The sequence below is a fragment of the Mugil cephalus genome, chromosome 2, assembly GCF_022458985.1.
Source record: "Mugil cephalus isolate CIBA_MC_2020 chromosome 2, CIBA_Mcephalus_1.1, whole genome shotgun sequence".
In the NCBI taxonomy this organism is placed as follows: domain Eukaryota; kingdom Metazoa; phylum Chordata; class Actinopteri; order Mugiliformes; family Mugilidae; genus Mugil; species Mugil cephalus.
Window position 1 is genome coordinate 6462727 of NC_061771.1, and position 107723 is coordinate 6570449.

At 41.3% G+C, this 107723-nt stretch overlaps 15 protein-coding genes across 24 annotated transcripts; 8 read left to right on the plus strand and 7 right to left on the minus strand.

Moving 5' to 3' along the window:
- The first annotated feature begins 3524 nt into the window (after positions 1–3524).
- On the plus strand, positions 3525–9060 carry LOC125004232 (polymeric immunoglobulin receptor-like). 2 transcript variants are annotated; one of them, XM_047578697.1, is made up of 8 exons: positions 3526–3635; positions 3770–4096; positions 4571–4891; positions 5092–5391; positions 6261–6365; positions 6650–6748; positions 6828–6889; positions 7519–9060. In XM_047578697.1, exons 1-8 carry the CDS (start codon positions 3599–3601, stop codon positions 7687–7689), a joined length of 1422 nt encoding a protein of 473 aa, XP_047434653.1. In that variant the 5' UTR covers positions 3526–3598; the 3' UTR covers positions 7690–9060. The 2 variants fall into 2 exon arrangements, with proteins under 2 accessions (XP_047434654.1, XP_047434653.1); XM_047578698.1 differs by lacking the exon at positions 6261–6365 and having other exon boundaries at positions 3525–3635.
- A 6997-nt stretch (positions 9061–16057) lies between these two features.
- Positions 16058–22581, plus strand: LOC125004231 (polymeric immunoglobulin receptor-like). Of its 2 annotated transcripts, none has more exons than XM_047578695.1 (10): positions 16058–16391; positions 16526–16852; positions 16949–17269; positions 17839–18159; positions 18363–18662; positions 19951–20049; positions 20129–20190; positions 20409–20544; positions 21762–22088; positions 22185–22581. In XM_047578695.1, exons 1-10 carry the CDS (start codon positions 16355–16357, stop codon positions 22517–22519), a joined length of 2265 nt encoding a protein of 754 aa, XP_047434651.1. In that variant the 5' UTR covers positions 16058–16354; the 3' UTR covers positions 22520–22581. The 2 variants fall into 2 exon arrangements, with proteins under 2 accessions (XP_047434651.1, XP_047434652.1); XM_047578696.1 differs by lacking the exon at positions 22185–22581 and adding an exon at positions 21591–21627 and having other exon boundaries at positions 21762–21981.
- An 83-nt stretch (positions 22582–22664) lies between these two features.
- On the plus strand, positions 22665–29403 carry tekt4 (tektin 4). Its single transcript, XM_047578699.1, has 8 exons — positions 22665–22936; positions 23048–25450; positions 25980–26050; positions 26150–26293; positions 26395–26481; positions 26600–26735; positions 26806–26960; positions 27032–29403. Exons 2-8 carry the CDS (start codon positions 24929–24931, stop codon positions 27243–27245), a joined length of 1329 nt encoding a protein of 442 aa, XP_047434655.1. The 5' UTR covers positions 22665–22936; positions 23048–24928; the 3' UTR covers positions 27246–29403.
- On the minus strand, positions 29037–30046 carry LOC125002917 (polymeric immunoglobulin receptor-like). The gene is made up of 3 exons (XM_047577311.1): positions 30004–30046; positions 29474–29800; positions 29037–29371 (listed from the first exon to the last, which is right to left on the minus strand). Exons 1-3 carry the CDS (start codon positions 30044–30046, stop codon positions 29037–29039), a joined length of 705 nt encoding a protein of 234 aa, XP_047433267.1.
- A 1679-nt stretch (positions 30047–31725) lies between these two features.
- LOC125004735 (lysyl oxidase homolog 4-like) lies at positions 31726–49621 on the plus strand. Its single transcript, XM_047579598.1, has 15 exons — positions 31726–31872; positions 32685–32953; positions 33040–33710; positions 34219–34430; positions 40453–40491; positions 40611–40818; positions 41022–41202; positions 42690–42844; positions 42931–43098; positions 43606–43768; positions 43998–44241; positions 44940–45055; positions 45452–45588; positions 48500–48611; positions 48712–49621. Exons 2-15 carry the CDS (start codon positions 32686–32688, stop codon positions 48780–48782), a joined length of 2745 nt encoding a protein of 914 aa, XP_047435554.1. The 5' UTR covers positions 31726–31872; position 32685; the 3' UTR covers positions 48783–49621.
- Positions 49622–53447: 3826 nt separating this feature from the next.
- Positions 53448–57466, minus strand: r3hcc1l (R3H domain and coiled-coil containing 1-like). The gene is made up of 7 exons (XM_047578244.1): positions 57317–57466; positions 56520–57017; positions 56173–56360; positions 55590–55660; positions 55336–55431; positions 54820–54960; positions 53448–54072 (listed from the first exon to the last, which is right to left on the minus strand). The coding sequence occupies exons 2-7, from the start codon at positions 56991–56993 to the stop codon at positions 54020–54022; spliced, it is 1023 nt and encodes a 340-aa protein (XP_047434200.1). The 5' UTR covers positions 56994–57017; positions 57317–57466; the 3' UTR covers positions 53448–54019.
- A 227-nt stretch (positions 57467–57693) lies between these two features.
- Positions 57694–63665, plus strand: crtac1a (cartilage acidic protein 1a). Of its 2 annotated transcripts, none has more exons than XM_047578242.1 (14): positions 57694–57847; positions 58212–58417; positions 58493–58689; positions 58793–58923; positions 59012–59168; positions 59259–59393; positions 59765–59901; positions 59995–60131; positions 60254–60336; positions 60509–60609; positions 60700–60868; positions 61343–61488; positions 61678–61717; positions 62392–63665. In XM_047578242.1, exons 2-14 carry the CDS (start codon positions 58221–58223, stop codon positions 62502–62504), a joined length of 1743 nt encoding a protein of 580 aa, XP_047434198.1. In that variant the 5' UTR covers positions 57694–57847; positions 58212–58220; the 3' UTR covers positions 62505–63665. The 2 variants fall into 2 exon arrangements, with proteins under 2 accessions (XP_047434198.1, XP_047434199.1); XM_047578243.1 differs by lacking the exon at positions 62392–63665 and adding an exon at positions 61818–62029 and having other exon boundaries at positions 57695–57847.
- Positions 63530–67608, minus strand: golga7ba (golgin A7 family, member Ba). Its single transcript, XM_047578245.1, has 5 exons — positions 67481–67608; positions 66236–66361; positions 65188–65340; positions 64995–65096; positions 63530–64594 (listed from the first exon to the last, which is right to left on the minus strand). The coding sequence occupies exons 1-5, from the start codon at positions 67526–67528 to the stop codon at positions 64511–64513; spliced, it is 513 nt and encodes a 170-aa protein (XP_047434201.1). The 5' UTR covers positions 67529–67608; the 3' UTR covers positions 63530–64510.
- A 1568-nt stretch (positions 67609–69176) lies between these two features.
- Positions 69177–76142, minus strand: zfyve27 (zinc finger, FYVE domain containing 27). 6 transcript variants are annotated; one of them, XM_047579007.1, is made up of 15 exons: positions 75813–76142; positions 75026–75263; positions 74855–74925; positions 74556–74742; positions 73963–74058; positions 73588–73700; positions 73387–73505; positions 72894–72965; positions 72662–72676; positions 72403–72423; positions 72168–72188; positions 70977–71118; positions 70806–70852; positions 70629–70710; positions 69177–70512 (listed from the first exon to the last, which is right to left on the minus strand). In XM_047579007.1, the coding sequence occupies exons 2-15, from the start codon at positions 75259–75261 to the stop codon at positions 70445–70447; spliced, it is 1290 nt and encodes a 429-aa protein (XP_047434963.1). In that variant the 5' UTR covers positions 75262–75263; positions 75813–76142; the 3' UTR covers positions 69177–70444. The 6 variants fall into 6 exon arrangements, with proteins under 6 accessions (XP_047434963.1, XP_047434964.1, XP_047434965.1 ...); XM_047579008.1 differs by lacking the exon at positions 72662–72676; XM_047579009.1 differs by lacking the exon at positions 72168–72188.
- A 1834-nt stretch (positions 76143–77976) lies between these two features.
- Positions 77977–81006, minus strand: LOC125004421 (zinc finger protein 287-like). Its single transcript, XM_047579005.1, has 3 exons — positions 80217–81006; positions 79178–79507; positions 77977–79003 (listed from the first exon to the last, which is right to left on the minus strand). Exons 1-3 carry the CDS (start codon positions 80743–80745, stop codon positions 78423–78425), a joined length of 1440 nt encoding a protein of 479 aa, XP_047434961.1. The 5' UTR covers positions 80746–81006; the 3' UTR covers positions 77977–78422.
- Positions 81007–82740: 1734 nt separating this feature from the next.
- On the plus strand, positions 82741–86082 carry avpi1 (arginine vasopressin induced 1). The gene is made up of 3 exons (XM_047579014.1): positions 82741–82892; positions 83507–83975; positions 85241–86082. The coding sequence occupies exons 2-3, from the start codon at positions 83599–83601 to the stop codon at positions 85440–85442; spliced, it is 579 nt and encodes a 192-aa protein (XP_047434970.1). The 5' UTR covers positions 82741–82892; positions 83507–83598; the 3' UTR covers positions 85443–86082.
- A 215-nt stretch (positions 86083–86297) lies between these two features.
- pi4k2a (phosphatidylinositol 4-kinase type 2 alpha) lies at positions 86298–91921 on the minus strand. The gene is made up of 9 exons (XM_047579006.1): positions 91415–91921; positions 89458–89658; positions 89232–89363; positions 88690–88843; positions 88086–88147; positions 87870–87969; positions 87594–87727; positions 87407–87466; positions 86298–87219 (listed from the first exon to the last, which is right to left on the minus strand). Exons 1-9 carry the CDS (start codon positions 91751–91753, stop codon positions 87058–87060), a joined length of 1344 nt encoding a protein of 447 aa, XP_047434962.1. The 5' UTR covers positions 91754–91921; the 3' UTR covers positions 86298–87057.
- A 3292-nt stretch (positions 91922–95213) lies between these two features.
- pgam1b (phosphoglycerate mutase 1b) lies at positions 95214–97703 on the plus strand. The gene is made up of 4 exons (XM_047579013.1): positions 95214–95617; positions 96336–96610; positions 96687–96867; positions 97041–97703. The coding sequence occupies exons 1-4, from the start codon at positions 95479–95481 to the stop codon at positions 97208–97210; spliced, it is 765 nt and encodes a 254-aa protein (XP_047434969.1). The 5' UTR covers positions 95214–95478; the 3' UTR covers positions 97211–97703.
- A 709-nt stretch (positions 97704–98412) lies between these two features.
- Positions 98413–103771, plus strand: exosc1 (exosome component 1). Of its 2 annotated transcripts, none has more exons than XM_047578275.1 (8): positions 98413–98492; positions 99337–99452; positions 99626–99700; positions 99812–99900; positions 99997–100030; positions 101206–101256; positions 101595–101679; positions 102790–103771. In XM_047578275.1, the coding sequence occupies exons 1-8, from the start codon at positions 98465–98467 to the stop codon at positions 102894–102896; spliced, it is 585 nt and encodes a 194-aa protein (XP_047434231.1). In that variant the 5' UTR covers positions 98413–98464; the 3' UTR covers positions 102897–103771. The 2 variants fall into 2 exon arrangements, with proteins under 2 accessions (XP_047434231.1, XP_047434232.1); XM_047578276.1 differs by lacking the exon at positions 98413–98492 and adding an exon at positions 98754–99038.
- A 192-nt stretch (positions 103772–103963) lies between these two features.
- Positions 103964–107324, minus strand: knop1 (lysine-rich nucleolar protein 1). The gene is made up of 5 exons (XM_047578273.1): positions 107220–107324; positions 105083–106294; positions 104927–104998; positions 104733–104801; positions 103964–104413 (listed from the first exon to the last, which is right to left on the minus strand). The coding sequence occupies exons 2-5, from the start codon at positions 106244–106246 to the stop codon at positions 104108–104110; spliced, it is 1611 nt and encodes a 536-aa protein (XP_047434229.1). The 5' UTR covers positions 106247–106294; positions 107220–107324; the 3' UTR covers positions 103964–104107.
- Between the last annotated feature and the right edge of the window lie 399 nt (positions 107325–107723).

Sequence of the window (107723 nt, forward strand, 5' to 3'; positions counted from 1 at the left end):
ATGTGGTGAGTGAGTTAATGTTCCGGATATGGGGAATAAGGGAGTTCCTGAGGCGGGGTGCTGAGTGGCTAAATGATCGGTGGCTGAAGGATGAGAGGTTTGCGGGTGGGACAGAGAGGTGGATTGACGAAGAACAACGGAGGACACGTGATGGCACTGCGATGTGGAGCAAGTCAGATATATGTACAGATGCTCCTATACAGTATCCCAGCCACTTGGTTGTGCCTACCCATGTACACTGATCCGACTAGCATCTTACACCCTGCTACTATGTGCTAGACCAGACCTGGTGGCTGTGTTTAAGGAATACAATCTGAACTGCCACTATGTGACCAAACACGAGGACAAATACAAGAATTTATCCGATGGAGAAAGCAAAGGAGTTGGAGGCTTTGCTAGCCAAGTTGCAAACTCAACAAATGCTTTTTACAAAACTTTTGGCATCCAGAGCAGCTGTCAAGACAAGTTATGTCACATCTCACAAAATGGCTAGAAAAAGTAAAGCCTTTTCTGACAGAGAGTTTGTTAAGGAGTGTTTGGTGGACTCTGCTGCGCTAAAATGTGCCCAGAGAAAGGGCTGCATTTGAGAATGCCCCCTCTTTCCTGGTGCAGTGTAACAAGAAGGGTTGAGGCACTGCAGGAAATCTGGTGCTTTATCTGAAGTACAGAGCGGTGAACTTTGACTGTTTTTCCCTGAATCTGGATGAGAGCTGCGATGTACGTGACACTGCCCAGCTACTCATATTCTTACGTGGGATCATGGAGGAGCTGGCAGCCGTGCAGTCAATGAAAGGGACAACAGCAGGGAGTGATTTCTTAATGGAGGTAAATGCATGTTTGGACAAGTTGGGACTGAAATGGGACAAACTAGTAGGTGTGACAACAGATTGGTTGTCCAAATCTGATGGGGGAAAGTGTTGGACTTTTGAACAGAATGCAGGATAAAGTGACAGAAATGAACCCAGAGCAGAAATGAACATTTTTGCATTGTACTGTACATCAGGAAGTGTTGTGTAAGTTGTTGATGTTGTAACTAAATGGAAAATGAGGACTGAACACCGTGACATAAGCTACCATACAGCTGTGAAGCGGCTCAGCTTGGGGAAAAGTGCTGAAAGGCTTCTGGGACCTGAGAGAAGAGATCCGGGAGTTCTGTGTGAAGAAGGGAAAAGGCATCCCTCAGCTTTCAGATGCAGTCCGGGCTGACAGACCTTGATTTTGCTGTAGATCTGACTTCTCAGATGAATGAACTGAATGTCAGACTGCAATGCAAGGCCCTTTTGTGCATGAAATGTACAGTGCAGCCAAGGCTTTCATGAGAAAGTTGCAGCTTCTTTCAAGCCAAATTGGGGACAGTATTCTCACACACATGCCAACATTGAAGGAAGCCACACCATCAGCTTGATTACCTCCACAGGAACTCATCCATTTTAGAAGCACTGGGTGGTGTGTTTTCAAGATGATTTCAAGACTTGAAAACAGTTGAGAGTGAAATGCACATGGTTTCTTCTCCCCTCACCTCCAGTGTGGATAAAGTACCCAGTGATGTTCAGATTGACACTTGCAGTCTGACACACGTCTGGCAGCGCACTTTAGGTCAGCCCCACGGCTTGAGTTTTACTCTTCACCCAAGAGCAGAACTTTCCACATGAGGAGACATGGTCAGAGGATTGCAGTCCTCTTTGGATCTACGTACGTATGTGAACAGATATTCTCAGTGACGAAGTTCAACAAATCCAGATGCAGATCCTCGATCACTGATGGTCCCCTCTCAGCTGTCCTTCGCGTAGCCACCTCAGACATTTCAACGCACTTGTTCAAGTCCAAGACTGACTGAATTTTTCTCACTGTATAAGTAAACTGAAAACATCAAAAACACTTTTTGCTTTTAGTATAAAGTTGATCAGTTGATTATCTTTAACATACTGGAAAACACCCTTTCAGTACTTGTGAGGATTGACAAGTTAAAAATAAAGTTAAACAGTGATGTAATGATTGTTCTTGTTTTAAACTATGTATTACTTTTATGGGATCATTCTCCTCTTTGACCTATACCACAATTCATACATTTAAATAAATATTTACAGAATATTCATATACCTCTGATTACCAGTAGCAGCTTATCAACATATATAATTTACTGCTTTTTACAATGGGAGAAAATTAATACTGAGCAGAATTAAGTTCAAGTGATCATTGGTTTGACCCTCCAACACAGTTTTTACATGTGGCCCCCTGTAGAAATGAATTGCCCTGTCTCAAGGACATCTTTGTACAGCCTGTACCTTGGGTCTGATCTGCTCTGGTAGATCTTGGCCTCTCTTGTGCTTGAGGCCTGTTCTTGTGCTGCCATGATTAGTGCGTCTGTGTTGTCTGTCAGTCCAGCATTTTCCAGCCATTGGTTTTCTCGACATCAGCCACTTCGTCAATTTGGCGGTGGTAGATCTTGTGTAGGAGCTTGTCTGCTCCTTCCACTGCACTCCCATTGGGTTTCTGTTGTCTAAGACATTACCTTAGCAGTTTATCATTTGGGGCCATTTTCTTGATCTACACTTGGAAATATCACCATTAAGAGTTTGTGTCAGCTAAAGAAAACAATATTAAGGTTTGCTGTACACTCTGTGCTGGCGACAAAGTCCTATCTAGCTTCAAAAACACAACATCGAATTTAAAGGTTAAAGATAATTTGGAGTCAGAGCATGGCAGTCAAGCTAACAGAGCAAGTCCCTCCAGGTGGTGTGAAGCAGAGAACTGCAGCTAATGCAGGTTGTGTTCATGGTGTGAGAATTAATAGACTGCACACGTTAGCTTTGTTGTAATGATGCTTTATCGTGGTCCACAGGTAAAACAACAACAGTCACAAGGGGTGCTGGGAAACTGCATGACTCCTCGTAAAGTGCACTGCCACTAAACATCCAATAGGTGGTAGTATAATTCCACCTACAACAGAGGTCCCCCACCAGCCAAACAACAAAAAACAGGTTTCTTTGGGGCAAAACCAGTAAGTGGGGGAAAGTCGAAGAAGTTGGTCGGACAGTCCTATGTTGTAAAGTAAAGGGAGGTAAAGTAACTTGTAATCTAAATTATTTACATTTAAAATCAATTAATCAGTAAAGTTACGTTTTAAAGGAGTAATCAATAATCTGTAATTGGCAAACTACAGTATCTATCTATCAATCTAGTACAAGCCTTGTATTAACTCATATTTCAGACTAATTTAAGGTTTCTTTTTATTTGTCCTTTCTTAGAAAATGAAAAATTAGAAAAGTCTTTATTGTCATTGTATGCGTGATACAGTGAGACTAATCACAGATTGTATTTATTTATTTGTACTAAAATCTTTCCAAGATTTTAGAAAAAATAGCTGCATCATTGAGGTTGTTTGACCATGCGTTCATACTTTTGCTGTGAAAGCAGAACTGAATCATTTCCATATTTTATCATTGGCAAGATTGACTGTCACATGTTGTGGGTGTTAAATGTGTCCATCAGACGTGTTGAGGAAATAACAGTACACATACTGTTATTTCCTCAAAGTATTTCACACAGCCAAGTTTGAAACAACTTCTTCTTCGGTTTTTATATTTCCCTATTAAAGATGTGGAGCGTTCAAGACCTGTTGTTCATCCTCTGCAGTAAGTTCTTGACATTAAATGAATAAATATATCTGTTTTAGTATTGACTGATGGCAGAGAACCACACCTTGTTAATGGTCATTATACAGCAGGAAGTTAGAAATATCCTTTTCATGACGTCTTTCTCTTCACAGTTGTTCTCAGTTATGTGACCAGAGCAGCAGGAGTGATCCATGTGTTTGGATATGTGGGCAGAGATGTTAAGGTTTCCTGCTCCTATGGTCAGGGTTATGAGTCTCATGAGAAGTACCTGTGCAAGAACGACTGTGGCAGCAGTGATGTTCTTATTACGACATCACAAACGAACAAGAACAAATACTCCACCTATGATGACAAACAGAAACGAAGCTTCACAGTGACCATCTCTGATCTTCAGTCTGTGGATGCTGGGAAATACTGGTGTGGGGTGACGAGGACTGGAAAAGATATCTACACTGAAGTAAAACTGGAACTAGGACAAGGTAAATAAAAGAAAACACAATTCAGTTTCTGCCTTAACTGGAGAAATCATATATAGGCAATTAATAAATAACAAGGACAGGATTACCAGCAATTTCTACTGTAAATCAAATGTTCTACTCTGTTTACGAGTAATATTATTATTGAAGAATCAGAGCACAATGATGTACAATGAAGTGGAAATCACTTTAAACATAATTTAAACCACAAAGGATAATTTAAGTCTGAGATGAAAAAGGAAAAAAAGTTGACAACTTTAAAAAGATTATTACAAAGTTTGAAATCAGATTACAATGGAGAACAAAATATTCTACAGGTCTATAGCGTGATGTTCAGGGTGGAATGAGAACTCTATAAATGTCTATATGAGCCATAAAACATCAAACAATAACCTGAATCTAAACTTTACTGATGTCTTTCTTACTGCCACTCTGTGAAGACAACTTGACTTGTACTTTTCTTTATCTTCTTGACAGACACTTGCTGTGACAAAGTGGATAAAAGGGAGAGTTATGAGGAAGATTCAGTGTCCATCATTTGTCCGTATGAGTTGGAGTACCAGAACAACCTGAAGTTCATCTGCAGAGGAAACCAGCCCTCCACATGTCTGCAGCAGGCAGTCATCACCTCTGACAGAAAACAAAATGGACGCTTCACACTCACTGAGGACAAGGAGTCAAGAAGATTCACAGTGAACATTAACAAGCTGACCCAAGAGGATTCTGGGTGGTATCTTTGTGGTGTCCATAGAAACACTGGACTGGATGTTTTCTCTGCTGTTGAGCTGGAGGTCAAAGGTTTGATGTCTCAGTTACACCTCATATTACTGCAGTAAACTTATTTCATTTATAGTAGAACAGCAAAGACCAGTAAAGCTTTTACACCTCAAAATGTACTAAAGTACTAAAGGAAAGAAGAACTTATGCACATGTATCTCTAGTGTGGCCTGCACATAGACTACATTGTGATTCTTACATGTTGTTGTTCTCTTTGACAGTGTGGTGTTGTGTGAAGACACTTGCTATGAGTGGTACTGTGACACGTCCAGTCACTCTGCAGTGTCCTTATCCACCACATCACCAGAATAACAGGAAGTTCCTCTGTAAGGGAGACCACCGCAACAACTGCACAGACGTGTTGACCAGTGGAAGCAGGTTCAAACTGCAAGGTGGTGTTTCTCTCAGCTCCTTCTCTGTGATGATCACAAACCTGGAAGCAGGTGATGCTGGGATGTACTGGTGTGGTTCAGACTCACAGTGGAGAGCTGGAAACTACACCAGGATTCATCTGTCAGTGGGTGAGATCAATAGCAATAAATTAATGTCTTTCTTTGAACCCAGCTGTGTGAATGTGGGTTTCCTGGTTGACAATGCTTTCACACTAAGTGTACATGATGTGCCCAAATAAGAACTCGTGAGAAGCTAGAGGCTCAAAACCTCATTTAACCACATCAGCCTTTCAACATCTGGTTAGATCAGTTGTTGCTTTCAGCATTTACCAAGAACATTTCCAGTCATGTACTAATTCAGTGTTAATAGGTTTAATGATCATCATAGTTTATTATTTAAGGATGAACTACACTGAATGATGAAACACTTACACTGCTTGCACAATGAAATAGAATAAAGTCATAACATCAGTGTGGTTATATTATCTCACAGTATGACACTGTTATTTTTCTCCCTGTTTAAACTCTGGATAAACTCAAACTGCTAAAGTGGATTAATGTGAACTGTAAAGTTGATCGGTTCCTTAAAGTGCTCAGCGCTATATAGACTGGACACATGGCCTATTAACTCAGGTTGTTTTCATTTGTCCGTTCTCATACTGTATTTGTTCTCTAAATCCCACCCTTCTAATGTAACTCTTCCATTCTACAAAGAAGTGCAAAGGTCACATCGCATGACATTTATAAATACTAGAAGAAGAAAAAATGATAATAGATCACCAGTAGTATATTACTTTTTTTTAACCAGTATCTGTTACAAGTTCAGTTGTTGAGATAACCGTCTACATTAAAGAAAGACATTTAAATTGCCTGAGCATTATATTATATTATATTATATTATATTATATTATATTATATTATATTATATTATATTATATTATATTATATTCTGTGCATCTGAAATAAATGTTAATACCAACACTATTTTTCTCTAACAGTCTTTCTGGGAATCACAACTCTAAACCCAACCTTCGCTGTGGAAACCACAGTCAGTCCCACAAACAAAACTAATTCAACAAACTCTGCTAGTAAAGTACTTGAAGGTACGTGTGTGTGTGTGTGTGTGTGTGTGTGTGTGTGTGTGTGTGTGTGTGTGTGGTTATGGTTTTACAGTTATTGTATCCCATGAATGAATGTGAGTCAATAAAATATGCTCTTGTTAAAAGATCTGTTGAGCTAAAATTTACAGCCACCATAAATAAAAAGGAAAGAAGTGAGGCTGCAGCTCTGATAGTCAGTGCCACTTCTGCTGAGGACTCTTGAAACCAGTGTGCTTTCAGGAAGTCTATATTTTTACCCTGCTCTGTTTGTGGTTTTTGTTTTTCAGGCGGAGCTCTCTATGTGGTTGCCATTGTACCTGCTGTGCTGCTCATACTAATAGTGGCCCTGATCATAGTTTATAAGCAGAAATGTCACAAAGTACAAGGTATATTTCACCGTGCACAGACACGCTGTATTTATACACAGACAAATGTGTGACCATTTGTTTTGATGTGTTTTCTCAGAAACTGGAGTGGGCATCACCAGACACTGTGAGGCAGCAGGAGAACCCAAAGGTTCAGAAGAGGTAAGAAGGCTAGTATGCTAATATTATAATGTTAATAATAATGTTAATACTAAATAACAGTGAGACTAGTTTAATTTTCACTATTTCGGAGAATTTATAACTTTTCTGAGTGATTTCAAACTTTTGACGCCGATGGATGAACACGGAGACTGAGGGGAAGGTAAACACAGGTCCTTGACTGATGAGGTGATTGGGCTACAAATCATTTTACAGGCTCTTTTAAGATATTTAAAGTAAGTAGACTCTGGGACATGTAAGTGAGGACCTTTGACAGATTGACAGATGTTAGAAATAACATTTTTAGGCCCATTAATTTATTTCAACATAACACATCCAGCCCATAGGGTTACACTGTAGAATCTTACCTCCGATATATCTAACATGGCGCCCATGATCTGAGTTGACCAGACTCTTATGTCCCACAGCTCTCTCTAATATATGGCTCGTATATTAGAGAGAGCTCTGGGACATAAGTAATTTAAAGGCTGTGGGATCAGAAAACACAAAAGAGCTCTTTTACTAATGTAGTAAAATAAATAATGGAAAATTTTAATTAATTACTTATCACTGGATTTTAAAATATATGTCCATAACACCTTCTCCTTTGTGGTATGTTGAATCTATATCAGATTTATGCCAATGAAGAAACTGTCGGGTTCTCAAAGCAGACGACCTCTAAACTGCAGGACGCCTGTAACGTCTACGGCAACGCATATGACGACCAACCAGACTACGAAAACTTCATAGCAACAGAAGAAATCTACTGTAATGAAAATTTCCACGTGTCTAATCGCAAGTGAATATTGAAATGTGTGTGTGAATGGCTTTTTCTCAGTTACACATTTGCTAATGCCTAGTGGTGTTTATTGTTAATAATGCCATCTACACTCCCTGTTTTAAATTGTGGGTAAGAACTTTACTTTACAAATACTCAAAATGTAAGTGACCTTCTTGTATATAAAGTGAGTAACTGATACAAATAAAGACATTCAGAAAGAGAAATTGAAAGCAATAAGGACATTTATCCATGTGGTGTAGTTCACTACACATGTGTAGTAATGTATATGACAGTTTCCTATGCTTTATACTTTTTACTGCCCTACATGTTTCTAACAGATCCACTAACTGGAATTGTTTTCATATGGTCTAATTGGGCCTCCAAGTCATGTGTCAACGTCCAACATAGCATTGCAATAGTTTATAATAATAAAGCCCTCACAGGGGACTGAGATTGAGTATTTTTTACTAACTAACGGAAGTACGGGCCCATTACCTCAGTACCTTTAATTATTCTATGATTAATTGGAAACTTGGACATCATATGTGCAGTTAGCACATTACTTACCTTGACCTTTGACCTTTGATGAGAACTTTGTAATTTCATCATTGAGTCTAAGTGAATATTTGAACCATATTCGAAGACATTCTTTAACCCCTTTAATATATTGGGCTACATAAATAAATTAGAAAAGAAAAGGAAAAGAAATGAATGTTTTACTAATTGCTTCATTTAATAAGCAAATCGTATGTATGGTTTTGTCCGGTTCCAATTTTTCCCATGTTTTTCTGTACCCTGCATGCATCAGATCAGATCAGCCAATCAAAAAACCAAAAACGGTAAACACAGAAATCGTAACGGTGATTAAAAGTACAACGCAGGCGACGCAAATTATAAATGTAAAACAATGTGTGTTTTATTTGTGGAATTTAAACAAATTATGAATGTAAAACAATGTGTGTTCCATTCCCCAAAGTCATTTGGTCCAGAAAGCCTCTGTGTCGGCACCAATGGTCGGCAATGACACAGAGGCTGACTCGCGACCTGCAGTGAACTGGTGATTCACTTGGTGAACGAATCACTAACTGATCCATTCTCCATTTGGTGCAATATAAGCTTAAGACCCAACACTAAGAGATGTGTTTACAGCCTTTCAAATAAACAAAGTATAGGCTTTGCGACTGTCTATGCTTTATTCCAATGAAATGAATACAAAAAATTATGAAAGTGGAAAATAAATATAGCAAAAGCACTGTTGTATATTTTAATATATTAACACGAAGTAAAGCTGGAACTAGAACAAGGTAAATAAAAAAGTGTTTCCACAGTTTACACATATAAAACATGTAAGATTGATCAACAATGAGCTTGTGTCATGTGGTTTTATTTCTTCATGACAGATCACTGCTGCAACAATGTGGATAAAATTCAAAGTCATGAAAGTGATTCAGTGTCCATCATTTGTCCGTATCAGTTGAAGTACCAGAACAACCTGAAGTTCATCTGCAGAGGAAACCAGCCCTCCATATGTCTGCAGCAGGCAGTCATCACCTCTGACAGCAAACAAAATGGACGCTTCACACTCACTGAGGACAAGGAGTCAAGAAGATTCACAGTGAACATTAACAAGCTGACCCTAGAGGATTCTGGGTGGTATCTTTGTGGTGTCCATAGAAACACTGGACTGGATGTTTTCTCTGCTGTTGAACTGGAGGTTTGAGGTCGGAGGTCATAATAATGCTTCACTGTGTTTATCATGTCACATAGTTCTGTAAAACTGTAGTAGGTTTAACAGTGGAAATATACCATGTCATCAATTTGAGGTGCAAACTTCATAGAGAGTCTGTACTGTGTTTATTTTTTCTTTAACAGCCTCGCCTCAGGAAACCAGCACTGTGACAGAAACAAGCACTGTGACCACCAGTGTCACTGTGGAACCTGTCACGTCACACTCAACATATTGCACTAATACTGTGTGTGTGTGTGTGTGTGTGTGTGTGTGTGTGTGTGTGTGTGTGTGTGTGTGTGTGTGTGTGTGTGTGTGTGTTTGTGCGCTCACTTTCCCTAATGAAAACAGAACGCGATCAAACACAATGTGTTTTTGAGGAAGTGTATATCTTTAACTATCTTGGGTATTTTATTTTCTTTATGTGACACTTTTAGTTTACATTCTCAGAGCTGGGTTTGTACGTGCAGCAGAGCTCCAGTCATGGTGATGAAGCAGCTGAAAGACAAGAACCTGTGTACCAAAGCCTCTGTGCAACAGAAGACATCTACTCTGTGTTTGTTTGTGCAGTGAAAACTAGATTAAGCACCTCCATGACAGTCACCTTACACTGTACATCCATGTCTGTCCACACTCATGCGACATTTGTAGTGAAGACGTTGAATGAATTTCATAGAAGTCTTTTTGTAGTACATCCTTTTCGCATAGTGAAGTAAACCAGTGACATGTAAAATGTCATCCCTCCATCAGTTTATACAGTTAGACATTTATGTGAAACCTTTTCATAACTAGATTTGTTGTTTGTAGTTGAGGCCAAACAAATGATTTGTGACCTTGCCCTTTGGTCTTTGATGAGCATATTGTAGCAATATATGTCTGGAGCACACATTCATCTGTAGTTATGCTGTGTCATAAAATTTTCACAGAAGAAAGTCTCTAAGAAGCCTGAGAAACCTGAGAGTCCCACTGAACTTCAGGAGAGGTGCTGGGGACTGGAGGAGCGGAGAAGGAGGTTCAGGTCAGCGATGCCGCCTGTATTCATGGGGAATGTGGGGTTGTTGGCAGTGAAATGGATGGACTGTGTGCACTTGATGGGACCCAGAGGGAATGTGTCATGAGAAGAGCTTTGGAGACCTGGTTCATAGGACCACGGTGCGTCTGTGCCCGGCTTCAGACACTGCGGGCGGACACACTCTGTTAGTTTTCAGCCTTCCCTCAGCGGACAGGGACAAGGAGGCACCATGCCATGACACGATCCATGCCACTGTTGCTGTGCAACTGACGAAACAGCTTCAGATACTGTTTTGCCAACTATTTTTGTATATTTTTTCAGAATTCGAATTCTGTACATTTTTTTGATTACACTTTTTATTTTACTTTAATCTAATCTCATTTTATTTTATCTTTTGTTGTGTTTACTTTTATATGCAACAAAGCTACGGTGACAAAGTAATTTCTCTTGTGGATCATTAAAGTCTGTTTAAGTCTAAGTCTAACACGTATGGATAGTATGTGTATGTGCATGTGATATACATGTTAAGGATGGTCACTGATTTCAAGCAGTGATTTCAAAGTGAAACGTTCTTCATGACAGAAAGATCGCTGATAAATAGATTTGAAGTTCTCTTTATAAAAACACGGAGCTTCTGATCTGGAGCACCACAAAACATATTGACTTCTGGTAAACGTTTGAAATGGCGCCCTCTGCTGGTGGCTTTTATTATTACAGTTAATATTCGATAGCCACGATTATCGTCAGAAATGAACTTAAAGCTGCAAGGTTGTACTTGTTTAAACTAAATAATTTGATGTCTATAATTGGATGCAATAGCTCATATTTATGGATCCAAACAATTGCACCCAGTTCTGTAGTCCTGCCTTAAAGTCCCTCATAAGAGGAGTCAAGGCCACAGTTGCACCAACATGTTGCAGATTCATAGTGCAAGATGAGTTTTGTTCCAATGACAGTCATTGACCTGAAAGCAGACGATGCTGGGTCGTGCTGCAGAGGGTGGGACTCTCTCTGGTGTGGTGGAAACCAAGATTCAACAGTCAGTAGGTGTATGTATATGAATAAATGCATTGGTCACATACTGTTTACGCTGAGTTCTTGTTATTGTTGGTGTTTATCAAAACGTATTCAAGTTTAAGTTATATAATGAATATGGACATACAGTGCAGAATATAATTTGAGTGTATTCACATTCCAACTGAAGGAAAGGTGCAGGATTGGAAGATTGGACAGTTGCCTCATGCCTGTTGTTATGAACATAAGAGACTCTTGGTGCACGTGAAACAAGCCACCGTTACGGTGCAAAAACAGAACAAACTCATCAGAGAGATTGAACATTAAGAGTGGCCACATAATAAGTCTGATTGACTCTGAGAAACACACACACAGACACATATTTCTGTCTATCCCATTCATAGACCTCAAGAAGTTCGCCTCTCTATAATCGGCCTATATTTTAGCCCAAACCTAGACGATAGGATTTAATGCATTAATCATGTAATATTAAACAGAAAAACAACTGTAAGTTGTATAAACGATGACCAAATGTTGGATTAAAACATTTTTAACAGTCATTTCCCAATTTACAGTGTAGTTTAGATGTAGACTCGATTTAGACGTCTAAATCAAGAACTCATATCAATGTCTATTTTCTATCTAGATGATTGAATCAAATAATGAATACCGACCAAAAAAATAACTAAGTTGCACAATGGTGTCCAAATATTGGACTAAAATAATCTGAATGGCCATTGATCAATATAAAATAAAGTTTAGATTTAGCCTTGATTTAGACGTTTAATCAACGTCTAGATTTAGCCCTGTTATCTTTATTTTTTTATGTTGTTTATGTTATTTTAATATCTTATGCTTTATTTCTTAGGCATAAGATTATGCCAACCATGTTTAGGAATATTTAGATATCACTATTAACCTATAGCTAAATATAGGCAGTTTGCAATCAGTGACAATTGGGGACAGTAGCCTAAATCTAAATAAACATGGACGAAATATGTCCCGTCAGTGGATCCCTCCCTTTATAACTCTATGATCCCTTCTCACTAGGAAGTAGCAATACGCGGAAAGTTGTATTGTGGAGCGGAAATTAGGGCTGGGCGATACTGGGAATTTTAGTATCAATCAGATACCAAGGAAATAACGGGCTAGTATCGCCGATACTGATTCCGATACCACTACTTTTGATTATGATAAAAACACAGGACAAATATTTAGGCAAAATAACTTGTGTTCTCTTGACTAATTACAATTTAAAACAATTTACAGCAGCATATAAATTTTAAATAATTCCCCTTTTACTACATAACATTATGAGTTTAGAGTATTCATGAGCGCCTTGTCCTAACATTTTTTAACCCTTGAGAACCGAGTGGATGTCAGCGATCTGTTAAAGTAAGTGGTTTTTGAATCATCGTAACTCACAATGCAATTACAGTGCAAAATAAGAAAAATAAATTTATATAGTGGCTAGTCAATTGAGAAAATAAGTAAACAAAAAACAAAAACAAAAAAAACAACAGTGTAATAATAAATACAAAAATTGCTCAATGAGGGAAATGTTGGCTCATTAATTTTCCACCACAGAATGAGCCTGTAGCCTGTGTAATTGTCCTCTCTTCCAAGTACCGACGTATTTCAATAAGGGCATCAGTACCAGCTGTGCGTTGCTGCTGTGATGCTAAGATTTGAGGGTCAAACTGTCCATATCAACCTTTTACTAGAGATGAGGATGAAGAAGCTTCTGCCGCACAGACCTGGAGAGACGCTGCGCTCGCATGAACTCAGTGATGAGTAATTTACTGGACGTATAGAAGAGAAACTGTAACAAAAGTGTTGATCTCCGCGCTCTAGTATCGATCAGATACCGATGCTGGCCTTTGTATCGATACTATCGATATTTCGATAACTTCTGGAACGACACCGGTTGATGGCGAGCAGAGCCACTTGGGACACTTTTTTTCGAAGCAAGCATCAAAGCCACCAAGAAGGGCTTATTATTCATGGGTTTCGTGGTGGCTCAATTTTTTTTTTAAATAAGGGTAAATATCTCTTGTCACTGAAGTATGAATTTGTTTTGTAAATGGACCGTCAGATACCGGAAGTACACTGTAAACATGCCGTCTATCTGCTGTATGGTCAGCTGCGATAGAGCTAAAGCTAAAAATACAGGATTTACGTTCGCAATATCCCCAAAAACTATGAAAGAATACAGAGGTGGGAGGTGCCATTAAAAGGCCATTTAGGACCTAGCGCCACCACCCGGTCCCGGAGAAAAATCCCCAGTCAATCGGCAAATGCGCATCTTTAATCTGCCGAAAAACAACGCTATTTAAAGAAAATTGGTATTTTGGGTTTTGATCCCTACTTAATTGTCCTTGAAATGCTAATTCCCCTTCAATCTGCCTTAAATTTGCCAAATTTGTCCTTTGCTGACGTATACATTTATGTAATTCATAATCCATCCCCCTACACCGGCGAGTCCCTGAAGGCTTACAAGAGCACTGAAGCCTACTGGTACTTCGCCTCAGGTTGGGCCACCGAGGCAAAACTTTATCACCTGGAGGACCAAAAAACATTTTCGATCATGGGAAAGGTAAGTTATGTATTTATTTACTACTTTAAGAGCTTTCTGCCCGATTAAATCTACTACGAACGTTACATTTGCTAGCTTGTTTTTGGCTAACTAACTGGCAATTCAATCTAAATTAAACACAACAAAATAATCTTAATTATCTGAAACACTACTGAAGCGTTGATTTATCGCGGCTATTTTTATTCTGTGAGTAATATTGCGATGTTAGCATGCTAACGCTTGGTTACGTAGGTAAACATAACTTACCTGAGATGAAGTGCTCAGCACAGAGTCTGTGATCCCTTTTAATGGCAGCGACCCACCTCTGTCTTCTTTCATTGTTTTTTGGGGATATTGTAAAACGTAAGTCCTGTATTTTTAGACTTAGCTCTATCGCAGCCGACCACACAACAGATAGACGGCATATTGACAGCGTACTTCCGGTATCTGACGGTCCTAAAGATGGCGCCGTTGAGACGGTGTGACGTCACAGTGAAACCCATGAATAGGTGAGTGCTCAAGGGTACGTCATTGGAATGTTGTATTGTCCTGCAATGTTTGTACATTGAATCGTCATCAATCCGTTTGCGAGCTAGCTATGGCTTGCCTGCTACGACGAGCGCATCGTCGACGATACGTTCGGACAGTTTTTTCAAAACATTTATTAATTTCTGAACCATATGAGATAGAGACCAGCAGCACACTGCATTTGAATCGTGGGATTTCCTGCTTTCTGGAGGTCCATGTACCTTTTGTTATTGGATAGTATCTCTGTGACATCACATAAAACAATAGACAACCACACACATTTATTCTATTGCTTTGTTTGCAGAAGCTGAAACATTCAAAGAAGCCAGAGATGACATCATCAGCACAGCCATGGGCTTACATTTTAAACTGGCCCCAGCTCGCAGTGGAGGAGGGGGCTATAGGAGGCCCAGGACACCGATGGTGTAATTTTTGTTTAGAGTTTCAAGAGTTTTTTTCTTTCTTTCTTTTTTGTTTTAAGTGATCTTTTTAATATAAATAACAATTTTATTTTATTTTTGCTGTTTTTTTTTCACCTCTTTTAAAAACATAACCAAAAGGTTATTTTATTTTGTTAATATTGTTTGAGTTTGTGCATTTATTTGCTTGAAATGTATGTCTTAGTTAAGAAATTAAAAATATGTATATTGCACTTTCATATGTTGTGATGGTAGGAATTTGTTTTCAAAATGTATTGATTGAGATATTACAGTAGGATAGTTTGGTTAATGTTCACATCGAGAAATATATTTATATCCAGTGGTAAAATAAGCGTGATATTAGTGTTACTGAAACCCATTTGAAAGACCAAAAAACCTTTGTAATTTGTTATAACATACTGCAACCAAATCAAGGTAAGGATCACAGGTTAAATTTGGTCCCTTTTTTTACAGAACCTAATTTAACATTCAAATTTGAAATAGATTTGAATAGATTGTGAAAATTTGAATAGATTGCAATTACATTACTTAAATATCTAGATTTATTGGAATATCCTTATAATAGTATGTTTAATAGACGTCTATACGACATATAGATAGATAGATAGATAGATAGATAGATAGATAGATAGATAGATAGATAGATAGATAGATAGATAGATAGATAGATAGATAGACATTGTGGGGAAATTACTCACTCATATGACTTCACTTAAAAAAATAGCCTACATTAAAAAAGAACAATCAGATTTATTTATTTTTTTTAAATAAGGGTAAATATCTCTTGTCATTGGAGTATGAATTTGTTTTGTAAATGGTGATAACTACTGGTGATGGTGCTATGTAGCTTATAATAAAGTGGTAGCCGTTTAAGATGTATAAAACTAAACCTATAAACTTATCTAAGTGTATAAAACTTAAAGTTTCACTGATTTTAAAACTGAAGTGATCAACTGACTGTTGAGATGAGCTCACGCTGTTTATATTCAGTTCTATTGTTTATATTGTGTTCTATTAGTTGACATTGTTGCTGCACTTGGAGAGTGTGTCTGCATGTTCCTGATGACAGTGAATGCACCATAAGAACAGAGTTTTCCGAGCCGCAAGAAGCTGTGGGTTTGAGCAGACTGTCGCATGTGTACAGGTTTTAATAAACGTGCAGAATATCCTCTGTAACTTCCTTCCTGAGACGCATTCATCTATTTACTCTTCAGATGTGACTGACGGACGACTCGGCCAGGGACTGACACTCAATAAATATGCGTCTCTCTGAATGTTAAGGAATACAACCCAGTTTGCGCAACGTCAAACTTAACTGTTGTTTTTTCAAAATATTTCACACAGTGTAGTTTGAACAACTTCTTCTTCGGTTTTTATATTTTCCTGTTAAAGATGTGGAGCGTTCAAGACCTGTTGTTCATCCTCTGCAGTAAGTTCTTGGCATTAAATGAATAAATATATCTGTTTTAGTATTGACTGATGGCAGAGAACCACACCTTGTCAATGGTCTTCATACAGCAGGAAGTTAGAAATATCCTTTTTATGTCATCTTTCTCTTCACAGTTGTTCTCAGTTATGTGACCAGAGCAGCAGGAGTGATCCGTGTGTTTGGATATGTGGGCAGAGATGTTGACGTTTCCTGCTCCTATGGTCAGGGTTATGAGTCTCATGAGAAGTACCTGTGCAAGAACGACTGTGGCAGCAGTGATGTTCTTATCACGACATCAGAAACAAAGAAGAACAAATACTCCATCTATGATGACAAAGAGAAACGAAGCTTCACAGTGACCATCTCTGATCTTCAGTCTGTGGATGCTGGGAAATACTGGTGTGGGGTGACAGTGTTTTTCAAAGATATCTACACTGAAGTAAAACTGGAACTAGGACAAGGTAAATAAAAAAGTGTTTCCACAGTTTACACGTATACAACATGTAAGATGGATCAACGATGAGCTTGTGTCATGTGGTTTTATTTCTTCTTGACAGATCACTGCTGCAACAATGTGGATAAAATTCAAAGTAATGAAAGAGATTCAGTGTCCATCATTTGTCCGTATGAGTTGAAGTACCAGAACAACCTGAAGTTCATCTGCAGAGGAAACCAGCCCTCCACATGTCTGCAGCAGGCAGTCATCACCTCTGACAGCAAACAAAATGGACGCTTCACACTCACTGAGGACAAGGAGTCAAGAAGATTCACAGTGAACATTAACAAGCTGACCCTAGAGGATTCTGGGTGGTATCTTTGTGGTGTCCATAGAAACACTGGACTGGATGTTTTCTCTGCTGTTGAGCTGGAGGTCAAAGGTTTGATGTCTCAGTTACACCTCATATTACTGCAGTAAACTTATTTCATTTATAGTAGAACAGCAAAGACCAGTAAAGCTTTTACACCTTCTCAAAATGTACTGAAGTACTAAAGGAAAGAAGAACTTATGCACATGTATCTCTAGTGTGGCCTGCACATAGACTACATTGTGATTCTTGAAGACGACTGGTTGCAGATGTTCACAATTAGTTCAAATGATAAATACTGAAGAAACAGAGACACACAGACACAGCACAATGGTGTGTGATGAAGTGAAAATCATTTTAACTCATCATTTAAGCCAAAAACTATAATATAATTATACAAAGGGAAAAGAAGTTGAGAACTGTAAAAAGGTTATTACAAAGGTTGATATCAGATTACAATGGAGAACAAATTATTCTACAGATCTATAGCGTGATGTTCAAGGTGGAATGAGAACTCTATAAATGTCTATATGAGCCATAAAACATCAAACAATAACCTGAATCTAAACTTTACTGGTGTCTTTCTTACTGCCACTCTGTGAAGACAACTTGACTTGTACTTTTCTTTATCTTCTTGACAGACACTTGCTGTGACAAAGTGGATAAAAGGAAGAGTTATGAGGAAGATTCAGTGTCCATCATTTGTCCGTATGAGTTGGAGTACCAGAACAACCTGAAGTTCATCTGCAGAGGAAACCAGCCCTCCACATGTCTGCAGCAGGCAGTCATCACCTCTGACAGCAAACAAAATGGACGCTTCACACTCTCTGAGGACATGGAGTCAAGAAGATTCACAGTGAACATTAACAAGCTGACCCAAGAGGATTCTGGGTGGTATCTTTGTGGTGTCCATAGAAACACTGGACTGGATGTTTTCTCTGCTGTTGAGCTGGAGGTCAAAGGTTTGATGTCTCAGTTACACCTCATATTACTGCAGTAAACTTATTTCATTTATAGTAGAACAGCAAAGACCAGTAAAGCTTTTACACCTTCTCAAAATGTACTGAAGTATTAAAGGAAAGAAGAACTTATGCACATGTATCTCTAGTGTGGCCTGCACATAGACTACATTGTGATTCTTACATGTTGTTGTTCTCTTTGACAGTGTGGTGTTGTGTGAAGACACTTGCTATGAGTGGTACTGTGACACGTCCAGTCACTCTGCAGTGTCCTTATCCACCACATCACCAGAATAACAGGAAGTTCCTCTGTAAGGGAGACTACCGCAACAACTGCACAGATGTGTTGACCAATGGAAGCAGGTTCATGCTGCAAGATGATGTTTCTCTCAGCTCCTTCTCTGTGATGATCACAAACCTGGAAGCAGGTGATGCTGGGATGTACTGGTGTGGTTCAGACTCACAGTGGAGAGCTGGAAACTACACCAGGATTCATCTGTCAGTGGGTAAGATCAATAGCAATAAAATAATGTCTTTCTTTGAGCCCAGCTGTGTAAATGTGGGTTTCCTGGTTGACAATGCTTTCACACTAACTGTACATGATGTGCCCAAATAAGGACTTGTGAGAAGCTAGAGGCTCAGAACCTCATTTAACCACATCAGCCTTTCATCTGGTTAGATCAGTTGTTGCTTTCAGCATTTACCAGGAACATTTCCAGTCATGTACTAATTCAGTGTTAATAGGTTTAATAGTCATCATAGTTCATTATTTACTCTGTAAAATGGTTACCGTAAGATTTACAGTACCTTACTGGCAACAGTTATCCAGCCGATTGCTGTAAATGTTTTACAGTAGATATACTGTAGAACATATTTACAGTATTGGTGTAGTTATTGTAAAAAAACAAAAAACAAAAAAACAAATACTGTGATTTAAGTTGTTTCTACAGTGCTGGTTTATTAAATGTACAAATAAAAACAGTTAAGCACTGTTGTTTTATAATGTTATTGTATATGACAATACATTACTATTAAGAGCAGGTAACAGTTGATTTCACTATGTTTTAATATTACCCACCAATAAGAGAATGACCCATATTCTAAAATATTTAAAATAACTACAGAAAACAAGAAAATTGTTGATGCAATTATTTACTTAATACATTTGGGGAACAGGAACAAAATCAATTCGTCACTCAAAGTCATTGAAGTCTTGATGAAGGAGACTGTATGGGGGTTCACGTCTGAAGTCTCCATCTCTTCTTTCCAACTCATCTGCTCCTTGGCATTGCAGTAATGTTACTGTGTTTACTACAGTACATAACTACACTGAAGGATGAAACACTTACACTGCTTGCACATTCAAATAGAATAAAGCAATAATATCACTGTGGTTGTATTATCTCACAGTATGACACGCTGTTATTTTTCTCTCTGTTTAAACTCTATCTGAACTCAATTAAACTATTAAAGTGGATTAATGTGAAGTGTTTAGGGGACAGGCCAGTCACTGAGGCTACATCGAATATTCTGTGTGAAAAACAAAGGTTGGTTTTGGTTGAGGTTTTATGGTTTTACAGTTATTGTATCCCGTGAGTGAATGTGAGTCAATTAAATATCCTCTTGTTAAAAGATCTGTTGAGCTAAAATGCACGGCCACCATTAATAAAAAGGAAAGAAGTGAGGCTGCAGCTCTGATAGTCAGTGCCACTTATGCTGTGGACTCTTGAAACCAGTGTGCTTTCAGGAAGTCTATATTTTTACCCTGCTCTGTTTGTGGTTTTTGTTTCTCAGGCGGAGCTCTCTATGTGGTTGCCATTGTACCTGCTGTGCTGCTCATACTAATAGTGGCCCTGATCATAGTTTATAAGCAGAAATGTCACAAAGTACAAGGTATATTTCACCGTGCACAGACATGCTGTATTTACACACAGACAAATGTGTGACCATTTGTTTTGATGTGTTTTCTCAGAAACTGGAGTGGGCATCACCAGACACTGTGAGGCAGCAGGAGAACCCAAAGGTTCAGAAGAGGTAAGAAAACAAAAGTCAAAAGTCTAGCTACAATTTGTTGTCATGTCTATGAAAACAACAAATCTTTGATGATATTATTGTTAGTAAGACATAACTAATCTAAAGGCTGTGGGATCACCAAAAAGCAAAGAGCTCTTTTACTAATTTATTGTTATCATTATTATTATTTTGAGATATATGTCCAACTTCTCCTTCGTTGTATTTTGATTGTATTTCAGATTTATGCCAATGAAGAAACTGTCGGGTTCTCAAAGCAGACGACCTCCAAACTGCAGGGCGCCTGTAATGACTACAGCAACGCAGATGACGACCAACCAGACTACGAAAACTTCACAGCAACAGAAGAAATCTACTGTAATGAAAGTTTCCATCTGTCTAATTACAAGTGAATTATACTTTTTACTGCCCTACATGTTTGTAACGGATCCAGTAACTGGAATTGTTTTCATATGGTCTAATTGGGCCTCCAAGTCATGTGTCAATGTCCAATGTAACATTGTAGTAGTTTATAATAATAAAGCCCTCACAAGGGACTGAGATTGAGATTGAGAAGTAGGGTCCAATACCTCAGTACATTTAATTATTCTATGCAGGATGGATTTTATTATTTATTGGAAACTTTGACATCATATAAAGTTAACACATTAATTTTGTTGAGTTGTTGAGTTGAGACCATAAACATGTGTCTCTTACAAATCAACTTGCTCGTACTAAATGCATGAAAAAGGATCTTCTGTGAATATATTCCTGTACACTTGTAGTCCAAAGGCTTTATTGACTCATCAAAAACTAGAATGATGTTATTATAAAGCAAGTATTTATATCTCAGAAGGAAAAATCAAAAAAGATTTTTACTGGAACTACATCATGATGATAAAACGTATAGATCTTTTGCCCTCCAGCACTCTGTTATAAAGACTCAGCACAAGCCTTGTATTAACTGATATTTCAGACTAATTTAAGGTTTGTTTTTATTCGTCCATTCTTAGAAAATGAAAAATTAGAAATGCCTTTATTGTCATTGTATGCATGATAGGATGAAACTGCAAGGATTCTTTTTATTAAAGCATCGAATAAAATACAAAAATACATAAAATATATTATAATCGCAGCTTGTATTTATTTATTTATACTAAATCTTAAAGCATTTTCCTCCTAATCTTTTCAAAATTAGATGCATCATTGAGGTCATTTGACCCCCGTTAATACTGTTGCTGTCAATACAGAACTGAATCATTTCCATAGTTTATCATTTGCAAGACTGACTTTCTCATGTTGTGGGTGTTAAATGTGTCCATCAGACGTGTTGAACAGTACACATATTGTTGTTTCCTCAAAATGTTTCACTCAGTGTAGTTTAAAACAACTTCCTCTTCGGTTTTTATATTTTTCTGTTAAAGATGTGGAGCGTTCAAGACCTGTTGTTCATCCTCTGCAGTAAGTTCTGGACATTAAATGAAAAAATATATCTGTTTTAGTATTGACTGATGGCAGAGAACCACACCTTGTTAATGGTCATTATACAGCAGGAAGTTAGAAATGTCCTTTTCATGTCATCTTTCTCTTCACAGTTGTTCTCAGTTATGTGACCAGAGCAGCAGGAGTGATCCGTGTGTTTGGATATGTGGGCAGAGATGTTGACGTTTCCTGCTCCTATGGTCAGGGTTATGAGTCTTATGAGAAGTACCTGTGCAAGAACGACTGTGGCGACAGTGATGTTCTTATCACGACATCAGAAACAAAGAAGAACAAATACTTCATCTATGATGACAAAGAGAAACAAAGCTTCACAGTGACCATCTCTGATCCTCAGTCTGTGGATGCTGGGAAATACTGGTGTGGGGTGACAATGTTTTTCAAAGATATCTACACTGAAGTAAAACTGGAACTAGGACAAGGTAAATAAAAAAGTGTTTCCACAGTTTACACGTATACAACATGTAAGACTGATCAACAATAAGCTTGTGTCATGTGGTTTTATTTCTTCTTGACAGATCACTGCTGCAACAATGTGGATAAAATTCAAAGTCATGAAAGAGATTCAGTGTCCATCATTTGTCCGTATGAGTTGGAGTACCAGAACAACCTGAAGTTCATCTGCAGAGGAAACCAGCCCTCCACATGTCTGCAGCAGGCAGTCATCACCTCTGACAGCAAACAAAATGGACGCTTCACACTCACTGAGGACAAGGAGTCAAGAAGATTCACAGTGAACATTAACAAGCTGACCCAAGAGGATTCTGGGTGGTATCTTTGTGGTGTCCATAGAAACACTGGACTGGATGTTTTCTCTGCTGTTGAACTGGAGGTCGAAGGTCAGAGGAAATAATAATGCTTCATTATGTTTATCATTTAGTTTCTGGTAAAACTGATCTAAAGTAGGCCCATTACTTGGTGATATATAAACTATTTTTTCATGGCAGGATTTTTCATCGCCCCAGGAAACCACAACTGTGACTACTGACACGTCCTATCTCACAGCCTATGTCACTCCAAAACAATGTGTGTGTCACCGTGAACGAAAACAATAAAGGAAGGATGGAGGACATGTATATTTGTTTACTGAAATGTGTATGTTTTATTTTTTCCAGACATGACACCTTTGGTTTACATTCTGACTCCAGTTGTGGCTGTACTGCTGATCCTAACATCTGCTATCATTATTATTTTTAAAAACATAACCTGCAAATTCAATATGATTGTAATGAGCAGGGCTGAAGCAGAAGTGGAGATGAGAGGCAATGATGTAAGTAAACACTGTTGTTAGAATATCCATATTGTTCCTAAATGACATTCAGGGCTGTGTATATCTTGGTTAAATATCTATAAATATTCATCAGTCTTATGTTGTTCACAGATTTATGAATCTGGAGAAGATGCAGTTCCACAGAGCACACTGAGCCATGGAATGAACCCAGATGAGGAACAGTGTACCTACCAAAACTTCATCACAACTACAGAAATGTACTGTAGTTAATATGACAGACACCAGTCCTAACTCTGTTTGAAATGTCTCAGTTAACAGGTGCCAGTGGAGTTCAATCAATCCTCGTGTGAGTAAATGTATCTGTGAAATGCTGCCATTTTTTCATATTACCTTACCTGTCCATGAAGCATTACATTAGTATTATTATTTTTACATATTAAGCAAACTCTCTGTTCAGCACCTTTGACTCCTTTAGGGAAAATGGAGACATCAACAGATGTATTCCATGTATTCCCGTAAAACTCAAACTGAACAGGGGTCAGATTTGAACTCTTTTCTGTCATGGCATTGGACATGACTGTGTGTGATTAGGTTGGTGTATCACATACTCTGACTCAAACATGGAATTAATGGATGTGCTTTAAACATTTTTCAACAATACATGTCTGGGGGATACCTTCATCTGTAGTTCTGCTGTGTTATGAGATTCTGAAAGTAAAACGTCTCTAAGATCATGAGCAAGTGTAGCAAACAATGATATGTATGTGTGGGTGTGTGGGTGCATGCCTCTGATCAAGACCACTTCCTATAACAAACGCTTACCACTGGGTAATATGTCAAACAGAGCCCTGCGCTGACGACTTTTATTATCACGGGTGATATTTTGATCGCTCATCATCACATAAACAAGTCACATAAACTCCACAAGGTTTTACTTACTGTCTCTAAAATAAATCCTTCAGTCACTTTATCTCAAGAATCAGGTGTTTCTTTATTATTTAATACTTTTTGGGGACTAAGACCAAAATGAGAGTAAATATGAGACTCATTGTACATTTATCAGGGCAGAAATGATTCCAAATGAACAATAATGTGGTTCCTGGTTACAACATGGGAAATCATTTCCACAACTTTGTATTTGTAGTCAGCTTAAATCTCCCTAATAGATGGGATCATATTTGTGTCTTGATCCAACTGACCACTGCTCAATGTTACTGCCAAGTATAAAGCTTGACTGAAGTTTCTCCTCCACTTGTTGACTTGAACATAGAATATTGTGTTCTGCTGTTACATTTCCACCATTAACTCAAGTTATCATGTACCACTGACACCCTGTAACTGATTACTTATTCAGCGTTAATGTAGTTATTTATCAACTGGACCAACTACCAGTAGCCAGCGGAGAGCTGGTTTAGCTCAAAGTAAAAGTTTGTGTGATTTATTTTTGATAGATAAAGTGTATATCTTCTCAAAACTTTATTGATCAATCTCTTCCAAACCTATACTGAGGTGTATAAATAGGAGTAGAAAAGTAATCAGTCTGAAAGGGAAATGATACCATCTTTATGGGCTCCTTGTTTATTACTACAATTTGATACTGAGTGCAGGTCTGAGATATGAGCGATCAACTTAGCTTTCAAGTAGGCTATCAATAATTTCGACCTAAATAAATGGAGATGAAGATATGTAAGGTGTTTACCTTTTGCCCTGGTATCTACACTGAATAAGTCCGGTTAAGTTAAGCGGAGTCCTTGTGTATCTGCAGTCATTTTTATTATTCTCTCGTGTTATTTTACTGTAATGTCCGAAATTGTCATTTAATCTTGATCTATTCATTTGATATCTACCCCGGTCACCTGAGCCAAAGCTTCTCCTGCCAACATGTGTAACCAGGTAACACCAAACAAACCAACCAACCATGCCGCTTGGTCGGGAGAGTTAAACGCTCGTTACCGATGGGGGGACTATATCTGCTCTAACTCGGCGTACTATTTCTTAATTTTATTCTGACCGAACAGGCAAAAACACAATATGGATGTTTTGGTATCACGGCCGCAGTTTGACAGCAGATCTGTGGCTCAGGGGGTCCCGGAGAAAGACCCTCCTGTGGAGCTGGAGGTCCCGCAGCCGTCCTCAGGCTCCGCCACGGCGGGATACCGCTCGGCTAAATACACCACGGGAGAATGGTTCTCCAAATACCACAACATACTCCAACAGGCCAGTATAGACAGCGGCGAAGCCCGTAGCGTCCAGAGAGAGTCCAGGATCACGTACCAGGACACAGCGGCAGCGACTCTGAAGACCCAGGCCGAGGGGACACGTCTTCTCGGAGAGAGACTGCAAGAGATCCACTACTGGAAGTCTGAGCTGCAGCGGCACATCGAGCGGCTGCTGGCCGACACAGAGGCCCTGCTGGCGCTGAAGACGCGCCTGGAGAAGGCGCTGGACGCCACGGAGATCCCTTATGCCATCTCAACAGATAATGTGAAGTGCAGGTCTAGAAGGCTGGGACCAGACCTGGTCAGAGACTCTGTGGAGGAGGAGCTGCTGAAGGTCATCCCTGGCTGTACTTGTAGAATCAAACTAGGCAATTACAAGATAACACGATGATAGTTATCCCAGTGCATGATCAATGTAACAAACAGCACATCATTCTGTACTGTCAGAATGCATAAGGATTTTGAAATAGATACTTGTTGTTTTCACTACGTCTTGGTAACTGTAACTACATTTCTGGGATATTTAGATAGTGGACAAATGAATGCTTAGAGCAATTCAGTCAGAGTGGAAGAGAGGCTGTTATTTCATTAATAGATTGCTACCTTAAGGATTCCTTACATTTTTAATTGTCTGATAATGAATCATGTCAAGCCAGTGTCAATCAAAAATACCAACAAAGATATAAATAGATAAGATAGATAATTTATTGCCTGTTTAGCTTTTGCCCAGCTGGTACAATGTTATTATTTAAGAAAAGAATGAACAGGAACCGACTCCTTTTAAAATAAAATAATCATTAAAATGTGAATTCATTAATGTTACAGAGGATCCAATGTCTAAATACTCACTGTGTGTTTGGTAGGAGGTAGACCTGATCAGGAGCATCCAGGCTCTTCTGAAGAGAACCACAGCGCAGGTCGTCAGTCAGATCAAGTGAGTGACTCTTTCTACTGGAAGTTCAACTGCCTCACATGCAGCTGACTGGCCTCTGTTAGTTTCAGAACCTTGGCTTCACAAGTGTCTTTGTGTCAGGACGAACAGAGAGGCCAAGCAGACGTTAGAGCTGGACTGGTCTGACAAGTACCAGGCCTATGGCTTTGATGACCACAGTGGAAGGCACAGTAACACGAGCCACGACACACAGCACCACCCCAGCTCAGCCACCGTGCAGGAGCAGTGAGTCTGTTTGTGTGGAAACACTGATAAAACAAGGTAATCTGTGAAACGGTACTGATAATCTGTTCAATACACGATGCTTCAATCTTTCTCTGCTGCAGAGTGTGTAACCGCTCATCGTGGACAAAGTTTACACAGGACAACCTTTCTAAGGCCATGCAGGAGGAACAGGCCACCAGCCAACTCAGGTCAGATAACACAGGGTTAGGACTCCAGCAGCACCTGTAGTAAATGGAACAACTTTATTATACCTACATATATTTTTTCTTTAGCCGTAAACATAGTCATGTTGATTGCATGTGTCAGGGTGCTGGTGGAGCAAATGTTGAGGGACACCACTGAAGATCTGAGAGTCCAGTGCTCCAGTGTGGACCGAGCCTTCAGCCAGCGCTGTGTGGAGCTGATAGAGGCCAAGACGCAGCTGGAGATGAAGCTTGCACAGGTACACCAACAAACAGAGGAAGTGACTGAGCAATAACAGATGACTGATCACTGTACGATCTCCTGCGCAGATATTGGAGCAAATTGGGGCCCAGGAGAGGAACATTGTTGCTCTACAGCAAGCCATCCACAACAAAGAGGCTCCACTGAGAGTGGCTCAGTCCAGACTTTACCTTCGCTCCCTGAGGCCCAACATGGAGCTCTGCAGGGATGAAACCCAGCTCAGGTATGTGTACACACAGCCACAAACATTCAGTTCTCTTTGTTCGTGTCCTCATTTGTTACTTGTGTCTGTAGTTTGGAAGGGGAAGTGAGGCAGATTGACTCCACCCTGGCGTCTCTGCACCAGCAGCTGAGTGAAGCCAGAGGCTCCCTGTCCCACCTGGAAGAGTCCCGCATGGAGCTTGAGAAGGACATAAGCTGTAAAACTCACTCACTGTTCATAGAGAGGGAGAAGTGCATGAATCACCGTAAACGGTATCCAACCGTCTCAACACTGTCGGGATACTGAGGAGTGTTTATGTTTATGAGTTTTATTCTTTTTTTCTAAATTCAAACTTTTGGATTGACGTTGCTCCTTGTTACGTTTGTTATGTGTTTCTTCACGTAGTGAGATAATGTTTGAACTCATCAGTTGTGCTTAAATTGATATTCTCATCCACACTTACGCTTTAAACTTCACTCCACATTAAGTTTAAAGCCAGTTTTGCTTATTTTCTTTATTCACTCATTTTTGTAAAAAGGTAAATAAAAACAGAATAATCTAGAACATGTGATGAGTAGGACTTTTATAGTTGTAGTTAACTTGTATTTAAGCAGAAAACAGATCAGCTGCACATGAACTGGTTAACATTTAGGTTGAATAACACAAACTATCAATCCAACATTAAACAAGAACAAGACCAGGCATGCTGTTCAGTGTACTTTGCCACTCTTGTGTTGGATTCCATATTCATTGTCATAGATATCTTCTGTTGGTGTGAAGTCGGTGTAGACATGTTCGGCACCCTCATTATCGTAGATATGCAAGTTGTCGTGTTGAAATGAACTTGACATGGAATGCACCGGAAATACTTGATTTAGATAAAGCTGAAAAAAACAACAAGTATTAGTTGTGTGATATATTGTAAATCAGATGAAACAGACATTAGGATGACCCTTATGATTTTCTTGAATTTGTTTGTCTAAACCTTTGGTCACCACAAACTAAAAACAAGATCAACAACAACGGCTTGGGGCTTTGTTACGTTTGGCTTCAAACTAAATGCTAATATAAACATGCTAAGGGAATATGGGATCTCATATATGGAGCAACGAACTGTCAAAAAAATTTAAAAATATAAATACTATTAAAAGTATGAAACATATTAATGATAGTGAGTGACTGAATAAAAAGACCACAGTAAATACACAAAGGAATAATACAAAATGGTAGAAGCATAATTGCATACATTTAAAACCTCTAAAAATATCAATAAATACAAAAGCAAATTATTATTTTTTCTCACATATTTTTATACATTTATTTTTATATTATTGAGTGCATTTAATGGCATATGCATTTTTTATTATTATTTATTTTATTTTAGATTTTGACAGTTTCGGCCTCCTATGATAGACTATAATAAAGAAGGATTTTTTAGTCTTACGTGATCCACAAACTTTAGCTCGTCTGTTTCAGCACTGCTCATTGTGCTTCTGTTCATGCCGATGTCAGCTCCTTGCAACACAGAAAAACACTGCATTATCACCATTATCACCATCTTCATCGTTATATGCGTGCGTGTGTGTTAAACATACCTTTCGCTTTGTAACATTTACATCTATAAACCATGACCCACATCACAGTCACTATCAAGATAGTAGCCAGTATTGTGAGCAGCAAGTAAGCCCCAGCGTAAATTGCTGCTCTATCTGCAGTATCTAGGCATGAAGAAAAAGAAAAAAACACATATCACATTGAAAATGTGCACTTCCTGAAACAACAGTCACTCTCTTAGACAGCAGAAGTAGCCTCAAATGTGTTTGACCTGTTCCTTATTTCATTAACAGTCAGATGAACAGATCTGCACACGCTGTTACTTTCCCATATACGTACATTTAGTACATGCACATTAAAAATGTGCAGCATTGACGCATGATGATGTGTTCTCTCTATTACCATTACCAAAGAACCAGTGGATTTAAACACATAGACGTACATATGGCCCAATATTTAATTTGATTTTTAATTTAGTGGACAACCAAAACTTATTTAATTAAAAATTAAAGTTAATCCAGTGTCAAATGGTACAGTTTACTGTTATTTCCTCTGACCTTCAACCTCCAGCTCAACAGCAGAGAAAACATCCAGTCCAGTGTTTCTATGGACACCACAAAGATACCACCCAGAATCCTCTTGGGTCAGGTTGTTAATGTTCACTGTGAATCTTCTTGACTCCTTGTCCTCAATGAGTGTGAAGCGTCCATTTTGTTTGCTGTCAGAGGTGATGACTGCCTGCTGCAGACATGTGGAGGGCTGGTTTCCTCTGCAGATGAACTTCAGGTTGTTCTGGTACTTCAACTCATACCGACAAATGATGGACACTGAATCACTTTCATTACTTTGAATTTTATCCACATTGTTGCAGCAGTGATCTGTCAAGAAGAAATAAAACCACATGACACAAGCTCATTGTTTTTTCTATACATTTTAAATGTTGTATATGTGTAAACTGTGGAAACACTTTATTTATTTACCTTGTCCTAGTTCCAGTTTTACTTCAGTGTAGATATCTTTGAAAAACGCTGTCACCCCACACCAGTATTTCCCAGCATCCACAGACTGAAGATCAGAGATGGTCACTGTGAAGCTTCGTTTCTCTTTGTCATCATAGATGGAGTATTTGTTCTTCTTTGTTTCTGATGTCGTAATAAGAACATCACTGCTGCCACAGTTGTTCTTGCACAGGTACTTCTCATGAGACTCATAACCCTGATCATAGGAGCAGGAAACATCAACATCTCTGCCCACATATCCAAACACATGGATCACTCCTGCTGCTCTGGTCACATAACCCACGGCAACTGTAAATAGACATATATTACAGTCTTTAAACATTTAAATGACTCTGACATTGAAAATGTTATGTTCGAGCGTGTCTAATGGAATGTCTAAAATCTGATCATGTATGCATAGAGTCAGGTGTGTTACACCTACATGTTGATCATCATAAAAGAACATAACATTTGTACTTCCTTTTAGTAAAATGATTATCGGTTGGACTCACAGCAGAGGATGAACAGCAGGTTCTGAAGGCTCCACATCTTCATGTACGACCACTGACGTGTGGCTGGTATCTTATTTTTAGGGCTCTTTATAGGGAATGATGCAAAATCTCAGTTCCACATTTAAATCATGTTGATCGCACTTTGGTTTATACTGTATATTAGTCAGATGACATTTTCAGTTTCCTGTAACCTTGCATTGACCGGTTTTCCACGCAGATTGCATTTCATTTGAAAGAAGTTCTTCGTAGAGTCAGCATAACAGGAACTAAACGCGTTTGGTAGCATTGCTGAAATCTGTTGATTAATTTCACAATGTCACACTACAGAAACAGCCTGAGTGCAGCACAGAAAATCAGTACATAACATCAAATCAAATCAAATCACTTTTATCTTGTCATGTGATCATATACACACACAATTTGTTCTCGGCATTTAATACGTCCAAGAGACCACAGCCATGCCACTGCTCGGGGAATCCAGGAAACAAATAACAGGGGGTGGGGCGGTTAGGTTGTTGCTCAAGGAATCAGCCATGGAGTGGATTAAACCAACAGCCTTAAGGTCCCAAAGCTGCCTCTCACACCATCACTCCACAACTCCCCTGAGAGGTGCTTGATTGATGTTTCAGTACTGACCTTCTCCACTAGAGGGAGTTGTAGCCTAAATATTTCTTCAACAGCATTTCACAAAAGCAGCACAAAACTCTGGCCTGACAATATTTCACATTCTACAATGAGTAGTTAAAGTGAGCTTTACATTTGAGGCATATGTTATTGACGTGTGCCTCAAATGTAAAGCTTATATGTTACACAGCATACAGATTAATTTAAGTGTTTCAACACACAACTCGATATAAACTAGAATAAATCGTAAGACTTTTAAAGACAACCATCAGTCCAGTAAATGATGTTAAAGTAGTGTTATCCAGTGTCATCTTTGGGAATATGTGCCCTGTGTGCTTCATGTAATCACAGGGCGTCTCTATTCACTCGCTTCATGTGAGGATGTGCCACGACTGAAGAGGTTACGAAACTCAACTTCTTTCACTTTTGTGTTGCAGAGCTCATAGTATTTAATTGACATTACTACTAACTGTGGACATGTTGCAGTGCCACAGATGTGTTGTGTTTATGTGATTTTATCACAGTGTTGAATGACAGAGCTCACAACTCTTTAGACAGCAACGAGAAATTTTCTTTTTTCTTTTTTCTTTTTTTTTTTACATCTGATAAATGTTACAATAGAACTGAGACAGATGGCGAAATATTTATTGATGTGGCTTAATGTAAGTGTGCAAATAACAAGAGAAAAGGAGGAAAAGTCTTTCTTTACATCACAATGTTTTATAAGTAGAGCTCACGTGTCTCAGCATGTGAGGAGCCTACAAGAAGGAGGCTGGTTTAAGAGTTCACCCACCTGCTGCAGGGAGTAGCAAAAGCTAACACATTTACAGTGGGATGCACATATGTTGCAAAACTAGTCACATGTTTTCAGCAAGGACAAGAACAAAACAAAACAAAATATATATTTAAAATATAAGCATTTGGTATATTTTGAATAATTTCACATAACAACGTTTTCATTTATTAATGTGGCCAGTTTCCCCTTTTCATATTTTCTGTGGGGGTTAATATGCAATGGAAAGAAAAAGAAACGTGACTTTAAAGAAAAAAGAAAAAAAACCTGCTCAAATGATTAAAATGGGAGGGATGGATGAAGCAGGAGATCTGAGGGAGTGACAGAAAAAGAAAGAGGGAGGGAAAAGAGGAGAATAGAGGGAAAGCAGGACCAAACTCACTGCCTTCTTTTCCCCAAGCGCTCTCTCCCTCTCTTTCTCCCGGCGACTCCAGGCTGAGACCAACAGATAGGTGAGTTCCAGTTTCTTTCTCTTTAACTTCTTCAGGTCACCTTGATGTTTCACATATTCTCATTTTTGCCTCCGTCTACCTTTCCCTTACAATTGAAGATGCTATCCCTGCAGATGCCTCCAGAACCATGTATTTTAACTGGCTGCTGTAGCAGAATTTGGCCTAAAAGGCCTAAATGAGTGAATTCTCTATAAAGCGACTCTCTCATCACAGACAGTTCATTATCTCTAGTTTCTTCCTCCGTGTCATAAGATTAAGGTTTTCAAAGTAAGCCAAGGATGAATTAATCATTGCTCATTAACCAAACCATCTCTCACAGATTCAGACACGCTGCTTTATTTATGTGTGAGAACGTTTTTTACGACCGTCTTTATTTGCTTTTGCGTCTCTTGGCTAAATACATGTAGCTAAGCTTGAGGGTTTGTGGAAAGCCAGAGTTTCCGTTGGCTGAATGGAGAGGCTACTTTTAGCTTTGGTCATTACTCCCTGTATGCTGGCTGCTGCAGACTGTTTCTCAGGCCTCTGACTGTGCCTTAAATGACTGATTGTTTTAAAGGATAAAAACACCTATCAATCTTTCATTTTACTGTGGAATGTCCCATCGGGGTTAGAGGAGAACTATCTAATTATATGTTTTGTCACAGTGTGGAATTTGAACTCCGCGGTATTGCGTGAGTTTTGGGATTTTTGTGGTAACATGTGTAAATTTATTCAGGGGCTCTTGCTTCACTTGCGTCTTGTCTGTTTTCCATACTCCATTTGTTTTTAATTTTTCTTCTTATTCTGCTTTTTTTTTTTTATTATTCCTCCAGGATGCTGTGCCTCAGATCCCTGTCGATGCTCGTTGCCCTGCTTCTCCTCTGCCCCTCTCTGCTGTGTGCGCAGGAGGTGCTTGTACGTCTTGCAGGTGTGGGCCGGCGCAGTGCAAATGAAGGGCGTGTGGAGGTGTTCTACAATGGAGCATGGGGCACAATTTGCGATGATGAGGTGGATATCAACCTGGCCAATGTTTTGTGCCGACAGATGGGCTTTCAGCGCAGCTTTACCTGGGCACACAGCGCCAAGTTTGGCCCGGGACAAGGTATGCCCAGCTGAGAACATGCGGTTTTAACAGCTAAAAGTCATCATTAGTTTCTCTTTATTCAACAACTCTCTTCCTTGTGTTAGGTCTGATCTGGTTAGACAATGTGCGCTGCAAGGGCACAGAGCTCTCCATTGCAGACTGTGTCTCCAATGGTTGGGGTGTCAATGACTGCACCCATGCTGAGGATCTAGGGGTCATCTGTAGCCCAGAGAGGAGACCTGGCTTCCCTGCTGTCTCCTTGGAGGAACCCCCTTCGTCCTCCAGTCACCAGCCAAGTCAGCCAAGACAAAGGAACGCACCTCCACCACCACCCAGGTCTGTGTCCCCCCCAGCTTCACCTGCAGGCCCAGCTCATTTGTCCTCTTCAGCTGCAAGAGGCCATGAGATCGCCCTCCACCGCAACCCAACGACTTCGCGTCGCAGCAGCATCTCCCCGCAGGAAAATGGCCACGAGATCCAGATCTTGCGGCGATATCGAGGCAGACCGAGCCAGCAGACAGGCCCAGGTTCGCCACAAGGGCACCAGCTGCCTTCGCATCTGGCAAACGGTGCAGCCTACAGGCAGAGACAAAGACAGGAGACAACGAGGGCCGGTTCTCAAGCAGTGAGACGAGAGGCGGAGGATCAGGTGAACAGGCAGACGCAACCTCAGTCCCAGGGGAGGAGAGAGCATCAGCAGCCCAGGGGGAACCATGTTGAACCAGACCCAGTTTATCCAGACCCGGGACTGGAGACTGATGCACACTACACACAGGTAAAACACACACATATATAACAGATGTACCAGTAGAGGATGAAGTTTAGTTTAACCACAAGTATCCCTTCTTTTGAAAATTTAAACCACAGGAACATTTATCGCTTCCGTTAAGCTTGCATTTTTTTTTCACCTAAAGAGTTTTCGCTTTCTATGCCACTTTGTAATCATTGCACGTATCCCGACACATTAAACAAACACTGTTTTCTGTTAGTTTCCTTCCTGCAGCCGACAGTGGGCCACATAATGTGGATGATTAAACAGCGGTGATTAGAGACACAGTGTATTATTTTTTCGTGTGCTTCTAGGCTTGATTGCGCACTGCCGGCTGCTGTTTATTTAAACAATGTGACAATGTGTCGCTTGAGTAAAGATGAAGTCATGTTTATTAACTCAAAATAATCCTGAAACGGTGTGCCGTTTTCAGTCCAAAACTACAAAATAATATAGAAGACTTAATTTAGAATAACACAGTCAGCTTCATAAATAAATGTTTTCTTGTGGTCAGGGATCTGAGCGGGTTCACCTAGAGGAGGCTCGTCTACGGCCCGTACTCTCCAGCAACCATGGGGGTCTGGTGACTGAAGGCGTCCTGGAAGTGAGGCATGCTGGGAAGTGGCGTCATGTGTGCAACAATGGATGGGACCTGAGCAGCAGCCGTGTCGTCTGTGGCATGTTAGGATTCCCTGCGGCTGAAGACTTTGACCAATACGCCTACAGGTAAGTATGTGAGAGTGGACAGAGGAGGGAGGCAGAAAAGGAGGAGGGAGGCTGTGTGTTTACGAAAGTGATGGAAAAGTGTGGTGAACTTCACATCCCTTCAAGATTAGGCAGCCCCATGCCTGGACTGCTTCTGCAGTCCCCCTGTAGTAGAGGTTAACCACAATGGCTGTCATTAGTATAACCACACTTGGCAGGACATGTCCACAGCGGCATTGGCTGAGCCCCAGCTCTCCGCCAGGCCTGTCTGCCCCATTGGCTGTGTGACACTTAAAATAGTCCTGGAGAGTATGTTATTAATGCCACATCCAGACTACAGGATTATCATCATCCTCATGATGTGTCCTTACACAAAACCTCCATTACATGGTTTCTAATCTCATATAATTAAAAAAAACGGAGCAGGGTTTTCTAATGCTGGGTGGTCAAGACTGAGGCCTCACTGCCTTTGAACTTCACCACTGAGGCGGTTTGAGTTCTGTGTAAATCTTAGCTGTCCCTAATTTCTTCTATCCCTATTTCAAATGTGCCATAATGAGTATTTTTACATCAATATATCAAATTATGTAAAAAAGGATGAGTTCTAGCATCTTTGGGTATAATGTTATATCTAGCGACAACACTATAAATTAAAATAAATAAATAAACAAAACCGGCTTGAAACTGGCAAAACAGCATGAATGGTGAACTCATGGACAAGATGCTCGCTGTTTGAGTTGTAACATCAGCTTTAAGTGATGAGACCACTGTTAGGCAACTGTTGGCAGTTTAGCAAGTCAACAAATAGGCAACTAAATGGAGTAAAGATCAACATAAATGAGAGGCCTCAAATATTACGAGATCACCAAGAAATACTTATTATGGCTAAACTGGATTATTAATAAATGAAAACTGGATTTTCATAGACTTCAGGGTTTCTGAAAACATCAAAAAAACAAACAAACAAACAAAAAAAAACTGTCAGGAAATCTGAGCTTTTAGAAAACTTCCGCTTTGAGGTTGTGGACACCAGAAGAAGTAAGAGTGACACCCCCAAACATGTCAAACACAGTCACATTTTAAACTCTGCAAAGGATTGTAGAGTGTTGTGGACAAAAATAATACTCCAAATGAAAGCTGAAATTGTCCAAAATGTTATGTATTATGTATTTGTTAAATAATTTGCCTTATCCACGGAAAAGGTAAGCATAATACGTCTGTTTCGTGTTTACAGTTTCTGCTGCCCCCTAGAGGCCAAAACAGGTATTCTTGCACTGGACAGTAAAATCATAGGAAATCAACTTGTCAAACATGAAATAATGATTTGTTTTTTAATGTTCTGTGACTATGGCTTCCAAAACCAAAATGACTATTCATTTATGCTTCTTCAAAAAAGTATTATGTATTCTGCATATAGGCAGAAAAGTTCTTTTGTATTTATGTTTTCGTAACTCTTTGACTGTCCCTCATTCACAAATCATTTGCTCCACCAGTGCCCGGCTGTTGTGTTGATTTTATCCCCATAAATCTAACTAATCTGTCTAACTTTAGCCATAAATACCCACTGAAGCACATACACAAACTTTCAAAGTCCTTCCACACATACCATTAAAACCATGATACCTCACTTGCGCACACATACAGTACATCCCTCAGCGCACGCAGACCTTACATAAACTATGTCCGAAATCCACGTGCACACACACATATAAACATGCAAACACACACAATTGTGCACATGCAAACACAACCCCTGTGTGTGTCCGTGTGTCTGGCCACAGAGGTCTTTTTACAGCTCGGCTAACAGGACGACTGTACCACTGACCTTCCCTGAACCATCTGTCTCACCATGCCGCCAATAATTACCCCTTGTGCAGCAAGATACAGGCTGCTTCTCCTCGGCTGGCCCGCTCACTACCGTCGCCACCGTCTAGCAACGAAAAACTCTGTTTCATAGTGTCTTATCTCTCATCACTACTTTCGCTATTCCTTTTATCCAGTTTCTCATCACTTATACTTAAGTTGGCACATTCGGTCAAGCCTCAGGTCAAAGATGGTGAAAACGTTCTCAAAATACAGGCAGGTCTGGTTTTTGTGTCATGCTAACTTTGTAAATCTAATGCTAGACAACATCACCTCAGAGAAGTCTAGAGAAACATCCCTTTCACGTGCCAAGAACCCAAGCAGCCGGCTGCTTGTGTAAAGATTGAATCGGGCCATGAATGTTGTTTATTTTTTGTCAACCTCCACCCAGCTACGTGGGAGATGGACCAAGCAGACATTTTGGTCAAACAGTAAACAGCTTAGAGGGGTAGAACTATTTTTCTTTCAACAGACAAGGAAAAGTAACACGAGGTTGTCCTGTGGTGTGCACATAAACATGTGTATTTTGAAGCAGGTCTTTTGTCACTGACTGAAAGTACATGGAGAAGGTAGAAAGTAAAAGTCATGCTAGCAGAAAAAAGGAACTCTACTGGGATGCCAAAGTTTGTTAGACCAAACTTGAATAATAACCATTTAATGCACCGCCATAGGCTGTAGGCCCACTCTGTGGCCTACAGGATCTACAAGAATCTACCTTAATATTTTGGGGGTTTACATGAAATGAGACGTATGACATCAAGTTGGGATGAATTTAATGATCACTTCATTTCCAAGTTTTTCAATGCTCCAAAATATTCCAGCGTTGGCATTGTCACTATGTTAGAATGTCGACATCAGCATTGCAACGCGACTAGCTCTGGTTCATCCTAGCCGTGCATGACAGCAGTCACATCACGTCTTCCTGGTGCTACCCACTGCGCTGGCAGCGGTTCCTGCCTGGTCTTTTTTGGGGTTTGTGTCCACTTGAACAGCTGCAATTATGGTCTGTGAGATCTTCTAATCTAAAATATTCTCTCAGCTGAACCTGCCGCACACCCTTTGCTTTGTCAGCACTTCCCGCTCTGGCTGTGTGGTTGTTATTTCTTTTTGTGTGTGTGTGTTTGTGTGTGTGTTTCTCCCTTTGTGTCTGCCTGTTAAGTTGCTCAGCGCATTTTTACAGATGTTTAAATACTCCCACACTGCACTTACCAAAGTCAAGTGCTAAATCCGTTTTTCCAGCGCCCTTGTTTCTTCATATTCGCACTCTCTTTGAGGCCCATAGTAATTTCTCCAGTTCCTTTAATTTACTTTCACCCTCAGCTCCATGTTTCTGTCCTCAGTTCCAGCATTTTTAATGGCAACATTTTAATGCCTTTGTAGCAATTGCACAAAAACCCACTTTTCATGGAAAGTGCATCATTATGACCCCTTTGACTTTTTCGTTCCATGGAGGTTGGTGGGACTGTCTAGGGGCTCTTGTGGAGTCAGTGTGGCATCCTGCTGTCTCCTGAGTGACTTGATTGTTCCACTCGGGCAGTTTTGCATTCGTGCAGTATAATAACAGGTTATGTCGGCTTTCCCGACTGTCAGCTCCTCTCTCCGCGGCGTCTTTTGGTATTGTATGGTCAGAGTTGCTTAACAAACCTACATCAAGCTGAAGACCCCAAGTAACCAAGTAAGAAAGTCCACTCCTGAATCAAAGAATTCAGCAGAAGTGCTGCGATAACAAGATGTTTGTTGTGTTGAGGCTTGTTTCTGTGATTCACTTCACTTACTTTAAATATAGTTTTAAAACAAAAAGCACCTATTCTATGTTCCAACCTGTTCCCAACCTTACAAATAGCATAAGCATCGTCATGCTTTTTAGCTTTCTGGACAACTAAAATACACCTGAAAGCTAAAAGAACATGCTTTTCCTCTTCCTGCGAATGTGAGTAGCCCAGTTCACAGAGACTTACATCATGCCTTCCGTATTTCCCAGCATGCAGTCATAACGTTAGGTAACGCCGCCACTTTTATAGAGCTTTGTTTTTACAGAAGCAAAGCAGGGAAAGCTGATATGTACGTGCATATTTCCACGTCTGGTCTGTGTGAACCAACATGCTACTGCTCAACCGCAAAGCAGACACTGCCAAGCAGAGCAGGCAATTATATGGGTAGCACTCTCTCTCCCGCCCCCTCCCTCCCTCCCAACCATGAACTAACACCCCCACACGGTCTGTCTCTCTCATTTTGATTTACTGCTGGGTTATGAAACACTTAAATGGTAAACACACACACACACACAAACACTGATAGGCTTGCACACACGCACTCAGAAGGAGACAGACAAAGTATGCACACACAGTCATACACAACAGAAGTATGCAGACTCAATCCAGCATCACACTAACTCTGATTTGCCTTAACTGCTGCAGCCTATAGGTTATTATTGCTAATAGGTCATCAACATATCAACTTAATGATAATGATATTTGTGGGAAAAATAATAATAATAAAGTTAGGTTGCGTTCACCCCGAGAAGTTTGCCATTTTAAGATACGTCCAGTGCAGCTGAAACCTGTAGAGAATCTACAGTGTGATTTTTAATTTTGACTACAGGCCTTCATTATAGAAGGAAACAGAGCTTTATCCCATGCAGCAATGTCATAAAAGGGCCACTTGAGGCTAGCTCAGAAAGCAAGTAAATCCCCACAGATGACTGCATTAAAATGCCCAACTTAGCAGCAAAAATAAACATGTTTACAGACTGGTTCACGAATGGTTTTGGTCCCTAGTGCCAGTTTCCACATTCTTGACAACAGTACAGAGGCATGAATTTGTGTATAACTCACCCACTTCACTTATTCAGAAGCTTATAATATGTGGCCACTCTGAGGGGCTAGGCAGCTAGGCTAGCTAGCAACCAACACAGGATGGTAGCTGAATGCTTAGGTCGTCACCTGCCCTCTTTTTTTTTTAATAAGTCAGGGGTTAGTGTATAAAAGTTTCTTTTGCTTTGACAGAAATCATATGTACACATCTTCACCAGTCTTTGATGACATTATAAAAGATTATTCTAATTTTGGGACTGTGCATTACAATCATTGGCAATCCTAGTTTCCAGGGGGCCCCAGACCCAGACATGAGCATTACTTCCGTTAAGCGTCTAAACCAAACTTACTAAAATTAGGAAGTCCAAACTAGCAGTATGTGTCATAGTGTAGACAGAAGTGGCCCATTAAGGGGGAAGAGGATTCTTTGTGAAGCACTGTAGGGCCTCCATAGGTTTGACATTTATAGGTTTATATATGTCATTACTAAATATGCCAAAAGGCAGCAATCAGTGGCCCACTTTTCTCTTGTTACGCCCCTGATAATAGTCAGTGGAATACCAGGGTACCGAGGTTCTCCTGGAAACAACTTCTGCCTTAGTTTGCCAAATACTTAATTGCATCGTGAATCTGGTCACGCAGTAAACCATCGTCCCGTCTATACTTGGTCTCTCTGACTCATTTAATTCAGGCACACTCATGAAGGGCGTCTGTCACACTGCACCTGTCTGTGGTCACGTTGGTTGATGCAAGTGGTCAGCTTTAATGCGTGTGTGTTTCCAGACTTCGAGGGCCTCATTTTGTCTATACACACTGTTTCCCCTTTGGATTTGACTCTAGTTTAAAGTAATACCCGTTAAACTAGACACAGTTCAGAAAACCCTGTTGGAGTTGGCAGAACTAAGGGATAAATGTATAGTGGACTATTCATTTTTTTTTTTTTTTAGTGCTTTCCACATGGATGCCTCAAACCAGACATCCACTGTAGACACATAGACAAACACTGAAACAGGAAAACCCATGCATGTAGAAGTGGAAGATCTAATAAAGACAGAAGGGGATGGTTTGGAGCTAAGAAAGAAACGAAAAGAAGGGGGAGTTACTATAAATCTCCCTCGTTCTTTGACACCGTCTCTAACATGAGGGCTAAGTTTAACCAGAGACACTGACGCCGCCTTTATATTTGTAGGTTTGTTTAACATTTCATAGACAAAATGGACGAGTAGGCATGTCAAGGAAGAGGGAACAGGATGATTGAAGAGAAGGGAGGGGCAGACTGTCGGGGCCTATAGGCCAGCTGCTTGTTTAGTCTACTCCGTGTGAAAATGCACAGTTGTAACTTGAGTGTGATGTTCTCTGTCTTTCAGGAAACTTTGGGACTCAAAGTTAGCTGATCCTTCCTCCAGGTAAAACCAACATCTGCTTTTCAAAATATCATCTTATCACAAGTGTATTTGTGTATGTCAAATATCACAGTCCTCCCTCCTGTCACTCTACTTGTTTCTTGACTTCGTTCCCTGCCCAGGCTGAGGACTCAGATCAGTAAGAAGGCATACTGGGTGGAGAAGGTGCAGTGTCGGGGGGTGGAGGCCTCCTTGTCACAGTGCCAGGCCCAGCTGTTCCTCCCCAGGAGTGATGTCCCATGCAAGGGCGGCATGCACGCTGTAGTCCGCTGTGTCCCTGGATCCCAGTTCACACGTAATGGCAGACCACCTGCACCGCCCGCTGTGCCGGTGAGTGTGGAGGTGGAATTTGACAAACTGAAATTGAAAGAGCTTAAACTGAAACAGTAGTTTGACAATTTAGTAAACATGCTTACTGAGGGGTTAATTGAGAAGCATGACAATGATCTCCAGTTCATACTGTAAATATTAGGCTACAGGCAGGAGATAGTTTAGCTGAACGCTGGCATCACAAGTGGTTCTTTCCCTTCCAGCATGTTGTGCGTCTGAAGGCTGGGCCCAGACTCGGGGAGGGCCGCGTCGAGGTGCTGAGAGAGGGCAAGTGGGGCACCGTGTGTGACCACCTGTGGGACATGACTGCAGCCAGCGTGGTCTGCAGAGAGCTGGGTTTTGGAACAGCCAAAGAGGCCATCACCAAGGCTCAGCTGGGACAGGGTAAGATAGGACACACAAACACAGCCACACAAGGAGTGTGCACAAAGTGAAACTGCACTTTGAAGTGTATCTGGTGCTTTGCGGTGATGAAGTCGGCTTTAGCTTTCACCATGACTGGGAAGGTAATTGTGGGAGAAGTGTATATGTTTAAACTAAGCTGTAACTGGGTCTTGCCTTTTCCCTAAATAAGCAAACACATTTGTCATAAAGTCATAAAGAGTATAAAAAAGATCTCAAGCTGCTGATCTGATAACTGAGTTCATCCTGAGTATGATCAGCTTAACAAAGCGACTCCTTTAGACTAAACACTTCTCAATCTGTTGCTAAACACATCACTCCAAGAACCATGAACGTGAACATACAAATAAACCCAGAGAAAATGTTTACAGGCCGACTTTAACTTCTATCAGAGAAGCTAATTGCTGAGGAACTTTACCCATGACCAATTATACAACTGTAAACTATGAGAGGAGGTTCAAGGGAGTAAAAACAATAGTATCTGTTGTTGTCAAAATAAACCTGTTGTTAGCACCGCTTTAAATCCAGGATGTCAGGCAATCAGCACAGAGTACGACCAAACATTCAGATGCAATTATTGTGGCAATGCTTTTGTTGTGGGCACAAAAATATAGCCATTAAATTGCCTGGCAATAATAGAGTTGAACATTTTTCTAAGAAATAGCATGGACTCCGCTTTCTCACACTCAGTCATTGTCTTTTTATTTTTTTTTACTGCCATACCTCTGCAGTAACTCTGTAATCACGTCCATTTCCCTCCATTATCTTTTACCCAAATGAGCACATAGCATGTCCTTTAATGGTGGCTGCATTTCCTTCTGTCTACTTTACTTAATTAAGTAATTCATGGAAAGCGCTTGAGTGTTGCTTTTAGGGCTCTATTAAACTAGGTGCTGTGGAGCTGTTATGTCTGAATAGTGAATGTGGCTAAAGATCAGGATGGAGCTTTGTGGCTTTTAGTGTCTCAGGCCAGTTTAGGAGTTATAGTGAACATATTATATATAAGACACCAATTCAAGTGAGGGCTCATGGGGTAGGACAGTCAGAACAAAGCAACTCAGAGCTAGGCTTGGTGACCTCATTAGCTATTTAAGGCCAAATTATAGGGCTTCAGTGGGCTTTAGACCGAGCCTTATACACCTACGCAAACATAGATGTGTTCAAAGAATTTGCCCCATTTTGCTGTTTTGGTATCTATTTTGGTTTATAAAGTGTAGCCCTAGTGTGTAATGTGCAGCACAGAGAGTACAGTAATTTGGACAGAGAGCTTGCTGGGTAGGCTGTTTCAGAGCCACATCAGAAGTCCCATCCTGTCTGGGCTTTTAATCCTTCTCTGTGGATGTCTGTGGCTGCACAGCCACCAGGTTGTAGAGACTTTCATGTGTGTTTTTGTGCACGTGTGTGAGCATCACTCTATGTGGTTTTAATTGGCAATCATTCAACTGCTGCTCCACGCCCTTCATCTACAGGTACCGGTCCCATTCACATGAACAGTGTCCAGTGCAACGGCAGGGAGAGGTCCATTACCCAGTGTCAGCACAAACCGGTACCACTTTACAGCTGCAAACACAGCCAGGATGTAGCGGTGCGCTGCAACGTCCCAAACACTGGCATGCAGACCACGGTGGGAAATACACAAATGTGTGTCAATATCCTCAGCATACACAAAGATACATAGACTGACAAGGAAACTGTTTCTTCATTTCTCAGGTGCGTCTGGCAGGAGGAAGAGAGCCTGCGGAGGGCCGTGTGGAGGTGCTGATGGAAGTCGGGGGTGTGAAGCGTTGGGGCTCCATCTGCAGCGAGAACTGGGGCATCAATGAGGCAATGGTGGTCTGTCGACAGCTAGGCTTGGGCTTTGCCTCAAGAGCTCATCAGGTAATAAGCAGAATTCCCTTTCTTGAAGTTTTTCTATTGGATCTCTCCTTTTCTGCCTCTGAGCTTGTGATCTGTGCTCCAGTATTTCCTCCTCTCTCTCTCTCTGGTGCTGTTTGTGTGTCTGTGCCGTATTATTACCGAGGCCTGAGGTAATTACAGGCTTCTCAAACGTCCACTTCCAGCGCACCAAAAATAAAAGAGGGAAAGTGAGGCGAAGAGAGATCAGGAGAAATTCACAGAGAAAACAAACTGAAAATAGAACTGTGCATGGAAAGGGCAGCGTAAGGGGGGCTGCTGGGAACACTTAAGAGGCAGTTTGAAAATTGTGAAAAAGAGTGGAAAATGTGCTAATGTGTACTGATAGTTCCAATAAAAAAAAAAAAAAAAAAATAGGTTTCATTGTTCAGCTCTGGTATTTTCCACACTGTGTTTTTGTTATTCCGGAAATCAAAGCATTTCAAAAGATTTTCTGAATGAATTTGTTGTTTTGTTTGTGTCTCTGTGCAGGAGACCTGGTTCTGGTCTGGATCCTCAGACGCTAGGGAAGTGGTGTTGAGTGGGACTCACTGTGTCGGAACTGAGATGTCTATCCAGCAGTGTCGCAGAAACACAAATGTCTACTGTCCCAGAGGAGGAGAAGGCAGGGCTGCAGGAGTCTCATGTGTAGAGAGTGAGTTCAAAAGCTGTGTGCAGGCTCCTGGAGAAAGGGTCCACTTCAGGATAAATATTTGCCCAACTGAAGTTAATTCTGCTTGAGGCGTGCAACTTCAGGCTGCATTACCTGCTAATAGCCATATCTGTGGTCAAATTGTTGCAGCTGGGGTTCCGATGCATTACAAGATGTTTTATTTCTGAACAGTTTTCAGGACCCAAATGAGTAAACTCTCCATCTCTTACAGCTGCTCCAGACCTTGTAGTGGATGCCCAGCTCGTCCAAGAGACGGCCTACCTGGAGGACCGACCTCTCCACCTGCTGACCTGCGCCAATGAGGAGAACTGCCTGTCCTCTTCTGCCGCCAGAATGAACTGGCCCTACGGACACCGCCGCCTGCTTCGCTTCTCCTCCCGCATCATGAACTTGGGCCTTGCCGACTTTCGTCCTCGAGCCTCCAGGGAAAGTTGGACATGGCATCAGTGTCACAGGTCAGACTGAGAAAAGGATCCAGACATTTACAATGTTGCTTTGAAGGTCACTTACTGGAGCTTTAAGGTTTTATCTTAAGAAGAGCTGCTTATTTTCGTGCCAATAATCAGGTGGGGAGTAATTATGTGGTGATTTTTAGCTGATGCAGGGTTTGGTCATTACAGAGAAGCTGGATAACCTCTCCCATGGCACAGACCTGGGCATCATTAGTAGTAGAAAAAATTCAAAGATGAACGTGAAGTTAAGATTTAGCGAGTGAAACTGACTCACTGGGTAGAGCACAGGGCAGCGAATAATTTTGAGATCTGGACTATAAATAGTAGAACATGTATAAAAGTCTGTTATTTGAGGGAATAAACACCGATCCTTTATCCTCCAAAGTGATGTTTACAATAAATGTCCTCTTCGCTGGACACCCAGTTGTTACAGTCAGGGCCGTGACTGCACTGAGAGCAGCTTGGCTTCTTATCTCAGCAGTTGTGGTTCCACGTCCCAAAACAAGAGGCACAGCCGCAACCCAACCCCTGTGATGGGAAAAGGAGCAACACCGCACTTATATCCATCTATTCCCTTGTGTCTTAACAATTGTTGTCTGACGCTTTCAGAGGGATCATGTGCACGAAAACAACAACAACAACCACAACTGCGTGTTTGATGGAGAGCTTTCTCACCTTCTTCCTGTAATTTCATATCATAGGCACTACCACAGCATTGAGGTGTTCACCCACTACGATCTGCTCACCGTCAATGGCACAAAGGTGGCTGAAGGTCACAAAGCCAGCTTCTGTTTGGAGGACACCTACTGCCCCGATGGTAAGACACAATTACAGATTGATGCTACATGAAGCTTCTTTTCCCAAGGAAATCTGGAAAACTGGAGTTGAATTTGTGACAAACAAGAGAATCAATAAAAATAAAAGTGCAACGTTGAAATCCTGTAATGAGCAGTCAAAGTCAGCAGCTGTAAGATCAGAGGCCAAGCCTAAATTGATCTTGGCTTTACAAAAGCTAGGCAGCTTTATGCTGCTTAGAGCCTTTCTATTCATCTGAAAGACACCAAAAAAAGATCTGTTTTTTAAATCTGTTTGCTGTAATTTCAGACTGTAAGTAATTTCAATCCACAGTGACCGGCAGCAAAAAAGATTTACACATCATAGTCCTGGCTTTTCATGTCTCCTCATACGTTTCTGACTGTTTTGTTCCTTTTAGGTATCCATAAACGGTATGCTTGCTATAACATGGGACAACAGGGTATCTCAGTGGGCTGCTGGGACACCTACCGCCATGATATTGACTGCCAGTGGGTCGACATTACAGATGTACGACCGGGTGAATACATCTTTCAGGTCGGTTTAACAAAGAAAACGTCTCCCAAAGTTAATTGTCACCTACTATACAATATGCACAGCTGTCTATAGAAGTCATAATGGAACTATTAGGTTAAATAAAAATGAAATCCAGTCTTGATCTTCATGGTGAACTAGCTTCAATGACTTTGGTAAACGAATAAAAGAGAAGAACAGTGCAAAGAGCAGTTTCGACGTTTGAACGCACACATGAGATAAAAGCTGCGATAGAAGACTGTAATTTCAGCTAAATGGCTCTTGGCTGTGTTTCCTGCCACTCAGGTGAACAGCATGTATGTAGCTTTAGGGCGTGTGTGTATTTAAGGAAAGTGAATTTAGTCTGGATTTATATAGCAAGTAGACGTGCTATTAGTCCTCCCCTACAAAAAGTAGGGACCTATTGGCGAAGGAAAAGCTCTGTCAGCACTTCACTTTTATGCAGGAGTTTGTTCACATGTCCGCTTCTAGACATCTAATCTTCTGTGGTGACCTGCTCATCTGTCCTCCCGCTCTGTCATTTCTTGTATTTTTTCCTGACAGTTCAGTGGCATCGAAATGATTATGTTTACTGAGTCTAATTATTTCCCAAGTGTTTACATAAAATCAAGATGTTTAGGTTGGATATGCACGTGCGTGTGTGGACTGTATGGAAGCTACACGCAGGAGGGGTCCGTCTTCGGATGTGATGAGCCACTTTCAGAGAGATAAAATCACATACATGTCACAGAGCAGAGACCCACTGTTGCCACGACGCTGTGGCCCGGCAGTACTTTGTGGTCAGGATTGTGGTGCAACAGTAGTTGAGCTGCTCATAAATTTGCTTAAGAAGTGAGAGACTGAGGGAGGGCGTAGATCCATGCAGCTGGGTGTTTTCTATGAGTCTACCAAAAATCGCAGCCATTTTTAGGACCATACATTTAAGTTGATGAGTCACGTCCACCTCAGCTTGATTGTTCCTGATTGTGCCGTCATTTGACAATCAACTGCACAACCTCACAGCCTTGACAGACTTTCATTGTACTGTAAAACAGGCTGTGGGCCCTTTGTTTCACATTATTACAAGAGCTTTTAAAAGGGCACCAACTGCCACCAAGTTAATATAGTGTTTTACACCGAGACTGTAATATATGAGCTGAAATCATGGCCATTCTCAACATGCAATATAAAAAAGTTATATCAAGTATATGGCAAGAAATTTGGACTACAATGTAATGAAAAATAATCATAATTATGAATATTTTGCATGGTAAATCTTTCCCTGTGGATATAATTGGAACCACAAAATTTATACAGTATGTAAAAATGGAACAGGGTTGCTTTATTGAATATGTGGTGGGGTTATCTGTTTGATGTGTGCATCAGGAAAATTCATTTGTGTGCTTTTCTTATACATGGCAGGCAGACAGACAGGGTGGAAAACAACAAACCATGGCAACCAACCATGGCTGCAGTCTAATGATAGGCTGCAACTTAAATCCAAACCCAAAACTGTCATCTGCATCGCTGCGCCTTTTTCCCTACACAGAGATAACAGTGGAAAGTGATGTCATGCATTGCCTGAACCCAGAATTTATACATCAAGTGTCATATAGAAAAGGAGAAAACAATAATCCTGCGGTTTCTCAGTCGGTTTCCCATGGAAAAACAGTTGTTTCCCAACCGACTGAAGAAAAGGATTACTTTCTCACTTGTTCCCTTACTATTAAAACACAGTGTTTGCAGTGACCATAGTCTAAACAAAAAGTTTCTCTGCCAGACAACCAGGGCAAACTCTGGGAAGTCACTGCTACTTGCAAAGAACACGCACCCCAGTGTCCAGTCTATGTGCTTGCTGATAGCTAAAAATATTTGGACGCATTATAAATATAAGCACATTTTCCAAACAGTTAAGCTGTTGGTTTTGCAGTCACAAGGACGGGTCCATTAAAGTGAAATAAAATTTCCATAAGGTTGTGATCGTGGGACACTCCCAAAAGGTGTGCAAGACAGCAGAGCTGAAAGGTCTCCTCTAGTTTTGGATGTCTGAAATTTGAATTGGATTCTGATGTTGGCCTTTGGGTTTGGTGTTTGAGGACAACTGTTTACAGAAATAGGTCATTTTCTTTTACTTTCAAATTGTTGGTAAAACTTTCCTCTTTGTGGCTGTTACCCCAACAGATGCCTGTAACCAAGCCCAGCTAAGCCCAGACAAGTATAACAAAACATCATCAGTATACAGTGAGATACCATGTGCCATTCTATAGCAGTAAGAAAAATAAATGCCAATTCATGAGTTATGCATCCACGTCTGCAAGGGTCAGCATGACATACACTTTGAAAGTGTTTCATTTGGCCAAGTTGGCAAGGGTTCAAGCCAACAGCACTTCCATGTCAATCTAATTTGTGACTGTATGCTTTTGCTTTTGAAGTATGCGAGGATATTTGTCTTTATCCGCAGCTTTATAAGTCATCTTTAAACAATACATGCACACTCTGCTGCTTTTAACTTTCCAGCAAGAAGTCCGTCCAAATTCTGCAGAAATCACACGCTATGTGCACACGCTTGCCACACTTCGCCACCGACACTCCACGACGACAATATGTAACCAGCTGCTCAGTTGCAAGGATCCTGTAGCTTTACCCAACCTAACAGAAAAATACAAGGGAGCCTTGTGTGTGTTTTTTCTGTATTCAAGGGGCAGACCCTGCAGTACTTTTTGTACTATGAATAGAATTGGATGCGGAAACCATGAATTTGTGTTGTTTGCACAAGTATTTAAACAGAGCTCTGGAGGACACGATGATCTCTGTTCTCACTGCTGTTGCTTGTGTTCACTGAAGCCCTGGCTTACAAAGACACTTCTCCAGCTTTAAGGGGATAAACTGACTGAAGTCTAGCAGCATCTCATCTGTTGTTTGTCATCCTGTACAGGTGGAGGTTAACCCTTCCTTAGACATGGCTGAGTCTGATTTTCAGAACAACGTGATACGCTGCCGGTGCAAGTACGACGGAGCGAGGGTTTATATGTTCGGGTGCCATGCAGGTGGGTGTTTCTTCGGTACACATGAATCCTTGCCATTTCAATAAACTTAATACTAGCCCGTTCATGCCAATTTATTCCACTTCTTGTCTATTTCCATCAGGTGACGCTTACAGTGCTGAGGTGGAGGATGTGTTTGACCACCAACGTCAGATATCCAACAACTTCCTGTGAACCAAGGAACACCCAGATTTAAGAACAGAACAACTGTAACAACCCCGCACCACACCTCAACTTGTCGGGCGAAGGAGGGTGAATGACAATAACATGCCAGTAAACAGTGAAATGAGGTTCAGGGAGAGGAAGAGGGAAAAGAGCGTGATTAGGGTGGGACTTGATGCAATATTGTCTAATTATCGTCTCGTGACTGATTGTCATCTGCAGTTCCTGTTGCTGTTAGAAAGTCAAAGAGGAAAACATAGCAAGTCACACATCATGTCCTCGTGATAAAACATGATACAGAGTGGTTTATAACTTTGAAAAATTGTCTTGATTTTTTTTTTCTTTTATTAATTACCTAATTGAAACCCAACAGTTAAGAAAGCATTGACGTGAAGGTACGCGAGAACAACTTGACCAGACCAGTTTGTTTAATATCTAAAGAAACCTGTTCATGTATTCTGTGCTTTCACTGTTCACATTACAAAATGCCATATTTACTGTTAAAAATGTGTGGGTTTCTGTTTTGAATACTTTTTGTTTTTATCTCACGGTGCTATTTTGCATTTTTGGAATAAATATTGTAATGTATTGCAAATGTATTGTCATGTACAGTTTTATAATACCTCTCTGGAATATTGTTCTTTAGGTCTCTAATTTATGCAGAATTTTAATGTACTTTTGAGTTTAAACTTGTTTGTAATGTTAATTTTCCTATGATAAGAGTTTCAACTTGTTTGTTCTTTACCTGTTTTACATCGGTTACAGTAGATGACATTTGGTTGTACCATGGTTTTGTGGTCAACAGTACTTGATAACGGTAGTGGAAGAATAAACATCAGAATGACAAACCATATGGTCCTTTGAGACATGGTTATTTGACTGCAGACTTTTTTAATGTGGGAAACAAAGACAAGTGAGTTTCTGTAGAAGATTTGTGGAATTCAGTTCTTTTGCAGGTTCATAAAGATTAAAATTACTTTGTTTCCCATCATGTTCTTGGGAGCCTGAGCTAAGCCATGTATTATGGATGTTTCCAACCTCATTCCCACTAGTGGACATACACTGGAAACTTTCACAGTAGCCCACTGTCACATTACATGCTATGCTTTAAATACAGGACTTACTTTGGCCCGTTTTCTTTTTAGGAGTTGCAATCTTCACCTTCCATAAGTGAAGTGGCTAATTCAAACACTAAATGAAGTGATGGCACCCTTAAGAACCTTATTTTTAGCCAAGTATTTATGATTTAATAGTTATTGCCTATGCAATGACACCGACAACCAAGGGTGCACACTGGTGTCTGCCCTTTAATTGGATATCTATCTGACACAAAGTGTGTTCAAAATCAACATCACACCGAGCTCCTGTGGTATGATACAAACGTATGCCTGAAGTGACAGATTATTTTCAAGTAAATCTCATCAATCTTAACTTCTTGGTAAAAGAGCTTTTGGCAACCGAGGTCGTACAAAGCATCGTCTTGATCTCTTGATGTCTCACGTCACCAGAGAAATTCCAAGGACTTTAGATTGCCGTGAAGCGGACACAACATTCCTCCAAACTTGATAAGAAGGCAGAGAGAGAATTGGTCGTGGAGACCGCAAAGTGGCTGACAACAGCATTAAAGGAGCTGTAGCACTATCTGGCAATTACTGCCTGCTCTCAATATAAAAATCTTTCTACTTATCGTCTGTCTGGGCTATGGTGTAGGGCAGGAAGACGGAACCTGGTACCCATGAAAAAGACAACACAGTCTGGTTGAAATTTACAAAATCATTCAGTCGCCCCGAACCATGTGAAAAATTATGTGTTATGTTCTGATGAGGCCAAGGTTAAACCTTTCACGTACAAATCTAAAATGTACATTCGAAGCAAAAAGAACTCAAGGTGGTCACAACATCCTGATTTGGTGCTGCTCTCCTCCACTGGAACTTGGACTTAGTGAAGGTGGAGGCCATCATGGTCAACTTTGGCTCAGAAGCTTCTGGCTCCTGCTAGGAACATGAAAGAAGATAACATTCCTCCTGCAAGATGATAAAAGCATCCAGAACAACAACAGGTTTCAACAATAAAAGGTTGTTGTCCAGGAATGACAGACCTTAATCATACGGATCTGTGTGGGAACCTGGAGAGGTCCATGCACAGGAGATGTCCAGGGATAAATAAATGCCACACTTTAATAAATGCTCCATGGATCACCTCAAACTGTCTCTCAACAGACAGGTTCCTGTACAAAACACTATCAGGACTTGCTATTTAGAGGTCAATTATCTTATATTGTCAAGCTTCCCTTCATCCTTCTATAAAAACAAGACCCAACTTTTGTAGGGTCATTTAAGGCAAAGTTTAGATTTTTAAAAAGAGAGGAGAATGATGTAAGGTGTGTTTGCTGACAGTGTTTGGTGCTAGGAAACCCAGCACTCCCCCACCCGCAGGGTCCTTTATTGTGGTAGTTCATTAGATTATTCCTTCATTTGGACCGTGCCTCACTTTATTTGCTCCATGACATAACATCTATGTAGTGGTTTGTGTTTGTGTAGTTAATCTAATGATTGTGTATGAGGCACCCAGTGGGCTGCTCTGTGGTGCATCACCTCCTCATGAAGCCACAGTAAAACACGAGATTACTGGCGGGGCTCGGATCTCACACGACGATGGTAAAGAGCAGCTACAGGCTCTATATGCAGTTTGGCGGAGAGAACGACACAGAACACACAGGGAGGTCGAACCGTGAATATCCATCCACATACGTTCCAAAGTTTGAGAGCGAAAACAGAGGAGCTGGCTGCAACAGTAAAAAACAGGTATGAGCAACACCCTCTAGGTCTCACAATCTTAAATCACATAAAATATATTCGGCTTTAACCCTAATTTGCCCTTTTTTGTCTTCAGATGTAAAAAAAAAAATAATAATAATAATAATAACTGAACAATGGGAGAAAAAGTGAACTCACATGCCCACTTAAAAATAACAGCTTTTAAACCTACTGAATGATTTGTCCTTGTCTACATTAACACTTAAATCTTGCTGCTTTAGTTTTTTTCTTTTGTCTATCATCTATAACCTAATTCCTCATTAGACACTAGAACGCCGTCCCCTCAGCATTCAGTAAAACACAATTTTCTTTCACACTAAAATCCTATTGGTCCATAATATTAGTTTCTCCCTCATCTCCATAAAACACTGAAACTCTCTCATAAAACACGTTTTCGTCAACTCTTACAATAAAGAAATGTGCACATTGTGGACCATGAACTGACGAAATGTTGAATCCACTGACCCTTCTGTACATAAACATCACTGGAAATGTTTGCACAATCTCAATCATATTTACATCTACTGATTTTTTTTTTTGTTTTTTAAAGAAGATATAAACAGCACTTTAATTGGTCCACACAGAGCCACGTAGCACAGTGTCTCAGCCTCAGCAGCTTAACTAGCTTTCTTAAAGCAGCTCTGGACTGAACTGATCTGAATATTTCATTGAACATCTCACAGATACTAATCAAATAACTCACCACGCGCACTTCAACATCTGACCTACTACTACCACTTATCCACACCAGGGTCGCGGTGGGTGCTGGAGTCTATCCCAGGTGTCATCGGACGAGAGGCGGGGCGGCTGAATAACATTTCCAGCATTAATTACTTTCTTAAATATTTAGCCGCACAGCAGCCTGTTGCAACACTTTGTTAACAAGACCCCAAAACCTTTCAGTTTGTCACAAAGTTGACTAAGAACAACTGACACATTTGCAGCTCTCTCTCTATACTGGCTCACACTGCTGTAATTATTGGTTGAGGAGGTGCATGGGCCGCAGTGCCACATGGTCTGTGGTCAGCTGGGTGAAGCTGGCTCACAGGAGGCAGCTGCCTGCAGCTGTGAGAGAAGCCTCCCGAGCCTGAGAGGCACGTGTGTTTGAGGAAGCCGACTCTAAACTGGGAGACTGAATTTGAGGATACACGTTACGTTAAATAAACTCCGACCCTTTCTGGTGAAAATCTTTCACAAAAGGAAAACATATCGACTTCCTAGGGATAAAGACACTGTGTGAAATGTGCAGCAGACTGACAGAGTCGTGGTTCACCACAGTGACATTGAGGAAGTGTATCCCCAAAACGTGGAGCTAAAATAGAGCCTTTTTGCAATCATTTACTCAACGACGTATGTTACTAAAATACACCAGTGTGACAAACTAAAACGTTCAGAAAATCTCCTCGACTCCTTCAAGTTCACAGATCCAGGGGCTGACATTGTGCAGCAAATTACAGCCACACTCTTATATTCCACAGCTACAGAAACCACTAACACTGATGCTCTTTGTGGTCATATAAATGTTAACAAATATCATCTAGGCTGGAACAGTAAGCTCAGTCATTTGCCAGAAAAATCAGAGTAATGGATCACTACTTCTAGAAATACATGGTAGAGTGCTAACTAATGGGTAAGATCGTGATGAATATCTCTATCAAAGACATTTTTTCATGTCTGTTTGCATCTGGACCAATGTATCACCACAGCTTGTGTCTGAACTAAAGACTTCCTCCTCTCATGGAAAACGTTTTTGAGTCTTAACTGACAGAAAAGTCTGCTAAACTAGAGCAGCTTTTAAAGAGCTGTAAACTAAGTGGTGTGAAGGGTTAAGAATAAAGTAAAAACAGAGCCTTACACTGTCTGGTGTTAACACGTTTTTAAAGCAATACAAGTTTTAATTGAATCAACCACACATTCTCGACAATGTCATATATAAAGAGACGTAATCATGACTGAATTTAAATTATTCTAGACCTTTTACAGGAAGCGTCACAATACTTTTACATTTTAAAAGCATAAATATATCCTTAAAAGACAGGAGGCTTTGGACCTGTGCAGAAAATACTCCTTCGAGTGAACTCATGACCCTTAATTATAAAACGAACAGCCTCAGTGTTTGTGAGAGATTGTTCTTCCAATACTAGAGAAATAAAAGTAAGTCAGATTAAGCTGGTTTGTGTTGGCTACAGTCACTGTACAGTGCACGCATGGACAAAGTATGAAGGTGAATGTGAGGGAAGAGAAGTGTTACACTAAATGCTATCGAAGTAGTCAGACATTGGTGAAGGACTGTGACAAAAAAAAATAGCAGGTATCATTTCTGAGAACCGTGAAGGTGGAACGGAGTGGCCAATTTAGAAAAACAGGGGAAGAATCTGAAAAGTCTTAAACATCTGCTGAATCAAGGAAATCTAAAAAAAGACATGTTTCCAGTCAGTTGCCCTCCCAAGCATCTTCCTTCTGCTTGGCAGCCAGGCGCTTTTGTTCTGAAAGATAAATCACAGACAGACGCTTTAACACGTGAATACGGGAAAGCAATTACACAGAGAACACTTAGGTGATTCGTTGTTCTAAATTTAAGTGGCTTTCTACCACACGGAGGGAGTGAAGAGCTGAGGAGCCAGCTGCAAATTAATCTTTGCATACGTGGCGTCTGTTCCAGCGACACAGTGTTAAGTACATGATGCACTTCTGAACTGACATTTACTGCGTGTGAAGCGACCTTAAATAAAGAGCACAGCCGAGCGCCCATGCTAGGAACAAAGGAGTTTTTTTTTAGTTTGCTATACTCGAGGCTTTGACTTCCTGGACTGAGTGTTCAGTGGACAGCTAGCTGTGGTTTTCTGTGCCTATATACTTATGTTCCATCCAAGAAGGGAAATGGCTGCTGTGCTGATTATAGACCTGTTGTGAGCTGCACAGTAATGCACTTTCCCATTATGTTGTGTAAAGTATGAAAACAGCTCCCACTTGTGGTGGCAACTTTGTAATGCAAGATTTTGGAAATGTGAAGTAAGGTTGTTGTGTATTCCATACGTTTTATATTTAATATGAGGTGGATTGGTCACCCTGCATGTCACCCACACACTACTGAACCAATTCTTTACTTTAGCAACGGAAAACTGAACATAAGACTCTGGTCAATAAACACAACACACCAGCCCCGGATACAAGAAGAAAGAAGAGACTGCAATCGTGAGCTAAACATCATGTGTCTGTGTATAGTGTAGTACCTCTGGCATCCTGGAGTTTCTTCCTCTCTGCCTCGCGTTGCTCCTTTGTGAGGTTGCTCTTCACACCGAGGGCCCCGATCACAAGCTTCCGAGCCAGTATTGCACTTGTCTGAGGTCTCTCTTTGGCAGGCAGGAGGTAGTCTGGGGGTGAGGGGGCAGAAGAAGAAATGGGGACTCAAATTTGTCTTTCAAATGCGCTAAGATACAGTGTAAACTTTTAGGGTCACTAGGTGTTTAGATGCATATTTGTCACATAATGCCACCAAAGCTGTTCCTCTGAACTGCACCAAAATCCAACTCATCCTAGTGCACAACCACATCTAAACTCCACCAAGAGTCACTAACAGTTATCTTTAAATGAGTCCCATACCTGCCCAAATAGCCCTGATCTAAACACGAGAGTCAGTCTGTGATTACAGGAGAAAAGCAGCTGAGGCAACCTGACACATTAATGAAAGCATTCTCACCTTTGCTCAGATGTGTGCAAAACACAAAAAAAGAAAAGCAGATGTTTACCTGAACAGCTGCGAGCTTTGGCCCTCGTGGCGGAGGAGGATTTGGAGAGTGGTCGCACCTTCATCAGCTGATGTTTGGACCTAAGAACTTCACGGGCTGAATGTGGATAATAAATTGTTCAACACAATGAGATGATCCTCTTTATTAAATCACTTCTCCTTTCATAGTTTTTGCAATAAATGTGTCTTGTTGACATTAACTACAGAGTTTAATTAACCGGAGTTACTTTAAACGAGAGGCAGAGCTTTACTGACCTGCTACAGGACTTGAGAAGAGGCCCAGGGCGTGTGTGTCATCTACCCACTTGATGTCAAAGCCCCCTTTTCTGAAACACAGTCAGAAGTCACATGAAGTTCAGAGTATTTCATTAACAGCCTTCACCTGTAGATCTAACGTGATCTATTCCTGCCAGGGATTCCACATTCTAGTATATCTAAATCACAGACTTTTGAGTATTTTGAATCCTGTTTAAGGATTGTTTCTGTCTGTGCTTGCTGTGCTAATTTTCCTATTCATGACGCCAATTAAAAGATCCCTTCCTGTCTGATCTAGAAAAACCATCTACATCTTGGTTTTATGCAAAAAAATGGATTTCAGTGCTCTATCTAAATATCTAAAATATATTTCATTAATTCATATTTATTTCAATAAAGAGAATACATTTTCTCGTTCAGTAAGAATTCTTTGACAAGAACCACTAAGATTACCTATCTTTGGCTCTCATGTTAACTTTAGACAAATTAATTTTTCTCTCCTATCACTTACAATGAAATTACATCAGGAATGCAACACATGTTATGAACAGGCAAAGCCAGTGGTATGTTGACATATACATACTGGTAGCACTGAAACAACTTCAGAAGGTCTTCTGTCTTGAAATCTGTAGGAAAGTCGTAGATCTCTACAATATGTGAAAGTTCATCCTCGCTGAGGTCAACGTCATCATCCTCATCACTGTCCATGTTGTAGTAATTAAACCTGGGCTCCTGGATTGACTCCTTCTTTCGACCCTCCTTCAGAGAAAGCTGTTAGTGCCAAAGGGGAGAGCAAGAAGTAAAACAGATGAAAGAAGACAGAAAGAAACAAAAGGCAATAAACATATGTTAATGAATACGGCCTTTCTTGACCTCCTGTTTTAGCTAGACGTGAAACTGAACTGGAAAGTGGGTGTCTGTCCTTCTCACCTCTTCGAGCAAATGTGGATCCAGACAGTCTCCGTCATCATTGAACATGGTGTCCCAACTCTCCTCTTCTCCCCTTTCTTCCTCGGGGGATGTTGCATCCACCTGTGAGGTACCCTCTGCTTCCACCTTGGCTAGGTCAAGCTGCCCATTACCCACCACCTCTCCATCCTCTAATGTCCCCTCCTTTGCATCAGGCCTGGCTTCACTGTTGCATGTCTGCCCTCCATCGGTCACTGCCTTGTCTCCTCCTCCTCCGGCCTTGTCCTTCTTGTTCTTGGCATTCTTTCGTGCCTTGTCCGTGTACCGAGGCCGGGGTTTTGGCTTAACTTCTCCTTGACTCTGGGCTTTGTCTTTGGAGGACTGGGCTCGTTGTTTGGGGACGTACAGAGCCTGACTTGGCTTCTTGGGCTGAGCTGGAGGTGGAGATGTTGACTGGGTTGGAGGACAGTCTTCCTTTGGTTGTTCCACCTCCATGATTGGATGATATTACCAGAACATCTGGAACAAATAGGAACAGAAACAGACACCGTCACAAAACGTTTAATGCAATAATGTTTAATTTAAAATTTCCAGGGACTTTAATTAAACCATTCCTCTAGGAACACGGCGCGTTTACCACTAGCTACACTTAGCTAACCGATTTAGCCTTAAACGTCCTCTCGTTAATGGAGCATTAGTTGCTAAATGAAAACGCAAATATAACATTATTGACGAGTGGCATTCGACGTAGATGTGCCCATTTATTTTCATTCAATTTATTTAACCAGATCTGTAACATACAGTTTCTTTCCGCTTACCCGTGTACGATTTGTTTAACAACAGATTTTCGTCGCACAGATGACGTAACCGCAGATCGACGCAAAGCACTGTGGGAGAACGTGTTCTTGAACGGACTCGCTGCTGAATCTTTCTGGGGAACCACTCAAACAGGCTTGTTTCGTGACTCCCAGCACAACGTACATTGTCCCTTGTGTTTAGGGTATCAAGGGCACGGGAACAGATAATATTTTAACCCTTGAATGTCTGATTTCTGTGTTATACATGTGGCGTGCGTATGTATCAGGGACTACAAACAGACCAAACCCAAGCGTCTCACAAACGCGAGCACATACACACGAGCAACCATTGGTCGACAGCCTATAATTATTCACACAACTCTTCGCTGATTGGTCAGTGTTCTGCGCGTTACACAAGCTGTTTCGTAAATTGAATATACCCGAGTTGTGTAAGGTAAAAGATCTCTGCCAAATGATGTAACACGGGGCTGGATACTTATATGCACTGAAGCGAAATCAGCCCAGTTGCATCTTTACACTCACCTTGATAAGGTAAGAATGCATATAGATAGTGAAGGGTAATATGTATAGGAATGGACGTTATGAACGTTTTCCTTAAAATTCACTTATTTGTATTACATCAGTGAGTTAGGATAAGTTTAACTGAACAGTTATTTACTAGTTTTCCTCTTTTACTGTTATTCGTTCTTTTAAGCTTTTTTTGTTTTGTTTTGTTTCAAATATAATAATGATAAGCTTTGAGATTTACCTTGAATTCTTTTGAGTAATGTTCAGTTTCGAAACTGCCTATGGAAATAAATTTACTCATCAGTTCCAGTAGTTAAGCTCAGGACTCAAAGAATTTGCATGTTGATGTGAAATGCACTAACACGTCTCGTTCTCTGGTCTCCATCAGGTTGCAGTGATGTGGCGTTCAGGCTTGCTGATTTTCTTGGTTACACTGTGGCGTCAGTCCCATGCCCAGGGCACTGATCCCGTGTTTCAGGTTATAACACAGACAATCCTTCCTCCAGACCCTTTGCACAATCCCACACAACTCAACTATGGGATGGCTGTGACAGATGTGGATGGTGACGGTGACCTAGAAGTGGTGGTGGCAGGGTAAGCGTGGCAATGAGCTGGAGGGATGAACACATGCGTGTGAGCAAAGCAAACAAGTGTGTTGTTTTCTTTCAGGTACAACGGGCCAAACTTGGTGTTGAAGTACAGCAGCACTCAAAAGAGGCTGGAAAACATCGCCATTGATGACATTAACTCCCCGTTCTATGCACTGAGGGACACAGCAGGAAATGCTATTGGAGTGACCGCCTGCGATGTTGACGGGGATGGACGTGAGGAGATCTACTTCCTCAATACTAATAATGCCTATTCTGGTAAATACCACTTTATCATCCCAAAATCACCCACCAAAAAAATCTGACTTCAAGTAAGTCATTGATTGGTTTTTCTTCATGATAAATGACTTAATGTTTGCAGGACGTGCAACTTATTCGGACAAGCTCTTCAAGTTTCGTAATGGTCGCTTTGAGGATCTGCTCAGTGACGAGGTCAATGCCAATGTTGCTAATCGTATGGCTGGACGTTCGGTTGCATGTGTCGACAGGAAGGTCAGTTAAACCTTTCTTCACATTTCGCCCTCCCTGTTACCCCCCATGTCCCGATCTCTGAGTGATTCTCTCTCCTGCTGCTCTCCAGGGAACTGGACGCTACTCAATCTACGTGGCCAACTATGCCAGTGGAAATGTCGGGCCCCACGCTCTCCTAGAAATGGACGAGACTGCCAGCGATGTGACCCAGGGCGTCGTCGCTCTGTCTGATGTGGCTGCCACCGCGGGGGTGAACAAGTTTACAGGTGAGGAGGCCTATTGGAAGAGTGAGATGTTCTCGTAAAGCGTGAGGTTCTTGTAAAGAACGGATGCCTTCACGCCTTCCCGTTGTGCAGGTGGTCGTGGTGTGGTCGTTGGACCGATCCTGAGCCAGTACAACTCGGATGTGTTCTGTGACAATGAGAACGGACCAAACTTCCTGTTCAAGAACAAAGGAGATGGGACTTTTACTGACATGGCTGCACAGGCAGGTGAGAGAGTGAAACAAGAAGGGAAGGAGACAAATGCAAACACAGTAGGAGCAGAAGTAACAAATGTCTGCATGTTAAATCCGCCCAAAAGAATAAATACCGCAAATTACCATTTACACAGGGCAGGCTTGTGCAAATATTGAACAACCACACATGTTGATGTCTTCTGATAGGTGGGGTTCTCGTCTTAAGGTTAAGCTCCATCAGCACCTGCTGGATGTAGCTTTAAATTTCCCAGACACACACCGCATTTTATCATTTTAAAAATTTCCTTTGAATGTTGTATATGACGCAGTGTCTTTTTTTACCCACATCTGACATCATTTTATCATTTAAAATTTTAACCTTTAAAACTGTGCCCACATAAAAAGGTGTGGAGGACCGATACCAGCACGGCAGAGGTGTAGCTCTGGCTGACTTCAACGGAGACGGAAAGACAGACATTGTCTACGGCAACTGGAACGGCCCACACAGACTTTACCTGCAGACGGACAACTCCCAGTTCAGGGTAAGAAAACACATGAGAGAGGAGGAACAAAGTGGAGTGACTTACAAATAAAAAGGTTCTGATAAAGAATGACTTGTTTTTTTTTTTGTGTAGAATATCGCTACTGGAGGATTTGCCAGCGCTTCACCTATTCGTACGGTCATCGCTGCCGACTTTGATAATGACAAGGAGCTGGACGTGTTCTTCAACAATATTGCATACAGAGGAAATGCTCCTAACAGGATATTCAGGTTACTTTCTGGTTATTATGTGAACTGCCGTTAAAATGCATTTCTCAATTAAGGGTAAATTATCTGTCAGAAACCAGAATTATCACCACAAGACATTCTTAGAGGCTTCTGTTGGTTTACAGGGTGTCAAGGAGAGCGAATGCAGACCCTCTGATCCAGGAGCTTAATGTGGGAGACGCTGCAGAGCCACAGGGGAGAGGGACAGGTCAGCTCTCTCTAAACTCACACTTTTTTTCTCAGTTTAGGTCTAAATGTGTCTTTGTAGTGTGCGTCATGTGTCTGGATGAGCTCTGCAGAGACACGGCTGTCACACAAACACTGCTGTGATGTTGTTATGTAGGTCAGCGCAGTGAGAGCGCTCTGTGTGTTTTGAACAGGTGGCACTGTCACAGACTTGGATGGGGACGGACAGCTGGATCTGCTGCTGGCACACGGAGAGAGCGCTCAGCAGCCAATCTCTGTCTTCAAGGTCACGCAGGTGTGTGTGTTTGTGCGTGCTCGTCTTTGTGTGTACTCGTATCATAATAACTGCGCCGCCCACAAGCTAACCCAGCGTCCTTGTTGTCAGGGCTCGTCCAATAACTGGCTGCGCGTCATTCCTCGCACCCAGTTCGGTTCTTTTGCCCGGGGGGCTAAGGTGACAGCCTTCACCAATAAGAGCGGAGCTCACACACGCATCATTGACGGGGGCTCAGGGTACCTGTGTGAGATGGAGCCTGTCGCCCACTTCGGCTTGGGTATAATTTGTTCCTTTATTCTTTGTTTCTAATTACTGCTATTATTCATCCACATGCATCACACATAGTCATTTATTTATTGTGTATTTTTATTTATAAGAGCAGCTTATTTGCTTTATTGCTGAGTCACATCAAGTAGGAGGAGGCAGTTAGCTGGACTCAAAGACTGGAAGCAGCGTGACACAGCTATCCTGACTTTGTTCAAAGTTTAAAAAAATCACATGTCATATTTAAAAAAAATACCGCAACGCTCTAATTTCTGAAAACAGACACAAATACGCCAGTGACGTCCAGTCTTCATAACAGCGTCACTGAAAAATGGAAATAACTGTATTAGAGGTTGACTACACACTACTGCCAAAGAAACATTTAACATGTCATATCATGTGTTGGTTTTCACTCACAAACGCACTTTGAAGGGATTATTATCCTCTTCCATGACCCTTCAGTGACTCTTCTCCTCTCAACTCCCAGGAAGTGACGAGGTGAAGGTGTTGGAGGTGTCCTGGCCAGACGGCACCACCTTCACCCGAGCTCTTCAGGCTGGTGAAATGAACTCTGTGGTGGAAGTGGTCTACCCAAAACCAGGGGAAGTGTCTGTGCTTGCCAATGACACACAGGTACACAGTACTGATGGATGCATGCATCATGAGCTGTCGCTGCAGTCAGTGGGTCTATGAGTCTTCATCTCTCTGTCTCTGTTCATTTCATTTTAATTCAAATGGCTCTAACAGCAAAATATAGAAGACCGGGATGTTTTTCTCTTGACTTATTTAGTTTGATTATGTTCTTCTTCTTTTTTTTTTTAGTGTGGCAACGGCTTTACTGTGAAGAATGGTCGCTGTGCAGGTAAACATTTCTTCTTTTTTTCAATCAGTCTGAAAGACTAAAATTATTTAATTCAGATATTAATTTATTTTCTTTTGAATGTATGCTTATGTTTCTACAGGTCTTTGAGGATTATGTCATGAAATGCAATAAAGAGTTGATGTGGTGTATGATAATGTTTCACAGAACTTTTTTTTATTTCGTTTGATGCTTTAAGACGGGGGCTTTGTTTTCTTTACTCTATGAGTATGTTTTTAGTGTTTTTTTCTTACCTCTTTTGTTTTATTGCTTTTAACAAACTTGTTTCATAAATAAACTGCTTCTTGTAATTTGCTCGGTGAGTTCAGTTATCATTTCATAGCCAAATTTGTCTTCAGCGCTTTGAGTCATTCCTGTTTTAGTCCCACATATAACCTCGTCACCTTCGTTTACTTTGACCGACAACAGCTGCCAATACAAGCAAGTGCTGCTCATGTGCTCTTAGACAACATGCTGAGTTTGCACTAAAACCTGCTGAAAGATCACCAGCATGAATAAGACTTGAAGTCTGTGGCTGACGCAGACACTCTCCCTCCTTGTCTTCATTCCACACGTTTGACCACGTCCTTCATGTTCAGCTTGTTTTGTCTCCACGTGACGCTTCATCCAACATGTTTGTCATTCTCCCGTATTCTCTCCTTTTTCCGTCCACGCAGCTCCATTCTTTGCAAGCTTTCGCTCGACGGCCTCCGCGATTGAAGCCTCCTATTTTAAGACACTTTTTCTGCAGTGTGTCTTGGTGCTATCTGCTGTGACAGATCCGAGGTGAGAGTAGTCTTCAGGCTGACGGCAATGCGGTGAGACAAGTCTCAGCCAGCACTTGCACGGCCGGGACAAACATCTGTTAAAATGACATGCTGTGCTATGCAGCGACAGTGTGTCTGTTTGATTTGTCTACTCCGTTTGATCATGTGGACGTCCCTGCAGCCGGGACGCCTCCCGTTTGTTTTGATAAGCTGGTTGCATGCTGAAATCCCTGGCTGATTTAAATGAGACTGAAAAACTGCAATCAGTATCTGTTACCTTGCTGCAGGGTCATTTAAGCAGTGAGGCATGCATGCAAACATTTAAGGGGGTCTGAAAGCCGCACAGCATCGAAGCAACGCATGGAATGAGTTTAAATCCTCGTGTATATGACTATGTCCTTTTGTCAATTGACATAGTTGCCAGACATCATGTCTATTTACTCATTAAGCAGCTACAGAGCAACATAATTCATTTGTTTCTTTGCAAATTGACAAAGGTGATCAAACATGACTGACTGACATGACTGAACCACTAGACCAGTCAATTATTTATTGAGAGTTTATCACAAGAAATTGTCTTTATATCTAATGCATTCTTTTTTTTTATGATGTGTTAAATGCAACATTTTAATAATGTCTGCATTCCGTTTAGCTGCTGCTACACTGAATGGCTTAGCGACACGTCCAAATGCAACAATGCCAAGTGAGGCTATGAAATAAGTGTTTATATCTCTAAGCTGGAGTTGAAAACCAATAATCGTAGAGAGGGACGACACGCGGTCAAATGTAAATGTGAGGATGATGACACACCTTCTCAGTCTGTCTCCTGGAAGGCTTTCATGGTGTCGTACTTAATTGTATACATGAATAGTGAAAGAAACAGCTGCTGAACATAAAGAAAGTGAGAAAATAGAAACCCAGTGTGCAGACCTGGGAAATGATTTCCAACTCCGATTCAGCGCACTGGTCTTCTTCCATCTGTGGTAAGTCTAAGTTGCTGCCATGAATGATATTATTATATACACAATGATATGTAACAACAGGCACATGAGGTCTGTGATGAAACTGTTTATTTGACACCAGTCATATGTACTTCATTACCGTGTGTATCAAACAACAAGCAGTACGAAAATTAGTTCTTGCACAAAATGTCACCAAAATAAAAGACACATTCACATTTGTGAGCCTGTTGTTGTTGTTTTTTTTGGCAGTTATTGTTCTTTGGAAGTTTATCCATGAATCAAAGAAGGGTTGGTGTATGTTTCAAACACTACTGGTACGATTCAGGAAGACTTTTTGACCCATCCCTTCTCTACTTACTGCTGCATCTGTTGCACGCCGAGTCTTTGCATAATCAAAATTTAGGAAGAGTTGGTCTCGCTCAGTGAGACCAAGAGGTTAGTACTTGGATTTGTGCATGTGTCTGCATGTCAAAAATAAAAATGTAGGCTTCATGTGAGAAATATGGAAGATCTGCTACATTATATGCACGGACGGGTTGGATGACATTCATCTGCATGATTCACAGCAGAGGTGGAGGAGGAGGAGGAGGTGTTTTGTACTATTAATCTGACCTCTTTGAGTTGCGTTTCTTGCACATCCTTAGCTCTAAACCGAAAAGAAGTTCCGTCTAGTCTCATGATCCAGTGTTGTGCATTGGTGGTGGCTGAGGTATGAGGTTTGTGGTACACACTTCTGTTTCAGTGCTTCCTTCCTCCTTTTTGTTTTAACTTAAAAAAAGAACGGCATGATCCGGCAAAGCATTACTAGCTTCCTTTACATCGAGACATTGCATCACAACACAACCGCAGCAAAGTTTGTGCATGTTTCTTGAGCATGTTTTAAAGTGTTGAAAAGCGAAGAATCAGCATGTGATGATGATGATCAGGAGCAACAAAAGCTAGTGAATCCTTTGTGTGAGAATATATTAAGGGGTGTACAGGTGTTGGAACATGAGTAGCATGGTTTTCCTAAGCCCTCCTCCAGGGTTGCGAGTGATCAGGCGGACACGGTTTCAGGATGCACCCGGTCATCGGGCGGTGCTGCCGGACACAGAGCTGCTCCCTGAGCTGGAGCCACTGGAGCCCCGGTCCTCGTAGATGGAAATCTCTATCTGGTTTAAAGCAGTCAGGGAGTTTTGGTGCAGTACAGTAAACAGAAAAGAAAATGGCAATGTTTTACATACCTGTACCCCTGACTATATATAAATAAAGATGCACGAACCCTCAGCCATGTCACGCATAGTTCTCCTGGAAGAGCATGGGCATGGGCAAGGAGGTGGTTGGATGACATCTAACCCATGAGGCCACCAACCTAGCACTTAAGGTGAAAGTAAATTATGTGTAACTTTAATCCTCAATATAATTCAAACAGGTGAATTATAGAAAAAAAATCACTCCTGTTTTTGTACCAGGCTGTAAACATGTTTATATACCATGTTTAGTGGCCATATGAGGAACTGCACTTTGGAGGTTGCCACACAACATGTGCTCAAAAACACAGAGTAAGGATACAACACGCATTCCCCTTTCTATGGGATCTGTGATGAGCAAACCCCTGGGCGCATAGATCTTCTCGTTCTGCTCCTGAATGTACTTGGCTATCTTCTTCAACACCTGACACAGGAAAAGAACGAAAGGAACGATATGAAACCCAAGTCATGTCAACTTATTAAAATGCTCTGAAAGTGATTAGAAGGGCTCTGACCTTTTCATAACGTGTCTCCATGCAGAGGAAGATGAGATAAGCTGTAGCACAGGCCAGACAACCCTCTAGGTAGGACTGTCCTCCGATCTTCTCTGCCTCTGCGTAGTAGTTATTCAGCGTCTTTACAGTGTCCTCAAACAAAGTCCTCTCAATCTGGAAATCATGAGATGGGAGATGAGTAGTTGCCAATTAATGAGTAACAGAAAATTCTATAATTACATTCAAATGACCCTGTAGGTTAATTCCATATAGCTTTGCTTTGGTTACAGGTTCAAAAACATAATAGGTGTCCTTTAAGTAAGGGTTAATGCCCGATGAGGTGTCCATTATCTGAAATGAATGGACGACGCGGAGGCGTGAACCGGTTCGCTTCCACGATTTGAGGATGGATTCTTGGACCATGGTATAAGTTGGGTTGTATGAGTTATTCATCAATAGTCGATGTATTCTCCAAAGTACATGACAGTTTACATGCTCCCAGTTTGGAGAAGCAAGTGGGTCCACATACAGATAGATCAGTTTAAGTGGAGGCTGTCTTTAAAATATTATCACTGTTTTACTTTGCTTTTTTCCCAATAGCAACTCAAACAGCATATTCCCTCTAAAAGTCACCTGACTCCATTCACAAAAAAACACTGATAAACCTTGCACAACAAAAGCAATGCTACTAGGTTACTGCTTCCCTTTCAGTTCTGTTTTTTTTTTTTTTTAGTGAGTTACTTGGTTTGTTTTCAATCCAAATGAATGTGTTAAAATACCTAAGTCACACAGCAGCAGACCAGCGACTCCTGTGCTCTCCAACGTTAAATTGCTTTATTTGTCTATGGAGTGGTTTTGAAGAGAGGGAAAGAACAGTTTCCATTCTCTGCTGAAAAAGGCTGTCTAATGGACAGGATAAGTGGTGATAATATTCTAAATATAGTGTATAATTCAGTTGATATTTTTAAGAGGTCTTGACCTCCCATCTGCTATTCTTTAAACACACAGACTATGGTAAAATATGTCATACAACCCCCACATATGTAAAAGAAACCGATCGTTTCCTTACCCTGCTCTCCAGCTCAGAGGGGAACTTAGTCTGAAACTTGCAGGTGGTCCCCTCACTGTAGTCTCTCTGGATGAACACTTTGTTGGCCAGAGATGCGCTGTGCCTCAGCTCCTGCAGGTTGTGAAACTGTCGAAGACAAATCCCAGGCACATAAGGAAATAACACAGCAAGTGTTAAAAGGGCATCTCTTTAATGAGTCCCTTGACAGCGCCCCGTCTCTCTGAGCACCTGTTCGCTCCTAATGTGTGCAAACAGTGGCTGATCTGAACGTGCTGGATGATCGAGTAGCAGGAGACACAGTGTGATCAATCACTCTCTGTATCAGTGTCTGCACTCATTTTTGCCTTGTTGACTGCTGGAGCAGAGCCCAGCACTGGACATACTATCTTTTACACACACACACACACACACACACACACACACACACACACACACACACACACACAGAGAGAGAGAGAGACACACACACTTTGATTCTTATTCCTCCTCTCTCTCTCTCTCTCTCTCTCTGATCTTACGTGGAAGCGTATCTTGTAGGAGACAGGATAACATTTCACTACAACTCACAACAGATCAATGAGGGGGAACAAGATCAAGAGAACAAGGTATTCATATATTTCCTTACGATTGTGCTGTTGAGAATATCATTGTGTGTGTGTGTGTGTTTGTGTGTGATGGGTAAATCAGTTCTGTGCATCTAAAACGCACAGATCAGAGACAAATGCAGTGAGGAAGGAAGGTCAGGGCTGCGTGGCTTCTGTCCATGGTGCTGAACATGGTTTCCTCTTTGTGTGTGTGTGTGTGAGTGTGTGAGTGTAGTGTGTGGTTGCAGTGTCAGTGGTCTAACACAGTGGCTTGTCACCGGATTAACAACAGACAAAAACAGATCTGCTTTCACCAAAACAGCTTAACATGGAAGGGTGGGGGAGCTGCACACACAGCAAGCACAAGTCACCACTTATTGTTTTCTCCCCCCTCCTTTAAATAAATAAATAACACAAACTGTTGGGAAGGGAAATAAAGACGATCGACCCAAGGACGGAACTGGCATGATAATAATATAGGACACAGCCGCCAATCCTGAGCCGCATCTGAATCAGTGTCGAGTTAAACCGTGCGCAGCCTCAGTGCCCTCACTGACCGCGTTAACCGCACCTGTTTTATTCTAGTGACAAGAACCCTGTCCGTGCTGGCAACCGGACGATCGGAGCAGGAAATAAAACAGATAGAGAGTCCCAGTCTTACCTCTGTCGCCATGTTGCCATCCGTGGCCGTGGGGACGAGTCCCTGCATGCGCTGAAATCGCTTTAGTGGGACACGGGGAGAGAGGGGAGTGTGTAGGGGGGAGGGGGAGGGCGGGGCTTGAGGCGGTACAGTGATGAGCTTTTCCTGGGCCTCTAAAGTGAGTTTGGTCTCTATGTGAAGTCGTCAGAACTGGAAGGACTATTAATAAGACCGGCGGTGACTCGGTTATATTCCTCATGGAGCTTCACTGAGCCTAAACCTGGACCATCAGCCTGAAGCAGCTGAGTGGAATTCAGCCATCAACTTGTCACACATGTCTTTACACTGAAACGGCAACATGTTTCCAAAAGAGTGTTACATGGGGACAATAGGTCTTGTTTGTTTATTAAAACAGGCTTGAAAGAATGAGACGGAAAACGGGAACAGCTGATGTAAATAGCTGATACATGACAATATTAAGGTGTGGTAATCTAAGAGCTCATTGCAGATGATGGAGGATGAGCTGGAACAGACACTCTGAGACAAACTCAGACTTAAATCTGTGATTTGATTTGATGGCAGATCTAACCAAGATCAAACATTACACACAGATGAATGGGTAAATAAATGAGATAGAACCAGAAAGCTCTTATTGTGAAGGGTTATTTTGGACAGTACCATGTACAGCTGTTCTGGGTGTGCTTAATCTCTGCACAACATTTTCCTGAATATGAATGTTTTAAATGGGGTAAGCACTGTATCAACTGAATATAACAAGTCACGTGAAAATGTAATTTCTAGGAAGAATATGACAGTTTATTTTCCAGGACCCTGGAAAAGTGTCTAAGTTTTTTTTATTGCGTCAGTTGTAGATAATAACAATAAAGAATCATAACATGGAAATTAATCTTATCAGATTTATGTGTCAGGTATTTTAGAATAAATCTATTTATTTATTTTGGAACGACTCAATCAAACTGAGACTGAAGACCTGGAGCTTTTTACCTGAGAGACTCTTTAACATCAGATCAGATCTTAGCACTGCTGCTGCGTTTCCTCCACTACTAAAGGACCACAGACATCCCCTCAACAATATACTGTATCTGTCTGTATGGCAGGTACTTTGCTTATTTAATTTTTGCACAATAATTCTTAAAAGCAATGCTTTAATTGGAGTTATTAGTCATTAGTCATGATTTTTTTCACTCAACTGGTTCAGTTGGTACAGTAGCTTCACTTTAATATTTTTCTTGCTTTATCCTATTTTGTATATAACTGGCTGTTTTTGCAGTCTTGCCCTGGTGACATAACACCCACATTTCTCCATTTGGGATCAATTAAGTCTGGTCTCAACTTATAAATATTTGGAAGTGGAGATTTAAATATTTGAGTCTCGCTACCGGATTTACCAACTTAATAGCACTAGAGTTTCTTTCTTAGATTCAGGCCACATCCCAACAGTTTCACCAGCTCAAATAATAATAATAATAATAAAAAGCCCAGTTTGTTAGCTGACTTACGTCTAAATGAAGACTTCAAAATCACATAAGACAGGAGAAGCAATAAAGCAAGTTCTGATATGTGGCTTTCAAAGTAAAACATTTCGATGTTGTGAGATGTTGATACTAAATGGCGGCGTTAAACATACTGCAGTGGTTATTGTGATTTTGTCTTTAAATGTCTTTACCTTTTCAAAAAACAACATACTTACCACTTGTCTCTTTAAATTAGTTAAATCTTCACATAGTTTATTTCAGTAACGGCATATTCCAACCTTTAAAATAAAGGGCAATATTTACAGCATAAATCCTTAAGTCAAATAATAACTTGCACTTTCTGTTGTTTTAAATTAAATATATTAGATAAAGAACATTTTGAACATTTACAGTAACGGTTTATGCAAGTGATTACAATAAAAGCAAAGCAAACGGTTACAATCGTCCGTGTCTGAATCATGATTAAAACAGCTGGTTTGCCACCAGGATCCACTTCCTGGGCTTCAACGCCTCAACATCAGTTCTTCTAGTCAAGTCCTGCTTGTGATAGTGTGAGGCTCTGATGACACTTTCAGCTGGTTTCTCAGTCCATTCAAACACCTTCAGTCCAGTTGGGTAGACTTTGATCCAGTTAGAGGAAAAGCAGAGAGTTTCAGAGACGTCTACACTCAAAGGCTGTCGCCATATTACACATAAAGCTCATTAGACACATCCACATGAGAACTGGACAATTTGAATCATTACAAGAAGACCAGCTCTTGGGCAAATACATGAGACCTAAATTGGGGGATGATCTCATGACGCTGTTGACGACTGCAGGTCAAAGTCCATTAGCAGACAGCGAACCAGGGTGGGCAAACACCATTTGATCAAAGCCAAACGCAAAACGTCTTTGGGTTGGAAGTCCTATTCTTTTGTTGATTTGAAAACACCAAATTCAGCTTTGTTTGGGGGGTACATTTCCAGCTTCTCCACACAGCATAGTGTGTGGTGGCCTCACAGTGCAGCCGCAGTTTTTGTTCAGAAACGTTAGCAGTCTATCTGCTACAGAGGACTGAAAGCATCAACATTCAAGTGGAATCAACTTTGTGCTGAGGAACAGAGTTACAAATGACATCCTTTATGCTATCTGTATCAGCCGACACCACCTGCTGGGTCCTGGCCTCTACATGCTTTGTACTTCGCTCTTTTAAGAAAGGGGGAAAGAAGTAGGTCCTAGAGCCACTGTGCTCATTTCAAGTCTCACTGATTCATAGGAAACACCTAACATATTACAGTAGAAGCCTCATAAGCGACACCACAGGCTAAAGAGGGATGCAACTGGCAAAGGTCTGGGGGTAAAGGCGTTCCACTTGGGAGGTATCTTGACAGATTTAAGTGCATTGACTTGAAAAACGAGGCTTGTGGGTTGGGTTTCAGTAAAGGAGCTCACAAGCAAACAGTGAAGGAACTGATGGCTGCTAAGAGATAAAACTAACATGCCATCTTATTATAACTTGTTGAGAGAAGTGTTACAGGCAGCACAAACGAACACGGTCTCCCTCTGCGCCTCTGGAGCTGGGGAGGAAAGAACAACAGGAGAATGTGATCACAGCTCCGGAAACTGACGATGGCAACATGTGATGCGGGACGACGCAACGGAATCAACTTTTATACGATTTCCCCCTCCTCACCTGTTGCCCCCATGCAAGATCTCAGCACCTTGAAGGAGCAGCACCGCGAGCAGAAGCTGTTGCCACAGTTACTGCAGCTCCTCTGCAATACAATGGAAAAAAAAGACAAAATTAAATAGAGTGACGACGTGGTGCCTTAACATAACCGCAATTCTGATCACAGGTTGCAAGTCTCACCCTTTTCTTTAGGACTGAGAAGACAGCGTTGCAGCTAGAGCAGTTGCCTTTTGAGAAAGAAACAGATTTCAGAAAGTGAGAACGATGTGAGACCTAACAGAAGGGCCCTGGTTTCATTTCTGAGGTATAAAAAGAAGGATGATTTCAGTGGATGAGTCAGAGCACACTGACCTGTGGCGGTGGTAGGGTAGCGTTTGCGCAGCTTCTCCGTCAGTTTAGACACCTTGCTGCGTATTGGTTCGTTGCGACTCAAAAGACCATTTTCGGAGATGGTGTCATACTCAGGAGCTCCAAGAGGCCCGTCATCATCCTCCTGAGGGAGAGGAAGAGGAGGAAGAGGGACAAAGAAAGAGGCAGTTACATAATCTATAAGGAATCAAAGAGTGGCTTTAGGAAGTTTGAAAGCATGTCCAGGAAACGGATCCTAAGTGAGCAGGACGGCTGAGCCGCGTGAAATTCAGCCCTAGTACTAGATGGCAAACAAACACACCTGGTTATGGCCAGTAGAGCAACTGCTAGGACAACGATCAAGTGAGAAACTACAGGAAAAATACATGCATGCATACAGACGTCCTTGCAAACACAAGGACACCAACCCAAAGAGCCCAATGAAGAGCTAAGAAACCTCTTTATACCCTCGCGATATTAAAATATAATTTGCTTTGTTTTTCCACAAACCAGGCCTGGGTGGTACTAGCTGTCGCCATCTTGGCTGCCACTAATTCAAAAGTCGACCAAGTGGTCGAGTGTGAGTCTAGCTTAAGCGGCTATGTGCCACCAAGGCAGACAGCTAGCAAGCTAATTTCACGCACATCAAAGGGAAATATGTGTGGACGTGTTGTATGAAAAATTACTCAGTTGCAGACAGAAAAGTCCACATGGAGGTTCACAGGCGGCAGCGATTGAAGACATCTACAACAGCAGATGCAGGAAAAGGGCATCATAAAAGCCTGTGCTCACGCACTGTTTACCCCCCTCCCCTCAGGACGAAGGCTGTTGGACTCACAAACACAGCCGCCAACTAACTATGGTTTATGCCCCACTTTACACCGATTACACTTCTGTTTTTATCTTTGCTTTGAGATCGTTTATTTCATTTAGTTATTACTGACCTCTTGTTTTTGGACCTGGACCACTCACACACACTGTACATATTATTTATTACTAGCACAAAGTCATCAGTGCACACGAGGACACCTTTTCAGGAATAAAGAACAGATTTCTGTCACGGAAGACAACAATAGATATGTGTCTGTTAATTACACTGGACCCTAATCACTACTCAATAACTCATGCCAAGACAATGAATGAATGCATCAGTGAATGAATGAATGAATGAATGAAACTGGGAAATCCACTTACCACTAAGACCAAAGGGGTTTCCTTAACAGGCAACAGAAGACATAAGAACAACTTTACCCACAAGCACTGTTATTTAGTCAGTGTGACAAACCATGAACACACCAAAGCAGGAACCACACCAAAAGCCAGTTAACAGGCTTACAACGCATGAAGCTGTTGTTCATGTGTTGAGTATAGTGCGAGATTACTGGGGGACAGTGCACTAGCCTCTTCTTAACAGAGTGACATCACTCACCTGCAGAGAAACCGAATGTTCCTGCGGTTGGAGGACAGCACAGAAAAATACAACGGAAGCACGTCATCAACATGTTTTCTTTGTGACTGGAAGAAGGTTTCGAAAAATTCAGCAGACAGCTTTCTTCTACAAATAGCTAACTACAAGGGTTTCTCCACAAAGATGCAGGTGGGACATGCGTAAAGGAATTGTTAATCATTTTCAAAAATATTATTTGCATTCTCGCCAAGAATGAAACGAAAAGATTGTTACCACTCACATGTCTGTCGGCTTGCTTTAACAAAAACAAAACAAAAAGAAAAAAAATAATAAATTTCGGAAATATGTCCCCTTTTGTTTTGGCAAATATCTTGACGCTAAGCTTAGCTAGCTGGCTAGTTAAGCTTAGCAAAACTCAGGACATATATTTAGCAGGACATATATCCACATGAACACACAACATCAATAACAAACAGTAAAAGAAGAGAAAGGAAAGTAATTTCTGCAATTACCTCAATGGCATCCTTAAATTCATCATCAGGCTCTGCTTCCTCAGCCTCCTCTACACTGCCAGGAGACAGGTCCTGTCATCAAACAATTCATACATGAACACATGGTTGGGACGCAACCCTCAGACATCTTCCGACTCTCTGCTGCTCCCAGGTTCAGCGACCTGGGCAGCAGGGATGTTACAAACGGCCAAACAGATCTTCTTAAACCAAGTTTTCAGTTCAGTGCCATCGGGTTGTGATCCTGACAAATGAATCTGCCCCTACATCTGCCGGAGAGTAACACCCCGATAGAGAATGTGGTACTATGACAAACAGAATACATCCATTCATGGATCTACATTATGGCACTGGATATATACATATTTATTTATATATATATGTATATTGAGAACATGGGATGAATGGAGTAAGAAGCATACGGTCGTGTATCATCTTATGTGAATCAGAACAACCGAGTCATTCACTATTTAGACCCTGTGTTCGTTCCTCTCACCTCAACGCTAGTTGGTGTCGGGGTCCGGTCCAGTAAGCTGCCCTGTTCCTGCTCCTCACACTCCCCCTCTGAGGCCTGCGTCTGACCCAGGTGAAACAGCTTCCTAAGGTCCAGCAACACTACAAGAGAAGAACAAGGCAGCACACGAGCAACTCAGCTTTTGTAAACACTTTAACCTTCTTTTGAACAGGATGAACTCACCTCCGAAGAAGTCTCTGTTCCAAAGAAAGACGGCGGTGTTGAGCCCAGCGAGCACCCAGCCCACAGGAGCAACATAGAACAGGCATACCACAACTAACATCCCTCCATAGAACCTGGAGAGAGCAATATTAGCAATGTTTAGTAGCATTAAAACCACACGAGTGATTAACACTAAAACATTAAGACTAATATTATAGTCAGCTGTGGCTAGGTCTATTTCCAGTGTGATTCCACACTTTATAGGAAAGAGTGATTTTAAGTCACCACAAAATGTACATTTAAGTTCCATGAGCCGAACTGCAATGACCAGTGACTCAGCCGTTGAGTAGTAGTGACTCCTCAACATGTGTTATGTGAGTGAGCACAGATACGGACCTGGACGACTTGGTGTGACTGTCCCAGTACAGGACCTTGTAAACAGCTTCTGCTGACTGACAGGCTGAGGACAGCATGTCATCCAGGTGCTTCAACCTGGTGAAGGCAGAAAACACCCACGAACACAAACACTGTTAGGACAAAGACACGCTTCAACCCACAGACGAACAAATACCACATGCAAATGTCACACGAACAGAGGCACTTCCATTTGTGAACACTTTCGAAATAAGCAGCTGATGTTTTTAAGTTTTTCACTTCTTCGTCTTTAAATTGTGAAGTTGATAATGGAGCGAAATAAAAATGATGTGATGATGACATATAGGGGAGTTCATAATAAGCAGAAATAATGGTGATTTGCTATTTTTTTTTCAACAAATGGTAACAAAAGTGATTTTGTACTGGACATAAAGACTACAACTTGATTGGGCATAAATTGTGAAATACTGAACAGAGCTCATTGGCCACACATACATTCAAAAAGCACGTTACAAAATTAGTCAATTAATGAAAAAAAGCGATTGCCTTGCATTGGACCATATATAAACCAGCAACTTAATCACAAGCCCCATCTCATGCAGTATTTCTCTTACAGGTCTTTGACTTCCAGCATGGCCTCCTGTTTGGTGAGATGCACTGTCTGCAGGTCTCTGCGGTGCACAGCGTGATAGCGCCTCCTCTGGAGCTCAGCTTCTGAGGTTCTGCCCCCACACCTGTCCTGCAGGTAACCCAGGGCAGCAGGCGCCGATACTGCCACCACACTCACGGTGAACCAGCCGGCTGATACCAGAGAGGCGGACAGCAAGAAACACCAAGTCCATCAATTATTCAAGCATCTTTCAAACCCTCACAATAAAGCTGGATCATTTCAGTTTTAAATGTCGCATCCTACCTTCATTGACTGTGCAGAAGAAGACATTGAGGAATATGCAAACAAGCAGCGAGCACAGTGGCATCTTCCACCTGAGATTTATTGAAATAAATCATGAGATTACTACTCGAGGCTAAAAGCAATGATGTCATATGAGGATGATACAGACTAGAGACAAACACATATACACACCCGAGCAGGAAGCGGGTGAGCTCCACTGCATCTGCAACTGGCTCCAGAAACAGAGCCATTCTCTTATAGGACACAACCATGTTGAGGAGGTCAAAGTTTGGAGTACAGCGAGGGCTCCCCAACTCAGAGACATCCGGGGAACCGGGAGTCTCTTTGGATGACGTGTGTACCAGCTCCCCGCGTTCCCCTGCGCCCTGCGGGGGGTCTTGGAATGATCCAGTACTGTGCATGGTCATTCCTGGAAATTAATTAAAAAGAACAGAAAGAATCAGAGAAATACTCAGCCTGGACCACATCCAAGTGTTATAGCATTCAACAGACTCTCAATGCATTGACAGCAGAATAAAGTACAGAAAAATGCAATATATCAATATAACTTAGATTATTACTTATTGTTTTGCATAACAGAACCTCTGAATGCATCACGGGATGGGCTGGAATATATAGGCGATTCAACTGCATTATTACTTTTCTTACTTGTGTACTTTGTTTACAAATACAAATCCTCACCTGAGTAATGTTTTGCTGAATAGCTCATCAATTACCTTGAATTTTTAAAGAGTGACACTTATCTATTTATGATAACCATGTACGGAAAGATCACCTAAAATAAACAGGAGCTCCTTAAATCTGCGCCGTGGCCTGTGTGACGCTGTCAAGCTGGAAAGTTAACTCCTGTCCTGCCAGGAGCACAATGTGTACCTACATGCCAAGCCTATATACTTTAAATTATTAGTATTTTCGTCTTGCTAATATTAGCTTTTCCGGTGTGAGGGAGATAATTTACCTGAGCTGAGTGTCCAACGACAGCCAACCTATGAAGCAGCAGCGGCGTTGAGAAGACCTCGGGCGGAACTAGCGAGTTCCTCCGACATCCTAAACCCGGAGGAAGGAAGAGCCTCCACATTCAACCTGCTCGGTTAACATGACAGCTGCCTGTCTTCCTGCATGGGCAGTAAAGCCCCAAAAATATTTAGAAACCCGTCCGGAAACAATCTCAGGACAGAGCCGATATGTGATTAGAGCAGATACGTGATTAGAGCGGCTAGCTTTGCCAGCTCCGTCCAGTTCTTGGGACGTCTACTTCCTCGTTTAATCCAGGCTGAATAGTTGATAGCAGAAAAGAGGCAGATAGTCAATGTAGTCGATCGCAGAGTGTTATGATCGTTGCAGCAAGCGATGGTAGATGTTTATTCCGTTTTAAGCGTACGACAATAAATCAAAAACAGTGTATTCAATTATATGTTGTAATTTTAATGTACTCTCTCATTAAATTAATCAAATAACAAACTGTGACTGTGACTAAAACGTTGGCAAAGGGCATCGATGTTTCTATTGGAAATAAAACGCATATGCAATGTTGCATAAAACAATAAAGCTTCTACTTGATTATTAACTGAATTCAATACAAGTCACCTACAACAAAAATGCATAACTTTAAAGTAGAAAGAAACATGTTGACATTTTGTCACAGTAATCCTTAAGGTTAACCACAATTAATGGTTTATGTGATTATAAATGTTTTCAGTGAGGGCTCTGTTTGCTAATGCACTCCCTTGACCAATATCTGCCGCATTTGATGACAGTTGGGTTTATCAGCAGGGATCTATTGCTTTGTTTTCCCACTGGAACACACAGTCAGAAGGTAACAAAGAGTGAGAAATAACAGAGATAAAGGCTTATACAAGGAACAAATAAAAGCTGTGAAGAACAGTCATGGGAATGGAGACGAGTTCTCGGAAGTATCAGTTAACACACAAAGTCTACTCAATGTTGTATCCTGCTCACTGATCTTCTTGCTTTAGTGTAAGATCCGGTCATTTAAAAAGGCAGCACATACACAGTCACACACTGCCTCTGCTTCCTTATTAACACGTACGTACGCGTTCTTATTAACACGTACGTGTTAACAAGAAAGTATTTGATTACGTGTTAATGAGGAATTATTTGATACAAGTTTATTATTTTTTCAAGTAAGGTCGGGTGGGACATAACTAGCTCCCGGGGCACTGTAAAGATTCAATTAAAACTTAGAATCCACTGCAATTATTGAGGAGCTGCTGCAAGTGCAGACGTATATTTAATTATCTATACCTTTTGTTTATTTTCTAACCTTAATTTCTTTTTTTACAAGATTGTGATTAAATGAGTTGACATCGTGATATGGTCTCTGTCGTCCTCTAATAGACACAGTGGAGACAAGGCGATAGTGCTGCGAACCCGCGGGCCAAAATTAGCCAACCTGGTTTGTCCGGTCTGGCCTGCATGATGAATCACAAACTACAAAGAAAACATTATTTGCAATAAAAATAAAAATAATAATAATAAAATTACTGTATTCCTACGTGATGGGGATTGACCGCCCGGTGACTTGGTGTAGCCGTATTTACAGTGTATACGTTTACGATTGAATTTTATTTGATTTTATTTGTGCAACTGACACCAAGGCAAATTCCTGTATGTACACACCTACTTGTCAACAGTCTTCTGATTCCGGCTCTGATTTGTTCACTAAGAATTGCGGACATGACAACTAAACAGCAGAGGGCAGCAATGTGCCAAAATTGCACTTATATTTTTATGAACAGCTTGTTCACAAAATGTTTTATAAAAGGGTAGGTCATTCAACGTAAACATTTTCAAAATGCACTTTTTGCACTAAAAGGGAGCTTATGATTATTTCTATGTTATTATGTTACTGGTCCAGCCTGTTTGAGATCATACTGTACTGTATGTGGCCCCTGAACTGAACTGAAGTTTGGCAGCCCTGCCCTGCTATAGTGTATAGACTTGAGAATTACCATACATATTCATGTACAGTATAACGCTTCTCTCCTCTGTCCACTTTCTAAGCACTTACCTTATTAGTTACATTAGATTAGTTTCCATAGTTTAAAATTAATAACCTGTGCAATAAGCAAAGCACACAAAGCATGACTTAAGACACACTGTCTCAGCCAAACATTGTCTTTAATAATGATAAAAGTAAAAAATAACACTTGGAATGTATTTATTATAGTTGATTTCTTATGAGCCATCAGTTACCTGTATAGTCTACTGCTAAACAATTAAATCCAGGATCTCATACAGTAGCTACATACTGTCTTCTGTTTGATAAATCTAATTCATTTTATTGACTGTTGTAGTTTTTAAAACCACCTCAAAGGAAAATCATGTTTTTTTTCACCTGATTAGAGGTTAGATAAACATACATCTCATCCACCTCACAAATGTTGATAGTGTTCCTGTAAAAATTAAACGTTGTTTAGTGCTTTCCTCATTTTTACACTGCATTGTCAATTTTAAAAGTAGTGAGCCTTGCTTTAAAATAAATTGTTTACATATTGCATAAAAAGTCCTGAACATGTTACCGCTGTGCAGTCCCACATTACTGTACCTACTTAGAGTGAGAACGCTGGTGGAACCTGAGCCCACCACAGTTTCTAAATGACCTTCCACACTGTCCACAGACGTAAGGCTTCTCTCCGGTGTGGATGCGGAAGTGCCGAGTTAATGCCCCCGAGTGACGGAAACATTTGGAGCAGACCGAGCAGGTGTACGGCCTCTCTCCCGTGTGGATGCGAAGGTGGGTCTTGAGATTCTCCATGCGATTGAACTCCCGGTTGCACTCTGTGCAGCGGAAGGGGCTGCAGCCTGGCGGGTAGAGCTGCAGCCTGGTCCTCTTGCTTCCTGCCACAGGCTGGTGACAGCGCTGCTGGAGCCTCTGCTGGCACTGGCCGTAGTGGCGCCGCAGCAAGCTGGGCAGGTGGAAGGTCTGACCGCAGCATTTACAAGTGTAGAGGGTGGCGAGGGCGTGGCTGACGTTGCGACCTGTTCGGACATGAACTCCATAAACCTGCGGAGGGGCTTCTGAAGGTGGAACTGGGTCTGTCAGCTGGAAGATGTTGGGGAAGTCGGAGGAGATGGACGGAAGTTCTGGGGGTGGTTGGAGGCTGGTGGTCGAGTTTGGAAGATGTGCTGTAGAAAAATACCGCATAAGAATGGTTACAATAAATATATTGATTGTTGAACTGATCAAACTTTGTTTTTTATCATCCCTGATCTCAACTCTTTGAGCCCCACATGGCCAAAGGTTTCCACATGTCGACATGAAAGGGACACACTGTGATTGTTTCAGACGCTCGTTCTTACCCTGATCCATTCCAGCATTTGACAGCTGAGCGCTTGGGTCTGGGCTCTGAACGTCTGCCTCTTCCGTCTTCCACTCCTCCAACATTTTGAACTGCACTGCAGACACGCACTCAAGGCTAAAATCCTCCACTTTTGATTCCAGGCAGCAAGATGACACGTTGCTCTCCTCTTCTGACTTCTCCTGCTTTACAGTGACTCGCTCTAACGTGGATTTGGCGTCAGTGTTGGGAAGCTGAGGCGACCCACACTCTTCATCTCCCAAATCTTGATAAAGCGGGTTCATGCCTTCTACCTTCACCACACACGCATGGGAAATCTCTTCAGTGATGTCTGTCAATGGAAAGATATAAAGACGTGTTTATTCTGAAAGCGTAGGACTTGGTGTCACACTCCTATGAGCAGATTTCTGTGAATGCATTGGCATCTTAAAGGGGGGAAATGATGAATATTGACTTGACAAACCAAAAAAATGTATATATACTAAAAGTGTTCTGATGTACAGTACCTCCACCTGCTCTCAGATGAAATGTTTTGAAATGAGGAAACCCTTCAGTGTTTGAAATAAAATCAAATGCATGACTAAATTATCGCTGTTTATCATGTAGCAAGAGTTTGCATGAAGAGAGGATTGTTTTATTGTTTTACTCCACATTGTGTTTTAGATGACCAACTTGCACAAAACAGTGTGAGAAGCAGCTTTGGTACTGAGAGGTACCATGGCTGAGGTGCTTTGAGCGAGCACGCAACACACAAACTGCTCCCCGGTGGCAACCCACTACTCTGAATGTACACACTGGTGTGTGAATAAATTGAGAGAAAGAATTCATCCATAAGGAGCAATATAGTTGTAATTATTATTAAGGTACAATCGTAAGAAAAAGTGATTAAATAAATGGCCACAGCTTTTTCGTATCTTAACAAAAAAACGTGAATATCATTGTTGGTCAGAGGCAACATACGTGTATCTCTACACTATCACCACATCCATCCACCACATATCTTTGGCCTTTAAAGTGCTCGAATGGAATCTGCTTCATACCTGTAGTGCACCCATTATTTTGTTCTTTCCCTGGGTCTGAAGCTGCATCACTGCTTGATGGCTGATCTTTATTTCTGCTGGTGTGTCTATCCTCAGGATGGACAAGGCGATGCCCTGCAGGAGGACCGTCACCTCTGACCTCTGTGCACCTGCCCCCTTCATGATTTGCATTTGTCTGGTTGTAAGCGAGGTAGGGCAATTCATCTGTATGGTCGGTGGCATTAAAGATCTGGTTCGTAGCAGGAGGGGGATTGACACTTCTTTCATCCATGCGCTCCGAGCCCAGCATCGCTTCCGCTTTCTGCAGCCTTTGTTTGAGGGACTCGTTCTCTCGTCGCAGGTCTTCATAGATGTCGCTTGTTGCCTGTCCTACCAGGGTTTTCACCTCTCTCACTGCGATCTCCACGGCCACCTCAAACGCCCCACGTATCGCAGCAACAAGCTCATCTTGAAACACCAGGACAGCCTCCGACCCGGACAGTTTAGTCGCGCTAGGGCGCATTTTTGCATCATTCAGCTGCGGCTTCATGGAGCGTTCGTGTGCGCATCGCCTAAGTGCACCGATTTGGTAATTTCTCTTTAAAATGTATTTTTCTTGTGGCGTCGCAGCCTGTTTGGAAGCACTGACTGGAAAAAAGGCGAGAGGGTTCACTTCCGCCTACAGCGTCGACACCTAGTGGAGTCGAGGCTGAACTACACCAGGTCATAGAAAGACAAACATCTGAACAAGTCATCTTTATTATATTAACAAAACGTCCAAGAGATCAGGAATCGCTCAAATGGAACATTAAACAAGCGTGCACGCTGGCTTCAACGTGTGTAAAACGATGCTCCATCAGTCACGCTTTTTATAGTGCTCCAACTGGGAAAGAATCCAACCAGAAGGTCCGAGGACGGCCAGGGACAGCACGGTCAAGACGAACAAGGATTCCTGCAGGGCACAGAAGAGAAATAAATCAGTGAAATGAAAAACATGTAAACTTTGCAGAGCTAGTCAAAGGTTAAAGAAAAAAAAATACCATAACGCTTATTTTGTGTTTTGGTGGTTTGCCATGAATGTAAGTGGCTCGTTGTTGAACACTTATCCTTGGAGCAAAGGCCCGTGAAGCCTTCAGGAGTCCAGCAAAAAGTCCAGACATGTTAGGATCTGAATAGACAAAATATCCCACTGCTCCGAGACGGAACCAAGCTGAAGAATCCGAGGAAGGGCCTCTTTATAAGAAGATGTCCTCACCTTACACACCTGCTGAATGGTCTTAATTAAGATGCCTTCAGGTGCTGCAGGATTTCTGGAGCATGAACTTAATTGAGATAAATATTTTGTGAAAGTGACAGTTGGGGTAGGCTCTAGTGAGGATTAAGCGGTTGTAGAAGATGAGATGAGATTTTGTGAAAGTTTTGTTTGTTTGTTTTATTGTAATAAGTCAAAGGAAATATGATGAAGCCAAGAACCTAATTCAGTTGTTAGTTAAATATGTTGAAAGTGAACATGATCACTGCTCATATTTATTATTCTCCAATAAAATAGACATTTAAGCACACGACAACAATAGTCTATTTACTGCTGTTTTTTTCAATTCATATAACAGTGTGTCATTTTTTTTTTAAATGTGCCACCTTTCAAATACTGTATATTATTAATTAATAATTTGGAGTTAATTAATATTGAGTCAAACTGAACTGATATAGAAACTACATTCAGCCTTCAGGCAGCCACAGAAAAAGTAGCCACTCATCCATTCAGTGTTCCTGAAACCTGGCCTCGCTCCATTAATCTCATTTACACAGACACACAGTTAATTATTGACAGTTAATTATACACAACAGCTGAATAGCTGATAGATGACTCAAAGGAAAGACAAGGTGCCAAACAAGGTCCTAATGCCTCATATCCTTCAGACCTAACATTTTTCTCTGTTTTCTTCTTTATCTGGCGTGGTAGTCAATGACTAGCCAAGCTGTCCGGGTTTTATTCATGCATAAAACACTGTAAGTGACTACTATGATTTGCTGTGTTTGTTCATATGTATGCACACTCTACAGACCAATAGTTAAGTCATCACGATAAGTCAAATTTAGCTTTTTACATTTAACATTTACATATTTAGATTCAGTTCAAATGTTAATGATATCTATTGTTTAATACAAGATTGCTTCTCTTCTGACTGTATTTCAGCAAAATGTGTTCCCCTTTATACCTAACTTAATTTATTTAGTCCTATTTATACTCAACGTGCCCACATACTTGACTTTGCAAATTGAGATTTTACATTCAAAACACCAGGACGTCATTCAGTAGCCTTCTTTTACTCTCCACATCTCCATGTATGAAGCCTGTTGTTCCATAGTCTGCCCGAGGCATGAGTGTCTGTCTTTCCTCTGACTCTGAGGCTTTTCTTTGTTGTTTCATTGAGGACTGTTTTCCTCCTGGTGTGTAGCCAGCAGTCTGACTCTTGTTTTGAGGTGAGCACCTTAGCCCTGACGTCATTAATGGATTACTCTTTGATTAGTATCCCACGTCCCCCGTGGTGCAGAGCGCCACTGACGCGCTTGTTGGAAGTGGGTCGGCTCAGCATTAAGGGGTGTGAAGGTTGCAGCCTGGATGCTGGTCATCAATAATCAGCCTGTCTGCAGTGCCTGGGTAGAGTTTGTCTCATTCAAGCTACAGAGGACAAGGTAAGCACTCTCTTTATATTACATTGCACTGTTAAATATATCAGAGTTAGTCTATACAATGGTGATTTTAAGACCAAATTCGACTTGACACGTAACATCACAAGACAACAATATGTACTGCCTTCTATAATTCTAAATTTGCAAATAGCTTAGAGCTACCCACTGGCACATGGTTTGTTAATGTTGATTTAATCTTCCTTAAGTCTGCTTGGGCTTTTTGTTTAGCCTCCATTCACCAAAAAAAGAAATGATGAACTGACCAATTGAATGATATGTGGACATTTCACTTTTAAGCAAAATCCTCATTGGTTTCAGCACCTTAAATGTGAATATTTGTCTCTTGTATCTTGGTTTTCTTCACCTACTATGATACCATTTTCTGTCTTCTCGTTGGACAAATTTCAGTGTTCTTTTGAATTTTATAGCCAAACAATTCATAGAGTAATTAATAATAATAATAAAAACCTTTTTCTGAGTTTGTCCATCTCCATGTGCATGTGCCATGAATAATAACATCAGTTTCTGCTGCAGTCATGGAAATGTGTCTGTTAACTAAAGGCTGTGGATTCGTTTGACTGATCAGGTCACTTTCTTTAAATTTTCTCCCCTTTCAGCTTACCAGACCTTCCATTTGCTCCGCCTACCTTCCCTTCACATTGTTCTCCTGTCCTTACATAAGAACCTTGAGGCTCTCCACTTAGACACCATGGCAGAGGCAGAGGCAGCCAGCTCTGCTGAGGATGGTCTTCCCACACACACACAGTGGAAACTCTCCGGTCGACGTAGCAGGAAGCCTGGGTGCTCCAACATCTTCACGGGTGTGAACATGCATCAGCTGCACCGGCTGTTTAGAACAGCGGGAGACAGAAATGCAGAACACCGGGCGAAGCTGGTGTGGCGTGGGATGGATGCAGATAAGGAAGGAGCAGAAAACGAAGGGGAGGAGGAAGAGGAGGAGAGAGAGGATGAGGCAGGTCTAGCCCAGGCCTTGGTGGGGCTGAGAGTCAGAGCAAGGAATAAAGCAGGGATCAGACTGGAAGGACACCGAGAACACAAGTGGCTCAGAGCGTCAGGGTATCTCAGGTAAGCGACGGTGTCAAATTGCAAGAAGCCACATATCTAAGGAGATGGTTGGAATAGTGAGTTTGTTGTTTTGATGAAAAACACTGTCCTCGTTTGAACTTCTTTACCACAAGCTGGTGTCTAACTCGGGTCTCATGACTGTGTCTCAAAATGCACTGTGCAAATGGTCATGTGCCTTACAAACTCATTATGACCTCAAAAGATTGTGCTGTCCTCTCTCTGCATGGCATGACAAACACACACACACAGCTGTCATGCTTCGCTTTCCACATTCCTCACTGAGATGTAATTAGACTTGTTGGAGTAGTAACGAAGTGCCACTGTGTGGTAAAAAGGCGGTGTGAGTGTACAGGGTGGTGCAGTATTAACGAAACAGTGCGCAGCAGAAACTCTTCAGCCGAGTTTGCATCGTAACTGATGGCAGGGATGGCATGTACTGGTCGTCCATCTTTGATTCAGACTTTCTCAACAGCTAGCATGGATTGTTGACATTCATAGTGTCTGATGGAATAAACTGTGGCAGGTTGCTTACAGCACCAGGCCACGATTTGATTCCTGCAAAACCAGTGACATTCCCATCACCCTCAGTTGTGTTTTGGGTTTAGCAGCCAGTAGCAAATGTTAGCCTGCTGACATGCAGGTACCAAGGTTAAAACACATGCTGACATGAAAAAAATAAGCCTAACAGTCACACTGACTGTAGCAGTTAGCTCAAGTCATGATTGTGACCAAGTACAACCTTCTAGCTTCCACAGATGGACACTCTTGATACATTGATTTCAGTATTAACTGGCATTATTTCTTTAAAATAGCTTAGTGGTGTGAGTATGTAATAGGATAATACTCTGTAGTTTAGAGGCATTCCACACATGCCACACAGTACCCACATCATCTTTTCACTTGCTAGTGTCATTCCCATTTACTTTTTGAGGAGAAATAGAAGATTGCCTTTGTTCTGTTCTGCCATCCTAGAGGAGCTATGTATCTTGTTAAAGCCATTATTGTAAGACAACTGTATGTATCACAAGCTCTTCATTACTGGTGAGGTCTTTTTTGCTGCTTTGGCGGCGTCATAGATGTCAGACACATCGCTCTTTAAACCCCAGGCTTACATCAAGGAATTAGGATTATACAGATACATCTGTGTTTTTTTTTCTTTACTAATCTGTTTCCAACCTACTTTTACTGGTAAATAACTGCTCAAAGTATGGTGTGTCTGGCCTCTGATAGTTTAAATAAACCAGGGTGGATTCTGTGTCTTGCAGGGTTGAGGAGCCATTACCTGGCTACACTGTAGAGGATGCGGAGGCTGTTTTAGAACCAAATCCAGACACATTTGTGATGCCGACTGAGGAAGACTTCCCAGAGAGCCAAAATCCTTTCAAACCATCTTCATGGAGGTTTGGCGTGACCAGACTGGAGGGCGCCAGAGACCCTGAACGCTACCTTCACGGGGTTGTCCATTAAAAACAAATTGAAGTTTGGAACAACACAGAGGTGGAAGTTGCAAGGAGACTGACAACATTAACTACACAACTGATACTGCATGAAAGGACATGCTGTACCTCTACTGTTTGCAGCTTCTACTCATACCCACTGCACGTGTTACACATCAAGACAGCAACACTCCTGTGTACTTTTTTTGTGTGCTTGGAGATTCACCAACTATTATAGGAAATTCAAATGTACATCTTCTAAAATCTGTTGCCTCTGTTTCAGAGGTGAACTACATCAACACAATCAAATCAAACAAGGTGTGTTTGAGGTTTTACCCTGAAAACAAGTTTCTGATGCATAAAGTCAGTAGTTACACAGTATTTGTGGTATATTATTATGTTAAGCATGACAATTAAACTTTGAAGAACACTGTTTTTACTTAGTGATGTATAGTTTTGTAAATTCTTCATTTGCTGTTTTTTTTTTGTTTTTTTTTATTCTTTGCAACCTACAAAAGACACAACAAAAAAAAAAGTTAAAAAAAGTTTAACGCAAAACTGTCATACTGTAATGGAACTAAAAACTCTTGTACTTTTAGCTCCATGTTGGGTCTCCACCAGCTCTCAGGGGAAATATCTTGTACTCCGGCTATTAAATTCTATGTTCATGAGCTGGTCACAGAGTTTGTCCTTCTGTTGTTTGGTGAAAATGCACTCGGGTCTTTTCTGAAAACAACTACTAATGAGTTGGAACCAAAATATTAAGGCTGCAGGAGAATCTATAAGCTGAAGAGAACAGCTGGGTGGTAACTATTTGTGTTTTTTTTTACAGTTGCGTTATTTTTCAAAGTACACCGACAGAATACAGTCGGAAACATACAGGTCATCTGTATTAATGGAATATGTTTTAATTATAATCTATCATTAAATATTACATACAAATTATACAGTGCATTTTCACAATACATCTCATGTCAGTTCAGTACAGGAAGTTATTTCTTTGTTTACTTAGGTCCACCCACTAGCCAGAAAATGAACAGAAATCAACATGGCCAAGACAAACAGGAGCTGGTGGACTTAAGACACCAATGCCCCTCTGCTCAGTGGCAGATGAAATAAAGATGGTTGGTTTTTAACTGTGCATGTGCATTTAACTGCAAATATGCATGTGAATATCAAAAGGCAGAGAGGTATAACAAGAAAACAAAATTAACATGGAATGCAACACCTCCCACCCAAAAACAGAGGCCTTCAACTGGCGTGCATGTGTGTGAGCAAACATTGTGTGCACCCAGAAGTCCAACAGAAAAGTCATCTCACTGGATCTTTCTCAGGAAGGTACACAAGCTTAAACTCTTAAACATTTCATTTCTAATCCACTCAAGGCACAGAGGCAAAATGAGAAGATATGTTGTGAAATCTTTCCTCTTTTGGCCTCATCTCAACACCCGTTAACTCACTCTCTGTTACCAAAATATCCAGAAGTAGAGGAAGTCTGGGGGGAAGATTATTTCCATTTCCAGGACAAAAACCTGCGCTCCCAGACTCTGTCTTCTCCTCCATCCGCACGCGCAGGCTCCTCACTCCTTTCCTTTCCTTGCTACAGCTTCCTGCAGTTCCTCCTCTTCTGCATCCCTGCCCCTTTCCTACCACCAGGTGAAGAAGGGTCTTCTGCTCTGGAAACTCTGCGTGTAGGACTCACTGTTTGCTCTCTGAGGTGCTCTGGCTGTTTCAACGATTACTGGGGGCATCTGGACCAACTGGAGGGGCGATTTACCGTCCTTCAGGGCTTGGCACAAGTTCAGAATCTAAGAATATAAAAGGTGTTGTTTGTCAAAAACGAAAACCACTTTGGCTTTAAAACCAAAGTTGCAAGTCAGACTACGAAAAAGGAAGTGGTGAATACGGACTTCTCATATTTGGCTTCAGCACATTCAGCAGATTTTTGTTTTTACTAGATGTATGATGTTATCGAAACGAAAGGAAAAAACTCACCTGCCCCCTCATAACCGCTACTTGTTTGTGAAACTGTCCCCGGTCAAAACCTGGATCTTTCTGCAGGACACAACAGACAACACATGTAAGTTGAACATAATGTTTTAAGGAGTGAGCCACCCTCTCTTCTCTATCCTCCCACCCACATCATTCCCTACTGTTCTCCATAAACATGGCATGGCCTTGCCTTAAATAGCTCGTAGAGGTCCTCTTCTAGGTCTTTGATGAAGTTTGGGTCAGAGAGTTTGGGTAGGACAAGGTCTCTGGTTTCCTGGGAGAAAGGGACTTTGGCTTGGGTGAGCCAAGCCCAGTAGAAAGGGTCTGGTGGTTGGGCAAAAAACAATTACGTACGTTATTTCAGTACTCGCTGAATGTTGAAAGGAACAACGCTGTCTCTTTTTCTAAAGCAAGAATTACACTATGCTGGGGATGAGCAGTGAGTGGCTGTAGTAGGGATGCTTACAAGCTCTCCAGGAGTCGGGGTGTTTGAGAGGGAAGGCGAGGCCGTTGTCTATGGCCGCCAACTTGATTATGGGATCCTTCACTACCACCCAGTCTGTGTCCTGGACAGGCAAAAACATATTCAGTCGTAGACATTTTTATGAAAGTCACTGTGAATTTTAGAATTATTAACAGTCATGATGACAATGACAAACATCAAGACTCTTTGTTTCCTCACCCTATTGCCAACAGAGTCCATGGGGCAGTCGTACTTTAGCAACCAGTTGTCATTTCCCCTGTCTAGAATACACAAAAAACAAATATTGATATTCAGACAAATTCAATCCCAATCCCAATACACACTGCAATAGGTAACAGAAGATTAACCTAAATATACTGTAATGAATAAGTAATAAATAACTTAAACTGCATTTCCACTGTGAGTACTTTCCCCAGGCACTGGGAATTCTGTGCGCTTCCACCTCAGGGAACAAATAAAGGAGGATATTATTTTAATAATAAGTATCCACTCAGAACCCTGTACAGGTTTTGGGGGGCTGGTGTTGGCTGTGAGGAATATTCACATCAAGTGACCTCCTCAATAGTTTAAGGTCTAACACTTCAGGCATTTTGAATCTACTTAGTTATGATGCTGTTGCATTTTGTTTCATGTGAGCAGACAGATTTTCTTACACAAGAGTGCAGATAATCAACAGTCTGGAGGAAATACGATTTCTTAAGAAAAAAGTTCCTTTCATTACAAGACAAAATACAGAGTCTGAGTAGTCTGGGTCGAAATGTTGCTTTTGCTCAACTACGGAGAGAACCCTGTGATTACATGCCTGTGTTCCTGATGATGTAATCAAGGACTACAAGACGCTCAAACTGCAGCTGAAGCTGACGGTTGGTGTTTTCAGGCAAAGGCTCTGCTTCAAACCTCCGCAGCCAGAAATCTGCGTCTTTGTATCCATCGACAAAGAGCTGGAAGGAGCCAACCTGACAAAAAATTAAACACAACGGATGTATGTGCAGGAATTGTTGGCTGTTGTTTTTTTGTTTTTTTTTACATCATAATGTGATTAATCCATTGAGTACTGAGTCAAAAGGTAAATCAGGAAACAAAATTACACAGTTGATATTTTTTGGTTTTCATGTTGAACACAGACCATGTGACAGCACATCAGTGAATTTTTGCATTTGTATTAACAATAAATAAATGTAATGCCCTTTACTGGTGAGATCAACTAGTAACATCCAAAGGTTTTCATTTCATTTTACTGAATGAATTGTGGATATTGGGTGAATAACACACACAAACACATGACCAAATAAAACGACTTTATTATTAACATTAATAATAAAAATAATTCATGTATTGACTTACCTTGGGTGGCAGCCCAATCCTGTGGAAGCGCTGGCCCACCTTAGGCACCTTCTCCAGGGCTAGCCTCTTACCTCGAGACTTAACCCTGTCAATGGCACTGTAGTTGAATGTTTCACTTGCCAAATACACCACCTGAAGAGGGAACGTTGGTTTAGTGAGAGGGAAGATTTTCTAAACGGTGTGTTGCTTCTGGATTGTGAAAGCGAGGCTGTGTGTATGCCTGTACCTTAGTCCTGGGAACAATATTGAGCTCCAGTTTCTGATCGACCAGGCTGGCCCCGGCCTCTGAGAGGTAGCCCTGGTTCAGGACCAAACAGTCGCGGCCAAAGCAGCAGGGGCAGCACAGCTTCTGGAGCCACTTAGTCCACTTGGGATTCAGCTGGCCATAGGGCTCTTCGTTTTTAGGTTTGAATACTCCGATTATCTTCTGCAGAGGGAGACAGAGCGGAACGAGGCGAGAAGACAAGACAGATAAAGCCGGAAAGTTTAGGAGTGGTGAACAAAGGAAGGCTTGGTTGTGTTTTTCCTTTGTAAACTTATAAACCACTGATATGTGTGTGGAAAGGGTGGAAAGTTGGAATCTGCAGCAGGAGTGCTATAATTATACTGCTTATAAAAGCTAATGAAACATTAGATGAAGTTACAGAGATAAGCCGTGCACAGCCATCATGCTCTGGATAAAGTGGAACTATAAACTTCCATTAAAGCCTACAGAGGAAGAAATAAGACATTAGGTGTGGTCCTACTTCAGAGTTCTGTATAGAAATCACATGTTACATTCCACCACTAACAGACACACGCTCACACACACCCACACACACCGATTAAACTTGGTTATAGAAGAGAATTATGTCCTCAACAGGGAGCTAGCACATGACTACTAAGCACAGTGGTGACTAACTAAAGAAACTGAAGAGGTGGGGGCTGAGGGAGGCTGGTCACTGAATAAAATAAGTCACACATTAGCCTTTAATATTACCTTTGTTTCTGTTTCATTAGGCTTTAAGGAGTGCACATAAAATGCCAGATAACTCAGTGCAAGCACAAAAGAAATTAGTGAAGATCCATTTCCACAAGTCCACTTCCACAAACTTCCCCTTCTCTGCTTCTCTGTTATAGGAACATATTGAGAGGACTGTGTCTGAGAGTTGCGCTTCTACTTCTCAGCTCCAGTGGTGTCACTCAAAGCTTCCTGTCATTGTATGCGTTTACGACTGGACAGACTTGTCGGAGTGGACAACAAAGAAATGCTCTACAACAGCCCGCATGTCAATTTCCTGATTTATTAATCAATTTGTAGAACTGCTGCAGCAACAAATCAGGCATTAGTGCTCAGCTTATTCTCATTGATTAGATGCCTAATCTTTGTCCCGTTCTGCAATATATGGAGAAACAAAAAAACACTAATGGAGAGTAGCAGGCATATTATCTTTGACGTAGGTGTTGAAGCTAACATCGCTGTGACAACCGGTCAAACAGACTGACAGACTACCAACCTCAGCAAAAATGGATCTGAAATGACTACCAGCACCAACACTGTCACGTTGGTGATGAAAGCGATTTAGAAGAAGCTACAGGGCTGGGCTCGTGAGTCAAAAATACTGTAATAATAGTACTGTACTAATAGTTTAGCAGGTGCTTCAGAGTAAAGCAAAGCATCCCGTCGTATTATAAATATAGAAATAAGCAGACCAGTCAACTAATTGGAGGAGCCGTTCGGGGGGTTCTTTGTGAACAGACAGAGAAGAGGAGGAGAGATTTTTCACCTTTACCACAGGAGGTGCAACAAGATAACTGAAGCCTATAAGAAAAAAATACCAAACAAGGTATTGGTTGGCATTTGGCATTTTTTCTCCGCATGTTTTTATTGAAACATTGTAAACTGCATTTCAGTAATGCAAGTTTTCATACTGTTGCCCTGTGTGCCAGATGGGAAGACAACTATTCACCTTTATTTCTCAGTGTATCTGGGTCAAGGTAGGTTCATGTAGTGTTTACATATTCCACTGGCTATCTGCTAAGTCATCACAGGCTAGTTAGAGGAGGCCTTTCCTCGAAGCCACTTTGAAAACATTGTTTCAAATTTGCATTGATAGCATGACGATCATTACGTTGGACTGCCCCAATCAAGAGATGACCAGGAAACAGCAGACAGTGGGTGAGTGAGCGGCGGCTTTCCTTACCCCCTGAGAGTCTTTGACAAAATAGCTTCCACTGGAGCCCTGGTAGATCCTCTCCGGGTAGATCCCCTCCTCTATGGCCCGTTCGGCCTTTCGGATGATCTCTCTGAACTCAGGGTCCTCTGGGAACTCGTTCCTGTGCGGTTCCCTCGGCGAGTTTCCACGGTCCCGATCCAGAAGCGGCTGTCTCTCCCGGCTGCGCCCCGGACTTCCAGCCGGGATGCGCACCACGGAGCCCGGAGTGCTTCCAAACGCACCCCGGGGGCTGGTGGGCTCTGTGGGACAGTAGCTGAAATCACCGGAGTCCCGGAGCGGAGAGACAAGTGGACTCGTCTCGTCCATGTCTCTGGAGGCGGACAAGGAGTTATTTTAACTCCTACAGAAAGAGAAAAAGGACAAAGTGGGAAAGGTAAATAAGATGGTATGGTTGTTTTGTTGACTAGCTCTGACGCTGGCTAACAAGGAAACACACGAGGAAAAAAACAGAAATCAGATGACTGTCAGCTTCCGGCAAGAGGCGGGACCTATTCAGTGTTTTGATCTATAACCAATCAGCGTCCAAATCCTCCAGTCAGCAACCGAATCTCCAGCTCTGATTGGTCACATTTGTTCAGTCCCCGGAAGATACGTAACGCACCGTTAACCCAATCAATTAACTCAATAAAAAAGCCTTACACAGACCGTCCAGAGTTCACAATGTTTTATCATGGATGCAATAAAGATATTCTGGGGCTGAGGAATAATCGCAATAATAATAATAGCGTATATCCATTGGGTATATCTCGACAAATTATATTGACCTGATAAAGTATAAGAAACGTCATTTACCGTAGATTCACATTATGTTAAAGCTTTCAATTGAATTAATTTGAGATATCATAAATTGAGAATGACGCGATAAATAACAACCCCGTTAATAGCAACGCAGTCTGAATGTTCTCCAATAAATTATTATTTTGATACATGTAATTGAGATCTATGAAACTCTGTTTGAATGAAAGTCTTAAGATCAGCACGCTGATCTCACGCAGTGAGAAACTGCCAGTGGTCAACAGAACCAGAATCAGAATTATTTTATTGATTCCAGGGGGAAATTACTTTTCGTTACAGCAGCTCCTACTCAAAGTGTTCCAGTGTTAAGAACAAAGAGCAATGTAGGCAATAAGAATAAGTAAGAGAATGTAAACAATATAAGAAATATATATATAACAATATGTACAAGTACACAGTGACATTGAACATGGGTTACACAGCAGGGAAAAATGATTGCACATGGGGAGAATATATAAGGAAATATGTACAAGTATGTGAAAATAATTAAGTGAAGCATGTGTTATAGTTAGTTAGTAGTATATAGTTGTAAACATGGGTTATTGTACATAATAAAGAAGTCCCCTAGTATACAAGGAATATGTATATGAGATGAAGTGAACATGAGTTATTGCACATTATCAGTATAAATATGTTTATAAATAAGTATGGGTTCTGGGTTCTGCACCCTCAGAGTGAGGAGTTGTACAGGTTGGTGGCCACAGGAAGGAATGATTTCCTGTGGCGCTCTGTGGTGCATTGTAGTGTGACAGCTACATATTACCAGCCAGACTTGCTGTGGGGAACAATATATTCTGGAGCTGCAAGTTTCTTCTTCTTTTCCTTTCACACGTTCCCTTCATTCAAGGTCACACAGCAAATCATCAACTTCCATCTTGTCCTATCCTCTGTATCCTCTACTCTCACACCAGTAATTTTCATGTCCTACACTACATCCATATACCTCGTCTTTGATTTTCCTGATACCCCTTACCTGGTAGATGTAACACCATCATCCTTCAAAAAATTCACTATTCCTCTGAACATATCACATGAGTTGTCCCTCTATTGTACTCATTCCTGATCCTATACATCCTGGTCACACCCAGAGAAAACTTCAGCATCTCCAGCTCTGCTACCTCCGCCTCTTCCTTCTGTCTTTTCCTTGAAGCTGTCTCTAAACCATAAAGATCATCGTTGGTCTCACCACCACTTTAATTCTTGATGCTATTCTTTCGCCACACCTTTCTCCACCCATTCCATCCTGCCTGCACACACCTGTTCACCTCTTTTCCACCATCCCTGTTTCTCTGGACCTTGTACCCTAAGTACATAAAGTCCTGCACCTTCTATACCTCTGATCCCTGTAACCTTACTGTTCCACCTGTGTCCCTCTTGTTCACACACGTATTAAGTCTGCCTTTAACTAACCCTCTTCTTTTTCATTCCTGCATAATCTGATCTGTCAGCCTGTCCATCACCACAGTAGAAAAGAAGAGGGCTCAAGTGTGTATGCCAGCCTACACACCTGTAATATTACCAATATTGTTTGTTTGTGTATATATGGGATGATTTCCCTTCTTCTTATTCTCCCTCATTGTCTTCTGGCAACAAGAAGGCTTTGTTGGAATAAAAGTGCAAAAAGGAACATGTGATGTTGCTATACTTGCAGTCAAATATCATTCAGGCTATGTCACAATAAATACCTTGTTGGTGAATTAGTGTGATGCGTCCCTGAAGACAGACTGGTTATAGGAGAAATACAGAAGATCAATTCCTGTGTGGTCATTGACTGGCTATGGAGACTCATTTACGCCCCCTCTCTTCTTGTTTATTTAATGTCTGCTGTATATAGTGTAATGGAGGCAGAATAGAACACAAGTTTATAATGAGTTCAGTTTAAGTTTCAGCTCACATATACCCCTCTTTCAGTGTTGAGACGTTGACTGTTTTAATCCTCATTTCCAAAAGATTGAGGATCAGGGGTGGTAAAATGTGAAGATCTGTAAATTTAACTAAATATTTCAACAGTGCACCTTGTCTTGTAACCACGAGATTGGCACGCCACGAGGTAACAAATATCTGTAGTTAAAAAGTCTGGTGAGTAATTCTCTGTCATAGCTGGGAAAGCCCAAGTCACGCCTCAGATTTCTAACTATGAATCACCTTTTTCCCATTTTCTACTTAGACAGATGGAAAAAAAATCAATCAATGGTCAGTTTTTTTTTTTTTTTTTTTTTTTTTTAATAACTCTAGCGGCTAGAGTCTAGCCTACATCAGGATGGGAGATTGATTTAAAATCACAATACTGCCACAGTTCAGGGTAGCATAACCTGATAAAACATTACGTACTGAAGTGAAAACTAAAAACATGTGTAATAGAACAATGCAGCATTTTAGATCCTCCATCCTTATGACTACCTTTATGTTTGTTCATGGTGAAACAGCGTCAGTAAAGTGGTAATTCAACACTATTTGGATTGAAATGTGCTGGTATATTAGACTGCTTTTGTAATCGCTAGTGTACCTAATGAACTGGTACGCGAACATGTGTCTGCAGTTGGAAATCCAGTGAGTAATATAGTGATCTGTCGCAGTGGCAAGCTGTGCATTCTCTGAAATGCTTTTCCCATACTTAAGACTTTAGTCTCGGGGTTACAATTAAATAAGTGTTACTTCTTACTGTTATTGTGATTGTACGGCTAATGCTGAGTTGTCGTTTTTAGCGACTTTGTCGATAACAATTAAGTAAAAAAAAAAAAAAAAATACACTTGTGAATAGTTTGTGATATTTGTTTGCGATGTCGTGTGTCTTTTTGACATATCAGTATATTGAGATTACTATTTTATTGTCATAATTGTGAGCATTCGTGATTTTTTCTACCACACAGTCCACATGGTGCACAGGCGGATGCGCCGCTGGGTGTGTGGACGTGCCGCTTTACGCATCCTCCTGCCTCTCTCCTCCTCCGGAGCTTGCAGCCCGTCCTCTGATTGGTGGAAGCCAGCAGGAAGAGAGGAAGGTAACGCGGATCGTGAGAAGTGTCAGCCAGGCCAGGCGAGCCAACTGTATAAACCTCACCGCCGCTACACAGCAGCAGTCACTCCACGCTAAAATAACTCCGCAGCTTCTTTGTAGGCTTCTTTGGGGTCGCGGCCAAGTCGGGACAAACCTGAGAGCGTCGGTGCCGCAGTTTAGGAAGAGTCGTTCGCCCCAAAGTTTCCGGAAATACAGCGTAGAGGGCATCGGTGTGAGGATGGCTGCGTATAAGCTGGTGCTGATCCGTCATGGAGAGAGCTGCTGGAACCAGGAGAACCGCTTCTGCGGCTGGTTCGACGCGGACCTGAGCGAGACCGGGGAGCATGAGGCGAAGAGGGGAGGACAGGCCCTGAAAGGTACGGTGTCAGAGAATGGCAGCGGGCCTAATCGGGCTTTTCTCTGTGTCATTGGATTAAACCGCTGCAAGACAGAGCTTATGCAACCTTGCCGGATGGGGAAACGGGCAGTGGGCCCACTGCGACACAAGAGAAGGCAGCAGTAGGACAGTAGAGATGGATGTGTTGCTCTGGTTGGGCTACTGGGCCGGTGAAAATTCATTCATTTTGTTTGGAAGATCACTTTCCCTGCGGGGCCATTTTTCTTCATGATGACACACAACCAGACAGTCTGGCCGCCCTCTGCGTAATAACCGTCCCGTTTTCTAGTTCACGTTATCCCACTTTTCAGGAAAGAAACTATTTCTATGGGTTTACCTTTCAGTAGATGATAAAATGTGTCCTCCCTGGTGTCACGGATTTGTATAGGAGATCATAAAATCTTTGCTCTGAGGAAGAACAGGACGAAAGACCAGAATGTTCTACTCAACGTGCTGGATTTTTTGGGGTTATGTTTGCCCCAAACACACACACACAAAAACCCACAAGACCCACGGCCACTGACTAAGCAAAAACAAATGCATAAATATTAGTGGAAGGGACACAGATTATGCTGATAATCAACGTTAGGGCCTGGGAAATGCATCTTCAAATCTCAAGAACTATGTTTTGTATGCAGTTTTTCAGTTCTATGGTTTTTTTAATCTTTTCATTGTTTTCCCTCCCCATCTTGTCCCAGATGCTGGGTATGAATTTGATATTTGCTACACCTCTGTCCTAAAGAGGGCTATCCGCACCCTGTGGTTTGTTCTGGACAGCATTGACCAGATGTGGCTGCCAGTCCACCGGACCTGGCGCCTCAATGAGCGCCACTACGGTGGTCTGACTGGGCTCAACAAGGCTGAAACGGCAGCCAAACACGGCGAGGCCCAGGTCAAAATCTGGAGGCGATCTTTCGACATTCCTCCCCCTCCCATGGATGAGGGACACGATTACTATCAGAACATAAGCAAGGTGACAGCTCTTTCACTAATTCAGACACACAGTACCGTATTACATCAGTGCTAAAACAAACGCTGTCTTGTTGCAGGACCGGCGTTACGCTGACCTCACAGAGGACCAGCTCCCCAGCTGTGAGAGCCTCAAGGACACCATTGCCAGGGCTCTTCCCTTCTGGAATGAAGAGATTGTTCCACAGATCAAGGAGGGAAAGAGGGTGCTGATTGCTGCCCATGGCAACAGTCTCCGGGGCATCGTCAAGCATCTTGAGGGTAAGAGTCAGAATGGAGGCTGATGAGAGGTCACTCAGAAATAAAAGTGTCGATCTCCTGATAAATTCTGGAAAGTTTAATTGTTTTAATGTTATTAAATTGTAAATTCACGCCATCTTACAGCAGCCATAAGCTTGGATTGTAACCACTGCACATCTGTCATTGTTTTCCAGGGATGTCAGAGGAAGCCATCATGGAGCTGAACCTCCCCACAGGCATCCCCATTGTCTACGAGCTGGACAAGAACCTGAAGCCTATTGGACCCATGCAGTTCCTGGGAGACGAGGAGACAGTCAAGAAGGCCATGGAAGCGGTGGCTGCTCAGGGCAAAGCCAAGAAATAGACTTGTCCTTCCTCTGAGAGTACAGATCAATCACATGCTGTTCTTTCATCAAGTTTTAAAGAAAAAAGGTCATTTATTGTTTGTGTCATCACAAACTCTCACACACAGTCACACAATGTGCACTTTATTTTAATAATAACCCGCTTTCACAAAAACGTACAATCCGGTGTTTGATTTGATTGGTCTTTACTTTGTGACATACTGAAACATGCATTTCATAATTAGACTAAGATATCAGCTGTAATATGTTTTGAGCACTTACCAAAATGTAAATCTTAGGGACCAGCAACCGTAGAGTACCCTACAGAGACGTCCCAGGTATTCCTTCCTTCCCATTTACAACCCATGCTAGGTGAAGCTTGTTGGAAACAGTGCAACCTATATAGAAACACTGGCTGTTGTTCAAGGGGCACTTGGATTTGCTCTGTTGAATTTTGTTTGCTGTGGCATTGTGTGCAAAAGAATAAATGTTGTGAGCTATTATGTGATGAAATCTTTTTGTCAGTGTCATTTCTGCACAGCTACTCATTCTTTACTTCACACAACATGATACAGAAATTTGTATTTTACAAATACAAACAAGGGGACGCTGTCAGGAAAGACAAGCGTTAAAGGAAAAAAATGAGAAAGGTGAATGGGATTCCCAGATGGGTACATTATGGCAGATTTTGCAATGAGTACCAAAAACACACTTAATACTATGAAGGCCCTACAGTGCATTGACTATTTAATATTATACAACAAGTATTTCCGACCAAGCAATCTGATTGGTCAATAAGACATTTAGAACGTGTTCAAATCAGCATTCGCTAACTCCCCAAGGGAACCCCTTCTATCTGTACTATGACAGATTCTGCCAGTTTAAACTGGGGGACAGCACTTGTGCATCTTTGTCTGCCTTACAGCCTTCCTACTTGCATTTAAATAGGATAATTTTGCCCTTATTATTATTACAAGATTAATTATAAAGGTATATTATATGTTATGTAATAACAACCAACTTGGAACAGGTATGGACTTGAGAAAATGAAGAAAAAAAGATAGTCAGTCCTCTTCATTTGTATGCATAGTTAGGTGAACACATGGCCACGCATGTGCCCCGATCGGCCCCAATGTTCCCATGTGTGCCTCAACAATCATGGCAAACGTTTCCGTCTTCCGTTTACTTCCGCCTACTATGAAACGGACCAATCAGAGCCGACTCGTAGCTTTCGTCACGGCCAATCAGGTCGCCGATACGCTCTTCTCGAAAACATGTCGCCCATGAAGCTGTGTGTTCCAGGTGAGTCCCGGAAAATTGTTGTTACTACCACTTCGTGTGTACTAACCCCCGACTTTAGACGGCTTTGTAACATTCAGCGCATACTGAGTTGTATATCTGCGTCTGTGTTGCTTAAAAACGTGGTTAAAGCGCAGACTGACAGTGTAGGCTCGTGTTAATTATTTGCAGCTGCCATGCGTGGAGTGGGGCTTCGGCTTCCAGCACATCCACCGCTGCATTGATTGTAAATGAACGACTGCTTGTAGCATAATATCAGACGGAACTGATGACTCCGGGGCTGTTGTTTTAGGGCTGTTTGTTGGTATTTGCAGAGCTGCGATAGCTGAATTTTACCTTCCATGGTAACATCAGCAGCCCTGCCCATCGCCTCAGGCTGGATAACACATTCCTTTGCTCGCTTGTTTTGACGCACCCATGGGAAACCCGAAGGTTTACAGAGGGAGTCGTAAAAGATAACACACTGTACTCCAACTGTGTTTATCTTTCTGGGAAACATAATCATCAGTGCTTAGAAAGACCGTGCAGGATTAGCATTTCACGTTGATGGTAATGACTGGTTAAAATACTACACTTAAGTAATGGGCAGTTTTTGAATTTACTAGTTTATTTACGGTTCATTCTTAGCACTGCTCTGCAACTCTAACGCACTTGTTCTGTTAAGATAATTTTGAATTTTCATTGATGATGCATGTCAAGAACTGTATTATTTTTATGCTGATGTTTGCAGGAATGGTCCACCTCCGCCTCCGAAACTCTCCCATGTTATAACACTTTACCACAGTCTCACAGTTGCTCTGAACTTCATCTATTGACTCTACCTCCGTCTCCTCTTGTCTGTGCACAGGTGACAAACTATGCAGTGTAGAAGACTGTATTCCAGGCACAGGAGTATACATGCGGCACGGCTACATATACTCCTCACTAGCAGGCTACGTGCTCAGGAAAAACGAGGGAGAGGAGGTGAGCGTTGTGGTGGGTGTGTGTCGTACCAGAGTGAAGGTATTTGTGCAGTGTTTGTGACTGAAACAGGTCCATTTCTCCCTTGCAGTGAGGTATGTGTGCAGTGCTGTGTTTTCCGCGTCAAAACTGAGCTTTGTGCGACCTGTGTGTGCATTATTTTCGTCTCTTCCTAGTTACCGGTGATCTCAGTGGTGAGGGAAACAGAAACGCAGCTACTGCCAGATGTAGGAGCAATAGTCACCTGCAAGGTAATGCCGTAGTGTCAGATGCTGTGTTTCTATGGGATGTTCAGATTAACAGAGACAGCGTGTAGATTTATGAAGGTGGTTTGTGTTTTTTGTTTGTTTTCACCTGTGCAGGTAACCAGCATCAACCCCAGATTCGCAAAAGTGCACATCCTTTACGTAGGCTCCACACCGCTGAAGGACCGCTTCAGAGGGACTATCAGGTATTTTTATTTTAAACTGACCCCATGGTAAAGAACAGTTTTACCGTCGTATTATTCTTTTTGCTAAACAAGTGCTTACTCTGTCGGGCTCTACAGAAAAGAAGATGTGCGCGCAACAGAGAAAGACAAGGTGCGTTTGAATTCATCCCTTCATTCAGATCCTTCCCTGTTCCCTCCTGTTTACTTTAAAACAAAGCTACCGCGTATATCTTTTGTCTTCCCTGTGTGGATATGAGAGTAGTTACACAAAAAACTGTTCACACATGGAAAGTCTACAGCACTTTTCAGTCCTTTCTGTTTTTCTGTGCTCTGCCTTCCCTCAGTATCTACCGCTTTCTTCTTTTAAAGTATGGACACTCCAACTCTATCTCACAGAACAAAGGTCGACTGTGATGCTACCACACGTAACTGTGTCTGAACCAAAAACATGCCACAATTACTAAAACCAGTGGTCAGCGCACACGTACGTGTGAAAAAACATCCAAGAAAGCCGGTCGCAGTAGAAGAAGAAGATAAACACAGCCGCTAGAAGAACCGTCTGAGGGATAACGGCATCTTACCTGCACGAGAAGTAACGCGAAAAATTACATACAAGATTAAAAAATGTACTATTATCTGTCTGGTTGTTGTTTGAAATGCTGGTCCACCTCTAGTTTATTATATGACATAATAGGTCGAAAGGAAAGCGAGCCTATTAACGTGGTATTAACCCGCTGAAAAAACACGTATCGCCATCTATTGTGAAAGAGGAGAACAGTTATTTTATTTTCTTGCGCTGCGTGTAAACTTGGACTGTAAAAAGGACTGTAGTGAGAAAGTCGAATTTTGAGCATAGCTCGATTAAGCTTGGCATGTAAACGCACTGAATGACTCATTCATTATGTTGATTCGGTGGAAAAGCTGGCATCAGAAGTCCAGTTTGTGCCAACCGTTCAGGACAGACACAAAAACTAGGGTCACAGACATTAACCAATGCCTTGGTTTTGGAAAATGGTGACCATTAGGTTGCTGTTCCATAGCCCTTATGGGGCTAGAACAACATCTCAACAAAGTTCATTTTTAGTTGTCTTTTTGTTTGTATGTTTTCCTCGTCTATGAGAGTTTTTAGTTGTCAAGGTCTAAAACAAAGGCAACTGCAGTTGTTTGAGTGTCTGGAACTATTTCTTTAACATTTTCTTTCTTCTTCATTTCATTCTTTCATTTTCTGTAACTCCTCTCTTTTGCAGAACGTATGAGATTTTCATTCATACCAAATTCAATTAAGATGGTATGCTTAGTGTTAATTGTCTTCCTTCATTGTTGCAGGTGGAGACATACAAAAGCTTCCGACCTGGTGACATTGTCTTGGCAAAAGTTGTATCCTTCATCTGACAAATACATGCCTTTCTCAAGAATGAAAGATGAAATTCATTCCTCACCTATGGGAACTATTCAGGTCATACCTGAACTGCCTAAAATATAAAAAGACATAGGTACAACAAACACATTCCCTACTAAAACACCGTTCTTATCTGTTCCCCCGTTCTCTGGGAATGTTTATTAAAAGGTGTGAGATTATAACAGTGACACTAATAACACGTTTAAATACACCAAATGTGCCTCACAACAAGCAAATTAACCACAACAGCTGTAAATAGTATCATATTCATGTCTGATTTAGTAATATTTGGTGTTACCTTGACCTGGGATGTCAGATATCTCTCGGGGACGTTCAGTCTAACTACCTGTTGACAACAGCAGAGAATGAACTGGGGGTGGTGGTGGCACACAGTGAAGCAGGTAAGGATTTCAGGCAACACTGCACCAATTAGTAGTATACCATCTGAACACAAGGTGGTGCAAAGCTGCAGAGTAACAGTACAGGAAACAGGACAGAGAAGAGATGATATGATGATTTTGTCACTTGAATGTTGCAAAAGAAGACTTGCTACATACACACCGAGTGCCATCAAACAATTTCAGTCAAAACAGTGTTAAAATATAGTAGTATCTGAACACATTTCTTATTTTAAAGGTGAGCGTTATGACTTTCAGTCCAATTATTTTACAACACGTGACAGAGGTGGTAGTGTTGAAACTGAAACCAATAAATAGATTTTCTTTTCATGTGACACATGTTGATTTGTCCCTATAAGAAAAGCACAGTATTGATAAGGGCAGCATTATTGAGGCTTACTTTTACATTTAGTAAAACTAAACCAGGATAAATTCCACTTGTGCTTACCTAGTGTGAGAAGCCAAAACATCTGTGAAGAGAGTCTATTGAATGTATTCAAAATCATATCAAATAGATCTCTAATACTTAGTAAAAATAAGATAAAAATAACTCTCCCACAACCGCTGTAAACATGCCAATATGCTAAAACTGCAGTGGTAAATATGATGAAACCTGCACCTGCTAGCCACAAGCTAATTAGCATCTAGCCACATTGTATTGTTACTTCAAGAAGGAGAAATCATTTGGAAGTAAATGGCAAAAGAAGTAGCAAAAGCTTGTGAGAATAAATATATTAGCAGTTAGACTCCTGTCAGAAGCACCATCTTAAAGCATAGTCAGAGATCATGGTAGTAGGCAATAATAATATTGTCTGGAGTATCGAGGTTTGTGGCTGTAGAGTAGCTACTCAGATAGACTTTGATTGACACCCTTAGATGACTAGGATGGAGTGGAGATGGAGAGGAAGAAGGCAACATGACAGCGTGACAGAATTTCAATGAATATAAAGACTGGAGCAGCAGATAAAAGCCGACATTTACTGTAGAGGGATAGAGACGAAGTGTGAACAGGTCTCCTGTATTGAACATTCATGTAGACCTCAGTCAGTTGTTGAAATATTGTTTGCATGTCTTGATTTCCTCTCATCTCCAACACATTTCTCCGTAAACCAGGTGCCCAGATGATCCCCATCAGCTGGTGTGAGATGCAGTGCCCTCAAACGCACACCAAAGAATTCCGCAAAGTGGCGCGAGTTCAGCCTGAGTATCTACAGGCATGAGGGTCCTGGGAGTTCTCTCCATCACAAGGAACACACAATTTCCCCCTCTTCCTCAGTCACCGTCGTCAAGTAGCCTGCCAGCTTGTTTCAGATGTTTTCTGCGAGTCTGGGCGATGTGCGATTCATTGGCTTCTCTTCTGGTTTCATGTCTTTCTAAAGTGTTTTTTCTTAAAATAGCAATCTCTGCGCACAGTTTTTCATCCTTTTATTGTGCTCACTTTAAAAAAAACACGGAAGAGGCCAAACTGCAAAACTTGTCAGGACATGTTCCTAGCAATGCATAGTGGCTGTTTTTGCATCAAACATGGGTGTTCAGTTGCCTTTAAACTCCCTGATGACAGCCTGATTAGAACTGTATCAGTTCGCTCAGGATATTACCAAACAGTCACAAAGCTTTACACATCAGAATTTTGCATTTCATGAATAAAGTTTATTTTTTCCCACAAATGCAGGATTGTCTCAGTATTCTGACATTAAGTAACATGGCAGATCATCAGGTTGGTCAAGGGAACTGTTTTTGCATGATGTCATGTACAAGCCACTAACCTGCCTTTTTAATTATTATTGTTTTAAGAAAAGTATCCATTTACCTGGAAGATATTTTCATCCAGAAACTCATTCATACTTATTCCTCTCGACCAACAATTGTCCACGGCTGAATAAGATTTACAACACAGCTACCATCCACGGAATACTGAAGTACAACACGATAGTCAAATATTGTTTCCCAGCATATTTGCATAAGTGAACTATTATGAGCCAATGACAAGCAAGCAGTGATGCTTTGGTTTTCTTTGTAGTGAACATGAGCTTTAAAAATTCTTTCTTTCCTTTAAGTCAAGCGAAAGAATGAAATAAAGTGACTATCGAAACCATCTTCACTGTCTTTTTGTTTTCCATCACTTTTTACCATTGTATTTATGAGTCAAAACTTCTGTCTTTAACAAAGGGAATATGTAGAAGGCATTACGACAATGAATCCCTTGAAGATTTGAAACAGCTGTTTACTTCAAAGCTTAAACAATGAGTCCATTTATGTAGGACTGCATTTAATATACTGTACAATATTTACAACTGGAACTTCTTTTTATTCACTAAGAAGCATTTATTTACACTACTACATCAATAAGATGAATGCAGAGCTGGGACGACGGATATTAACGGGAAAAAACACTACATACAAATTTCATACTCGACACCAACCCCACCAATCAATCATCGAAGCGAACGGACCGACACGCAGAGATGTCAATGGAGAACTTCTTATTGGATGGTGCCGTGAACCCGAGTCCTGCCCCCCTGTTACTGAAGTCAATTCTTCGGGACTGGGCTCGCTCAAACTCTCCCAGAAGTCCTTGCTGCAGCTGCTGCTGTGCGTCCTTTCCCAGTGCCATGTTTCCACCTCCAGTGCTTCCCCCGGCCGGCTGGAAACCCTTTTTGAAGCCGCCCATCAACCGGAGGAACTTCTGCTGCTGTTGGGAGCTGTCAAACTGGGCAGTGGTCCACTGGCCGAAACCCTGCGGGACAGAGAAGATCGGGCTCAAACCTTAAAATCAGGGTGACTTAGTCATATGTCAGAACTTGAGTTGTAGACAACACTGAAAGCCAGAGGTACAAACTGGAAAGATGATTACTAGGCAATGTGCTGCTTACAAAAGCTACAATTCGGCAGCTTTGCCCTCAGTAGTACCCAAAAGTCAGCATATCTCTGCTTCCACTACACCAACTCTTTAAATCTTGCACAAGTCTCAAGGATTCAAGAGCACAACTTGGATCATTTGAGGCAAAAAGTCACAGAGAGTTTCCAGAGTTTTATTCCCCGCAGAAAGAACTGACCGTAGGTTTTTCAGGTTGTCGAGGCTGAGAGGCTTTGTCAACCTCCATCTGTAAAGCCTGCCTTCTTTCCTACAACAAACGACAACACACTTGATTAAGGTCTACTGCGTAATGTAGAAATACCAATTCACAGAGGCAGTCATTTTTAAAACACTATAAATAACTATACAGACAACTATGAGAGCCCTGGTTACCTGGTTGATGGTCATCTCATCAGTGTTTCCCTTCTTCTCCGACAGGAAAACCACGTCTACTTGGGGACACTCCTGAAACACAAATTGTGTGACTAACCATTCCACAGAATTAAAGTCACAACCATGCGACCACATCCTTTTGACAAATACACTAACCTGAGGGCCATCCTGCTCTTCTTTGACCTTTTTCTTCTTCTTTTTTGCACCAGCTTCCTCTCCAACATCACCCACATCTTCTACCTGAGCAGAGCTCTTTTCCTTTTTTCTTTTTTTGCTTGGTTTGTCTGCTGCCACGGTCACAACACTATCAACTTCTTCGTGCATAATTAATTGTGGTTCTCCCTCCTCTCTCTTTGCCTTTTTCTTTTTTTTCTTCTTTGGCTCCTCCTCCTCCACCTCAACAATCTCAGCAGACCCTTTTCTACACTTTTCTTTTTTTCTGTTTTTCTGTAACTCTGTTGTCCCTTCCTCTATGCTGGTGGATTTTTCTTTCTTCTTGTGCCCCGTTTTGTCATCTTCCACCTCCCCATCTGATGATGCTTTGCTTCTTTTTTTGCTAACTTTGATCTCAGGTGTTTCTACTCCACCTTCTTTCATTTTGGCTGCTTTCTTTGTCTTCTTTTTCATGTTTTTCTCATCAACCTCAGCATCTAGTGCTTCTAACTGCACTCCATTTCCAGCCGACCCAGCTTTCTGTTTTGTTTTTGTTGTGATTATTCCATCCATAATTTCCTGCTTTTCCTTTTTCCTCTTTTTCTTTTCTTTTGGTACTTCTATAATCTCTTCTGTGCTTACAGCTAAAACATTTTTATTTCCTTTCTTGGTTTTCTTTGGCATGTTGTCTTTCCCAACTTTTTGTTCTTCCTCCTCTTCTATCTGTTTGTTTTCTGGACTCATTTGTACAGACTTAGTCTTTACTTTCTTCTTCTTGTCTTTCTTTTCCACTTCTTCTGTTACTAAACTTTGTGCAGCTTCGACTTGATTGTCATTGTCAGCCACCAGCTCCTCTTTCTTCTTCTTCTTCTTCTTCTTAGTGACTCTCTCATCATCTCCATTGGAACCACTGGCATCATTCAAAGAATCAGAGACAATTTTCCTCTTCTTTTTTTTCTTCTCTTCCTTCTCATGCCTTTCATCCCAGGACTCTTCTTCTACAACTTTAAGGTCGACCTTATTAGTTTTCTTCTCTTTTTTCACCCTTACCGGGCTACTGTCATCAATAATGCCGTTTTGGCTCACTGAATAAAGACTCTTGTTCTTCTTGTGTTTTTTCTCCTTCTTTCTATGATTCTCCTCACTATTGTCTTTAACCATCTTCATCTTCACTTTTTCCAATTGCCTCTCCACAGCAACAGACCTCTGGCGTGTCTGGTGAAAGAAAAACAGTCACTGCAGTTACTTCCCCTTTGACATTAAATTGTATAAGCAAGATTCACAGACATTCTATTTTTGTGCAAATGTGACTCTACACTAACACTAATAAACATGAACCAAAAGTGGCTGGATGCGACTGCTGTTTGATGTCTCTTTGTGGAGACAGTTGCAGGGAACCAAGCAGATTTGGGGGGGGGGGGGGACTTCTTACACTCTAATATATAGAGATATATGTGTCTATCCAAACTTGTGTCTGACCAACCTGTGCGGCAGCCCAGCTTCCCCAGTGTCACACTTAATTTCAAAGATTACATCAAGTCTCCTGACAGCTGATTAAAAATCAGAATGCATGTAGATCTACCAAAGAGAAAAGTTGCTGTGACCATTTAAATACACAAACTTATTGCTTGACAATTATAAATGGCACATGTGACATGCTGTTTGTAGGTGTTACTGCTGACTCCAACTTAGAGGTTACACAGAGCGCTTGCAGGTGCACCTGAAGGCCACTCACTGTACTGCTGCAGGTCCTTTTTATCTGAACTCAGATACACCTCAATTTTTATTTTCATGTCGAATTAAACTGAGAGTGACCTGATCAGCACAGATTAAAATTAAAATTAAACCAACATGTTATCTGAAGAAGTTTCAGACTGAAAACGCTAAGTGACAGGACATGATGTGTGCTATAACGACAAACTAACATGGAATAAATCCAGATAAAGTTAGTGCTATGCACGCAGAATGTGAAGATCATGGCATCACGCTACCAGCCATGCTAGCTAGCTAACAGCTAAATAGCGGCTAAAAAGTTAAACTGGTGAAGAAGCAAACTAATCAGTCAGCCAATATGTTAGGTTAGTATGCTGAAAATGTACAATGAGTTACAACATGCACATTTAGGAAGTCGTTTACTTACTTTGTACACTTCACAAAGTAATTCACGTGGATACCGTTTCCCTTCTTGACCCGGAAGTAGCTTCTGTTTTCCTGTGGCGACAAGAGCGGCGTCCGTAGCAACGAACGTGCGATGTCCAGGAGTTACAAGAACTAGCAGCTCAACAGGTATAATCATCGTTTTAATTTGATTGTATTTGTTAGTTTTATCTGTATCTATAGTGCATACACCATTAAATGCACATCAAATGAAATTGTTTTTTTTTGCACTGTCTGCATCCTCAACTTTTATTTTTTATACATAGTCCCCCTATATGTGCACTGTTTGTGAGTGTTGAATGCTTCTGTACCACTGCTCCTAACAGCGTGAATCTTAATCAACTTTTAATGGTATTTATGAATGTATGTATGGAGCTCTGATGCTAGGCTAAAATAAAGCTAGCTTGTTAGAATTTTTTTTTTTTTTTTTCTCTATAGAACATATTTGATGTTGGAAGTAAGTCAGTTAGGCTAAGTAACGTGGCTT

Bases quoted from the DNA above. Each gene is read 5' to 3' on its own strand.
- exosc1 (XM_047578275.1), top strand. From the start codon at position 98,465: ATGTCGCCCATGAAGCTGTGTGTTCCAG. The intron at 99,453-99,625 runs GTGAGCGTTGTG...GTCTCTTCCTAG, and splicing joins GGAAAAACGAGGGAGAGGAG to TTACCGGTGATCTCAGTGGT. The intron at 99,701-99,811 runs GTAATGCCGTAG...TCACCTGTGCAG, and splicing joins GAGCAATAGTCACCTGCAAG to GTAACCAGCATCAACCCCAG.
- zfyve27 (XM_047579007.1), bottom strand. From the start codon at position 75,261: ATGACCATGCACAGTACTGGATCATTCCAAGACCCCCCGCAGGGCGCA. The intron at 72,966-73,386 runs GTGAGAGGAACG...GTTTGATGACAG, and splicing joins CGACACCAACTAGCGTTGAG to GACCTGTCTCCTGGCAGTGT. The intron at 72,189-72,402 runs GTGAGTGATGTC...TTGCCTGTTAAG, and splicing joins AACATTCGGTTTCTCTGCAG to GAAACCCCTTTGGTCTTAGT.
- r3hcc1l (XM_047578244.1), bottom strand. From the start codon at position 56,993: ATGGAGGTGGAACAACCAAAGGAAGACTGTCCTCCAACCCAGTCAACA. The intron at 54,961-55,335 runs GTAAACATCTGC...CCTCACCCCCAG, and splicing joins CAAAGCTCGCAGCTGTTCAG to ACTACCTCCTGCCTGCCAAA. The intron at 54,073-54,819 runs GTACTACACTAT...TTTATCTTTCAG, and splicing joins GAAACTCCAGGATGCCAGAG to AACAAAAGCGCCTGGCTGCC.
- LOC125004735 (XM_047579598.1), top strand. From the start codon at position 32,686: ATGCTGTGCCTCAGATCCCTGTCGATGCTCGTTGCCCTGCTTCTCCTC. The intron at 42,845-42,930 runs GTGGGAAATACA...TTCATTTCTCAG, and splicing joins ACACTGGCATGCAGACCACG to GTGCGTCTGGCAGGAGGAAG. The intron at 45,056-45,451 runs GTAAGACACAAT...TGTTCCTTTTAG, and splicing joins GGACACCTACTGCCCCGATG to GTATCCATAAACGGTATGCT.
- pgam1b (XM_047579013.1), top strand. From the start codon at position 95,479: ATGGCTGCGTATAAGCTGGTGCTGATCCGTCATGGAGAGAGCTGCTGG. The intron at 95,618-96,335 runs GTACGGTGTCAG...ATCTTGTCCCAG, and splicing joins GGGAGGACAGGCCCTGAAAG to ATGCTGGGTATGAATTTGAT. The intron at 96,868-97,040 runs GTAAGAGTCAGA...ATTGTTTTCCAG, and splicing joins CATCGTCAAGCATCTTGAGG to GGATGTCAGAGGAAGCCATC.
- knop1 (XM_047578273.1), bottom strand. From the start codon at position 106,246: ATGAAGATGGTTAAAGACAATAGTGAGGAGAATCATAGAAAGAAGGAG. The intron at 104,999-105,082 runs GTTAGTGTATTT...TTTGTGTTTCAG, and splicing joins AAGAGCAGGATGGCCCTCAG to GAGTGTCCCCAAGTAGACGT. The intron at 104,802-104,926 runs GTAACCAGGGCT...CGTTTGTTGTAG, and splicing joins ATGAGATGACCATCAACCAG to GAAAGAAGGCAGGCTTTACA.
- tekt4 (XM_047578699.1), top strand. From the start codon at position 24,929: ATGGATGTTTTGGTATCACGGCCGCAGTTTGACAGCAGATCTGTGGCT. The intron at 25,451-25,979 runs GTCATCCCTGGC...TGTGTTTGGTAG, and splicing joins TGGAGGAGGAGCTGCTGAAG to GAGGTAGACCTGATCAGGAG. The intron at 26,482-26,599 runs GTCAGATAACAC...TGCATGTGTCAG, and splicing joins CAGGCCACCAGCCAACTCAG to GGTGCTGGTGGAGCAAATGT.
- crtac1a (XM_047578242.1), top strand. From the start codon at position 58,221: ATGTGGCGTTCAGGCTTGCTGATTTTCTTGGTTACACTGTGGCGTCAG. The intron at 61,489-61,677 runs GTACACAGTACT...TTTTTTTTTTAG, and splicing joins TGCTTGCCAATGACACACAG to TGTGGCAACGGCTTTACTGT. The intron at 61,718-62,391 runs GTAAACATTTCT...CCGTCCACGCAG, and splicing joins GAAGAATGGTCGCTGTGCAG to CTCCATTCTTTGCAAGCTTT.
- avpi1 (XM_047579014.1), top strand. From the start codon at position 83,599: ATGGCAGAGGCAGAGGCAGCCAGCTCTGCTGAGGATGGTCTTCCCACA. The intron at 83,976-85,240 runs GTAAGCGACGGT...TGTGTCTTGCAG, and splicing joins AGAGCGTCAGGGTATCTCAG to GGTTGAGGAGCCATTACCTG.
- pi4k2a (XM_047579006.1), bottom strand. From the start codon at position 91,753: ATGGACGAGACGAGTCCACTTGTCTCTCCGCTCCGGGACTCCGGTGAT. The intron at 89,659-91,414 runs GTAAGGAAAGCC...CTCCCTCTGCAG, and splicing joins TTGTCAAAGACTCTCAGGGG to AAGATAATCGGAGTATTCAA. The intron at 88,148-88,689 runs GCATGTAATCAC...TGTGTATTCTAG, and splicing joins TTACATCATCAGGAACACAG to ACAGGGGAAATGACAACTGG.
- LOC125004421 (XM_047579005.1), bottom strand. From the start codon at position 80,745: ATGAAGCCGCAGCTGAATGATGCAAAAATGCGCCCTAGCGCGACTAAA. The intron at 79,508-80,216 runs GTATGAAGCAGA...TTCCATTGACAG, and splicing joins AAATAATGGGTGCACTACAG to ACATCACTGAAGAGATTTCC. The intron at 79,004-79,177 runs GTAAGAACGAGC...ATTTTTCTACAG, and splicing joins AAATGCTGGAATGGATCAGG to CACATCTTCCAAACTCGACC.
- LOC125004232 (XM_047578697.1), top strand. From the start codon at position 3,599: ATGTGGAGCGTTCAAGACCTGTTGTTCATCCTCTGCA. The intron at 3,636-3,769 runs GTAAGTTCTTGA...TTCTCTTCACAG, and splicing joins CCTGTTGTTCATCCTCTGCA to TTGTTCTCAGTTATGTGACC. The intron at 4,097-4,570 runs GTAAATAAAAGA...TCTTCTTGACAG, and splicing joins AAAACTGGAACTAGGACAAG to ACACTTGCTGTGACAAAGTG.
- LOC125002917 (XM_047577311.1), bottom strand. From the start codon at position 30,046: ATGAAGATGTGGAGCCTTCAGAACCTGCTGTTCATCCTCTGCT. The intron at 29,801-30,003 runs GTGAGTCCAACC...GTCTATTTACAG, and splicing joins CCTGCTGTTCATCCTCTGCT to TTGCCGTGGGTTATGTGACC. The intron at 29,372-29,473 runs GTAAATAAATAA...TCTTCTTGACAG, and splicing joins AAAACTGGAACTAGGACAAG to ATCACTGCTGCAACAATGTG.
- golga7ba (XM_047578245.1), bottom strand. From the start codon at position 67,528: ATGCAGGGACTCGTCCCCACGGCCACGGATGGCAACATGGCGACAGAG. The intron at 65,341-66,235 runs GTAAGGAAACGA...CATGATTTCCAG, and splicing joins CCTCTGAGCTGGAGAGCAGG to ATTGAGAGGACTTTGTTTGA. The intron at 65,097-65,187 runs GTCAGAGCCCTT...TTCCTGTGTCAG, and splicing joins TGGAGACACGTTATGAAAAG to GTGTTGAAGAAGATAGCCAA.
- LOC125004231 (XM_047578695.1), top strand. From the start codon at position 16,355: ATGTGGAGCGTTCAAGACCTGTTGTTCATCCTCTGCA. The intron at 17,270-17,838 runs GTTTGATGTCTC...TCTTCTTGACAG, and splicing joins TGTTGAGCTGGAGGTCAAAG to ACACTTGCTGTGACAAAGTG. The intron at 22,089-22,184 runs GTAAATAAAAAA...TCTTCTTGACAG, and splicing joins AAAACTGGAACTAGGACAAG to ATCACTGCTGCAACAATGTG.